General features: G+C 44.2%; 5 protein-coding genes across 13 annotated transcripts in view; 1 reads left to right on the plus strand and 4 right to left on the minus strand.

Moving 5' to 3' along the window:
- Window positions 1–6,201: 6,201 nt before the first annotated feature.
- On the minus strand, window positions 6,202–79,710 carry GABPB2 (GA binding protein transcription factor subunit beta 2). 4 transcript variants are annotated; one of them, XM_060201705.1, is made up of 10 exons: window positions 79,449–79,707; window positions 74,677–74,849; window positions 65,244–65,411; window positions 64,334–64,528; window positions 59,999–60,137; window positions 28,309–28,425; window positions 17,533–17,718; window positions 14,543–14,673; window positions 13,578–13,899; window positions 6,202–7,690 (listed from the first exon to the last, which is right to left on the minus strand). In XM_060201705.1, exons 2-9 carry the CDS (start codon window positions 74,782–74,784, stop codon window positions 13,600–13,602), a joined length of 1,344 nt encoding a protein of 447 aa, XP_060057688.1. In that variant the 5' UTR covers window positions 74,785–74,849; window positions 79,449–79,707; the 3' UTR covers window positions 6,202–7,690; window positions 13,578–13,599. The 4 variants fall into 4 exon arrangements, with proteins under 4 accessions (XP_060057688.1, XP_060057689.1, XP_060057691.1 ...); XM_060201706.1 differs by having other exon boundaries at window positions 6,202–12,519; XM_060201708.1 differs by lacking the exons at window positions 6,202–7,690; window positions 74,677–74,849 and having other exon boundaries at window positions 12,536–13,899; window positions 79,449–79,710.
- A 2,204-nt stretch (window positions 79,711–81,914) lies between these two features.
- MLLT11 (MLLT11 transcription factor 7 cofactor) lies at window positions 81,915–97,634 on the minus strand. 4 transcript variants are annotated; one of them, XM_060201710.1, is made up of 3 exons: window positions 93,070–93,364; window positions 89,233–89,359; window positions 81,915–83,163 (listed from the first exon to the last, which is right to left on the minus strand). In XM_060201710.1, the coding sequence occupies exon 3, from the start codon at window positions 83,155–83,157 to the stop codon at window positions 82,885–82,887; it is 273 nt and encodes a 90-aa protein (XP_060057693.1). In that variant the 5' UTR covers window positions 83,158–83,163; window positions 89,233–89,359; window positions 93,070–93,364; the 3' UTR covers window positions 81,915–82,884. The 4 variants fall into 4 exon arrangements, with proteins under 4 accessions (XP_060057693.1, XP_060057695.1, XP_060057694.1 ...); XM_060201712.1 differs by lacking the exons at window positions 89,233–89,359; window positions 93,070–93,364 and adding an exon at window positions 97,488–97,634; XM_060201711.1 differs by lacking the exons at window positions 89,233–89,359; window positions 93,070–93,364 and adding an exon at window positions 93,571–93,706.
- Window positions 93,680–108,110, plus strand: CDC42SE1 (CDC42 small effector 1). 2 transcript variants are annotated; one of them, XM_007531532.3, is made up of 5 exons: window positions 93,870–94,011; window positions 97,256–97,467; window positions 98,273–98,383; window positions 99,662–99,750; window positions 105,538–108,110. In XM_007531532.3, the coding sequence occupies exons 2-4, from the start codon at window positions 97,414–97,416 to the stop codon at window positions 99,734–99,736; spliced, it is 240 nt and encodes a 79-aa protein (XP_007531594.1). In that variant the 5' UTR covers window positions 93,870–94,011; window positions 97,256–97,413; the 3' UTR covers window positions 99,737–99,750; window positions 105,538–108,110. The 2 variants fall into 2 exon arrangements, with proteins under 2 accessions (XP_060057692.1, XP_007531594.1); XM_060201709.1 differs by lacking the exons at window positions 98,273–98,383; window positions 99,662–99,750; window positions 105,538–108,110 and having other exon boundaries at window positions 93,680–94,011; window positions 97,256–97,417.
- Window positions 108,111–109,133: 1,023 nt separating this feature from the next.
- C11H1orf56 (chromosome 11 C1orf56 homolog) lies at window positions 109,134–116,589 on the minus strand. Its single transcript, XM_007531581.3, has 2 exons — window positions 115,396–116,589; window positions 109,134–109,263 (listed from the first exon to the last, which is right to left on the minus strand). Exons 1-2 carry the CDS (start codon window positions 116,458–116,460, stop codon window positions 109,243–109,245), a joined length of 1,086 nt encoding a protein of 361 aa, XP_007531643.1. The 5' UTR covers window positions 116,461–116,589; the 3' UTR covers window positions 109,134–109,242.
- Window positions 116,590–120,596: 4,007 nt separating this feature from the next.
- Window positions 120,597–142,395, minus strand: part of BNIPL (BCL2 interacting protein like) — a 25,622-nt gene continuing 3,823 nt past the window's right edge. The window contains exons 2-10 of one of the 2 annotated variants that reach the window (XM_060201713.1): window positions 142,056–142,145; window positions 141,805–141,869; window positions 138,529–138,741; window positions 133,032–133,214; window positions 131,778–131,880; window positions 131,489–131,620; window positions 127,872–127,958; window positions 126,493–126,591; window positions 120,597–120,883 (exon numbers count right to left, since the gene is read on the minus strand). In XM_060201713.1, the coding sequence (XP_060057696.1) occupies window positions 120,847–120,883; window positions 126,493–126,591; window positions 127,872–127,958; window positions 131,489–131,620; window positions 131,778–131,880; window positions 133,032–133,214; window positions 138,529–138,741; window positions 141,805–141,869; window positions 142,056–142,145 (1,009 nt within the window). In that variant the 3' untranslated portion in view covers window positions 120,597–120,846. The remainder of the gene's footprint in view (window positions 120,884–126,492; window positions 126,592–127,871; window positions 127,959–131,488; window positions 131,621–131,777; window positions 131,881–133,031; window positions 133,215–138,528; window positions 138,742–141,804; window positions 141,870–142,055; window positions 142,146–142,395) is intronic. The other variant, XM_060201714.1, reaches the window with a different exon arrangement.

The following is a 142,395-nucleotide window of genomic DNA, read 5'->3' on the forward strand; positions in this document are numbered from 1 at the left end:
TATATATATTTTCCCTTTTGTTGCCTTTGTTGTTTTTCATTGTTGTTTTAATTATTGATGATGTCATCATTGTTGGATAGGACAGAGAGAAATGGAGAGAGGAGGGGAAGACAGAGGAGGAAAGAAAGATAGACACCTGCAGACCTGCTTCACCACTTGTGAATCGACTCCCCTGTAGGTGGGGAGCCAGGGGCTCCAACTGGGATCCTTACAGCGGTCCTTATGCTTTGCACCACTTGCTCTTAACTCACTGTGCTACCACCCAACTCCTGGCTGCAGCTTTTCAAATCCCTCTGAGACAAATCTCCCTAAAGGTGGTCAAAAACTGAAGGGTTGAATACTTATATTTAAGTAGAGACCCACAGAGATGTACAACAGAAACCAAACTGTGGCTTAAAAGGTAGCAACAATTCACAAGTTCAAGTCCTGCTTTCCAGTCAATGTTAAGGTTGTTTGTGCATTCATGTCTTTAGAGATAATGTCATCTCTAGCCATCAGTGGACTCTCAAAACCTCAGGAAGCTGGGGAGATAGTCTAATGATTATGGAAAAAGACCCAGGAATGCCCCCAAGTGAATTTTTTTTTATTGGGGAATTAATGTTTTACATTCAACAGTAAATACAATAGTTTGCACATGCATAACATTCCCCAGTTTCCCATATAACAATACAATCCCCACTAGGTCCTCTGTCATCCTTCATGGTCCCAAGTGAATTTTAATCCACAGTACCACCAGTACTTTTTTTTTTAAAAATATGTATAATTTATTTTCCCTTTTGTTGCCCTTGTTCTTTATTGTTGTTGTAGATAACTATTGCTGTTGTTATTGATGTCCTCGTTGTTGGATAGGACAGAGAGAAATGGAGAGAGGAGGGGAAGACAGAGGGGGAGAGAAAGACAGACACCAACAGACCTGCTTCACTGTCTGTGAAGTGACTCCCTTGCAGGTGGGGAGCCAGGGGCTAGAACTGGGATCCTTATGCTGGTCCTTGTGCTTTGTGCCACCTGCGCTTAACCTGTTGCGCTACCGCCCGACTCCCCAGTACTTTTTTTTTTTTTTTTCCCATGGAAGAACCCTCTCAAGGCCAGTGAAAGCAATAGTGTGTAACTTCTTCAAGACTCAATTTTTTTTTTTTTTACCAGACCACTGCTCAACTCTGGTTTATGTTTAAAGGTTTTATTTATTCTTTTAAAATTTTTTTAATATTTATTTTATTTATTCCCTTTTGTTGCCATTGTTTTATTGCTATAGTTATTGTTGTTGTTGTTGGATAGGACAGAGAGAAATGGAGAGAGGAGGGAAAGACAGAGAGGCAGAGAGAAAGACAGACACCAACAGACCTGATTCACTGCCTATGAAGCGACTCCCCTGCAGGTGGAGAGCCGGGGTTTTAAACCGGAATCCTTACACTGGTCCTTGCACGGCACTTAACTCGCTGTGCTACCGCCCGACTCCCATTTATTTATTCTTGAAGAATGACAGGCAGAGAGAGAAAGAACCAGATATACCATGTGCTCCCAGAGATTGAACTCCAGAACTCGTGCTTGAGAGTCCCATACTTTATCCACTGTGCCACCTCCTAGCCCACAAGAAACTTTTTTTTTTTTTTTAAGATTTATTTATAAGAGAGGGAGAGAGAACACTTGAATGTTACTCTGGCATATATGATGCTGGGGATCAAACCAGGACCCCATGCTTAAAACTCCAATGCTAGGGGCCGGGTGGTAGGGCAGCGGGCTAAGTGCACATGGCAAGATGTGCAATGATCAGCGTAAGGATCCCAGTTCGAACCCTGGCTCCCCACCTACACGGGTGTAGCTTCACAAGTGGTGAAGTAGGTCTGCAGGTGTCTTAGCTTTCTCTCCCTGTCTTCCCATCTCTCGATTTATATCCTATCCAATAACAACAACAGCAATGATAAACAACAAGGGCAACAAAATGGGAAAAAGTAGACTCCAGGAGCAGTGGATTTGTAGTGCAGGCACTGAGCCCCAGCAATAACCCTGGAGGCAAAAAAAAAGTCCAATGATTTATGTACTACACCACCTATCAGGCCATGAGCCTAAATTTATTTTGTGAAACATAAAGAGATCATATACTAACTGGGTTTTTATAAAATGCCTTATAAACAGATTTGGTTTGTCCAAAAGACAGAGTGCTACAAAGTATAATTCATTAATACTCATTTCCTGCCTCAACCTATCAGGGTGTTTGATGGATTTGAAGAAGTCATCAGGGGCAACTCTGGGATAAACATGACCTCAGGGAAAGAATCCGCCCACTGGTTTTTCTTTTTCCTTCCTTTTTAATTAGGATATCAGTTCAAACTTTGTCGTTAGACAAACCAGAATGTGCCAGCAGGTGTGCAAGGTTGCTTGGTATCCTGAGGGATTTTGTAGCTGATTTCTCAGAGGCAGCCGAGGCGGTTGTAGAGAAGCCATAGCCCCAGTGGGCAAAGACCATCAGCTTGTGTCAATCTCTGGGGACCCGAAACACAGAAGGTTCCACAATCACAAAGCTGGAAAAGCTGTTCAGCATCTTGGATTCTCTGGGAGCCAAGTCACAGGGGCCAGAACTATTACTGTAGCTCAGATGTGTGTCTCCTCGATGCCATTGGCTCACATGTGGGAACCACACAGGTCTGAGTCATCTGTTGCTGCTTAATATAGCAGGTGACTCTTTCAAACTATTGACTTGTAAGAAATTTCAAAAAATGTTTATATTTATTAACATTAAGAGAGGGAGGGAGTGGGCGGGTTAAGCACACATGGTGCAAAGCACAAGGACTGGCACAAGGATCCCGGTTCGAGCCCCCAGACTCCCTACCTGCAGGGAGGTAGCTTCACAAGCAGTGAAAATGTCTATCCTTCTCTCCTCCTCTGGTGACCAAAAATGGGGAAAATGGCCTCCAGGAGCAGTGGATTCATAGTGCAGGCACTGAGCACCAGTGATAACCCTGGAGGCAAAAACAAAAAACAAAAAACCAACCTCTTACTGGTATCACTCCTACTTCTGTCTCTCTCCCTTTGTATCTATATAAAAAAATAATAAAAAAGAGCAGGAGATTAGGGGTCGGGTGGTAGCACATCAGGTTAAGCACACATAGTACCAAGAGTAAGGACCCACTCCTGGATCCCGGTTCGACCCCCGCTTCCCACCTGCAGGGGGACCACTTCACAAGCAGAGAAGCACATCTACAGGTGTCTGTCTTTCTCTCCCAATCTCTATCCTCCCCCGCAATTTCTCTCTGTCCTATCCAATAAAAATCCTTAAAGAAAGAGAGAGAATCAGCAGCACTCCGGCACATTCAATGCCAGGGACTGAACTCAGGACCTTGTGCTTTCAAGTTCAAAGCTCTAGCTACTGCACCATTCTCAGTCTGAGACTCCTAAGAGTTTAAGGTTATACAGCCTAGGAAGTGGCATAGTGGTAGAGCACTGGACTTCCAAACATGAAATTGTGGGTTTGATCTTTGGCACTACATGTCTGGCTGTCATCTCCGTCTCCTCCTCTTATTCCTCCTGCTCTTTTTTAATATTTATTTTTCCCTTTTGTTGCCCTTTTTTTATTGTTGTAGTTATTACTGTTGTTATTGATGTCGTAGTTGTTATTGGATAGGACAGAGAGAAATGGAGAGAGGAGGGGAAGACAGAGAGGAGAAGAGAAATATAGACACCTGCAGACCTGCTTCACCACTTGTGAAGTGACTCCCCTGCAGGTGGGGAGCCAGGGGCTTGAACCAGGGTCTTTATGCCGGTCCTTGCGCTTTGCACCACCTGTGCTTAACCTGCTATATTACCGATTCCCTTTTTTTTTTTAAAAAAAAAAAACATTTTTTTATTATCTTTATTGGATAGAGACTGTCAGAAATCAAGAGGGAAGGGGGAGATAGGGAGGAAAACACCTGCAGCCCTGCTTCACCACTTGCAAAGCTTTCCCAAAGCATGTGGGGACCAGGGGCTTGAACCTGGGTCCTTGCACACTGTACCATGTGCACTCAACCAGGTGTGCCACTTCCCGGCTCCCTGCCTCTCCTCTTTATTGAAATAAAATATTCAAAAAATTATTCAAGGTTACATTAATAAAAGTCAGATTCCAGTGCATAGAGTGCAGGGGAGATAGCATAATGGTTATGCAAAAAGCCTCATGGCTGAATTTCACAAGTTCAATCCCTTGCATGATCATAAACCAGATCTGAGCAGTGCTCTAGTTAAAAAGGGGGGGGAGGAAAGAAAGACTACAAGGCTATTAAAATTATTTTTGAGAGAGTGGGGAGGAAAGAGAGAGCATCACGCTGGCATACACGATGCTGGGGATCAAAGTTCACTGGTTCACCTACTGTGTGCAACTTCTTGGGTTGCAAAAAGCTATTTGAAAAAAGTTACTCACGGGGGTTGGGTGGTGGCACACCGAGTTAAATGCACAGGGCGTGAAGAGCAAGGACTGGCAAGGATCCCAGTTTGAGTCCCCGGATCCCCACCTGCAGGGGGGTGGCTTTATAAGCCATGACTCAGTTCTGCAGTTATCTATCTTTCTCCCTCCCCCCAATTTCTCTCTGTCTTATCCAACAATAAGAACAACAAAATGGAAAAAATGGCCACCAAGAGCAGTGAATTTGTGGTATAGGCACCAAATCCCAGTGATAACCCCAGAGGCAAAAAATAAATAAATAAAGTTACTTTATGAGAGAGCTTTTTTTCATTTTTTAATTAAATTTAAAAAAACCTTAGGCTTTTTTTTTTTAAGTATGGATAAGATATGGGTCAAGGGAGTTGGGTGGTAGTGCAGCGGGTTAAGTGCACGTGGCACAAAGCGCAAGGACCGGCAAAAGGATCCTGGTTCCAGCCCTTGGCTCTCCACCTACAGGGGAGTCACTTCACAGGCGGTGAAGCAGGTTTGCAGGTGTCTATTTTTCTCTCCCTCTCTGTCTTCCCCTCTCTCCATTTCTCTCTGTCCTACACAACGACAACATCAATAACAATAACTACAACAACAATGAAAAAGAACAAGGGCAACAAAAGGGAAAATAAATAAATTTAAAAATAAATATATATAGGTCAAGGGTAGTCTGGTGGTAGAGCGCAAGGACCGGCGTAAGGATCCTAGTTTGAGCCCCTGGCTCCCCACCTGCAGGGGAGTCTCTTCACAGGTGGTGAAGCAGGTCTGCAGGTGTCTATCTTTCTCTCCCCCTCTCTGTCTTCCCCTCCTGTCTCCATTTCTCTCTGTCCTATCCAACAACGATGACATCAATAACAACAATAGTAACTACAACAATAAAACAAGGGCAACAAAAGGGAATAATTAAAAAAAAAAAGATATGGGTTAATAGCTGGAGGCTGGTATCAGCTTTGAGTTTGAAAGTGCAAAGGGAGGGAGGCGGTGGCTACTGACACCTAGAAGGTGAGACCACATTGACAGGAGCTGTGACCCTATATCTGTCCTATTTAAAAAAAAAAAAGGGTCTACTTTGCTATAACCCAGGTTTGAGTCAAACACAAATTGCACTGGGGAAAAGCTTCAGTATTCAGTGCTTTAGTGTCTTTTCTTCTCTTTATTTATTTATTTTCAATGTTATTTATTAAAGATAGAGGAATTGAGAGGGGAGACACAGCACTGCTTCATCGCTCATGTAGGTGGCGGAGGGGTGGAGGGGGCACCTGAGACACTGTACATGTGAAGCCCAAAATGGGGAAGCCCCAGCTCTGATTAAAAAACAAAAACAACCAACCCCCCTCCCTCATATCTTTAACAAAAAGAATGGCAACTGAGCAGCAGTTAGATAAGGAAATGGCAGAGGGTGTGATTAGAAGAGACTCTAACAGGGAGTCGGGTGGGTAAAGCGCACTTGGCGCAAAGCGCAAGCACAGGGCGTAAAGATCCCTGTTCAAGCCCCCCCCCCCCCCTGCAGGGGAGTCGCTTCACAAGTGGCGAAGCAGGTCTGTAGGTGTCTATCTTTCTCTCTCCCCATGTCTTCCCCTCCTCTCTCCATTTCTCTCTGTCCTATCTAACAGCGACTACATCAATAACAACAACAATAATTACAACAACAATAAAAAAACAAGGGCAACAAAAGGGAAAATAAAAAAATATTAAAAAATAAAAAAGAAAAAGCTTGCTAGTGAGGTTTTTTTGTGATCAGGGAGTAGATATACTTTTTTGCTCAGAAAATGGAAACAAGATTCACTGATACCTCATAATCATAATACTTTGACATTTTATTAAGAAATCTTTATTTTAAATGATAATACAAAAACTGCATATATAATGTAGATCTGTAACATAAATGAATAAACACACAAATGCTTACCCATTACACACACACACATACACACACACATACTTCCAACCCACACACACACTTGCTCATCAGAATCAAGTTCTATTTTATTAGAATCCTAAATTAAAAAAGAGGAATATATTTAAGTCTTCCTAATACATACTGTACATAAAGCTGTTGGACAACCTGAATAGCTGAGGATGTTTTGAGGACAATCTAGGCACCCCACCCACCTTCTCTCCTTCCCCAACACAAATGGCCTTAGCAGGAGGACAGGGCGAAGCCAGAGACAGGAGCTGCTGTCATTACTGCTGACAGAATGAGATGCCTGCAACCAGCAAGGAATTACAGGATATGGGGTGTGACCTAGATTAATTCTCTGAAACAAACCACTTCCGAATAAACAGAATATGTAATAGGGAATCAAGAGGAGGGGAAGGGCACGCCCACAGATTAAAAATGCCCTACTAATTAAATTCTAGCGCTTCAGTGAGATAAGAACAATGGGGTTACAGAGGCAGAAGCACTCAGAGGAGAAAGGGGGAGGGAGAGAGAGATAAGGAATCATAATTTCCTGCTATTAACAAGAGAAACTGTTACTGTACAGTGTAGGAATGCCACCACACCCTAATCCTGGGGGGGGGGAGGGGGGAGAGGGAAAGAGGGAGAGACATAGAGACCAGAGCTATAAAATACTTAATTTGAGTTGAAATCTCTTTTACTCCTGGTCTCTTCCTAAATCTCCTGGGCAGTGGCATAGGAAAGAGAATATTAATTCCAAAGAGAAATATTCACCATATAAAATGGAGGTAGAGATGAGCTGAGAGCAGCACACAGATGTCCTTGACTTACAGTTCCTTTTAAGGCTCATTTTCTGGTCATACAGCGATGAAATTTGTGGGGAGAGTTCACTAAATGTCTCAAATCTTCTAACTCTGGGGAGAATGACACTGATCTAGAGGATGCCATGCAGATGCTCAAACTTTCTCAACACTGCTACTTCTGAAAAGGCTAAGTTTTCCCAGCTTGGAAAGTAGATGTTCAGAATGTGGGCTCCTTCTGCCAGAGCTCTCTACCTAGGGTTCCTTTCCTGTTTCAAGGTGTAAGAGATTTTATAAGTGCCCGTCAACACAGCTGAATTGCCCTGTGAAATGACAGCTCCATCTCTACCCTAGAAACCAACTTCTGCTCTGGGAACCCTCTTTTGGAGCCAGGACTGGCACTCCCGAAGGCTGTCCCTCAGGTTTCTCATCACAGTCTGCTAGAGACTGTTAGAGAGCACACTTCTCACGGAAGACTGAAGTCATGCTTTCTGCTTTTCAGATCCTAAGAGTGAATTTACAGAAGCTTCTCTGATGTGTTTAATGAAATAAAAGTATTTCCAGGTTATACCAGGTACGTGAGAGTTGAACCTCAAATAAAAAGAGAATATGGGAAAATTCATATGTACTTATAAATATATGCATTAATATACACTCAGCAGAGAGGTATTAAAATACTCTAACTAGAGGACTAGAAAGCATCTGGTAAATTAAATTCTTTAACATAAATATAAAGTCACAGATGGGGGGAAAAAAGCATCTATTCAATAAGAGAAAGAATTAAAGCAGCACTCTACCCACCATATGCAGGGCCAGGGACTGAACTCGGGACTAAGCACTTGCAAATCCTGTGCTCTCTTGCTGCAGCACTTCCTGGGCTGTAGTGCTGCAGACCTCTGACATTACCAGACAAAAGCATGCTAAGAATGTCATGGTAAGGCTGAAGGAGGGGAGAAAAGCAAAGCTTAAAAATAAATCAATATAGATCTAACAATAAAAAGAATATCTTTTTTAAAAATACTATTTATTTATTTATTATTGGATAGAGACAGAGAAAAATTGAGAGGGGGGAGGGGAGATAGAGAGGGAAAGAGACAGACACCTGCAGCCCTGCTTCACAACTTGTAAAGCTTTTCCCCTGCAGGTAGGGACCAGCGGCTTGAACCAAGGTCCCTGCACATTGTAATGTATGTGTTTAATCAGGTGTGCCACTGCCTGGCCCCTAAAAAGAACATCTTTTAAGGCACTGGACACTAAGTTCAAAACTCAGTGAAAGCCTAAAGCCAAGTGAGGTAGTGATAGGAAAGGAATGTGTGTATATATATATATATGAATTTTCTTTCCTCAGAGCACTGCTCAACTCTGGTTTAGAGTGGTGGATGTGATTGAACCTGGGAGCCTTAGGCATGAAAGTCTTTTTGTATAACCATTATGCTACCTACTGGGCCTTTTAATATATACGTATTATTTTTTCATGTATTTTTAACACAATGCTGAAGATCAAACCCAGATTCTCAGGAGGCATGCGCTTTACCTTTGAGTCACCTCTCCAACCTACCCAGTGACAGCTAAGAGAGAATGAGGAAGCAAGCAAAGTGCTGCTCCCCTGTCTATGGAGTTGTCTTTGCTGCTCTCATGTGCAAGGCAGGTGCTTCACTGCTGAAGCCACTTTTGTGGCCCATTTAACATTTTAAATTTCCCTGAAGCCAAGAACTAGAACAGAAACATTGAGACTCCTTTCTATTTCCTTTTGGAGGGGTAGGAGAGATTTAAAACCAATATCTAAGTGTTGAGTTTAAAAACCCTGTACTGATATTGTTAAGGCAGCTTTATTTTAAAGTAAGCAGTCCTCCAGGCTCCAAGTTTCACCTGCTCAAGTACCAATTCTGATTTTTTTCCCCTTTAATTCTCTCATCCAGTCAGTAAACCTGTTGAAGTCCCTTAACTTAGATGATCTAGGAGCAGTTTCTCAACTTCTATGACTGATCCCAGAAAGATAAGCAAAGTTACACAATGGTCCTGCCATTACCACACTGAACATTTAACTACCAGCTACATCAAGGGACCGTGACCTAGCATTCTCTCCATAGCAACATAACTGGAAATCAAATCTGATTTCTGTTCTCTAGAGTAATAGAAGGTCTATCCCGAGTTAAAAAAAAAAAAAAATATATATATATATATATATATTTGCTACTAACTTCTTTTCAGACATTTCCTCTTTCTCTTCCTTCCTCAACTTCTCCTTTAACGTCCTATCTCAAAGACACCCCCAAAATAACCTGGGCTGTATTAAATTTTTTTCTGGATAGGAGCAATAGTTTTCAATATAAAGAGAATACTAAGAACCTCAAGACAACAGGGATTTTTTTTTTTATGCTCAGAAGGGAATGGTGGATGGAAACTCCCAGTTCACAATTGTCACATAGGAGAGATAAGACAGGGCCTGGATCACACAGTTAATATCCTCCCCCTTAACTGAAAGGCATTAAAGTCAGTATATGCAACCACAAAGAGAAACAAAATATCTGAAATGATACTCCATCCCTAGGTAAGTTAAGCTAAGACTCTAAAATGGCATATAACAGCAGCTTATTGTTAGAACCTGGCTCACAAAGGGATTTAGAAAAAGGAATAACATGGTAAGGGGAGCAGATACCACTGGTAACCTCACCTCACCCAGGCCCCTCCACTGCATTTCTCCATCACCTGCACAGGAGAATCACTTTCTGATCACTTCGAGCGTCAGTACTCCACAGACAAAACCTAGCTAAGTGCCAGTAGTCAAGATTATTTTCACAACTGATTCCACACCCCCACCCCATCCTCTAGCAGCCAGTTCTGTTTGTTGGATTTAGTTTGGGGAGTTATATTTTCAGTATATTTTGCACCCCTGAATGATTTTGCATTTCTGGAAAAGTGCAGCAAACTGCTTCACTGACCGAGGTAAACAGAACCATGTTAGCTGTCAAGTTGTACTCCAAATTAAACATGCATGCTTTCCCCATGATCACTAATTAAGAAAACTGTATTCTAAACAGTCATTCAAATGTGTACTTGGCACATTTCCCTCTGGTTTCTTCTAGCATACACAAAACAAGAAAGCATATCTAGAGTGGTGAGGGTCCAATTTCAAAGACAATAACCTCTCCACAACTTCTCATTTGATACATTCCCTTTATATAGGGGGGGAAAAAAGAGGGAGTCAGGTGGTAGCGCAGTGAGTTAAGCACGCAGTGAGTTAAGCGCACGCACCTGGTGCAAAGCGCAAGGAAGCTGAAAGATCCCTGGCTCCCCACCTGCAGGGGAGTCGCTTCACAGGTGGTGAAGCAGGTCTGCAGGTGTCTATCTCTCTTTCCCTCTCTGTCTTCCTCTCCTCTCTCCATTTCTCTCTGTCCTAACAATGACGACATCAATAACAACAACAATAACAACAATAAAAAAACAAGGGCAACAAAAGGGAAAATAAACAGTATAAAAAAATTTTTAAAAAAGGGGGGGAGAGGGTGAGAATAGATAGCATAATGGTTGTGCAAAGAGCCTGTCTTGCCTGAGGCTATTAAGTTGAAAGTTCAACATCCGGCCTCCGCCCCCCTCCCCCAACATAAGCAAGGGCTGGCTGGTTAAAAAAAAAAAAAATCAAGGTGTGAAACTAGAAAAACCAAGCCATGAAGCATTTTCCAAAAAATGTGTCTGAGCAAAGGAAGCAAGCATAGTAGAAAAAGAATAAGGTCGTCAGAGTTTCTGGCCAGAATCTTTGGGTCCTTATACTTTATGGCACTATTACTTTCTTTGCCAACACTCACTGAGCAACTATAAGGAACAAAGCTCTGCACATGGCCCAACCCGATGGAAACAGATCTACTCATCCCAGATCAAGCAGAAACAAAACGACACAACTTTCTCAGCACTCATTCCCCTGCCCCGCTTCTTCTTGCATATAAAGCTGCTCCATGTAAGCTCTGTCATAAAAAAAAAGCACACTTAGCAAAACTCAGCAAAATATTCTAAGATTAAATAACTGATATTAAAGTTTTATATTACATAAATAAGTGCGTAGAAGCAAGTTGTGCTCACAAGAGACCTTTCTGATTATGCCTTTGTAAGTTCCAGCCAAAGCAACGTTTGTATCTTGAGAACAGACTGTTTCGTAACCCTACAATCCTGTCTCTGGCCACTTTCCAATATGCAGAAGCCTAGAGGATTTTGGACTTATTTTCATGTCTCCCACATGAACACTTTTTTTTTTTCACTTCCAGTTTTTAAAAATTCAATTTCAGTTACTTAAACTGGCATCTGAGCTAAGGATATACAACAGATGTAAATTTAGACAGGCAATCACACACCTACTTTTCCTGAAAAAGTTGGTGGGTGGTGGGGCATGCCTCCTACTCTAGATGTGGAATATATTTCTTTCTTTGTTTTTTTAACCAGAGCACTGCTCAGCTCTGATCTTTGGTGATAAGGGGAACAGACCCCGGGACTTTGGTGCCTCAGGCTATCTACCCCTCACCCTAGAATATATTTCTTTCTCTACCCTAAAGTTTGCTTGCTTGCTTTTAAATTTATTTATAAAATAAAAAATATCAACAAGACCATAGGATAAGAGGGGTAAAATTCCACACATTTCCCACCACCAGACTTCCATATCCCATCCCCTCCACTGGAAGCTTTCCTATTCTTTATCTCTATGGGACTAAGGACCCAGGATCATTATGGGGTGCAGAAGGTAGAAGGTCTGGCTTCTGTAATTGCTTCTCTGCTGAATGTAGGCATTGACAGGCTGATTTATACTCTCAGGCTGTTTCTTTCTTTTTTTTTTTTTCCCCACCCCTCTCAGGCTGTTTCTATCTTTCCCTAGTGGGGCAGGGCTCTGGAGAGAGTTCGTTCCAGGGTACATTGGTGAGGGGTACTCTGCCTGGGCAAGTTAGGTTGGCGTTATGGTAGCACCTGCACTTGGTGTCTGAAATCTTTTTTTTTTAATTTATTTTTATTATTGCCACCAGGGTTATTACTGAGGCTCGGAGCATGCATGACAAATCCACCACTCCCAATGGTCATTTTTTTTTTCTTCAATTTAACAGGACAGAGAAAAAATTGAGTGGGGAGGGGAGGCAGAGGGAGAGAGAGATACCTGCGGCACTGATTCACCACTTGTGAAGCTTTCCTCCTGCAGGTGGGGACCAGGGGCTTGAACCCAGATCCTTGTACACTGTTCTTCTTCTTCTAGCGTTTGCCCTTCTTCCATAGCCAGTCAACAGCGTCAGGTTGAGCCTGATGTAAAGTTTCGAGACCTCCTTTGAATCTGGAGAGGTGGCAGTCGTTGACTATGTGGGTCATAGTCTGTCTGTAGCCGCAGGGGCAGTTCGGGTCGTCTCTGGCTCCCCAGCGATGGAACATAGCGGCGCACCGGCCATGGCCTGTTCGATAGCGATTGAGGAGGGCCCAATCATAACGTGCTAGGTCAAAGCCGGGTTGACGCTTGCAGGGGTCTGAGATGAGGTGTTTGTTCTTTACCTCAGCTGACTGCCAACTCTGTTTTGTACACTGTAATGTGTGCACTTAACCAGGTGTGTCACAGCCAGGCCCGCCAAAGCTTATTTTAAACCCCTTTCAATTTTCTTCTGTAACAAGTACACATCAAACAGCTACAGCAAATTTTCAGGTCACTTCATGGTATAATTGTTAAAGACTGTGTGTCTGTATTTGGAATGCTATCTTAAGATATTTTGATAGAAATTTAGTTACTTAAAAAACAACCCAGGGGCAGGGGTAGAAAACATAATGGTTATGCAAAGAGATTCTCATGCCTGAAGCTCTAAAGTCCTAGGTTCAATCCCCTGCACCACCATAAACCAGGACTGAGCAGTGCTCTGGTGGGAAAAAAACAAGAAACACCCAGGATTTTTGTTTTCCTTCCTACTTCTATTCTGAAAGCAGTGATGCCAGCTAGGAAATCCCAGCCTTATTCTTTTGGTCCTTTAGAATATTCCCTAAATTTGGCTTTGGACTGTCCAGTTACATGGAGAACCTTCCCAAGTCCAAGCATGTACCCTGTTTAGTCATTGTCATTCTTCTTCCTCCTCTTCCTTTTTTTTTTTTCTTTTATTGCCACCAGGCTTATCACTGGGGTTTAGTGCCAGCACTATGAAGTCATTTCTCCCAGTGGCCATTTTTTCTTTTTTCTTCCTTCCTTCCTTCCTTCCTTTCTATTTTATTGGATAGGACAGAAAGAAATTGAGAGGGGAGAGAGGAAGAAAGAAAGACACATGCAGACCTGCTTCATGACTCCTGAAGTGTCCTCCCAACAGGTGGGGAGCAGGGGCTTGAACCCAGGTCCTTGTGCATGGTAATATGTGCACTTAACCAGGTGAGCCACCAACCAGCTCCCTTAGTTTTCTTCTTAAGGACACTCTTAATTTTTACATAATGTTTGTCCTCTGTAACTTCTTCTATTGATAGAAAAATATGGACTTACTATATGTTATGGCCCTTGCACTTTAAGATGAAACTATTTCCATGGAAACTCCAGCATGAACCTCCATGGTCCCTCCTGCACCAGTCACTTCCTTCTCTCTCCTCTCCATCTCCCCCTCTGTGACTACCACAGCATCTACTTCAGCCACTTCTTCGACCACAGTGAAGTCGATTCCATTGGGCTGTTGCTGAGCCATGGCCTCCAGTTTGAGGCGGTACTGCTCCGCCTCCTGCTCTTTCTTCAGGAGCTGGTGCCGGTATTCCTGGGCCCTGCGATTGGCCTCCTGAAGTTGCTGCTGTAGTAGCTCTCTTTCAGTGCCTTCCTATAAAAGGAAACAATGTTCCTACCAGGTAAGGAATTTCTTTAAAAAAAAAATTTATTTATTTATTCCCTTTTGTTGCCCTTATTATTTTATTGTTGTAGTCATTGTTGGATATGACAGAGAGAAATGGAGAGAGGAGGGGAAGACAGAGAGTGGGAGAGAAAGATACCTGCAGACCTGCTTCACCACTTGTAAAGTGACTTGCCAGTAGGTGGGGAGCCAGGGGCTCGAACCCGGATACTTAAACTGGTCCTTGCGCTTTGTGCCACATGCGCTTAACCCGCTGCGCTACCGCCCGACTCCCCAAGTAAGGAATTTCTAATTGCACAGCAGGCAAAAAAAAAAAAGGGATGCAGGATAGAATTTCAATTTTTTGTGTAGATGATATTGGGCTTCACACATAAATAATTCCACTATTCCCAGGTTAACTTTTTAAGAAGCAGAGAGATGGAAGAGATACCACAGCACTGGAGCTTCCCCCACTGCTACAGTGCTCCCATGTGGTGCTGGGGTGGGAACCTAGGCCTCACGCATGGTGTGGCATTTGCCCTGCAGGGTAGTTATTCCCTGGCCCTTGTTTTTTTTTTTTTTTTTTTTTTTATCCTTTTCCTACTTTTCTCGTCATCACTGCTGAAAACATTACCTTGCTCTCCTCCACATCATTAGTCATCTCTTCTACCTTTGGCTTCTTAGACAATGGCAACTTCTGTAAGTCATCTTCTTCTTCTTCAATTATAGTATCCTCTGCAACTTGACCAGCAGGTACAGTTAGAACTACAAGTCAAAGGACACCAGTTGGAGGTAGTGAATACACAGTAAAACAAAGAGGCTCTGCTTGTTTTGAATTAGAAAATAAACTGAGTGATCTGGGAGGTGGTGCAGTGGTTAAGGAACTAGACTCTCCAGCATGAGGTCCTGAGTTCAATCCCCGGCAGCTCATGTACCACAAGAGGACCTAGTGGGGGTTGTAGTGTTACATGGAAAACTGGGAAATGTTATACATGTACAAACTATTATATTTACTGTTGAATGTAAAACATTAATTCCCCAATAAAGAAATTTCAAAAATTTTGTTTAAAAAATATAAAATAATGGAGGGGCTGGGTGGTGGTGCACCTGGTTGGGCACACATATTACAACACAAGGATTTGGGTTTGAGCCCCTGGTCCCAACCTGCAGGGGGGAAGATTTGCAGGTGGTGAAGCAATGTTGCAGTTGTCTCTGTCTCTCCATCCCACTCCCCTCTTGATTTCTGGATGTCTCTATCCAATAAATAAAGATTAAAAAAAAATGTTGGACTTGAAAGTATGAGGTTTGATCCACTCTCACCTCCCACTTTCCCATTAACAAATAAAGCTAAAAAAAAAAAAATTCAGGGAGTAGGGTGGTAGCACAGCAGGTTAAGCGCACGTGGTGCAAAGCACAAGGACCGGCGTAAGGATCCTGGTTCGAGGCCCTGGCTCCACACCTGTAGGGGAGTCACTTCACAGGTGAGGCAAGTCTGCAGGTGTCTATCTTTCTCTCCCCCCATGTCTTCCCCTCCTCTCTCCATTTCTCTTTGTCCTATCCAACTACAACGACACCAATAACAACGACAATAATAAAACAACAAGGGAAACAAAAGGGAATAGATAAATAAATAAATATTAAAAAAAATAAATACATTAAGGGAGTCGGGTGGTAGCTCAGCGTTAAGCGCAGGTGGCACAAAACGCAAGGACCGGCATCAGGATCCTGGTTCGAGCCACTGGCTACAAACCTGCAGGGGAGTCACTTCACAGGTGGTGAAGCAGGTCTGCAGGTGTCTCTCTTTCTCTCCCCCCTCTGTCTTCCCCTCCTCTCTGCATTTCTCTCTGTCCTATCCAACAATGATGACATCAACAACAACAACAACAACAAAAAACAAGGACAACAAAAGGTAAAATAAACTAAATTAATTTTAAAAAATTCAGTTTGGTATATGTGGCACTTGGGACTGAGCCAAGCAGGAGACTCATGCAGCCTAGTCCTACATTCTGTGCTATTTTTCCAGCTAATGGTCCACCATATGATTTGCTCTTTTTTATTAAAAAAATATATATTACATGCATATTCAGGCATGTTTATATATAAACTGCATGTTTATATATGTATGCATAAACTATGCATATGTATAGGTACCATATACACACTTTTTAGAAAGCATTTTTTAAATTATTATTATTATCTTTATTTGATAGAGACAGCCAGAAATTGAGAGGAAGATATAGAAAGGGAAAGAGAGAGACACTTGCAACACTGCTTCACCACTTGTGAAGCTTTCCCCCTGCAGTGGGGACCCAGGGCTTGAACCTGGGTCCTTGTGCACTTTAACATGTGTGCTCATCCAGGTGCAAAGATTTTATTTTTTTAATGAGAAAGATGGGAGAAGAGAGAGAAGGAACTCAATGTCATTCTGGTGCATGTGCTGCTGGGGGTTGAACTCATGCTTGAGATTCCAGTGCTTTATCCATTGCTTTTTAAAAAAAAATATATTTATTTATTTATTTATTTATTTATTCATGAGAAAGATAGGAGAGAAAGAACCAGACATCACTCTGGTACATGTGCTACCAGAGACTGAACTCAGGACCTCATACTTGAGAGTCCAGTGCCCTATCCACTGTGCCCCCTCCCAGACATTTTTTTCTTGTTTTACCAGAGCACTGCTCAGCTCTTGTTTATGGTGGTGTTGGGGATTGAACCTGGGACCTCAGAGCCTTCAGTTATGAAAATCATTTGCATAACCACCATGCTATTACCACAGTGGTACAGTATGTATCTTATTTATTTTTTTAAATTTATTTTCCCGTTTGTTGCCCTTGTTGTTTTATTGTTGTAATTATTATTGTTATTGATGTTGTTGTAGTTGGATAGGACAGAGAGAAATGGAAAGAGGAGGGGAAGACAGAGAGGGGGAGAGAAAGATAGACACCTGCAGACCTTCACCGCTTGTGAAGTAACTCCCCTGCAGGTGGGGAACCAGAGGCTCGAACCAGGATCCTTACGCTGGTCCTTGCGCTTTGCGCCACATGTGCTTAACCCACTGTGCTACCACCTGACTCCCAGTATGTATCTTTATATATGCATATTTGGGAAATTTTATATGTAAATTATGTATTTATACATGCATATATAGACTATGTGTATGTACATGCATGTATATATTTTATTATGTACATATTTGGGGAATTAGCCTTGACTAGTCTGGTATCTTTCTCAGGCTTCTTCACCCTCCCTCTTTCTTTCTCTTTCCAACCAGCAATTTAATAATGGCTTAAAAGATCATAAGATTACAAGGGTATAGTTTCACACTACACTCATCATAAAAGTTTTGTGGTGACCACCTCATCCCACTACTCCCATGATAACCAACATAGTTCTCACAAAGTCTGAAAAACAATCTGGTCATTTTTTGTTTTTTTCCCTTTTTGGCAAGTTCACAGGTTTCAATTATCTTTATTCCACATATGAAGAGAATCATACAGCCTTCTTTACCTCACTGGGCAATTGGCATTCTCTCAACCCCACTTCTTGTCTTAAGGCCTCATTCTCAGAGTACTGGGGGTTTGAATCACATTTCGACAACGTGTATGTGTGTGTGGTGTAGCTCACCTTGCTGTCCATCCTGCATAGTCACAATGAATGGCTGGTCGATGCCTCCAGTGGGGACTGCAGCTTGGATATTGCCCAGAGGGACTCCATTGGTGACGATGGTAATGACCCTCTGGCCTCCGCTCCCCACCATTTCCTGGATGGATGACTCAACAGCATTTCCCTCTATGATTTCCTCTGAATTCACTAATGATAAAAAACAGTACAGCATTTTCAGCCTTCTTGACAGTTATACTTTCAGGGATAAGAACACTTGAAGAGGGAGTCGGGTGGTAGCACAGTGGGTTAAGTGCACATGGCACAAAGTGCAAGGATCAGCGTAAGGATCCCGGTTCGAGCCCCCGGCTCCCCACCTGCAGGGGAGTCGCTTTACAAGCAGTGAAGCAGGTCTGCAGGTGTCTGTCTTTCTTGCCCCCTCTCTGTCTTCCCCTCCTCTCTCCATTTTTTCTGTTCTATCCAACAACAATGACAATAATAACTACAACAATAAACCAACAGGGACAACAAAAGGGAATAAATAATTAATAAATATATATATATTTAAAAAAAAGAGAAAACTTGAAGAAGCATTAGGCTTGACAGTTAACAGAAGCAAACACTCATAAACAAAGTTAAATCTAGAGGAGAAAACAAAATAGAGAATGAACTAGAATGGTGTTTTCTAAAATGTTTTCATGAGCTGTTTTATAAAAATTATTATTTATTTATTTTTATGACAGAGAGAGCAATAGTGGGAAAGAGAGGGAAAGAAAGAGGTACATTCAGGCTGCTCTACTGCTTGCTTGAATTTGGATCTTCAAGAGTAGTAACTTGTGTGATTTACCAGGTGCACCATCACCTGGTCACTTCACTGAATTACTAATAGTTTCTACTAAATATAGGTTCTATGCTCAAATACATTTTCCAAATGTCTGCTTATTTTTAATTTAATTAATTTCTGTATTGGGGGTTGACAGGGTTTTACTGTTCATTTTTGGAAATAAAGAAAGAAAGAAAGAAAGGAAGGAAGGAAGGAAGGAAGGAAGGAAGGAAGGAAGGAAGAAAGAAAGGGTTTAGGTGGTTGAATGCACGTATTATAATGTACAAGGACCCAGGTTCAAGCCCCCAGTCCCCACCTGCAGGGGGAAGCCTTCAAGAGTGGTGAAGCAGTGCTGCAAGTTTCTTTGTCTTTCTCCCTTTCTACCTACTTTCCTACCGATTTCTCTGTTTCTATGCAATAAAATTATTATTATTGTTTTTTTAACTGATGAAAATTCAACCACAGCATTTTAAAGGATAAACACAAACACTTAAAGGCTTTTTAAAAAAATGTTTTTAATGTTTATGTATTTATTCCTTTTTGTTGCACTTGTTTTATTATTGTAGTTATTGTTGTTGTTGGATAGGACAGAGAGAAATGGAGACAGGAGGGGAGACAGAGAGGAGGAGAGAAAGATAGACACCTGCAGACCTGCTTCACCTCTTGTGAAGCGACTCCCCTGCAGGTGGGGAGTCAGGGGCTTGAACCGGGATCCTTATGCTGGCCCTTGCGCTTTGTGCCACATGTGCTTAACCTGCTGCACTACTGCCCGACTCCCAATAAAATTATTTTTAAAAAGAGAAGGAAACAAATAAACAAACAATGAGAGAGAAAGAAAAACAAAGGTATAATACCACATCACTGAACTTTCTCCAGTCAAGCTTCCAGCTGGGTCAAATGTATGGCAAAGCAGGCCCTGGGCAAGCTATATTGCCAGCCCTCAAAATTCTCGTTTAGATGTGCTTAATTTTTTTTTGTTCGCCTTGTAATAAGTATATGAGCCCCAAAAGCTCATAAGCATAGTGATTTACCAATAGGAGATAAAATATGATGAGTTCCTGCAACACATTCCATCTTGAAATTCTTTGGAAAGCATCTTAAAAGTTTAAATATAATAAAAAAAAATTAAAAAAAAAAAAGAATTAAAAAAAAAAAGTTTAAATAAAGTAGGGCACCAAAGTAAAAACCCAGTGGTGAGGGGTAGACATGCAGCTTCCTGGGCCAGTGGGGGGTGGGAGTGGGCGGGAGGGATGGGTCACAGTCCTTTGGTGGTGGGAATGGTGTTTATGTACACTCCTAGCAAAATGTAGACATATAAATCAGTAGTTAATTAATATGAGAGGGGGGAAATCAATTGTATGTCTCAAAGTTTCTCAAAAGACAAACTGAATCTTTTTAATATATAGGCTGTGTATTTGATATGCAGACTCTCTCAAAAGCCTAGACCAAGTAGATTAGAAGCATCCAATAGCACAGCTATATACAAGATACTGGATACTGTACAGCAAACCATAACAAAGGGACTTTTCAAAGTTAACCCAATTAACAAATAATGTGATGATAATATTAACTATCGATTGTCTTTTTGAACCCTAAGACAGCAGGAACCTCACATCTCCACTATAGAGCCCCTACTTCCCCCAGTCCTGGAACCCTTGGATAGGACCCACTTTCCCGTATGCATCTCCCAATCCAAACCAAATAATATTGCATCCGCCGATCACAACCTAAGCAACGCAACGATTGCCACCTCAACATGCTTCACCTCAGACTGTATCCAGAGACTTCATGTGTGGAATGACAACCCTTCAGCTTCATTACTCGGGTGAGACCTTTCCTTTTATAGTACACTCTAATTTCATCTCAGGTGGTTCACTTTCTAACAAAGTCCCATAACCTAGATATACACCAGTTTCTGTGAGAGAGAGCTTATGTGCACACGTATCCATAAACTACTGCAAAATATATACCTGAAAGCAGAAGTACACTAGAGTTTGCAGTGAGTACCTCCCTAATACTTCCTCTCCGCTATTCCAAGCTTGGGATCCATGATTGCTCAACAAATTGTTTGGCTTCATATGTTAACTCTCTTTTCAATCACCAGGTTCCAGATGCCACCAGGATGCTGGCCAGGCTTCCCTGGATTGAAGACCCCACCAATGTGTCCTGGAGCTCAGCTTCCCCAGAGACACACCCTACTAGGGAAAGAGAGAGGCAGACTGGGAGTATGGACCGACCAGTCAACACCCATGTTCAGCGGGGAAGCAATAACAGAAGCCAGACCTTCTACCTTCTGCAACCCTCAACGACCCTGGGTCCATGCTCCCAGAGGGCTAGAGAATGGGAAAGCTATCATGGGAGGGGGTGGGTTATGGGGATTGGGTGGTGGGAATTGTGTGGAGTTGTACCCCTCCTACCTTATGTTTTTGTTCATTAATCCTTTCTTAAATAAAAAATTAAAAAAAAAAAGTTTAAATAAGGGGAGTTGAGTGGTAGCACAGCAGGTTAAGCGCAGTGGCACAAAGCGCAAGGACCTGCGTAAGGATCCCGGTTCGAGCCTTGGGCTCCCCACCTGTAGGGGAGTTGCTTCACAAGCGGAGAAACAGTTCTGCAGGTGTATACCTTTCTCTCCTCCTCTCTCCATTTCCCTCTGTCCCATCCAACAACAACAACAATAATAACACCAAGAGCAACACAAAAGGGAATAAATAAATAATAAAAAAAAGTTTACGGGCTGGGGATACAGTAAAATGGTTATGCAAAAGACTTTCATGCCTGAGGCTACAAGGTCCCAGGCTCAATCCCCAGCACTACCATAAGTCAGAGCTGAGTAGTGCTCTGGTCTTTCTGTATCTCTCCCATTAAAATAAATAAAATAGGGGGTCGGGTGGTGGCACACCTGGTTGAGCACATATGTTACAGCGTGCAAGGACCCAGTCTGAGCCCTCAGTCCCCACCTTCAGGGGAAAAGCTTTGTAATTGGTAAAGCAGTGTTGCAGGTGTCTTTCTGTCTCTCCCTTTCTTTCACTCCCTTGAATCTTGATTGTTGACTATCTTTATCCAATAAATAAAGATCATAAGATTTAAAAACAAATATATAGGGGGCCAGGTGGTGGTGCACCCGGTTGAGCGCATGTTACAGTGTGCAAAGACCCAGGTTCTAGTCCCTGGTCCCCACCTGCAGGGGGAAAGCTTCACAATTCTGTCTCTCTCCCTCTCTATCACTCCCTTCTCTCTCAATTTCTGACTGTGTCTAGCCAATAAATAAATAAAGATTAAAAAATTAAAATATTTAAAAGAGAGAAATATGGAAAGAAACTTTAAGGCTGTGGGAGTTAGAAAAAATAATTATTAATATTTTTATTTTTGCCTCCAGGGTTATCGCTGGGGCTCAGTGCCTGCACTACAAAGCCACTGCTCCTGGAGACTATTTTTTCCATTTGTTACCCTTGTTGTTTATTGTTGTTATTGTTGGGTAGGACAGAGAGAAATGGAGAGAGGAGGGGAAAACAGAGAGGGGGAGAGAAAGATAGACACCTGCAGACTGGCTTCACCACTTGTGAAGTGACACCCCTGCAGGTGGGGAGACAGGGGCTCGAACCAGGATCTTTATTCTGGTTCTTGCGCTTTGCACCACGTGTGCTTAACCCGCTGTGCTACCGCCCGACTCCTGTCCTCTGTTATTTCTGAGTCACCACCCCCAAGGCAACTCAGACTCGCTCTCTTCCTCTTTGCATCCATATTTTCTTTCTCAGCGAATGGCCCTGCCCACCTAGCTGCTTGCAAAAGAAAGCTGCACAATCTTCTAGATCAGGTGGGTGAACCCAGACTGCCTCCCATCTATCTGCTCTCTATTCATCATCATTCTCATTCTTTTTCTTAATTTTAAAATTTATTTATTTATTTTTGTTACCCTTGTTGTTCTACTGTTGTCATTATTATTGTTGTCATCATTTTTGACAGGACAGAGAGAAATGGAGAGAGGAGGGGAAGACAGAGGGGGGAGAGAAAGATAGACACCTGCAGACCTGCTTCACTGCTTGTGAAGTGACTCCCCTGCAGGTGGGGAGCCAGGTGCTCAAACTGGGATCCTTATATGTACACATATACAGAAATAATATATACATATATAATTAAGAAACAGAAGGGAAAAATAACAAATTAGCAGCTATCAAATATCTTCAGTGTTGTGACAATTTGTATACTTGAGGGTCTTGATTTGACCGCTGGCACCTCATTGAGCATACCGAGACACTCTGTATACATGTGTATATTGATAGTCTCATATTAATATATAGATCTTTGAAAGAAATAACTACAAATGGGAGTCGGGCAGTAGCACAGAGGGTTAAATGCAGGTGGCGCAAAGCGCAAGGACCAGCATAAAGATCCCGGTTTAAGCCCCTGGCTCCACACCTGCAGGGGGGTTGCTTCATAAGCGATGAAGCAGGTCTGTAGGTGTCTATCTTTCTCTCCCCCCTCTGTCTTCCCCTCCTCTCTCCATTTCTCTCTGTCCTATCCAATAACGACGACATCAATAACAACAATAATAACTACAACAATAAAACAACAAGGGCAAAAAAAGGGAATAAATAAATATATATATAAAAAAAAGCAAGACTGTTGTCCAGGAGGTGGTGCAGTGGATAAGGTATTGGACTCACAGGCATGAGGTCCTGAGTTCAATCCCCAGCAGCACATGTACCAGAGTGACGTCTGATTCTTTCTCTCTCTCCTATAATTTCTCATTAATCAATAAATAAAAATTTTAAAAAGGCAGATAAAGAAAAAGAAGGGGTCAGGCAGTAGCACAGCGGGTTAAGTGCACATGGTGCAAAGCGCAAGGACCAGCATAAGGATCCCGGTTCGAGCCTCCGGCTCACCACCTGCAGGGGAGTCGCTTCACAGGCGGTGAAGCGGGTCTGCAGGTGTCTATCTTTCTCTCCCCCTCTCTGTCTTCCCCTCCTCTCTCTATTTCTCTCTGTCCTATTCAACAATGAACGACATCAACAACAACAATAATAACCACAACAAGGCTACAACAACAAGGGCAAACAAAGGGGGGGGATGGCCTCCAGGAGCAGTGGATTCATGGTGCAGGCACTGAGCCCTAGTGATAACTCTGGAGGTAAAAAAAAAAAAAAAGAAAAGAAAAAGAAAGGACTACAAATTAGAACATGTGCTCCTCGTCCTCAGTGAACCTGATGAACTGCAAGTTACACTTTCATTTTCTCATCTTTCATCTTACACAGTGAAATCAAATCATATTACTATATCAAGTGGTCGGAAGAAAAAATGAGTATGTATCCACAGCATGACTTTATGATCATATATATGTATTTTTTCCTTTATTTGGGATTAATATTTTCCAGTCACCAGTAAATACAATAGCTTGTACATGAATCATGTATAATACTTTTCAGTTTTCCACATAACATTACATCCCCCTTTAGGTCCTCTGTCATCCTTTTCTTGGACCTGTACTCTCCCCCCCACGCACCCTGGAGTCTTTCACTTTGGTGCAATACACCAACTCCAGTCATTATATTTTTACTGATGGCAGTGTAAATATTTAATTAAAATTAGGCATAGGTTTGCTGAGTCACTGGAAAGTTTTAAATATTTCCTTTCAAGTTCACTAGAATCTCATCTAAAATCAAGAGTGCAGAAACTCTTGATTACATTATCAATAATAAAGAAGTATTTTATTTTTATGCTGTCAAAAAATTAAAAGTATGTTTATATTAAAAATGGAGGTAGTTAGAACAAGGGTAGATAGCACAGTGGTTATGCAAAAAGACTCTCATGCCTGAAGCTTCCACATCCCAGGTTCAGTCCCCCACACCACCATAAATCAGAGCTGAGCAGTGCCCTGTTTTTTTTTTCTTTTTTAAAAAAGGGATTTAATCATAATTTAAGAAAATAACATGCTAAGTCATGAAAACACTGAAGACCCACAATGACCCTGGGTCCATGCTCCCAGAGGGCTAGAGAATAGGAAAGCTATCAGGGGAGGGGGTGGGATATGGAGATTGGGTGGTGGGAATTGTGTGGAGTTGTACCCCTCCTACCCTATGGTTTTGTTAATTTATCCCTTCTTAAGTAAAAAATAAATAAATAAAAAAGAAAACACTGAAGGAGTTTCATACACAAAGACTAAGGGTGCTTTCTTCCATCTGACATATCGTTAGTAATGTTTTTCAGCTAGGGAGAGAGCATAATGGTATGCAAAAGACTTTCATGCCTGAGACTCTTGAGTTCCCAGGTTCAATTCCAGCATCATTATAAGCTAGAGTTGAGTAGTGCTCTGGTGTCTCTATCATTAAAATAGATAAAATACCTTATTATTTTTTTTTCCAGAGAGAGAGAGGAAGAGAGAGAGTAAAGCACCACTCTACCATTCATGGAATCTGTCGGACTGTCCTCAGTGCTTTCATTTGATACTGGGGATTCAAGCTAGAACCTCATGTATGGAAAGTACTCATTCTACCTGTTGAATCATCTGCAGGCCCACAGGTGAAATGTTAACAGCAACTAACTTACTATGTGCCTGCCCGTCTGCCAGTTTTCTCCCTCCCTTCTTCTTTCCCTCCCACTTTATGAGAAAGAGAGGAGAGAGACAAGAGAAAACACGGTATGGGAGGTGGTGCTGTGGATAAAGCACTGGGCTGTCAGGCAGGAGGTCCCAAGTTAAATTGCTGGCAGAACCAGAGTGATGTCTCATTCCTTCTCTTTCTCTTCCCACCCATCTTTCTCATTAATACATAATTTTTAAATGTTTATTTATTCCCCCCTTTTTTATTGTTGCAGTTATTATTGTTGTTGTCGTTGCTAGATACTAACACATAAATTAACGGCATCAGGTTCCCGGTTTGAGGCCCTGGCTCCCCACCTGCAGGCTTGCAGGTGTCTATCTTTCTTTTCCCCTCTGCCTTCCCCTCCTCTCTCGATTTCTCTCTGTCCCATCCAACAACGACTACATTAATAACAACAACAACGATAAACAACAAAGGCAACAAAAGAGAAAAAAATAATTAAATCTTAAAAGAGAGAGAAAGAAACAAGAGAAAACCACGAATTAAACTCAGGACCTTATGCTTGAGGGTCCAAAGCTTCACACACTATGCAACCTCTCAGGAAGTATGTCAGGTATTTTTTCTTTAAAAAAATAATAACGTTCAAGAAGGATGACAGAGGACCTAGTGGGGGTTGTATTGTTATATGGAAAACTGGGAAATGTTATGCATGTAAAAACTATTGTATTTACTGTTGAATGTAAAACATTAATTCCCCAATAAAGAAATTAAAAAAAAAAAAAAACGTATAGGGAGTCAGGTTTCCTATAGCACAGCAGGTTAAGCACACTTGGCGCAAAGCTCAAGGACCAGTGTAAGGATCCCAGTTCGAGCCCCCGGCTCCACACCTGCAGGGGAGTCGCTTCACAAGCAGTGAAGCAGGTCTGCAGGTGTCTCTCTTTCTCTCCCCCTCTGTCTTCCCCTTCTCTCTCCATTTCTCTCTGTCCTATTCAACAGTGAAGACCTCAATAACAACAACAACAACAATAAAACAACAAGGGCAACAAAAAGGAATAAACAAATAAATATTAAAAATGTTTATGTGTTTGGTATTTCACTTTTATATTATTTATTGTATAGAAACAGAAAAGTTGAGAGGGAAGGGGCAGAGCAGCAGAGAGAGAGAGACACCTGCAGCACTACTCCACCACTCATGAGGCTTCTCCTCCTGCAAGTGGGGTCCAGGGGCTCAAACCTGGTCCTTGTGCATTCTAACATATGCATTCAACCAGGTGTGTCACTGCCTGGCCACAGGTATTTTCCAAGAGTTTTACATATATAAATTTGAATCAAAATTTTTCTTTTTGTTAGTCAATGTCTCTAATAACTATTAGGAGAAAAAGTTTCTAATGGAATTTTTTAATAAACATTTATTTCCTTTTTTATTGCCCTTGTTGTTTTTATTGTTGTTGTAGTTATTATTATTGTTGATGTCATTGTCATTGTTGGATAGGACAGAGAAAAATGGAGAGAGGAGGGGAAGACAGAGAAGGGGAGAGATAGAGAGACATCTCTCTATCAGACCTGCTTCACCGCCTGTGAAGCGACTCTCCTGCAGGTGGGGAGCCAGAGGCTCGAACCAGGATCCTTACACCAGTCCTTGTGCTTTGCGCCATGTGTACTTAACCTGCTGTGCTACCACCCGATTACCAATGGAATTTTTTTAAAGAATCTTTTTTTTATTATTTTAAATATTAATTTATTTTCCTTTTTGTTGCCCTTGTTTTTCATTGTTGTAGTTATTGATGTCGTCATTGTTAGATAGGACAGAGAGAAATGGAGACAGGAGGGAAAGACAGAGAGGAGGAGAGAAAGATAGACATCCGCAGACCTGCTTCACTGCCTGTGAAGCGACTCCCCTGCAGGTGGGGAGTCGGGGGCTTGAACCGGGATCCTTAAGCCAGCCCTCATGCTTTGCACCACGTGCGCTTAACCCGCTGCGCTACCGCCCGACTCCCTAATGGAATTATTTTTATCTAAAGAGTCACAGCAGGGCTGGGGAGACAGCACAGTGGTTATGCAAAGCTGTGAGGTCCCAGGCATCACCAGAACTACAGCAGAAATTTGTAATAAGTGTGGTATGAACTACCTATATAAAACATTCAGGTAGTTCAATGGGAATAGAATATTCATACTTATTTATTATTGGATAGAGAGATAGAGAGAGAAATTGAGTGGGAGGAGAGATAGAGAGGGAAAGAGATAGACACCTGAAGCACTGCTTTGTCACTTGTGAAGCTTCTCCCTTGCCGGTGAGGACCAGGGGCTTGAATCTGGGTCCTTACACACAAACATTCAGATTTCTCAATGAAATGAATAACAGCTAAATACTGTAACTGACCAGTCCTTTATAGATAATCTAATCAAATCATCAAGCTACGTGATCACTCACCTGATAAAGTGCATATTTTATCATGTATGAGAACCCACATTTGAGCCCTGGCACCATATGAGAATTACTGTGGTACTAGAGAAAGCTCCAGTACTGTGATATCTCTCCCTCTGTCTCTGTCTAAATGAAAAAGTGGTATGGAATAGTGAAATTATGACTGCATGAGCCTTTAGCTCCACCAAATAAAAATGACAAGTACAAATTTATTTCACTGGTTGTCCTTCTGCCATGCTGCTCACTCATACACACCCGAACAGAGATCTTTATGATTGTTGCCAGTTAGAAAATAGGGTAGCAGGAATGTTCTTACCACCAAATGTCAATGGTAGAAAGAGATCTGAACAATCTGCTTTGATTTGTGATGGAATAGACTACCACAACGTTCCAGAAATATTCCTAAATAATACTGAGCCTTCCCTATGATTATTTGCCCCAACCTTTATGAAACCCTTAGTCTCTTACCCATGGACCACTAGCTCTTGCTAGATGACTTGCAACATTTCTGTTTTAAATACAGAGAGCACTGGACAACATACTTTCTGCCTATCTTCACTGGGGATGCCAAAATAACATCTCCAGTGAAAAGAAAAGCAAGCCTACCTGCAGTGTACAGGATATAACAATGAGAAAGATAGTTGTCTCCTGTTGTTTTGAAGCTTTAACATATCTAGGCTGCTATTTTGAATCACTCTATGATAGCATCAGTTGAAAACATAAGTTATTTCCAAAAAAATCTGCTCTCATAAGACTAAACATTTCAATCTGGAGTCAGAGCAAACAAACTTGAAACTGCAAAAATTCAAAGGAGTAATAACTTAGTCATTCTCTGATGTTCAGCTATCTGATTATATCACTAAGTGATTCTTTTTTCACTCTACTGCTTAAGGAATCTACATTTCTTTTGCCTGGCATTTGCTAATTAACCAAAATTCTTTCATATTTCATGCAAACAAATCTGTTGAGACTTAAAAAACAGAAGTGGCCAGCAGGTCCCAGCAGGTATCCCTTACCTGTGACGCTGGGAGAATTGCAGATGGGGGCTGAAGCCTCAGCAAGAGCTGCAAGGGTGGACAGCACAGAGGTGGTGGGATTTGAGAAGTGTGCTGCTAGGGAGGCCTGGGGGTTACCTATTTCAGTAAGAGAGGCGAGTGAGGTCCAGTGGAGCAAATAAATTGAGGTGAACTGGAAACAGCTTGTTAAATCAAAACCTGGCTTTCACTCTGCTGTAACTAATGTTGTGCTCTTATTCAAACTGATTTAAACCAATTACTATGGTGTTAAAACTCTTTTAAGGTTTAAAAGTTTTTCCTTTCAAATGAATTCAAGTGATATGCCTGGTATAGCACCATGGCACTCACCTCACCGTGGCACTGTCAGTACCAAGCAGCAGTACTTGACAGATCAGGGGTGCCACCCACTCCTGAACTAACTGCAGAATGCTCCCTGGCAGCAGGCAGGAAGCATATGAAGCATGCTCTCCCAAGCTAAGCAGTGTCATGGGAATACACCTCTCCTGGGCTTTATTCAGCCGCACTACTTCTATCAGCTAGACCGTTGAGAAGAATAGAATTGGCCTTTAGTGTAAGGGCAGTAAAAAAACCTGAACTTCATGACAACAGCAATAACAACAATGATAAACAACAAGGGCAACAAAAGGAGAAAAATGGACTCCAGGAGCAGTGGATTTGTAGTGCAGGCACCGAGTCCCAGTGATAACCCTGGAGGCAAAAAACAAATACACACACACACACCCCCCCCTGATCTTCACCTATTGTACGTCAAAAAGTAGTAAATACTATAAATACTAAAGAATTCCCACTGAGCTGATAGCCCAATGGTAGAACTTGCATGCATGAGGTTCAGTCCCTGCCAATGCAATATGCTAGGGCTGAGTGGTGTTCTGATCTCTCTCTCTCATTTAAAAAAAGAAAAGAAGAAGAAGAAGAAGAAATGGGCCAGGTGGTGGTGCACTTGGTTAAGCGTACACATGACAATGTGCAAGGACCTGTGTTCAAATCTTTGGTCCCCACCTGCAGGGGGAAAGCTTCACAATGATGAAAAAGAGCTGTAGGTGTCTCTCTGTCTCTTTCCCTCTCAGTTTCTCCCCGTCTCTAATTAATTAACTAATAAAAAAAAAGAAACAAGGACTGGGGAGACATCATAATGATTATGCAGAAGACTTTTATGCCGGAGGCACCAAATGTCCTAGATTCAACCCCCAGCACCAGCGTATGCTATGCGACAACTGAGCAGTGCTCTAATAGCAACAACAAAAACCAAGAGGGTCAACAAAATAGCTCATTTGTATAGTGGGCTGCTTTGCCACATGCATGACCCAGGTTTGAGCCCAGCTCCCACTACACTGAAAGAAGCTTTAGTGCTGTGTTATTTCTTTTTCTTTTTAAAATATATTTTATTTATTTATTATTGGATAGAGACAGAAATTGAGAGAGGAGGAGAAGATAGAGAGGGTGAGAGACACAGAGACACCTGCAGCCCTGCTTCACCACTGATGAAGCTTTCCCCCTACAGTTGGGGACCAGGGGCTTGAACCCAGGTCCTTGTGCACTATAATGTGTGCACTTAACCAGGTGCACCACCACTTGGCCCCCAGTGCTGTGCTATTTCTCTCTCTCTCTGTCTCTCTCTCTTTAAACCAAAGCATTGCGAAGGTTAAGCGCACATGGTGCAAAGCACAAAGGCCCAGCTTGAGGATCCCAGTTTGAGCCCCTGGCTCCCCAGGGGTCACTTCACAGGTGGTGAAGCAGGTCTGCAGGTATCTATCTTTCTCTCCCCCTCTGTCTTCCCCTCCTCTCTCCATTTCTCTCTGTCCTATCCAACAATGACAACATCAACAACAACAATAATAACCACAACAATAAAACAACAAGGGCAACAAAAGGGAATAAATAAATATTAAAAAAAAAAAAATAGCCTCCATGGTCCGGGAGGTGGCGCAGTGGTAAAGCTTTGGACTCGCAAACATGAGGTCCCGAGTTCCATCCCCGGCAGCACACGTGCCAGAGTGATGTCTGTTCCTTTCTCTCTCCTCCTATCTTTCTCATAAATAAATAAAATCTTTAAAATAAATAAATAAATAAAATAGCCTCCAGTAGCAGTGGATTTGTGGTGCAGGCACCGAGCCCCAGCAATAACCCTGGAGGCAAAAAAAAAAAAAAAATGAAAGGGAGAGAGAAAGAGAGACACCTACAGAATCTGCTTCACCACTTGTGATATTTCCCCACTTTCAATGAGGACCAGAGGCTTGAACCTTGATCCTTGCATGTGGTAAAGTGTGCACTCTGTGAACCACTGCCCGGCCCCCCAGTCACTCTCTTTAATTAAACAAAGAAAAATATTTTTTAAAACAATGAAACAGTTGATCCTCAGCATTGCATGTGCCAGGACAGTATTACATGCATCGGCCATACGAGGACTGCAATCTAATGGTGCTCTTTCTTTGATTCAAATATGATGACTCACCCAAGTTCCCCTCAATACCAAAAAGAAGACTGAATATTCATGAAAAGTCAAGGTAAGTATACAGTTAAAACTGAAAAGAGACAAGGCAAATTACTCTTTAGACTTATCCAAAGTACTTTATTATCCAAAGGAAAGTACTTTATCATTCATTAACTGTTTCCTTCTCAATGTAACACCCAACACAGAGCAAAATGTGCATGAGTGCTGGCATTATCAGCTATGACTTTCATTATCTACTCAGAATGTGGCTTATATGGGAGTCGGGCGGTAGCACAGCGGGTTAAGCGCACATGGCACAAAGCGCAAGGAACGGCCTAAGGATCCCGGTTCGAGCCCCCGGCTCCCCACCTGCAGGGGAGTCGCTTCACAGGCGGTGAAGCAGGTCTGCAGGTGTCTGTCTTTCTCTCCCCCTCTCTGTCTTCCCCTCCTCTCTCCATTTCTCTCTGTCCTACCCAACAACGATGACAAGAATATCTACAACAATAAAACAACAACAAGGGCAACAAAAGGGAATAAATAAATAAATTAAAAATATATATATTTTTTTAAAATGTGGCTTATATAAATAAATGCAGAGCTTGGCAAAACAGCTCACTTGGTTAGTGTACTGCTTTGCCATGTTTATGAACCAGATTTGATATAGGCCCCCATAGCATTAACAGAAACCTTTGATGACAAAAACAAACAAACAAAATAAAACAGTTAAGGGTGGTGGTGGGGAGTAGATAGCATAATGGTGATGCAAATAGATTCTTGTGCCTAAGGCGCTGGGGGTCCCAAGCTCAATCCCCACCTCCACCCCACCCCACCCCCACAAGCCAAGGTTGGGTAGTGCTGTGGTAAAAATAAACAAATAAAGGGCACCAAAGCAAAAATCTCTGGGTGGAGGGTGAGGGTGGATGTTAGGCTTCACTGTGGGGGCGGGGAGGGATGGGACACAGTCTTTTGGTGATGGGAATGGTGTTTATGTACACTCCTATTAATTTGTAGTCATATAAATCACTAATTAGTATGAGGGGAAAATTGACTGAATGTCTCAAACTTTTTAATGCACAGACCATAGGCTGAGTCTTTGAAATGTTGACTCTCTTAAAAGCTTTGAACAGGGAGTCGGGCTGTAGCGCAGCGGGTTAAGCGCAGGTGGCACAAAGCACAAGGACCGGCATAAGGATCCCGGTTCAAACCCCGGCTCCCCACCTGCAGGGGAGTCGCTTCACAGGCGGTGAAGCAGGTCTGCAGGTGTCTATCTTTCTCTCCTCCTCTCTGTCTTCCCCTCCTCTCTCCATTTCTCTCTGTCCTATCCAACAATGACGACAACAACAATAATAACTACAACAATAAAACAACAAGGGCAACAAAAGGGAATAAATAAATAAAATAAAATATAAAAAAAATTAAAAAAAAGCTTTGAACAGGGAGAACGGAAGCAATCAATGGCATTACTCTGTAAGACACAGCTATATACAAGTAATGTCAAAGGACATAAATCATGGTGATGTTGTGTATGATACAGAAAATCTTAAAGAGATTTTCAAAGCTAACCCAACTGCCAAATAATTTGATTATAGCAATAACTATCTGTTGCTTTCTTAAACCCTAAAACAGCAGGAACCTCCTGCTTCCTCTATAGAGCCTATATTTCCCCAGTCCTGGAACCTCTAGGGTGGGGCTTACTTTCCTGCATGCTTCTCTCAGTTCATACCAACTGACACTGCACCTGCTGATCCCAACCTAAGCAAGGCAATGAGTACCACCTCAGCATGTTTCACTACAGACTATGTCCAGAGATGTCAGGTGTGGAATGTCAACCCTTCAGCCTCATTATTCAGGTGAGACCTTTCCTTTCATAGGATTCTCTAATTCCATTCCAGGTGGTTCACTTCCTAACAATGTCTCAAAACCTAGATGTAAACTAGATCCCATGAGATAGGGCATATGTTCACATGTATCCATAAATTAGGACAAAATATATACCTAAAAGCAAAAGTGAACAATAGTCTACAGTGAGTCAATATATACAGCAAGCAAGTAGAAAGATCTAAAAAGACACCAAAAAGTTCCTAATGAAATAGTGTCTACTTAGACGTAGATACCCTCCTCACCTACTTCCTATTACACTTCCCTCAGTCACTCCAAGGCTAACCTTAGCAAAGTAAAGACTGCAAAAGCTGAATAAGGGCAAGAGACTGGCATTCTTTAATGATGACTCTTTAGTCACTATCAGCTGAGGCCCTAGTCAGGGAGTCCTGAGATTCCCAAATGGACATGATAGGCCTAGACCTCAAATAAACCCCTCTCTCCACTGTTACCGGTCATCTCTATCAGGAACAACACAAGAGATTTCTTTGTGGGCTCCCATCGGACCTTGCCCTCGGTGTGGATCAACAACAGTAGAGAATGTTCCATCCTCTGAAGGGAGGCTGGACAACATACTCTATGCTACACCTGAGGAAGATGGGTCCTGAAACTGGGGCAGCTTGGAATGTTCCTACTCATGACCAATGTGAGCTCAGATCTATAGGGATGCAGAGGTCACATAGGCTCCTAAGCTGGATATGGGCCTGAGATCAGATCAAATCAATGGGGTTTACAGTCAACAATATTTATACATCTTTCCCATATTTGGGAGCTACTCTCTTCCCTGATCCAGCTTTCTGGTCCTTTTTCCAGCCATGACATCATCTTCCCAGACAATAACTTGGATCCACCTGCATATCAGATGTCAGGATCAGGAAAAAACAAATAAACAAATAAACTTGTATAGTCATGGGCCCTCTGGAATATAACTAAAATAGGTCTACTAACTATCTACAAAACGGATACCGCCCCCCCCCCAACTCTTCAAATGCACTATCCCAGCCTTTAGGTTCATGATTAGTCAACAATTTCTTTGGCTTTGTATTTTTTTTTTAAGAATTTATTTATTCATGAGAAAGATAGGAGAGAAAGAACCAGACATCACTCTGGTACATGTGCTGCTGGGGATCGAACTCAGGACCTCATGGTTGAGAATGCAATGCTTTATCCACTGCGCCACCTCCTGGACCACTTGGCTTTGTATGTTAACTCTCTTTTCAGCCATCAGGTTCCAGATGCTAACATGATGCCAACCAGACTTCTCTGGGTAGACAACCCCACCAATGTGTCCTGTAGCCCTGCTTCCCCAGAGCCCTGCCCCACTAGGCAAAGAGAGAGACGGGCTGGGAGTATGGATCAACCTGTCAATGTCCATGAGGAAGCAATTACAGAGGACCTTTCACCTTGTGCACCCAATAATGACCCTGGGTCCATACTCCAGAGGAATAAAGAATAGGAAAGCTATCAGGGGAGGAGATGGGACACGGAGTTCTGGTTGTGGGAATTCTGTGGAGTTGTACCCCTCTTATCCTATGGTTTTTGTCAGTGTTTCCTTTTTATAAATAAAACTAAAAATAGGGAGTCGAGTGGTAGCACAGCGGGTTAATCGCAGGTGGCACAAAGCGCAAAGACCAGCGTAAGGATACTGGTTCGATCCCCCGGCTCCCTACCTGCAGGGGAGTCCCTTCACAGGCGGTGAAGCAGTCTGCAGGTGTCTCTTTCTCTCCCCCTCTCTGTCTTCCCCTCCTCCCTCCATTTCTCTCTGTCCTATCCAACAACAACAACATCAATAACAACAACAACAATAACTACAACAATAAGGGCACTAAAAGTCAGTAAATATTCTTTAAAACTAAAAATAAATAAATAATAAAAACTAAAACAATCAGACCAGGATCTAGATCTAGGGAAGAATGTGCTATGGTAAACTAGATAGTCTCTAATCCCAGAAAAACCAAGTAAATTGCCCAAGTTCACTAGCTAGTAAACATCAGAGCCAAGATTAGAATCTTCTTTTTTAATTGCCATCTTCATTTTAATTGCCAGGGCTATCTCTGGGGCTTGGTACCCACCACTCCTTGCAGCCACTTCTTCCTTTTTTTGACAGAGGAAAAATGGAGAGAGAAGACACAAGCAGCACTGCTCCTCCACTCGTGAAGCTTCCCCCCAACAGGTGGGAACTGAATCCCACATGTATGGTAACGTGTCTACCAGATGTGCCACTACCCAGCCTTCCAGATTAGAATCTGATTCAATAGATTCCAGCTTCTATTTATGGTCTTCATGAACCAACTTTATAACTCTGCTTTGCTCTAACTGATGTGTAGACTGCCTTACCAATCTGCTGCAGTCTGATGATGGCATTGATGATGACTGATATCTTTAGCCACAAAAGGAAAATGGAAAGCAAAAAACAAAACAAAAAATGGAAGGGGCAGGGAGAGGTTATGCCTGCAGGACTCCACTGCCTTTGGGGACCAGTTGTTTTTCTTTCATTCATTTTTATTTTTATTAAAGATTTTATTTATTTACTAATGAGAAAGATAGGAGGATAGCACCAGATATCATTCTGGTACATGAGCTGCCAAGTATTGAACTCAGGACCTCACACTTGAGTCTAATGCTTTATCCACTAAGCCAAGTCCTGAACCACTTTTTCTGTCTTTTAGATAGAGGGTATGAGAGATATAGAAAGGGAAAGAGAGACAGAGAAATGCCTAAGAACTGCTCCACTACTTGTGCTTCCTCACTACAGGTGCTCCCATGTGAGTGGACATTCCATGCACAAGGACCTGGGCTTGAACCCCTGACTCTCACATGAGAGCACCTGTCATGGGGAAAGCCTAGGTCCTTGTGCATGGAATGTCAACTCGCTACTAGATGAACTATGGGCCTGCCCCTGACTCTTGCACACTGGTAAGTCTTGGAGGTACTTTTGCAGATTATGGGATTTTTGAATGCAAAATTTCTTAGTAATCTTTATTTATTTATTGAATAGAGATAGCCAGAAATTGAGAGGAAGGGAGAGAGAGAGAGGGTGAGAGACACCTGCAGCCCTGCTTCACCACTTGTGAAACATTCCCCCTGCAGGTGGGGACCAGGGGCTTGAACCTGGGTCCTTGCGCACTATAACATGTACTCTCAACCAAGTGTGCCACCACCTGGTCCCAACTTGAATGCAAAATTTTTAATCTAGACTGATACAAAAAAATCTAATAAAAGAGGGTCAGGCAGTGGTGCACCTGGCTGAGCACAATTATAATGTGCAAGAATTTAGATTCAAGTCCCACCTGTGGAGCGCAGCTTCTCAAGCAGTGGAGCAGGGCTGCTGGCGTCTCTCTTGTTGTCTTCCTCCCCACTTGATTTCTGCTTCTATCTAATAAATATTTTAAATGATCATCCTAGTATATATTTTGTTAACTTCTAAAAAAAGGCTTTAAAAGATTTTAACATAGTTGAATAACACAACTTAAATTTGACTTATAATCTGTCTCCTTTGTTTTTTATTTATTTAATTAGGGCAGAGAAATTGAGAAGATGGGTAAAGGAGAGACAGAGATAACCCTGTTTCACCTCTTGTGATGCTTTTCCCCTGCAGGTGGGGACCAGGGGCTTGAACCCAGGTCCTTGAGCACTGTAGTGTGTGTGCTTAGCCAGGCGGGCCTCCGTCTGGCCCTGTCTCCTTTTTTCTGTACCTCTAAGTAAGTACCATGTAGGTAACTCCACTGCTTCATGAATAAGATGACAATTGGGAGACTAGCTCTTTTATGTGATGGTTTTGGAAATTTTTTTTTTTTTTAATCCGGTTGGCTAGAATTTTGTTCAATATTTTCGCATCTATGTTCATCAGAGATATTGGTCTGTAGTTTTCTTTTTTGGTTGTGTCCCTGTCTGCTTTTGGTATCAGGGTGATGTTGGCTTCATAGAAGCTGGCAGGGAGTATTCCAGTGTCTTCAATCTTCTGGAAGACTTTTAAAAGTAGAGGTATTAGTTCTTCTTTGAAAGTTTTGTAGAATTCATTTGTAAAACCATCTGGTCCAGGACTTTTATTTTTGGGGAGATTTTTGATAACTGTTTCAATTTCATTAGCTGTGATGGGCCTGTTCATATTATCCACTTCCTCTTTACTTAGTTTTGGAGGTTGGTAGGTATCTAGGAAATCATTCATTTCTTCCAGGTTCTCTAACTTGGTGGCATATAGTTGTTCATAGAAGCCTCGCATGATATGTTGAATTTCTGCAGTGTCTGTTGTGATATCTCCTCTTTCATTTACTATCCGATTTATTTGGGTTTTCTCCCTTTTTTGTTTTGTGGGTCTGGCTAAAGGTTTGTCGATTTTGTTTACTCTTTCGAAGAACCAACATTTACTTTCATTGATCTTTTGTATGGTTTTCCTATTCTCAATGTTATTTATTTCTGCCCTAACTTTAGTAATTTCTGTCCTTCTGGTTGCTTTAGGGTTCCTTTGTTGTTCTTCTTCTAGGTCTTTAAGATGTGCAATCAGGCTGTTTATTTGTGCCTTTTCTTGTTTCCTAATGTGTGCTTGTATAGCTATGAACTTCCCTCTTAGGACTGCTTTAGCTGTGTCCCAAATATTTTGATAGCTTGTGTCTTCATTTTCATTGAACTCTCGAAACATTTTGATTTCTTCTTTGATTTCCTCTTTGACCCAGAAGTTGTTAAGAAGTGTACTGTTGAGCTTCCACATTTTGGCACTGTTACTAATCTTTTGTTGATTGTTAAGTGTTAGTTTAATTCCACTGTGGTCTGAGAAGATGCTTGGGATGATTTCAGTGCTCTTGAATAGGCTGATGCTGTCTTTGTGGCCTAACATATGGTCTATCCTTGAGAATGATCCATGTGGATTTGAGTAAAATGTGTATTCCAGTTTCTTGGGATGAATGACTCTGAAAATGTCCAATAGTTCTAGTTTATCTATCTCTTCATTTAGCTCCCTTATGTCTTTACTGATTTTCTTCCTGGATGATCTGTCAAGTTGAGATAGTGGGGTGTTGAAGTCCCCTACTATGATTGTGTTACTGTTAATATATTGCTGTAGCTCTTTCAGTAGAAGTTTGATGTATTTAGATGGCTTCTCATTGGGTGCATAGATATTAATAATTGTTAAGTCCTCTTGATTGACTGATCCTCTGAGCATTAACTAGTGTCCATTCCTATCTTTTTTAATCTTATGTATTTTAAAGTCTATCATGTCAGATATGAGAATAGCTGTTCCTGCCCTTTTTTGTGGACCATTGGCTTGAATGATAGTTTTCCATCCTTTCACTTTAAGTCTGTGTTTGTCTTGTTGCGTTAGGTGAGTTTCCTGTAGACAACATATTGTTGGGTTGTGTTTTCTGATCCATCTTCCTACTCTGTGTCTTTTAATAGGTGAATTCAGGCCATTGACATTTATTGATATCAAAGATTGAAGATATTTTAACGCCATTCTTGTAGAGTTTTAGAGTGTTTTGATATATGTTCTATTTGTGGTGGTCTGGTTGTTTATAGGAAACCTTTCAGAACTTCTTTCAAGGCAGGCTTGGTGATGGTTGCTTCCTTCAACTGTTGCTTGTCTGAGAAGGTTTTGATGCTTCCATCTAGTCTGAATGACAATCTAGCAGGATATAGTATTCTTGGCTGAAAGCCTTTCTCATGGAGCACTCGATAGATATCTTGCCATTCTCTTCTGGCCTGTAGTGTTTGTATGGAGAAGTCTGCTGCTAATCTTATGGGTTTTCCTTTGTAGGTGACTCTTTGTTTTTCTCTTGCAGCCTTGAGGATCCTTTCTTTATCCTTATTCCTTTCCATTCTAAGTATGACATGTCTTGGTGTCTTTAGGTCTGGGTTAATTCTGTTTGGGACCCTCTGGGCTTCTTGAATCTTTATGTCTTTGGTGTTGTCTAGACTAGAGAAATTTTCAGCTATTATGGCCTGGAGAACGCTTTCTTCCTCCCCTTCTCTTTCTTCCTCTGGTAGGCCAATAATGCGTATATTGTTTCTTTTGAAGTCATCCCATAGGACTCTGTTGTTGTTTTCAGCATCTCTTAATCTCTTTTTGAGATCTCTGACTTCTTCTTTAGTTGTCTCTAATTCATCCTCAATCTTGCTAATTCTGTCTTCAGCCTCATAGATTCTATTCTCTCTGCCCTCTACTGCTTTCTGGAGTTCATCTATTTTGTTGCCCTGCTCTGATACTGTTTTAGCTTGTTCAGCTAGTTGCCTTCTTAGCTCAGCAATTTCAGCTTTCAGCTCTCTAATAACCATGAGATTATTAGAATTTTCTTCCATATTCTCATTTGTTGTTCCTGCAGTTCTGATTACAATTTTTTCAAATTCTTTACTCACTCCTGTTATTATTTCCTTAGCTAATGTTTGGATGTTGAACTCGTTGTTTTGTGCTTCGCCCTCTGGAGGACTTTTAGCTGGACTCTTGTCCTGGTTCGAGTCTCCATTATTTTTTCTTGTTGTTTTAACCATTTTATATAAGTTAACAGTTTTTTCAATCCCTGAGTTGGAGTTCAGTGGTGTAAAAGCCTTTTTTTTTTTTTCCCACTGTAGGCTATGGTAGCCTGAGGGCTTTTAAACTATCAATAGGCTTCTTGGCTTAATCAATGACTCCTGACCAAGAGATAAAGCAGGGTGTGGCAGAGATAATCCAGTGCTTATGCAAAGAGACTTTCACAGCCCTTCAGCTATGCCACCGAGGTATAGGTCTTCTCCTGAGTTTCCCGGTTAGATCTCTGTGCCCTGGTGTCCCTCCCTGTTGCTGCTCCAGATTCTGAGGGTAGTAGCAATGGAGACTCAGAGTTGTACTTGGTGAGTCTCTGGGGAGTCGTTTCCTCCCTTCAGCTGTCCCCTTGTTGGTGGAGCAGACTGGAGGTGGTGTCTCCACTGACAAACTGTCGAACTGTTAGCAGTCACTTAATCTCTCCTTAGGCCCCTCTCTCCTCTCTGTCACCAGCCACGCGTGTTTGTACTCACGGGTGATTTACTGGGTTCCTGTGGTCATTATAGTCCTGTCTTGTTTTCGGTCCGGGTGGTCTCCTTTGGTATTCCTAGTTGATCCGGGAGAGGAGAGGAGAGGAGAGAAAGCGATCTGCTGCTCGTAGCTCCGCCTCCGGAAAGGTTTTGGAAATTTTAACCTCAACCAACAGAAGATGGAAAGAGTGGGTTTGCCAACAGCATTATGGCCAATATTATACAGGCTAATGAAAACTGAAGCTAAGATTCTCTATCCTAGGCCAGAAAATTAGCTCTTTAGAGTTCAGTATTAAGACCAACTCTAGTTCTTTTCACATGCTTGTTAATATGTGACTTATCCAGCTTCTAAAGACTTTTAGAGTGGTCCCAGGAGATGGTGCAAGGATAAAGCATTGGACTCTCATGCATGAGGTCCTGAGTTCAATTCCTCCTGGCAGCACATATGCCAGAGTGATGTCTGGTTCTTTCTCTCCTCCTATCTTTCTCATTAATAAATAAATAAAATGTTAAAAAAAATAAGATGTTAAAAAATAAATAAATAAAATGTTAAAAAAAGGGGGGGAGTCGGGCAGTGGCGCAGTGGGTTAAGTGCACGTGGCGCAAAGCTCAAGGACCGGCATAAGGATCATGGTCGAGCCCCTGGCTCCCCACCTGCAGGGGAGTCACTTCACAAGTGCTGAAGCAGGTCTGCAGGTATCTGTCTTTTCCTCCCCCTCTTTGTCTTCCCCTCCTCTCTCCATTTCTCTCTGTCCTATCCAACAACGATGACAACAATAATAACTAGAACAATAAAACACAACAAGGGCAACAAAAGGAAATAAATAAATATTAAAAAAAAAAAAGACTTTTAGATTGAGCCAGTACATAACCTCACCTGGGATGCATGCACAGAACCTAGGTTTGAAACTGGCCCTTCCCACACTTAGGGAAGCTTTGGTGCTATAGTGTCTTTCTCTTCCTAGGTCTCTCTTCAAAAAAAAAAAAAAAATTTTTTTTTTTGTATTAGGTTAATTGTTGGGGCTTTGTGCCTGCACACATCATCCATCATCATCATACTCTTTCTCCTCCTTCTTTTTAGGTATAAGGTGAAGGTGAGAGAGACAGTGACAGAGACAGAGAGAGGAGAAAGACAACAGTTCTGCTCCACTGCTAATGAAGTTCCTCTGTGCAGCTGTTCCCAGGGGCTAAAACTGGGTCTTTGTTCACAGTAAAGTGTGTTCTAGTGCCTAAGCTACCTCTTGGCCCCTTGTCTGACTTTCTATCTGAAAAAGTCAGCCTGGAGAGGTGAAAACCCAGTGACCAAAAAAAAAGACTTAGATTATAAAATCACTTGCTCAAATCAGTGTGTACTGAACTACAAATTCAGAGGCTGTAAATGTTATGATATATATATATATATATATATATATATATATATGTCTACTTAAGCTGTATTTTTTTTTTTTTTTTTTAGATAGAACAGAGAGAAATGGAGAGAGGAGGGGAAGACAGAGAGGGGAGAGAAAGACAGACACCTGCAGACCTGCTTCACCGCCTGTGAAGCGACTCCCCTGCAGGTGGGGAGCTGGGGGCTCGAACCATGATCCTTACGCTGGTCCTTGTGCTTGGCACCACGTGAGTTTAACCCGCTGCACTACCACCTGACTCCCAAGCTGTATTTTTTGAGTCATGTACCTGGGAGCACAAAACATTTTGTCAAAAAAATTTGGTGGATCAGAACCTTGTACATGTCTGATTTCACACTCATACATTCTGTCTATCTCTGGGGCTTCACTGCTTCAGGCTACCTTATTTTCAGATAGTAATACAAGGGTGGGAGTAAATAACATATGGTGATGTAAAGAGACTCTCATGGCTGAGGCTCCAAAGTCCCAGATTCAATCTCCCACATCATTATAAGCCGTGCTGTGGTAAACAAACAAACAAACAAAAAACGGGGGGGGGGAGATTTTATAGTACTGAAGTTTCCTCCAATGGAGCAGGGGCCAGGTTCAAACCTTGAGTTACACACAGTAAAGGAAGCATGGGCATGTTTGATTCCTTAAGGTCTATCCCCAGGATGGGAATTGCAGGGTCATAGGGAAGGTCTACTTCTAGCCTTCTGAGACTTCTCTAGACTGCTCTCCACAGGGGTTGGACTAATTTATATTCCCACCAGCGGTACAGGAGAGTTCTTTTGTCCCCACAACCTCTCCAGTATGTGTGTGTGTTGCTGCTACCTTTAAAAAAAAATTATTTATTTATCTGAGAAAGATAGAAAGAGAGAGAGAAAGAACCAGACATCACTCTGGTACATGTGCTGCCAGGGATTGAACTAAGGACCTCATACTTGAGAGTCTAGTTCCCTAGCCACTGTACCACCTCCCGGACCACAGCTGCTACCTTTTTTGATGTATGACATTTTTACAGGAGTAAAGTGGTATCTCATTGTTGTCTTTATTTTCATTTCTCTGACAATCAAATGACGTGGAGCATTTTTCATGTTTGTTGGCCTTTTGGGTCTCTTTTGTGGTGAATATTCTGTTTATATTCTCTCCTCTTTTTTGGATGGGGTCATTTGTTTCTTTGTTACTGAGTCTGGTGAGCTTTTTATATATTTTGGTTATTAGTCTCTTCTCTGATGTGTGGCATGTAAAGATCTTCTCCCATTCTGTAAGGGGTCTCTTTGTTTGGGTACTGGTTTCTTTTGCTGTGCAGCTTTTTAATCTGGTGTAGTCCCATTGGTTTATTTTTGCTTTAGTCTTCTTTGTAATTTGATTTGTATCACTGAAGATGCCTTCAAAATTTAGATGGAAAAGTGTTCTGCCAATATTTTCCTCTAAGTATTTGATAGTTTTTGGTCTAACATTAAAGTCCTTGATCCATTTAGAATTTACTTTTGTGTTTGGTGAGATAAAGTGCTTCAGTTTCATTCTTCTGCATGTTTCAATCCAATTTTCCAACACCATCTGTTGAAGAGACTCCCATTTCCCCCTTTAATAGCCTGAGCACCTTTGTCAAAGATTAGATGCTCAGTGATTAGGTGTGGGGATTTAATTTTGGGCTCTCAATTCTATTTCACTGGGAAATGTGTCTATTTATGTTCCAGTACAAACCAATTTTGATTGCAATGGCCCTATAATACAATTTTAGATTTAGGAGTGTGATACCTCCAGTTCTGTTCTTTCTTCTCAAGATTTTTTTTTTTTTTTTTTTGGAAATTCTAGGTAATTTCTGGATTCAGACAAATATCTGTATTTTTGTTCTATCCTCCTAAAAAAATTGGGTGGGATCTTGATAGGGATTGCATTAAATTGGTATATGCCTCTGGCTAGTATATTCATTTTGATGAATATACTAGCCAACATCATTTTGATGATGTTAATTCTTCCAACCTATGAACATGGAATATCTTTCCATTTCTTTGTGTCTTTTTCTATTGCCATGAATTCATAATTTTCAGTATATAAGTCTTTCACTTCTTTTGTTAGGTTTATTCCTAGACATCTTACTGTTTTTGTTGCTATAGTAAAAAGGATTGAATTGACTTGTGGATTTCTTTTTCTTTATTTATTAATGAGAAAGATAGGAGGAGAGAGAGAGAGAGAGAGAGAGAAAGAACCAGACATCACTCTGGTACATGTGCTGCCGAGGACTGAACTCAGGACCTCATGGCTGACAGTCCGATGCTTTATCCACTGCGCCACCTCCCGGACCACGAGGATTTCTTTTTCTAACTTAGTGTTTGCATAAAGGAACGCCACTGACTTTCGTATGTTAATTTTTTAAATATGTATTTTGTTTATTTCATAAGATGGTGGAGGGCAGAGCAACACTCTGGCATATACTCTGCAGGGGACTGAATTCAGGAAATAGTGCTTGTAAATCCTAAGTTTTAGGACTGCTGTATCTGGTGCTACATGGGTTCCTTTTTCATTCAGAGCCAAAGAGAGAGGGAGGGAGATATATGACAACACCAGAGCTTCCAATGGTGTCATGGCAACTCCCACATGGTACTGGGACTCAAACCTGGATGGAGAATATGACAAGGACTATGCAACCCACTGAGTGCTTTGCCATGTTCTCTGGCCCAGCAGAGATTTTAAATGGTAGCTGATAGCAGATAAAAGGTTATTATTGCCCCCTGGTGGGCACAGCAGGCAATCTTTTTTTTTTTTTCCTGCCTCCATGGTTATCACTGGGGCTGGTGCCTGCACTATGAATCCACTGCTCCTGGAGGCTATTTTTCCCCTTTTGTTGCCCTTGTTGTTTATCATTGTTATTGTTATTGTTGCTGCTTCTGTCACGTATTTCTCATCTTACAGAGAAATTCCTATCACCCGCCCAGGCTGGTTTCCGCCCAAGAAGATCTACCTGCGAACAAGCCCTGGCCCTCTCAACTTAACATTGAAAATGGATTCCAGAAGAATTTAAAGACGGGTGCTGTCTTTGTTGATCTCACAGCAGCCTATGACTCGGTCTGGCACCGTGGTCTCCTAGTCAAGATCTCAAGATGCCTGCCTCCATGGGTGGCCAACACTATATCGTTTCTTCTCCAAAACAGAAGATTCCGGGTGCATCTGGGTGACAAGTCTAGCAGATGGAGACCTGTCTCAAGTGGCCTCCCCCAGGGCTCTGTTCTGGCTCCTACGCTATTTAATATTTACATCAATGACCTCCCAGAAACTTCTTCAAGGAAGTTCATCTACGCCAATGACATTTGCTGTGCAACTCAGGCATCCAAGTTCGACATCCTCGAGGAAACACTCATGAAAGACATGTCTCTGATATCTGATTACTGTAAAAAATGGCGACTAATCCCTAGCACTGCAAAAACGGTATCATCTGTTTTCCATCTACACCATGCCTCGGCCTCACGTGAGCTTAATGTGCAGCTTGGCGATACGAGAATCCGGCATGAAGCCCAGCCAGTCTATCTTGGCGTTACTTTCGATCACACTCTGTCATTTCACGAACATCTCGTAAAAACTGCAGCAAAGGTGGGCGCGAGGAATAACATCATTGCAAGACTGGCCAGTTCCTCATGGGGCGCGAGCGCTTCCACACTACGATCATCATCTCTGGCATTATGCTATTCCACAGAATACTGTGCCCCAGTATGGTTCCGTAGCCCCCATGTCCACTTGGTCGATTCCAAATTATATTCCTCCATGAGGATAATTTCTGGAACCATCCGTTCCACCCCGGTTCCATGGCTGCCAGTTCTTAGCAACATTGCCCCGCCAGATATTCGTCGGGATGCGGCATCATCTAAGTTCATTTCCCACATCTACACTCGACCGGACCTGCCAATATACGCGGAGATCTTCGCCCACCCTGTCCAACGCTTGATGTCTCGTTACCCAATCTGGTCGCCTATGCCTACACTGAACTTCTCTGTTCCAGTCTCTTGGAAACAGAGTTGGCAGTCAGCTGAGGTAAAGAACAAACACCTCATCACAGACCCCTGCAAGCGTCAACCCGGCTTTGACCTAGCACGTTATGATTGGGCCCTCCTCAATCGCTATCGAACAGGCCATGGCTGGTGCGCCGCTATGTTCCATCGCTGGGGAGCCAGAGACGACCCGAACTGCACCTGCGGCTACAGACAGACTATGACCCACATAGTCAATGACTGCCACCTCTCCAGATTCAAAGGAGGTCTCGAAACTTTACATCAGGCTCAACCTGACGCTGTTGACTGGCTACGAAAGAAGGGCAAATGCTAGAAGAAGAAATTGTTATTGTTGCTGGATAGGACAGAGAGAAATCGAGAGAGGACAGGAAGACAGAGAGGGAGAGAGAAAGATAAGACACCTGCAGACCTGCTTCACCGCTTATGAAGTGACCCCCTGAAGGGGGGAACCAGGGGCTCAAACCAGGATCCTTATGCCAGTCCTTTCACTTCGTGCCATGTGTGCTTAACCCACAGCGCTACTGCCCAGCCCCCTTTTAAATTATCTTTATTTACTTATTGGATAGAGACAGAAATAGAGGGAAGGGAGTGATAGAGAGGAAGAGAAACAGAACGAAACTTGCAACACTACTTCACCACTGGCAAAGCTTTCCCCCTGTAGGTGGGGGCTGGGGGCCCGAGCCCAGGTCCGTGTGCACTGTAACATGTACGCTCAGCCAGGTGTGCCACCACCCGGCCCCTCTGAGCATGTTCTTACTGCAAAAATATGTGTATGTTACGTTCACATTCTTTCAGCTTTACCGTAACATCTCATTCAAGATTTCTTTTGATATTATACAAGTTTAACTAGGAAAAAAGTTGATTTTTATGTTTGTCTTAAGATTTAAGGTTGGGGTGGTCTGGTAGGTGGCGCAGTGATAAAGCTTTGGACTCTCAAGCATGAGGTCCCGAGTTCGATCCCCGGCAGCACAGGTGCCAAAGTGATATCTGGTTCTTTCTCTCTCCTCCTATCTTTCTCATAAATAAATAAAATCTTAAAAAAAAAAAAGATTTAAGGGTGGGGGTGGATAGCATAATGGTTATGCAAAAAAGACTTTCATACCTGAGGCTCTGAAGTCCCAGGTTTAATTCCCCACACTACCATAAGGCAGAGTTGATCAATTCTCTGGTAAAAAAAAAAAAAAATTGGAAAAAAATTTTATTTATGAGAGGAGGAAGAAAAGGGGAAGGGGTAGGAGAAAGAAGAGCCAGAGCAGGGAGCCGGGTAGTAGCACAGTGGGTTAACACATGTGGTGCAAAGCACAAGGACCGGCGTAAAGATCCCAGTTCAAGCCCCCGGCTCCCCACCTGCAGGGGAGTCGTTTCACAGGCAGTGAAGCAGGTCTGCAGGTGTCTATCTTTCTCTCCCCCTCTCTGTCTTCCCCTCCTCTCTCCATTTCTCCCTATCCTATCTAACAATGACATCAATAACAACAATAATAATAACTACAATAACAATTAAAAAAACAAGGGCAACAAAAGGGAAAATAAATGAATATTATAAAGAAGAAGAAGAAGAAGAAAGAGGAGCCAGAGCATTACACTGGTATAAGAGATGCTGGGGATGAACTTGGGACCTCATGCTTGAGAGTCCAATGTTTTATCCAGTATACATCTCCTGGGCCTTGCACACATGTGATTTCAATATTCCTAGTGAACTTTTGTTTTTTTTCTTTTCAGACAAAGAGGAGAGAAACAGAAGGAAAAAAAAAAAAACACCACAGCACTGTTCCACTATTCATGGAGCTTCCCTTGGAGTTATGCCTGGTCTCCCATATGGTAAAGTGTTAGCTTTCCTTAATTAGCCTCTTTCTTGGGCGTCATATGCTTGCTTTAAATTAAAAGCCAGAAGCAGAAAAAGAAACTGAGAATCAATTTGAAAATATGTTTAAATGATGTTGCAAATGAGGTCAATTTACTTCATTTTTTTTTTTCTTTGCACAGGGTTTTTGCTTGGGGCCTTTATACTATAAATGATTTCACTACTCCCAGTGAGGTCTTTTTTTTAAAATGTTTTTTTAAAATATTTATTTATTCCCTTTTGTGGCCCTTGTTGTTTTATTGTTATAGTTACTGTTGTTGTTACTGATGTCATCATTGTTGGATAGGTCAGAAAGAAATGGGGAGAGGAGGAGGAGACAGAGAAGGGGAGATAAAGATAGACACCTGCAGACCTACTTCATCACTTGTAAAGCGACTTCCCTGCAAGTGGGGAGCCCGGGGCTCGAACCTTGTCCCTTACTCTGGTCCTTGCGCTTTGTGACATGTGCGCTTAACACCTGCATTACCGCCCAACTCCCTTTTTTTTTTTTTTTTTTGATAAAGGGAGGCTGGGAAGACAGCATAATGGTTACGCAAAAGACCACACCTGGACTTCCGGAGGTGGGGCTATGAGCAGCAGCAGATCTGTTTCTCTCCTCTCCCGGATCAACTAGGAATACCAAAGAAGACCACCTGGGACTGAAACAAGACAGGACTAGAACGACTACAGGCACCCACCGAATCACTGGTGAGTGCAAACACATGTGGCTGGTGACAGAGCGGAACCTAGGGAGAGACTAAGTGGCTGGTAACAGTCCAGCAGTCTATCAGCTGAGACACCACCTCCAGTCTGTTCCACCAACAGGAGACAGCTGAAGGGAGGAGAGGACTCCCGGAGACTCACCAAGTGCAACTCTGAGTCTCCATTGCTACTGCCCTCAGAATCTGGAGCAGCGGCAGGGAGGGACACCGGGGGACAGAGATCTAACCGGGAAACTCAGGAGAAGACCTATACCTCTGCGGCATAGCTGTGGGGCTGTGAAAGTCTCTTTGCATAACCACCGGACTATCTCTGCCACACCCTGCCTTATCTCTTGGTCAGGAGTCAGTGATTAAGAAGCCAACTTATAGTTACAAGCCCTCAGGCTCCCACAGCCTACAGAGAAGAAACAAAAAAAAGAGGCTTTTTAAATCACTGAGCTCCAACTCAGGGATTAAAATACTATTGAAACAACTGTTAACTTACACCACTGTGAACCCTTTAATTACCTTACTTAGACACAAGTCAATCCAGGAAATAGTGATCAGTAATTTGAAAAGTACTAAGAGAGGGAACTCATAACATAATATATAAAATGGGTAAACCAACAAGAAGAAATATTGGAGAAAATAACCAGGACAACAGTCCAGCTAAAAGACCCCAAAGGGTGAAACACAAAATAACGAGTTCAACATCCAAACATTAGCTAAGGAAATAATCACAGGAGTGAGTAAAGAGTTTGAAAGAATTGTAATCAGAAATACAGGAACAACAAATGAGACTCTGGAAGAAAACACTAACTATCTCAAGGTTATTAGAGAGCTGAAAGCTGAAATAGCTGAGCTAAGAACACAACTAGCTGAACAAGCTAAAACAGTATCAGAACAGGGAAACAAAATAGATGAACTCCAGAAAACAGTAGAGGGCAGAGAATAGAATCAATGAGGCTGAAGACAGAATTAGCAAGATCTCAAAAAGAGATTAAGAGATGCTGAAAACAAACACAGAGACCTATGGGATGACTTCAAAGGAAACAATATACACATTATTGGCTTACCAGAGGAAGAATGGCAAGATATCTATCGAGTGCTCAATGAGAAAGACTTTCAGCCAAGAATACTATATCCTGCTAGACTGTCATTCAGACTAGAGGGAGGCATCAAAACCTTCTCAGACAAGCAACAGTTGAAGGAATCAACCATCACCAAACCTGCCCTGAAAGAAGTTCTGAAAGGTCTTATACAAACAGTCAGACCATCATAAATAGGACATATATAAGAACACTCTAAAACTCTACAAGAATGGCGTTAAAATATCTTCCATCTTTGATATCAATAAATGTCAATGGCCTGATTTCACCTATTAAAAGACACAGAGTAGGAAGATGGATCAGAAAACACAACTCAACAATATGCTGTCTACAGGAAACCCACCTAACTCAACAAGACAAACACAGACTTAAAGTGAAAGGATGGAAAACTATCATACAAGCCAAGGGCCCACAAAAAAGGGCAGGAACAGCTATTCTCATATCTGACATGATAGACTTTAAAATAGATAAGATTAAAAAAGATAGGAATGGACACTACTTAATGCTCAGAGGATCAGTCAATCAAGAGGACTTAACAATTATTAACATCTATGCACCCAATGAGAAGCCATCTAAATATATCAAACGTCTACTGAAAGAGCTACAGCAATATATTATCAGCAACACAGTCATAGTAGGGGATTTCAACACCCCACTCTCTCAACTTGACAGATCATCCAGGCAGAAAATCAATAAAGACATAAGGGAGCTAAATGAAGAGATAGATAAACTAGAACTATTAGACATTTTCAGAGTCATTCATCCCAAGAAACTGGAATACACATTTTACTCAAATCCACATGGGTCATTCTCAAGGATAGACCATATGTTAGGCTACAAAAACAGCATCAGCAAATTCAAGAGCATTGAAATCATCCCAAGCATCTTCTCAGACCACAGTGGAATTAAACTAACACTTAACAATCAACAAAAGATTAGTAATAGTCCCAAAATGTGGAAGCTCAACAGTACACTTCTTAACAACCTCTGGGTCAAAGAGGAAATCAAGGAAGAAATGAAAATGTTTCGAGACTTCAATGAAAATGAAGACACAAGCTATCAAAATATTTGGGACACAACTAAGGCAGTACTGAGAGGGAAGTTCATAGCTATACAAGCACACATTAAGAAACAAGAAAAAGCACAAATAAACAGCCTGATTGCACATCTTAAAGACCTAGAACAAGAAGAACAAAGGAACCCTAAAGCAACCAGAAGGACAGAAATCACTAAAGTTAGGGCAGAAATAAATAACATTGAGAATAAGAAAACCATACAAAAGATCAATGAAAGTAAATGTTGGTTCTTCGAAAGAGTGAACAAAATCGACAAACCTTTAGCCAGACTCACAAAACAAAAAAGGGAGAAGACCCAAATAAATTCGATACTAAATGAAAGAGGAGATATCACAACAGACACCACAGAAATTCAACATATCATGCGAGGCTTCTATGAACAACTATATGCCACCAAGCTAGAGAACCTGGAAGAAATGGATGATTTCCTAGATACCGACCAACTTCCAAAACTAAGTAAAGAGGAAGTGGATAACATGAACAGGCCCATCACAGCTAATGAAATTGAAACAGTTATCAAAAATCTCCCCCAAAATAAAAGTCCTGGACCAGATGGTTTTACAAATGAATTTTACAAAACCTTCCAAGAAGAACTAATACCTCTACTTTTAAAGTATTCCAGAAGATTGAAGACACTGGAATACTCCCTGCCAGTTTTTATGAGGCTAACATCACTCTGATACCAAAAGCAAGACAGGGACACAACCAAAAAAGAAAACTACAGACCAATATCTCTGATGAACATAGATGCTAAAATACTGAACAAAATTCTAGCCAACTGGATACAGCAGTATATTAAAAAGATTGTTCATCATGACCAAGTGGGGTTTATCCCAGGCAAGCAAGGTTGGTTTAATATATGTAAATCAATCAATGTGATCCACCACATCAACAAAAGCAAGACCAAAAACCACATGGTCATATCAATAGATGCAGAAAAAGCCTTTGACAAAATACAACACCCACTCATGCTCAAAACTCTACAAAAAATGGGGATAGGAAATTCCTCAAGATAGTGGAATCCATATATAGCAAACCTACAGCCAACATCATACTCAATGGTGAAAAACTGGAAGCATTTCCACTCAGATCAGGTACTAGACAGGGCTGCCGACTATCACCATTACTATTCAACATAGTGTTGGAAGTTCTTGCCATAGCAATCAGGCAGGACCAAGGAATTAAAGAGATACAGATTGGAAGAGAAGAAGTCAAACTCTCCTTATTTGCAGATGACATGACAGTATACACAGAAAAACCTAAGGAATCCAGCAAGAAGCTTTTGGAAATCATCAGGCAATACAGTAAGGTGTCAGGCTACAAAATTAACATTCAAAAGTCAGTGGCATTCCTCCATGCAAACACTAAGCTAGAAGAAGTTGAAATCCAGAAATCAATTCCTTTTACTATAGCAACAAAAACAATAAAATATCTAGGAGTAAACCTAACCAAAGAAGTGAAAGACTTGTATACTGAAAATTATGAGTCACTACTCAAGGAAACTGAAAAAGACACAAAGAAGTGGAAAGATATTCCATGTTCATGGGTTGGTAGAATTAACATCATCAAAATGAATATACTACCCAGAGCCATATACAAATTTAATGCTATTCCCATCAAGATTCCAAGCACATTTTTTAAAAATAATTTATTTCTTTATTGGGGAATTAATGCTTTACATTCAACAGTAAATACAATAGTTTGTACATGCATAACATTCCCCAGATTCCCATTTAACAATACAACCCCCACTATGTCATTCATCATCTTTCATGGACCTGTATTCTCCCCACCCACCCACCCACCCCAGAGTCTTTTACTTTGGTGTAATACTCCAATTCCATTTCAGGTTCAACTTGTGTTTTCTTTTCTAATCTTGTTTTTCAACTTCGGCCTGAGAGTGAGACCAAGCACATTTTTTAGGAGAATAGAACAAATGCTACAAGTTTATCTGGAACCAGAAAAGACCTAGAACTGCCAAAACAATCTTGAGAAAAAAGAACAGAACTGGAGGCATCACACTCCCAGATCTCAAACTGTATTATAGGGCCATTGTCATCAAAACTGCACTTGGTACTGGAACATGAATAGACACACTGACCATGGAATAGAACTTAGAGCCCAGAAGTGAGCCCCCACACCTATGGACATCTAATCTTTGACAAAGGGGCTCAGACTATTAAATGGGGAAAGAAGAGTCTCTTCAACAAATGGTGTTGGAAACAATGGGTTGAAACATGTAGAAGAATGAAACTAAACCACTGTATTTCACCAAATACAAAAGTAAACTCCAAGTGGATCAAGGACTTGGATGTTAGACCACAAACTATCAGATACTTAGAGGAAAATATTAGCAGAACTCTTTTCTGCATAAATTTCAAAGACATCTTCAATGAAACGAATCCAATTACAAAGAAGACTAAGGCAAGCATAAACCTATGGGACTACATCAAATTAAAAAGCTTCTCCACAGCAAAAGAAACCACTACCCAAACCAAGAGACCCTTCATAGAATGGGAGAAGATCTTTACATGCCATACATCAGATAAGAGTTTAATAACCAACATATATAAAGAGCTTGCCAGACTCAACAACAAGACAACAAATAACCCCATCCAAAAATGGGGGGAGGACATGGACAGAATATTCACCACAGAAGAGATCCAAAAGGCCGAGAAACACATGAAAAAATGCTCCAAGTCTCTGATTGTCAGAGAAATGCAAATCAAGACAACAACAAGATACCACTTCACTCCTGTGAGAATGTCATACATCAGAAAAGGTAACAGCAGCAAATGCTGGAGAGGGTGTGGGGTCAAAGGAACCCTCCTGCACTGCTGGTGGGAATGTCAATTGGTCCAACCTCCATGGAGAACAGTCTGGAGAACTCTCAGAAGGCTAGAAATGGACCTACCCTATGATCCTGCAATTCCTCTCCTGGGGATAGATCCTAAGGAACCCAACACATCCATCCAAAAAGATCTGTGTACACATATGTTCTTGGCAGCACAATCTGTAATAGCCAAAACCTGGAAGCAACCCAGGTGTCCAACAACAGATGAGTGGCTGAGCAAGTTGTGGTATATATACACAATGGGATACTACTCAGCTATTAAAAGTGGTGACTTCATTGTTTTCAGCCGATCTTGGATGGACCTTGAAAAAATCATGCTAATAAGAATAAAAAAAAAAATCATGTTGAGTGAAATAAGTCAGAAACAGAAGGATGAATATGGGATGATCTCACTCTCAGGCAGACGTTGAAAAACAAGATCAGAAAAGAAAACAGAAGTAGAACCTGAAATGGAATTGGCGTATCGCACCAAAGTAAAAGACTCTGGGGTGGGTGGGTGCGGAGTATACAGGTCCAAGAAGGATTCAGAGGACCTAGTGGGGGTTGTATTGTTACATGGGAAACTGGGGAATGTTATGCATGTACAAACTATTGTACTTACTGTTGAATGTAAAACATTAATTCCCTAATAATAATATAAAAAAGTCCACATCTACGCTCTAAGGTCTCAGGTTCAATTCCCAACACCACAAGCTACAGCTGAGCAGTGCACAGAGAAGGGAAAGACCACAGTTCTACTCCAACACTTAATAAGCTTCCCTTCTGTATGCTGCTCCCATGTGGTACCCAGGAGTTCGAACCCAGGTCCTTGAACATGATGAAGTGTGTACTTTACTGGGAGAAATGTCTTCTGGTCTACTAATGGAATCCCTTTTTTTTTTTTTAATATTTATTTATTACTTTTTGTTGCCCTTGTAGTTATTGTTGTTGTTACTGATGTCATCGTTGTGGCTGGATAGGACAGAGAGAAATGGAGAGAGGAGGGGAAGACAGAGAGGGGGAGAAAAATAGACACCTGCAGACCTGCTTCACCACCTGTGAAGCGACTCCCTTGCAGGTGGGGAGCTGGGGACTAGAACCGGGATCCTTACTCTGGTCCTTGTGCTCTGCGCCACCTGCATTTAACCTGCTGCGCTACCACTAGACTCCCCATGGGATCCTTTTTTCATAGATGTTTTTGTTAAAAACATGCAGGTCTTGGGTAGGGGAAAACACTATAATGATTCTGCAAAAGATTTGCATGCCTGAGGTTCCCAGGTTCAATTCCCAACATCACCAAAAGCCTGAGCTGAGCAATGTTCTAGGAAAACAAAGACAAAAAATGATAATATTTGGCTGGTGAAATAGCTCACTTGGATAGTGCACTGCTTTGTGATGTGCACCACATAGGTTTGAGCCTGGTTCCCACTGCACTGAAGGAAGCTTTAGTGCTGTAATCTTTTACTCTCTGCCTCTATCTAAAAAATAAAAATAAGGAAGAAGGAAGGAAGAAGAAAAGGAAAGGGGAAGGAAAAGGAAAGGAGGGAAGGAGTGGTCCAGGAGGTGGTGCAGTGGATAAAGTGTTGGACTCTCAAGCATGAGGTTCGAGTTAGATCCCTGGCAGCACATGTACCAGAGTGATGTCTGGTTCTTTCTCTCCTATCTCTCTAATAAATAACTAAAATATTAAAAAAAAAAAAAAAAAAAAGGAAAGCATATAAGTCTCAGGCTGGCATGACAGCTCACCTGGGAAGGGCCTATTTTGCTTGTGTAAGACACATCTACTGCAGTGAAGGCAAGGCTCTAACCTGGATCAGTGCATTTGGTGCTGTAGTGCCTTTCTCTCTTTCCCTATGTCTTTTGTCCCAGTCTGAAAGAGTTGGCATAGAGCAGGAAAGTGCTTCTCCCCCCGCCCCACATACACATTATACAAGTGTCAAAAGATGTTTCACTCTAGTTTGAAATGATTACTTTATTTATTACCTACGAGAGCACTGCTCAGCTCTGGTTTATAGTGGTGTGGGGAATTGAACCTGGGACTTTAGAGCCTAAGGTATAAAAATTTCTTTGCATAACTATTATGCTATCTTCCCTCATTAAAGTGAATGATTTTTAAATGCTACTTTATTATTCACTCTGTTATATATATGTTATTCACTGTTATATATATATATTCTATTTTTAAATCTTTTTCTTTTTTTTTTTTTTAAAAAACAATCTATTTATTCATGAGAGAGATAGGAGAAAAAACCGTACATGTGCTGCCGGGGATCGAACTCAGGACCTCATGGTTGAGAATCCAATGTTTTATCCACTGTGCCACCTCCAGGACCACCTTTTAAAATCTTTTATTAATTTAAAATTTAAAATTTTTAAATTTGTAGAGACAATCAATTTAAATTTAATAGAGACAATCAGAGGGAATGGGGTGACACAGAGACAGAGAGACACCTGCAACTCTGCTTCACCATTCACAAAGCTTTCCCCATACAAGTGGGGACCAGGGGCTTGAACCTAGGTCCTTATGCATTGAAATATGTGAGCTCAAACAGGTGTACCACCAACCAGCTCCTACCTGAGTTTAATCCCCAGTGGCACATGTATCAGAGTATTGTCTGGTTCTTTGTTTCTCTCTCCACCTATCTTCTTCATAAATAAATAAATAAAATCTTAAAAGAAAAGAATAAGTTGAGGATGAGGGAGATAGTATAAAGTTTTATTTTAAAAAACTATCTGCTATAGACTTAGATTCCTGATTATTAAACAATTTATACTGCTTTACATATTTTAAAAAAAATTTATTTATTCATTTTCCCTTTTTGTTGTCCTTGTTTTATTGTTACAGTTATTATTGCTGTTGTTATTGATGTCATCATTGTTGGATAGGACAGAGAGAAATGGAGAGAGGAGGGGAAGACAGAGAGGGGGAGAGAAAGATATCTGCAGATCTGATTCACCGCCTGTGAAACGATTCCCCTGCAGGTGGGGAGCCAGGGGCTCGAACCGAGATCCTTACGCTGGCCGGTCCTTGTGCTTTGTGCCACCTGCACTTAACTGCTGCATTACTGCCCTCTGCTTTATATCTTTTTAATAGGTTTCTTTCTTTTTTAAATATTTATTTATTTACTTATTTCTTTTTGTTGTCCTTGTTGTATTTTTATTGTTGTAGTTATTTTCGTTGTTATTGATGTCGTCATTGTTGGATAGGAGAGAGAGAAATCAAGAGGGGAGGGAGACAGAGAGGGGGAGATAAAGACAGACACCTGCAGACCTGCTTCACCACTTGTGAAGCAACTCCCCTTCAGGTGGGGAGCCGGGGGCTCGAACCTGGATCCTTATGCGGGTCCTTATGCTTTGTGCCATGTGCGCTTAACCTGCTGCACATACTGCCTGACTCCCTCTGCTTTATATCTTAATGCTTTTTCAGCCACCAAACTGCAGATGCTACCATGGCGTCAACCTGACTTCACTAGACGGATGACCTCACCAATGTGCCCTGGAACTCCACCTCCCTAGACCTGCCCCACACTAGGGAAAGATAGAAATAGGCTGGTAGCATGGATCAACCTGTCAATACCCATGTCCAGCAGAGAAGCAATTACAGAAGCCAGACCTTCCACACCCCTTAATGATCCTGTGTCTATGCTCCCAGAGAGATAAAGAAAAGGAAAGCTTCCAGTGGAGAGGATGGGATATGGAACTCTGGTGGTGATAATTGTGTGGAATTGTACCCCTCTTGTTGATCATATTAAATCAATAAATTAAAAAAAAAAAAGAAGAACTTTATGCTTGAGGTTCTGAGGTCCCTGGTTCAATTTTCTCTTTTTAAAAAATTCTTTTTATTTATTTAAAAAAGGAGACATTAACAAAACCATAGGATAAGAGGGGTACAACTCCACATAATTCCCACCACCAGATCTCCGTATCCCATCCCCGATAGCTTTCCCATTCTCTATCCCTCTGGGAGTATGGACCCAGGGTCATTGTGGGATGCAGAAAGTGGAAGGTCTGGCTTCTGTAATTGCTTCCCTGCTGAACAAGGGCGTTGACTGGTCGATCCATACTCCGAGCCCCCAGTTCAATTTTCTGTACCACCACAAACCAGAGCTGAGCAGTGCTCTGGTAAAAAGAGTAATAAAATTAATTGAGACACAAACTATACGCAAATGATTACACTTTTTATGTCAACAGTACCCCAACAACTACTTACATTTGTTCTGCTTTGTTGTTGCTTAAAACTATGAACTATTTTCCTTAGTGGTGATATGCTGGGGCTTGTTGCCTGCACAATTTCATTGTTCCCGGACCTTTTTTTTTTTCTTTTTCTTCCCTCTAGCTGGAGAGTGTTTGGCTTGTCTGGCTTGTTGTGAATCATCTGGTCTGGCTCCGCCAAGGCAACTACAGGTGGGACTCAAAATTCAATAAACTGGGTCCAGGTGGTGATATACCTGGTTGAGCCCCCATGTTACAATGCATGAGGACCCGGGTTCGAGCCCCCGGTGCCCACCTGCAGGGGAAAGCTTCACAGGTGGTGAAGCAGGGCTGCAGGTGCTTCTTTCCCTCTCCCTACTTCCCTTCCCGCTCTCAGTTGGTTTGTCTCTATCCAATAAAATAAAAATAAATAAAATTAAAAATAAACAAATATCCAAGTGATCACATTGGCAGAAAAATGGTTCCCCAAGCCTACTCTAGAGAGAGACATAGGTGAGACCTCTACAGCACAGCTCCACTGCTCATGAAGTTTCTCTTCTGCAGGCACTACCACGTGGTGGCCAAAGGCTTAAATCCAGATTCTTGCACAATGCAGAACATGTGCTCCACCAGGTGGGCCACCTGCCTGCTCCCATATATGTTTTTTTCCTCCTTCCTCCACTCCCTCCTCCTTTCCCTTCCTTCCTTTTCTGTCTTCCTGCAACAGAAAGGCAAGGAGAGAGAATAAGACTGTAGCACCACAGCTTCACTCAGTGTGGGGTCATGTCACTCACATGACAAAGCAGCACACTATCTGAGTGAGCTATTTCACTGAACCCTCATATTTTCATTTTTGAACAGGTATACCTCTTTAACATGGTAATCTGTTTAATTATTTTAATTTCTTTTTTTAATATTTTACTTATTATTTATTTTCCTTTTTGTTGCCCTTGTTGGGTTTTTTTTTTTTTTTTTCCTTCAGGGTTATTGCTGGACTCGGTGCCTGCACCATGAATCCACAGCTCCTGGAGGCCATTTTGTCCCCCTTTTGTTGCCCTTGTTGTTATAGCCTCGTTGTGGCTATTATTATTACCATTGTTGATGTTGTTCGTTGTTGGATAGGACAGAGAGAAATGGAGAGAGGAGGGGAGACAGAAAGGGGGAGAGAAAGATAGACACCTGCAGACCTGCTTCACCACCTGTGAAGTGACTCCCCTGCAGGTAGGGAGCCGGGGGCTCGAACCGGGATCCTTGTAGTTTTTTTGTTTATTTATTTATTCCCTTTTGCTGCCCTTGTTTTTTATTGTTGTAGTTATTATTGTTGTTGTTATTGCTGTCATTGTTGTTGGATAGGACAGAGAGAAATGGAGAGAGGAGGGGAAGACAGAGAGGGGGAGAGAAAGATAAGACACCTGCAGACCTGCTTCACTGCTTGTGAAGTGACTCCCCTGCAGGTGGGGAGCTGGGGGCTCAAACCGGGATCCTTACTTCGGTCTTTGCGCCGCCTATGCTTAATCCGCTGCGCTACCGCCTGACTCCCGTTTAAGTACTTTAATTAGTTAAAAGACATGTTTATTAATTTATTATAAGAATGAGAGAGAATAAGCCAAGTGATGGCACACCTGACTGAGCACACACATTACCATGTACAAGGACTTGGTTCAAGGAATTGGGTTCAAGCCCCAGTCTTCACCTACAGGTGGAAAGCTCCATGAGCAGTGAAGTAATAATGCAAGGCAGGCATCTCCATCTCTTTTCTTTTTTAATATTTATTTATTTATTTATTTATTTATTTATTTTCTTTTGTTGCCCTTGTTTTTTTATTGTTGCTGTAGTTACTATTTATTTTATTTTGTTTATTTATTCATGAGAAATGATAGGAGAGAGAGAAAGAACCAGACATCACTCTGGTACATGTGCTGCCAGGGATTGAACTCGGGACCTCACGCTTGAGAGTCCAATGCCCTATCCAGTGCGCCACCTCCCGGACCACTATAGTTATTATTGTTGTTGTTACTGATGTCGTTGTTAGATAGGACAGAGAGAAATGGAGAGAGGAAGGGAAGATGGGGAGAGAAAGATAGACACCTGCAGACTTGCTTCACTGCTTGTGAAGCGACTTCCCTACAGGTGGCAAGCGGGGGTTCAAACCGGGATCCTTACGCGGGTCCTTGGGCTTTGCACCATGTGTGCTTAACCTGCTGTGCTACTGCCTGACTCCCCTCTTTTTTTAAATATTTATTTATTTTCCCTTTTGTTGCCCTTGTTGTTTTATTGTTGTAGTTACTGATGTCGTAGTTGTTGGATAGGACAGAGAAAAATTGAGAGAGGAGAGGAAGACAGAGAGGGGGAGAGAAAGACACCTGAAGACTTGCTTCACAACCTGTGAAATGACTCCCCTGCAGGTGGGGAGCCTGGGGCTTGAACCGGGATCCTTACACTGGTGCTTCCACTTCTTGCCACCTGTGCTTAGCCCGCTGCGCTACTGCCCGACTCCTTCTCCTCTCTTTTTTTAACCAGAGCGCCGATCAGCTCTCACATATGGTGGTGGTGGTGGTGGTGATTGAACCTGGGACGTCAGAGCCTCAGGCATAAGAGTCTCTTTGTATAACCTTTATGCTTACTACCCCTACTCAGTAGTTGTCTCTATCTCTTTCCCTCTCTATCTCCCTGAGAGACCTCCCCCAAATAAGAAACTGACTGCCACAAAAATAAGATGTAACCAGGGTGGTCTGGGAGGTGGCACAGTGGATAAAGCATTGGACTCTCAAGTAAGAGATCCTGAGTTCAGTCCCTGGGAGAACATGTACCAGAGTGATATCTGATTCTTTCGCTCTCTCCTATTTTTCTCATTAATAAATAAATAAAATCTTAAAAAAAGAAAAGAAAAGAAAGATGTAACCAGGGCAAGATAGACATTGTGATTCTGGGTTCTCAAAACAGGATGTAGCTATGGGCACAGTGACCTATCTAGATGAAATGAAGCCACCTCAGACAAACCTCTCCTCCTACCCAAAATCACAGCACCTCACCACCCTTCCTGCAGACAAACTTCCTCCCCTTACCTTCTTCCTACCTTCTTACCCAGGTATAAAGCTGGGTAAGATTTCAATTTGGGGAATATTTTAATAAAGGAGTGGGTATCAGTCAGTCAGAGAATACTTTCATTTCATAGGAAAATATGGGATTCTGCTTAAGTCTAAAAAAGTATCATATTTTCAAAAATATTACCTGAGGTTGTTTTGGTGGTGGCTGAAGAAACAAGGCTGGCCAGGTTGACAACTTCTCCTGACGTGAAGATGAATGGGGCAGCCACAGTTACAGGATTGGCTCTCTCCAGATTAGTATTCACTTGATTCTGCATTGCTTCCTACACAACAAAGCGAGGTATTTAAAGTCAAAACACTTACTAGATTTAGTTATGTAGTTACTGAACAGCTACCCTGCCCCTATGCTCTGTCAAGCACAACTAGTTCTGCACACAATATCCCAGGGAGCTCAGAGTTCTCATTATAACTGCTGTTTTTTTTTTTTCTCCTTAAGACCACGGCAACAGAGAAACTAGGTTGTTTGCAAAAATGTCAGATATTTCACTTAACCTGTCTTCACTTTTTTTAATCTGTAAAAATGAGGTGGGTGGTCTGAATAGTCGATAAAGTAATTTTTCTTTTTTTAAAAAAATATTTATTCCATTTTTTGTTTTATTGTTGTAGTTATTTTATTTATTTTATTTTATTTATTTATTTTTGTTTTATTGTTGTTATTGATGTCGTTGTCATTGGATAGGACACAGAGAAATGGAGAGAGGAGGGGAAGAGAAAGACAGACACCTGCAGACCTGCTTCACTGCTTGCGAAGCAACCCCCCTGCCGATGGGGAGCTGGGGGCTCAAACCGGGATCCTTACCAGTCCTTGCACTTTGCGCCACGTGCGCTTAACCCGCTGCGCTACCGCCGGACTCCCTTAATTTTCAACACTAACTTTCTATGATCGATTATCCACAAGTCCAATGTCCCTAGAGATATTCTACAGAGACCAATATTCTCCAGAGTTTCGGCCAGCTACTTGTTCCATTCTACCACTGAAGATATTCCTGAGAGAATATATATAACAAGAAAATAAATGAGTGCCAGATTGTAAAGCCTAGCTCCATATGCTTGCACTTTCGCTTCCAGGAGTATTTGTACAGTTTCAGTATAAAGATGCTTATCTTTATTTCTCTTTCTTTTTTTTTCAGTTTCAGAAGTGTTCAGTCCCGGGGTCAGGCGGTAGCGCATCTGTTTAAGTACTCACATTACAGTGCACAAGGACATGGGTTCAAGCCCCTGGTCCCCATCTGCAGGTGGAAAGCTTCATGAGTGGTGAAGCAGGGCTGCAGGTGTCTCTCTGTCTCTCTATCACCCCCTTCCCTCTCCATTTCTGGCTGTCTCTTTTCAATAAGTAAATAAATTTAAAAAGAAGTGTTCAGTCCCTGGCAGCACATGTACCAGAGTGATGTCTGGTTCTTTCTCTTTCTCCTCCTATCCTTCTCATTAATAAGTAAACAAAGAATTATTTTATTTTATTTTTGCCTCCAGGGTTATTGCTGGGGCTCGGTGCCCGCACTAAGAATCCACTGCTCCTAGAGGCCATTATTTCCATTTTGTTGCCCTTGTTGTCGTTATTATTGTCATTGTTGTCATTGGATAGGACAGAGAGAAGTCGACAGAGGAGGGGAGACAGAAGGAGAGAAAAACAGACACCTGCAGATGTGCTTCACCGCTTGTGAAGCGACCCTCCTGCAGGTGGAAATCCGGGGGGCTCAAACCGGGATCCTTACGCTGGTCCTTGTGCTTCGCACCATGTGCACTTAACCTGCTGCGCTACCGCCCGACTCCCAAATCCATACATTTTTTAAAATAGTTTTTACTTATTATTGGAGTGATCTAGGAAGTGGCACTTGGATAGAAACAGAGAGAAACTGTGAGGGGAGAGGGAGATAGAGAGCAGAGACAGACACCTGAAGGCCTTTTTCACCAGCCATGAAGCATTTTCCCTGCAGGTGGGACCAGGCATTTGAACCTAGGACCTGGTGCACTGTGATGTGTGCGCTTAAGCAGGTGCGTCACCACCTGAGCCCAGCATCCATTCTTTTTCATAGCTCTATACCTCCAATTAACTCTTTTTATTTAAATATTTATTTATTTATTTATGAGAAGAGTTGGGGGAACCAGAGTGGATCAAATTCAAAACCTCATGTCTGAATGTCCAAAACTGTATCTACAGCATCACCTCCCAGGCTGCTTCTATTTGCTCTGTTCTAACGTAGATTATCATGTTTTCACTTCTCTGCCTACTCTACACTAGTTCAGCTTTCACTGACCCCCTTAATCCTTGCTGAGTCCTTGTCTTAGCATCATTAGTATTGCCTCTTCTGTGCTCCTGAAAAACTTGCTATGTGATTTTCACTGTAGACTTATAATACTTCATTTCTTGTCTTTCCCTTTTTCAAGCTATAAACACTACAAGGGAAGGGTCATGTCCTATTCAGGTTAAACCACCTCAGCTCATTTTTATGAGACAGATGCACTACCTACTAACGAGGCACCTTCAGCTCATTTTTAAATTATGAGATGGTTTTCTTATGACAATATGCTTTAGAGCTGCATGCTTTCTCACATTACTTGGTGTACATACAGAAAAAAATACAGGATTTATTTATTTATTTATTTTGCCTCCAGGGTTATTGCTGGGGCTCAGTGCCTGCACCATGAACCCACTGCTCCCAGAGGCCATTTATTCCTCCTTTTGTTGCCCTTGTTGTGGTTATTATTCTTGTTGTTGATGGAGAGAGGAGGGGAAGACAGAGAGGGGGAGAGAAAAGGAGGCACTTGCAGACCTGTTTCACTGCCTGTGAAGCGACTCCCCTGCAGGTGGAGAGCCGGGGGCTCGAACCAGGATCCTTATGCCGGTCCTTGCACTTTGTGCCACGTGAGCTTAACCTGCTGTGCTACCACCCGCCCGATCCCCCAAAATATAGGATTTTAATGTTGATTCAGATCAAGTCTATTTATTTTTTATGTTTTTTAATTTTCTTTAATTATTTTATTTATTGGATAGACAGCCAGAACTCAAGAGGGAAGGGGGAGGACAGAGAGTGGGAAAGACAGAGACACCTGCAACACTGCTTCATCACTTGAGAAGTTTCCACCTTGCAAGTGGGGGCTGGGCTCGAACCTGGGACCTTGAGCAGTGAAACACGTGCATTCAACCAGGTGCACCACCACCCAGCCCCAAATCAAGTCTATTTAAAAAGTGAGGGATCTGGGCAGTAGTGCAGTGGGTTAAGTACACATGGCACAAAGCACAAGGACCAGAATAAGGATCCTGGTTCAAGCCCCCAGCTCCCTACCTGCAGGGGGTCAATTTGCAATTGGTGAAGCAGGTCTGCAGTTGTCTATCTTTCTCTCTTCCTCTCTGCCTTCCTTTCCTCTCTTGATTTCTCTTTTTCCTAGCCAACAACAACAGCAATGGCAACAATAACTAACAACAAAAAGGGCAATAAAATGGGGGCAATGGCCTCCAGCAGCAGTGGATTTATAGTGCAGGCACTGAACCCCAGTGATAACCCCGGAGGCAAAAAAGAAAGTGAACATTCATGGAGGGAACATATGATCAACTTTGTGTATCTAAGGTGCACTAGTGGGAAGCTGATGCTACATCTGCCCTGGCGCCCAAAATTGGGTCTCTTGGTCTGTCTCCAAAAAAGTTTGGTGAGGATGCTGCCAAGGTGATTGGAAGGGTCTGAGGATTACAGGAAACTGACATTCAGGATAGACTGGTCCAGGCTGAGGTGGTGCCTCATTCCTTTGCACTCATCACTAAAGTCCTCAAGGAATCACCAAGAGGTAGAAGCAGAATGGCACTAAGCACAGTGAAAATGTCACTTTTTATTGCCACCAGGATTACTGCTGGGGCTTGATGTGAGAACTACGAATCTAGTGCTCCCAGCAACCATTACCCGCCCCCCTTTTGTTGATGTTCTTTTTTAAAAAAATTGTTATTAGATAGGATAGAGAGAAATTGAGAGAAGATGGGGAGAGAAAGAGGGTGAGAAAAATAGACATTTGCAGACCTGCTTCACTGTTCATCAAGTGGATCCTCTATAGATGGGGAGCGAGGGCTTGAACCCAGGTCCTGCACTTGGTTATATGTGCATTTAACCAGGTGTGCCACCGCCCTGCCTCTGAAAATGACACTTTTTTTTTTAAATTTTATTTTTTTTATCTGCCCCTCCCCGCCCCCCGCGCTCCTTCCCTTCACCCCCGCCCCACTCGGCTTCCTCCCACCCACTCCCGGCCCCAGCTCTGGTTTCCCCCGGCGAGCGCCGACTCGAAAATGACACTTTTGATGAGATTAGCAACACTGCCTGCCAGACATGGCATGAAACCTTCACTAGCAAGCCAGAGCTCAGCAGTGCTCTAGCGTGTGTGTGCCTCCCCCACATCCCCTCAATAAAACAAATAAAGTATTTTAAAAACTTCTCCTTTTCACTTAAAGTATACTCTCAGGGATATAAAGGCAGACCTGAAGGATGACCAGGATGTCAGCATTGTTTTTCTCCAGGGCTATATCAAAGGCAGATTTATCAAACTTGCTGAAAGCATGGACATCAGCTCCGTATCTGATAAGCAGCTCTACAACATCTCGATGGTGATGCTCTGTAGCCCAGTGCAAAGCTGTCATCTTCAGCATGTCTTTGGCATTCACATCTGCTCCATTCTGTCACAGAAAAGTAATTTTTTCAAACTGACACTGGTTATAGTTGCACAGGTGCAGGATCCCATTACCAAACACAACGAATTTCCATAGAGACTGAATATATTCAAATTTAGATCATGTCTAAGAAATATCAAAGTGAAAACATTTCTCAAATTCTCTGAATGCTGACAGAACAATGCTTTCAATGAGTGGGTCTTCTAAGGACATCAGTGGGAAATTATAACAGATGGGAGAGGGAAAGGAAAAGAACAGATTTTTGTTGCATTTATTAACAGAGAGCTGAGTGCCTAAAAATTAGGCTAAAGTGCAGAGAACACCTGCAGAAATGGAATGGAGAAAAATAAATAAAGTCTGTTTAACCTTTAAAAGATTAGAAAACAAAATCCTCATTGCATTGATGACTCCTGAAAGGAGTCTAACTCAATGCCATAAATGTGTGAAATTCAAGTTTCCCAAAGCAAGTTTCCTACACCCACTCAAATAGGTGGTTGGAAAACAGGAAAGGGAATGTTCTTCCTTCCTTCCTTCTCTTCCTCCTTCTCTCACTCTCCTTTAACCAGAGCACTGTTCAGCTCTGGCTTATGGTGGTGTGGGGGACTGAAGCTGGGACTTTTGGGGCCCCGCAGGCATGAGAGTTTCTTTGCATCACCATTATGCTATCTACCCCCACCCTCTCTCTCTTTCACATTAAAAACCATCCAGTAGCCTTGCTTACCCTGACAAGCAATTCCACAATATGTACGTGACCGTCAGCTGCAGCCATGTGCAAAGGGGTCCTGTCTACTTTGGTCCGGGCATCTCTGCTAACACCTGCTCGAAGGAGCACTTCAGCTGTGGAATAATGACCATATTGGGCAGCAAGGTGGAGGGGAGATGTTCCAAGCTGTGGGAAAAGAACACTTGTTGAATATCAACTATGCACATATCTTTTTTTTCCAAATATATTTTCTTTTATGTTAATGAAAGATATATAGAGAAGAAGGGGGGGGTGGTCCGGGAGGTGGCGCAGTGGATAAAGCATCGGACTCTAAAGCATGAGGTCCTGAGTTCAATCCCCACCAGCACATGTACCAGGGTGATGCCTGGTTCTTTCTCCTATTTTTCTCATTAATAAAGATCTTTTGCATAATCATTGTTATTCCCCTTACCCCACCCATCCTATGAGATTAAAACTCTTTTTTTTTAAATACTCCCTTTTGTTGCCCTTGTTTTTTTATTGTTGCAGTTACTGTTGTTGTTATTGATGTCATTGTTGTTGGAATGGACAAAGAGAAATGTAGAGAGGAGGGGAAGACAGAGAGGAGGAGAGAAAGACAGACACCTGCAGACCTGCTTCACTGCCTGTGAAGCGACTCCCCCTGCAGGTGGGAAGCTGGGGACTCGAACCAGGATCCTTATGCTGGTCCTTGCACTTTGTACCACGTGTGCTTAACCTGCTGTGCTACCACCCAACTCCCGAGAATTAAATTTTTAAAAAAAAATTTATTATTATTTATTTTCCCTTTTGTTGCCCTTGCTGTTTTGTTGTAGTTATTGTTGATGTTGATGTCGTTGTTGTTGCATAGGACAGAGAGAAATGGAGAGAGGAGGGGAAGACAGAGGGGGAAGAGAAAGACAGACACCTGCAGACCTGCTTCACTGTCTGTGAAGTGACTTCCCCAGCAAGTGGGAAGCTGGGGGCTCGAACCGGGGTCGTTAAGCTGGTCCTTGTGCTTTGTGCCATGTGCAATTAACCCACTGTGTAACCGCCCGACTCCTGAGATTTAAATTCTATGGTATTTTTTAAAAATATTTATTTATTTATTCCCTTTTGTTGCCCTTGTTGTTTTTTAATTGTTGTAGTTATTACTGTTGTTATGTCATCATTGTTGGATAGGACAGAGAGAAATGGAGAGAGAAGGGGAAGACAGAGAGAAGGGGAAGGGGAGAGAAAGATAGACACCTTCAGACGTGCTTCACCGCCTGTGAAGTGACTCTCCTGCAGGTGGGGAGCCGGGGGCTCGAACCGGGATCGTTAAGCTGGTCCTTGTGCTTTGCACCACGTGCACTTAACCTGCTGTGCTACCACCCGACTCCCTGAACCCGGATTCTTATGCTGGCCCTTGAGCTTGGTGCCATGTGCGCTTAACCCACTGCACTACCAAGCAACCCTCACTCCTTAAATATTAAAAAAAAAAAAAAAAAAAAAAGACTACAGAGGAGTGTGGTCTGGGAGGTGGCAAAGTGGCTAAAACACTGGACTCTCAAGTATGAGGTCCGGTGTTCAATTCCAGGCAGCACATAAAGTGATGTCTGGTTCTTTCTCTCTCTCTCTCTCTTCCTATCTTTCTCATGAAGATAAAAATAAAGGGTGGGGGAGGGAGTTGCGAGGTAGCGCAGCAGGTTAAGAGCACGTGGTGCAAAGCACAAGGACTAGAGTAAGGATCCTGGTGCTAGCCCCTGGTTCCCCACCTGTAAGGGGGTCGCTTCACAGGTGGTGAAGCAGGTCTGCAGGTGTCTTTCTCTCCTCCTCTCATTTCTCTGTCCTATCCAACAATGACAATATCAATAACAACAATAATAACAACAATAAAACAACAAGGGCAACAAAAGGGAATAAATATTTTTTAAAAGATTGCAGAGGATACAATTATTTTTCCCGCCTCCCTCCCCCCCAGACCACACGATTTTAAGCAAGATTTAAAATAAAATTGTATTTATTTTAGACAGGAAGAAATTTATCAGTGTGGAGAAATAGAGACCTATAGGAAGGGGCCTTGCGCTGGCTCACCTGGTTCAAGCTCCTGGTTCCCACCTGCAGGGGAACTTCAGCAGTGGTGAAAAGAGCTGCATGAGCTTCTGTCTCTTTCCATCTCTATCTTCTCCCTTTTAATTTCTTTGTGTGTCTATCCAGTAATAAAAATATATTTAAAAGAAACCTATAATTGGTCAACAATTTGTTTGGCTTTGTAGGTTAACTCTTTTCAGCCACCAGGTTCCAGATACCAGCATGATGGCAACCAGACTTCCCTGGACAGACAACCCCACCAATGTGTCCTGGAGCTCCGCTTCCCCAGAGCCCTTCCCCGCTAGGGAAAGAGAGAGGCAGGCTGGGAGTATGGATCAACCTACCAAAGCCCATGTTCAGCGGGGAAGCAATTACAGAAGCCAGACCTTCCACCTTCTGCATCCCCACAATGACCTTGGGTCCATGCTCCCAGAGGGATAAAGAATAGGAAAGCTATTGTTAAATGGGAAACTGGGGAATGTTATGCATGTACAAACTATTATATTTACTATTGAATGTAAAACATTAATTCCCCAATAAAGAAATAAATTAAAAAAAAAAAAGAATAGGAAAGCTAGCAGGGGAGGGGATGGGATATGTAGTTCTAGTGGTGGGAATTGTGTGGAGTTATACCCCTCTTATCCTATGGTATTGTCAATGTTTCCTTTTTACTAAAAAAAAATTACAACAACATAAAGAAACCTATAGCACTGCTTTACTGCTTGTAAAGCTTCCTCCCTACAGGTAGGGGCTGGAGTCTTGAGCCTAGGTCCTGAGACTGCAATCTGCAGTCTGATGTATGCACTTAACAGGTGTGCTACTGCCTGGTCCTAAAATAACCTTTTTTTTAAAAAAAATTTTTTTTTATTTTGAAAAAGATAGGAGGAGAGAGAAAGAACCAGATATCACTCTGGCACATGTGCTGCCGGGGATCGAACTCAGGACCTCATGCTTGAGAGTCCAAAGCTTTACCACTGCGCCACCTCCCAGACCACCTAAAATAACCTTTTAATAGTCAGGAGGTAAAGGAAAGGATATGTATGTTCAAAACTATTTTTAGGAAAAAAGAAGAGGCTAGAATAGTTACATGTGGAATTTAGTATACAAAATTAATTGGTTAGAATTGAAATTTAGGGTTGGGAAGATAGCATAGTTGTGCAAAATTACTTTCATGCCTGGGACACCAAAATTCACACGTTTAATCTACAGAACTCTGGTAAAAAAAAAAGGGGGGGGCAGGTGGTAGTGCAGTGAGTTAAGCACACATGGTGCAAAGTGCAAGGATCCCAGTTCGAGCCCCCGGCTCCCCACCTGCAGGGTGGTCACTTCATAGACGATGAAGCAGGTCTGCAGATGTCTATCTTTCTCTCCCTCTCTATCTTCCCCCATCTCTCTCCATTTCTCTCTGTCCTATCCAGCAATGACATCAATAACAACAACAACAATAACCACAGCAATGATAAAAGCAACAGGGGCAACAAAAAGGAAAATAAACAAATAAAAATAAAATAAAAATAATTAAAAAAAAAATTAAGACCCCACTTGAAGGGCCAAGCCCCATGAAAGGTGAAACAGTGCTGCTGATCTCTCTTTTTTTTCCATCTCATTATCTCCCACACTCACCCCCCATCTTTATTAAAAAATATCTTTTTGGGGGTCTGGAGGTAGCGCAGTGAGTTAAGCACAAGTGGTACAAAGTGCAAGTACTGGTGTAAGGATCCCAGTTCGAGGCCCTGTCTCCCCACCTACAGAGGAGTCCCTTCACAGGCGGTGAAGCTGGTCTGCAGATGTCTATCTTTCTCTCTCCCTCTCTGTTTCCCCTCTTCTCTCCATTTCTCTCTGTCCTATCTAACAACGACATAAATAACAACAACAATAATAACTATGACAAAAAGGGCAACAAAAGGGAAAATAATTAAATAAAATTTATTTTAAAAAAAGAAGCAAAAAAATCTTTTTAAAAATTAATAATCAGCCAAAAGGGTTGTATGAAGGGTTGTCCCAAAAGGGACAAAGTATGAAGGCCCATTATTGATGTCATTGTTGTTGGATAGGACAGACAGAAATGAAGAGGAGGGGAAGACAGAGAGGAGGAGAGAAAGATAGACACCTGCAGACCTGCTTCACCGCCTGTGAAGCGACTCTCTGTAGGTGGGGAGCTGGGGGCTCGAACTGGGATCCTTATACCAATCCTTGTTCTTTGCGCCACCTGCATTTAACCCGCTGCGCTACTGCCCGATTCCCCATGCTCCACTCTTCTAACTACCAAAACAAAACAAAAAACCCAGCTTTTTCCAGGTCATCATATATCATTTCCGAGATGCTGCCATGACCCCACCCTGACCTCCCTGCACAGATGACCACATGGTGAAGTGTCCAAGAACCTCATGTCTCCGTGGCCCTACCCTACTAGGGAAATATTAGGGACAGAACAGGTCTGTCTAGGAGTATTGCTCGACCAGGCAAGTGCCCTCGTCAGCAGGAAGCAGCTACAGAAGCACAAAACCCTTTCTTTCGACATCCAAAAAAGAATTTTGAGTCCATACTCCTAGAGGGGGAAATGTTGAGGGACAGGAGGTACCTAGAGGGTACCATCCAGAAAATGGGAGGGTACCATCCAGAAAATGGGAGTGTGGCTTAGAAAGGTGGAGTCGGGGCGTGGTGTTAAAAGGGAGACCTGTGGGAGTCCAGCGGTAGTGCAGCAGGCTAAGTGCATGTGGCACAAAGCTCAAGGACCAGCATAAAGATCCAGTTCGAGCCCCCGGCTCCCCACCTGCAGGGGAGTCGCTTCACAGGCAGTGAAGCAGGTCTACAGGTGTCTATCTTTCTCTCATCTCTGTCTTCCCCTCCTCTCTCCATTTCTTTCTGTCCTATCCAACAATGATGACATCAATAACAACAATAACTACAATAAGAAGTCAACAGGGAGTCGGGTGGTAGTGCAGAGGGTTAAGCGCATGTGGCGCAAAGCACAAGGGCCTGTGTAAAGATCCCGGTTCGAGCCCCTGGCTCCCCACCTGCAGGTGAGTCACTTCACAAGTGGTGAAGCAGGTCTGCAGGTGTCTATCTTTCTCTCCCTCTTTCTGTCTTCCCCTCCTCTCTTCATTTCTCTCTGTCCTATCTAATAACGACATCAATAACAACAACAATAATAACAATAAAGAACAAGGGCAACAAAAGGGAAAATAAATATTTTTTAAAAAAAGAAAACAACAAGGGCAACAAAAGGGAATAAATAAATATTTTAAAAAAATATTTGTTTTAAAAAAAAGGGAGACCTGTGGGCATGGCTTGGGCTCTGTCAGGTCGTTATGTGAGTACTAGCTCTGCTATTCTCTATCTCCCTTCTTCTTTCTCTCTCATGTCCTATGTGTGAATGTTCTCTATTTTCCCAAATAAAATTAAAATTCCTGGAGCCCGGTGGTGGCGCACCTGGTTGAGTACACACATGCACAAGGACCCAGGTTCCAGCCCCAGTCCCCACCTGTAGGGGGAAAGCTTTGCAAGTGGTGAAGCAGGGCTGCAGGTGTCTCTCTGTCTCTCTCCTTTTTATCATCCTGTTCCCTCTGGCTGTTTCTATCCAATAAATAAATAAATTAATTAATTAATTTAAAAAAAATTTTCTGAAAAAAAAATCTGGGGCATGGTATAGTGCAGCTGGTTGAGTGCACACGTCAGTGTGTAAGGACCCAGGTTCAAGCCCGTCTCTACCTGTAGGACCAAAGCCTCATAAGTAGTGAAGCAGTTGCAGGTATCTATCTTCTCCTTCCCTCTCAACTTTTCTTTCCAAAATAAATAAAATATATTAAAAAACAAAACTATGGGATCCAGGCGGTAGCGCAGTGGGTTAAGCGCACATGGTGCAAAGCACAAGGACTGGTATAAGGATCCCGTTTCGAGCCCCAGGCTCCCCACCTGCAGGGAGGTTGCCTCACAAGCGGTGAAGCAGGTCTGCAGGTGTCTATCTTTCTCTCCCTCTCTCTGTCTTCCCCTCCTCTCTCCATTTCTCTCTGTCCTATTCAATGAAAGCAATAAAAATAATAACAACAATGATAAACAACAAGGGCAACAAAGGGGAAAAAATGGCCTCCAGGAGCAGTGGATTCGTAGTACAGGCACAGAGCCCCAGCGATAACCCTGGAGCAAATATATATATTTAAATCTGTTGCCACATTAAAGTAAAGCAAAACTGAAGTGAAAGTACTAAGCCATCTCAAGAAGTAAATCTTTTTTTTTTTTTTGCCTCCAGGGTTTTCACTGGGGCTCAGTGCCAGCACTACAAATCCACTGCTCCTGGAGGCTACTTTTCCAATTTTGTTGCCCTTTGTTGTGGTTCTTATTGTTGTTATAGCTGCTGTTGTTGGACAGGAGAGAGAGAAGTCGAGAGGGGAAGACAGAGAGGAAGAGAGAAAGACAGACACCTCCAGACCTGTTTCACTGCTTATGAAGTGACACCCCTTCAGGTGGGGAGCTAAGGGTTCCTACCCAGACTCTTATGCCAGTCCTTGCACTTCGCGCCATGTGTGCTTAACCCACTGTGCTACCACCTAGCCGCCCCCCCCTTTTTAAATATTTTATTTATTTATTCATTCCCTTTTGTTGCCCTTGTTGTTTTATTGTTGTAGTTATTATTGTTGTTGTCGTCGTTGTTGGATAGGACAGAGAGAAATGGAGAGAGGAGGGGAAGACAGAGAGGAGGAGAGAAAGACAGACACCTGCAGACCTGCTTCACCGCCTGTGAAGCGACTCCCCTGCAGGTGGGGAGCCGGGGTTCGAACCGGGATCCTTATGCCGGTCCTTGTGCTTTGCGCCACCTGCGCTTAACCAGCTGTGCTACAGGCCGACTCCCCCCTTTTTTTTATATTTATTTTTATTTATTTATTCCCTTTTGTTGCCCTTGTTGCCCCCCCTTTTTTTTTAACTAGAGCACTGTTCAGTTCTAGTTTGTGATGATGTTGAGGAGTGAACCTGGGCCCTCTGGTGGTGATTCAGGGATTAAAGTTTATTGTGATATGGCTTTTTTTTTTTTTTTGCCTCCAGGGTTATCGCTGGGGCTTGGTGCCTGCACTACGAATCCACTGCTCCTGGTGGCCATTTTTCTTTCCATTTTGTTGTTGTTGTTACTGCTGTTGCTGGATAGGACAGAGAGAAATCGCTTGGCCTTAGCGCCACCTTTCTAGAACCCTTTGAACGATGAGAGCCAAGTGGAGGAAGAAGCGAATGCGCAGGCTGAAGCGCAAAAGAAGAAACATGAGGCAGAGGTCCAAGTAGACTTGTGCACCCATGGAAGCCGCAGGAGTAGGGATGCCGGAGGCCAGAGGCGCTGGTACAAACTGGACTTCCGCGCGGCAGCCTAGAACTTGTTTCAGCGGATCCAGAACCTCAGGACCATTTGATCCTATGCGACCATCTTCAGTGACCTTCACTGCTCACACCAAAACACTGTCCCTTTTGCTCTTCTGCCTTGGACTTGACATTCTGGACTAGTTCTGTTCTCCTTGTGGCTGAATGTAACCTGTGTACAATAAATAACCTCTTCTGCTATCTTAGCTGAAGGGAGAGGAGAACAAAAATGGATAGAGTGAAATCAAGAGATGGGGAAGACAGAGAGGGGGAAAGAAAGACACCTGTAGAGACCTGCTTCATCGCTTGTGAAGCGCCCCCGCCCCCGCAGGTTGGGAGCCAGGGATCGAACTGAGATCCTTACACTAGTCCTAGTGCTTTGTGCCATGTGCACTTAACCTACTACGCTACTGCCCGACCCCTGTGCTATGTTATCTTCCCACCCAAAGTAAATAAATCTTGTAAGTTGTTGGTTTTTTATGTTTATTTATTTATTCCCTTTTGTTGCCCTTGTTTTTTATTGTTGTAGTTATTGTTGTTGTTATTGATATCATCGTTGTTCGATAGGACAGACAGAAATGGAGAGAAGAGGTCTTTCTCTCCCCCCCCTCTTCCCTTCTTCTCTCCATTTCTCTCTGTCCTATCCAACAACAACAACATCAATAACAACAACAATAATAACTACAACAATAAAACAAAACAAAAAAAAGAAATGGAAAGAAGAGGGGAAGACAGAGAGGGGAGAGAAAGATAAACACCCACAGATCTGCTTCACCACCTGTGAAGCGACTCCCCTGCAGGTGGGGAGCCGGGGCTCGAACCAGCATCCTTACACGTGTGCTTAACCTGCTGCACTACCGCTCGACTCCCTGGCCAAAGATCTTTTCCCGTGTGTTTTGCTCTTTATTTTAAGCCTACTTGATTCTTTTTTTAAAAAACTTCCTTTTGTTTGTTTTTGTTTACTTTTTATTGGACAGAGAGAGAAATTGAGAGGTAAGGGGGAGATAGGGAGAAAGACACCTGCAGCCCTGCTTCAGCACTTGTGAAGCTTCCCCCCTGCAGGTGGGGACCAGGGGCTTACACTTGGGTCCTTGTGCACTGCAGTGTGTGCACTTAACCAGTTGTGCCACTGCCTGGCTCCCTTCATTTATTCTTTGTTCTCCCTATATTTAGCTTCTCTGCCTAACTGGATTTAATTCACACTGCTCTTTTTAAGGTATATTTATAAATGTGCTAATTGTGTGTGTGTGTGTGTGTGTATGCGTGTATTTCCCCTTTTCATGAAATGCTAAGAACCCGCTAGCCTCAAAAGTTAAAATTAACCACCTAGGATAGAGGAGTCACAATCACTACATTATTAAAATTAGGCAATGCTGGAGTTGGGTGGTGTTGCTTCTGATAAGAGTGCACATGTTACAATGTGCAAGGATCCATGTTCGAGTCCCAGGCTCCCAACCAGCAGGGGGTCACTTTATAAGTGGTGAAACAGGTCTGCAGGTGTCTCTCTCTTTCTCTCCCGCTCTTCTCCTCTCTCAATTTCTCTCTGTCCGAACCAATAAATAAGGGGGAAAATGGCCTCAGGAGCAGTGAATTCGTAGTGCCACCACTGAACCCCAGCAATAACCTTGGAGGCCAAAAAAAGAGAGAGAGAAAAAATTACAAGCAGTGGTCCAGGATAAAGCATTGGACTCTCAAGCATAAGGTCCGAGTTCAATCCCTGGCAGCACATGTGCCAGAGTGATATCTGACTTTCTCTCTCCTCCTATCTTTCTCATTAATAAATAAATACGTAAATAAGATCTTAAAAAAAAAAGAAAATTACAAGTATATAATACCTTACAATTACCACCTATATATCTACAGTAGACTCCACTTGAAAAACTAAAAGCAAAAGGAAGCCACATATTCAGATGACACAAAGAAAATAAAACTATTGCAGGGAGGATGACGTAGAAAGGGACTGAGGAAAATAAAATTGTATTTAGCATTGAAGAGGCAGGCTGATAATTGTAGAAGCTGGGAATAATTCTGTGCTTACCCAGTCTGTGGTGAAAGGGGCACCATTTGCCATCAAAGTTCTCACTTCATCATCTTGGCCTTTTCTTGCTGCTTCTAGCAACTTCTTCCCCAAGTCTACCAAAGACATCTTTATGCATAGGAACACACACTTGCAGGAAGCTGAAGTCGTAACTCAAACACAAGGGACTTGGTCTGTAAAATAAATATGTTTTTGACCTCTTGCACTTAGATGTAAGCTACTTCTCAATATGACTACCTGACAGGGTTCTTTCTTCCTTTTTCCCTTCCTTTTGCCTCCAGGGTTTTTGCTGGGGCTCAGTGCCCATGCTAGGAATCCACTTCTCCTGTGGCCATTTCTTATTTATTTATTTATTTATTGGATAAGACGGAGAGAAATTGAGAGGGGAGAGGAAGATAGACACCTGAAGACTTGCTTCACCACTTGTGAAGCAACGCCCCCCTCCCCCAGGTGGGGAGCCGGGGACTCAAACTGGAATCCTTGCACTTTATACTATGTGCACTTAACCTAGGCACCACTACCTGGCCTCGGTACGTTCTTTCTATTTAATTTAACATAGTCAGCCATTTGATGAAGTTTCAGGCCCTAAAGGATACTTTCCTTACTTTCAGTAACCTAAAAAATAACTTTCAAAAAGCGTGCAATGCATCATCATGTTTCTAGGCTATCAAATAGAGCCTGTGAGAGAAAACAGTAGTTATGCAAAAAACTTCCATGCCTGAGGTTCCAACATCTCAACACCACCATAAGCCAGAGCTGAGCAGTACTCTGGTGTGAAAAAAAAAAAAGAAGAAGAAGAAATGAGGAAGGGGGGGCAGGGGTAGATAGCATAAGTTATGCAAATAGACTCTTATACCTGAGGCTACAAGGTATGAGAGGGAAGCAGAGGTTACACAGCTCCTGCGCTAAATATGAAAAGACACGGGCCCTAGGTTAGATCAAGGGGGTTTACAATTAATGGTATTTATATACTTTCCCTGTATTTGGGAGCTACTCTCTGCCCTGATCCAGCTTTTTTGTCCTATTCTCAACTCTGACACCATCTCCTGAGACAATACTTTTAGCCCACCTGAAATGTTATCTGTTGGGCTGAGGCAAAAATTACCAAAGCTATGTGCTCCTTGGAATATGCCTAAATAGACTTCCTAGCTTCTTCCAACATCAAGACCCCAAATCTCATCTGCTATATTCTTACCTTTAGGTTCCTGATTTTTAAATAATTTGTTCTGATTTATATCTTAATGCTTTTCAGCCATTAAGATGCAGATGCTACCATGATGCCAACCTGACTACCCTGGCTGCCCACCATTGTGTCCTGGAACCCCATTTTCCCAGAGCCCTGCCCCACTAGGGAAAGACAACATGCTGGGGGTATGGATCCACCTGCTAACACCCATGTCAAGTAGGGAAGCAATTATAGAAGCCAGACCTTCCACCTTCTGCCATAATGATCCTGGGTCCATACCCCCAGAGGGATAAAGAATAGGAAAACTTCCAATGGAGGGGATGGGATACAGAACTCTGCTGGTGGGAATTGTGTGGAATTATATCCTTCTTATCTCACAGTCTTGTTGATCATTATTAAATCAATAATGAAAAAATCCAAGGGGATAAATAGCATAATGGTTATGTTAAGGGGCTCTCATGCCTGCAGCTCCAAAGTCCCGGGTTCAATCCCCTGTACTGCCATAAGCCAGAGATAAGCAATGCTCGGTAGTGGGTGGTATCAGCCTTTCAGTGGTAAACATGTCATAAATGCAGATAGTAATTTAGGACGCTATGGACCCGAAACCTACATGCTATAGACCAATGTTGCATCAATAAATGCACATGTGTATATCAATTAGTTTTGTTTTGTTTTGCCTCCAGGGTTATTGCTGGGGCTCAGTGCCTATACCATGAATCCACTGCTCCTGGAGGCCATTTCTTCCCCCTTTTTTGCCCTTGTTGTTGTAGCCTTGTTGTGGTTATTATTGTTATTGTTGATGTCGTTCGTTGTTGGATAGGACAGAGAGAAATAGAGGAGGGGAAGACAGAGATGGGGAGAGAAAGACAACCGCAGAACTGCTTCACCGCTTGTGAAGCGACTTACCTGCAGGTGGGGAGCGGGGGGGTTCGAACTAGGAGCTCGAACCGGGATCCTTCCGAGGGTCCTTGCGCTTTGCGCCACGGGCGCCTAACCTGCTGCGCTACCGCCCGATCCCCAATTAATTTTTTTTTCTACCAGAACGCTGCTGAGCTCTGGCTAATGGTGGTGATGGGCACTGAACCTGGGACCTCAAAGCCTCAGACACAAAAGTCTTTTGATGGAGTTGGGCTGTAGGGCAGCAGGCTAAGAGCACTGGCGTAAGGATCCCAGTTGGAGCCCCCAGCTCCCCACCAGAAGGGGGTCGCTTCACAAGCGGCAATCTGCAGATGTCTTTCTATCACCATCTCTTTCTTCCTCTCTTTTCTCCATTTTTCTCTGTCCTATCTGGCAACAACAACATCAATAACAACAATAACAACCACAACAATGATAAAAACAAGAGCAACAAAAAAGGAAAATAAATATTAAAAAAAAAAAGTCTTTTGAGCTCTCCCTGACTCAATACATACATTTTTATTTCTTTTTATTTGGTAGGACAGAGAGAAATTGAGAGGGGAGTGGGGATGCGGGGGGTGAAGAGAAAGAGAGAGAGCGAGACACTTGCAACACTGCTTTATCACTCATGAAGCTTATTCCCTGCCCTAAAAAGGCAGCCTATTTATACAGCCCTGGAAAAACACTCTCAAACATGTAGTTCTGAATTAGATTACCAGCATCACATGTGGCAGAGTGGTGTTCTAGTTCTCTCTCTCACTCTCACACACACACACACACACACACACACACACACACACACACAAATCTTTCTTCTTCTCCTCCTCCTCCTCCTTTTCTTCTTCTTTTTTTTTTTGCCTCCAGGGTTATCACAGGGGCTTGGAGCCTACACTATGAATCCATTGCTCCTGGAGGCTATCTTTATTCATTGTTGTTGTTGGATAGGACAGAGAGACATGGAGAGAGGAGGGGAAGACAGAGAGGGGGAGAGAAAGACAGACACCTGCAGACCTGCTTCACCGCCTGTGAAGCGACCCCCCTGCAGGTGGGGAGCCGGGGGTCCTTGCGCTTTGCACCATGTGTGCTTAACCTGGTGCTCTACCTACCACCCGACCCCCACCTATGTTTTTTGGGAGGCAGACTGGAGAGAGTGAACACATGATGCCAGATCAAAGAGAAACCACGGGCATGCCTAGTCCAATGCTTTATCAGTGGAGTTTTTCCTCAGCTACTATAGAAAGCCCCTTCAACAGGTGTCTAGGAGCAAATCATCTGGGGAATGGAAAGAGAAAAGGAATGATCTCTGCCAACTTGAGCAATCTGTGCGACTAAACAAATTCTCTGAGGAACTGGGATAGAAGAACTTGGAGGCCAGCTAGTGGTTCACCAGATAGGAGGAGTGTTCCCGTTACCAATGTGCAAGGACCCCTGGCTCAAAACCCTGCCCCACACCTGCAGGAGGTAAAGCAGTGCTGCAGGTGTCTCTCTCCCTCTCAGTTTGTCTACTCAAGATTTTAAAATAAGTAAGAGTCCTCTAAACTTTTTCCACACGCCTCCCCCACCTTTTTTTTTTTTTTTTTTAAGGATTAAGTGTGCTTTAGACAGAGTCAGAGGCCATGGGTGAGGGTGTAAGCAACCACAGCAAGGAGGTGGCGCACCTGGTTAAGCGCTCACATTACAGTGTGCAAGGACCTGGGTTCAAGCCTCTGGTCCCCACCTGCAGGAGGAAAGCGTCACGAGTGGTGACACAGGGCTGCAGGTGTCTCTCTCTTTCCCTCTCTACCTGCTCCTCCCCTCTCAATTTCTGCCTCTATCCACTAGAAAACACAAAGAGAGGGACCAGGTGGTGGTGCACCTGGTTAAGTGCACACATTACAGTGCACAAGGACCCAGGTTCAAGCCCCTGGTCCCCACATGCAGGGGGAAAACTTCACGAGTGGTGTAACAGGGCTGCAGGTGTCTCTCTTGTCTCTCTCCCCCCTCTTGATCTCTGGCTGTCCTATCCAATCAATAAATAAAGGTAATAAAAATATTTTTTAAAAAAGAAAGAGTGATCTACAGCAGAGGGGGGGCCGGGCTTGAACCTTTGTACGCATAAGCGAGTTATCCAAGTGGTGCATTTCGCCAGCCCCACACGGTTTTGATAAATGTCTTTCATTTATGACAGAGAGAGGAGAGAACAAACAAGCAAGGGCTTCACTCTGGCATATGCGATGCCAGGAACCTCACGCTTGGGAGCCCAACTCTTATTCCCCTGTACCGCCAAACTCCACTTGTTAACATGTCGGTAAGAGAAAGAGAGAACCAGAGCGTGGCTCTGGCACAGGCGATGCCGGGGAAGTAAACTCAGAAGCTGGCGCTGCCAAGCCCCTCGCGCGCCGCGCAGCAGCTGGAGGCCCCGCGCGCCCGCCCCGCACTGCCCCCTGGCGGCCACCGCGGCGGCATCGGCTCCCCTCGGCCGGCTCCCCAGCCCCAGGTCTTCCACCCACCCCCGACTTCACCTCCTCCCAGTCCCCTCCCCTTCCTCCCGGCAGCATCCCCTTCCTCCTCGTCCCCCTCCCCGAGCTGCCCCGCTCGGGAGCCCAGGTGCCGCGCTGTCCGCTCCGAGGAGGCCGGGGCCGAGCTGCGCTTCACCGCCGCGCTCACCCCGACGCCCCCGAGTCCGCGCGGCTCGTGCTTCCCCCCTCACCTCCTCGTCCGGGGCGCCGCCGGCTGCGCGTCCACCGAGCCCGCCAGTTTGGTCCCGTTCCCTTCCCTAGTTAAGATGCCCCGTCAGTGCCGGTGACTTTTTGGCCTTCGCATCTAAATACATATTTGGGGGGCCTTAACCCCCCCTCGTGGAGAAATGGAGGCGACAAAATGGCGGACCCGGAAGCGAAGACGCGGCGGGTTTGGTTTCTGGCGGAGGAATCTGCGGAGAAAAAAGAACGGGAAAGCCCACATTTTCAGTCGAGTAGAAAGGGGATGCGTCCCCGACCGTTTTTTTCTAGCAACCAGCAGTTTTTTGATGGGGAAAAGCTAGTTTCCACGACGGCCCCGGGAGGACTACTTGACGAGGCGGAGGGTGCCGCTACGCCTATGTAGTTCCGGCAGGGGCGGGGCCTGCCCGCGGTTTTTGGCGCCAAGAGCCGAGTGATCCTAAGCGGCGGCCGCCGGGTCGCTTTGCCCTCACTCACTGCCGGGACGGCCTGGGGTCCCCGTCCCCTCCTGGGTGGGCTGGTAGAGACGCTCCTGGTTTTGGATGTGGTTCGAGTTCTGGTGCCTGACGACAGTGCCCCAGCCTGGAAGCGGATCCCAGAACCGAACTGTCTGCACTTCCCAGGACCGGGGTCACTCCTGTTCAGGAAGCCCGAGAGAGGATGGGGCGCAGGTTGGAAATCCAGACCGGAGATTTCCATTTTCACCGTGACCAGAGAGCTCAGAAGTCCGGAAAGAAGCTCCAAAGTAACAAGGAAAAGAGAGCCTTGCTGCCTCCATTATTTATTTATTTATTTATTTATTTATTTACTTTAGGCCTCAACTTCGGTTCCCTCACTTGCAGGGGTGAAGCTTCACAAGCAGTGCAGCAGGTGTCTTACTCCTGTCTCGCTCCCTTCCCTATGGTTTATGGTCTCTATTCATTAAAATAAAAAGTAAATTGCTTTGCTTTCCATATTATTTATGGCATCCCTTATTGAGTCAAAATCTTTCGTGTTCCTTGTTACATACTCCTGAGTGTCTTTCGTCAAAGTGGACACCCCCAAATTGCCTTTCATCATAGTAGACACCCCCAATTTATTTGTAAATTTGTTCTCACTGTGCGTGTTTCACTGAAAAGTGAGTTATGGGGGGGGGGGCTGGCGGTGGTGCATGTGGTTGAGCACACACGTCACCGTAGAGAAGGACCCGGTTTGAACCCCTGCCCCCCTGGGAAGCATAGATGGATAGGGCCGGCACTAAGTGAGTTATAAACAAATCGGTAAAATAATTGCGTGCAAGGGAGTTGGGCGATAGAGCAGCGGGTTAAGTGCACATGGTGCAAAGCACAAGGACAGGCGTAAGGAGCCAACTGGAGGAGTCACTTCACAGGCGGTGAAGCAGGTTTGCAGGTGTCTTACCTTTCTCTCCCCCCTCTGTCTTCCCCTCCTCTCTTTATTTCTCTCTGACCTAACAACAACGACATCAATAAGAATAATAAATAACTACAACAATGAAAAACAAGGGCAACAAAAGGGAAAATATAGAAAAAATAATTGGGTACATTCATTTTTTTTTAAGGCACCTAGGTTGAGAGTGAGATTTGTTGTCATCACCAGTGCCTTCTGAGGAAGAATTCTGACCTCAAATATAGTAGTGGCAGGCAGTGAACAAGCAGTAGTGGTTGTAGCTTTCACCCTAAATAATTTTTTAAAGGTTTTTAAAAAAAAATACTTATATTCATTTTCCCTTTTTGTTGCCCTTGTTTATTGTTGTAGTTATTATTTTGTGTGAGTGTGTTGTAGCTATTGTCGTTGTTATAGATGTCGTCGTTGTTAGATAAGACAGAGAGAAATGGAGAGAGGAGGGGAAGATAGAGAGGGGGAGAGAAAGATAGACATCTACAGACCTGCGTCACTGCTTGTGAAGCGATGCCCCTGCAGGTGGGGAGCCCGAGGCTTGAACCGGGATCTTTACGCCAGTCTTTGCGCTTTGCACCACCTGCGCTTAACCGCTGCGCTACCGCCAGACTCCCCACCCTAAATAATTAAAAAAAAATTTTTTTTTAATATTTTATTTTATTTATTCCCTTTTGTTGCCCTTGTTGTTTTATTGTTGTAGTTATTATTGTTGTTGTCGTCGTTGTTGGATAGGACAGAGAGAAACGGAGAGAGGAGGGGAAGACGGGGAGAGAAAGATAAGACACCTGCAGACCTGCTTCACCGCCTGTGAAGCGACGCCCCTGCAGGTGGGGAGCCGGGGTTCGAACCGGGATCCTTATCCCGGTCCTTGTGCTTTGCGCCACCTGCGCTTAACCCGCTGCGCTACAGCCCGACTCCCCCTAAATAATTTTAAATGGCTTAAGCCTCCCCCATACTTCCCCCCTTCTTATCTGTATGTTTAACACAAAGGTCTTTGTTTATAAAGGCTACATTTTGAGATCTGTACTGCTCCCTGCAAAGAGAAACAAATCTAGTCCTGGGGTTGAATATCTTTATTCAAGAAATGAGCAAAGGGCAACACAAATTAACAATAATTTTGGAAAAACTTGGGGACAAGTTATATGGTAAAACACACGTGATCCATTCAAGATCTTAAATTAGCTGAAGAATTTTGCCCAATTCCCATTCACTGGTATTGCAGACACCAGAAATAGGACAAGACTAAACTACTATTAACTAAACCCTCTGCCCTATAGAAGAATGGATCAGAACTTTACAGATGATCACATGGCAAGACTGCATCTTTTAGGTTTGAAATCAGTGAATTCCCTCAGCGAAAGTTTTCATCCTAGAGTTAGCAAAGTTGTACCATTTTTTCTTGAAAAGAAACACCACCCTCTTGACATTTTTACTTTCCATGATGTATTGTTTCCTCTTGTTTTATATCTTTACCCCCCACCCACCCTAATTTCCCAGAGAAAAAGAGGGAACAGGCTCAGACAAGCAAGAGTCTCGTTGCTCTAGCCATTTAAGAAACCAGTCTTACAGCAGATGATCTCCAGTTAAAAGTTACCAAGTTTTCTTCAACCCATGAAGAAATACCTGGGTCCTGCCTGTAGCAGGAAACTAAGGCAGTTTGAGCAGTCTGAGCAGTCTGAAGTTGATTCAAATCAAGTGAAAAGCCCTCCACTTTGCACTACTGTACCACTCTCTAGGGATGTCTTCAGGCCAGTTTTCTGGAATTAATGTCCTCGTGACATGACACTACCATGACCTGAACCTGTTCCTTTGTGGTTTGAAAGCTTTTGAGAGAAGCTAACAGGAAAGAATGAATAAATAAATAAATAAATAAATAAACAAACAAATAAATACAAGACAACTCTGGCAGATTCATCAGCACCACCTGAACACAGTATGGGGGAGAGCAAGATGAAAATGGGTAAAAGTGGGAGGGGCGGGCAAGGGAAGGCAATGAGGGCCAGGTGGTAGGATGGCAAAGTCTGGGCCTTAGAGCAAGTCCAATTCGAAAGAGTGGATGCTGGCGATGGGAGCTCTCCAGAAGTTGAAGGTGCTGTACTCAAGGAGGGCATCGCCTTCAGGGTTCTTCTTTTGCTCAGCTGCAGTGGCTTGCCCGGTCATTTTGCCAACGTTGCTGTCCTTGTGCTTGTAGGTGGATGTATCTGACAGACCTAGGCCTTCTAGCTCAGACAGATCCAGCTCTGGAATGGGCATCCTCCAGAAAAGAAAGGAGTTGTACTGGCTACTCACAGGGTCCCTCATCACTTCCTAGAAAGAAACCACTTGTCAGTCTCTGTGTTCCAGCAGCCATTCTGCTTTACAAATGTCATCTCCCAATTTGCCCCTGTACATAATCCCAGTTCCCCAGGACAAACTGCAGCTCCTTCTACTTCTAGTGCTATTTCCTAATTTCACTTCATCTTGAGGGGACTTATTTATTGGCTACTGGGGGGGTCTGGTTTGCAAGACTTTCTAGAATCTTACTCCACTACTAGTAGTAGCAATTCTCTCTCTCTCTCTTACTCCACTACTAGTAGGAGCAATTCTCTCTCTCTCTTTCTCTCTCGCCTCCAGGGTTATTACTGGGGCTCGGTGCCTGCATTACAAATGCACTAGAGGCTATTTTTCCCTTTTGTTGCTTATTGTCGTTGTTGGATAGGACAGAGAGAAATGGAGAGAGGAGGGGAAGACAGAGAGGGGTAGAGAAACATAGACACCTGCAGACCTGCTTCACTGCCTGTGAAGTGACCCCCCTGCAGGTGGGGAGCTGAGGGCTCGAACTGGGATCCTTAAGCCGGTCCTTGCACTTTGTGCCATGTGCACTTAACCTGCTGCGCTACTGCACAGCCTGCACAGTAGCAATTCTCACATGCTCTTACCTACCTTACTTAATACTCTCATTCTCCACCTTACAATACTGCTTAAGTTTTGAGACTCTATTCAAAGTCCTTAGAGGAATCTTTTCCTTGAACTCACTGCTCTAGCAATACTTGATTTTTTCCCCTCTCCCTGAACTTCCCTTCTCTGAGCCAGTTTTTCAGATAGAGCAGAGAGAGACAGAGGAAAAGACACCACAACACTAACATGCATGAGAGGTCTCGGAACCTGGGTGGTTCTGAGTCTTACAAAGCAGGTGCCTGGCTGCCTTCTGTATAACAGGCATAGTATCACTGAGAAGACCTTCTCTGGCATATCAGCTGTGTTCCTCCTAAACTGTATTAGAAAGTTTTGTGGTTTTTATTGAGACAAGCAGAGCGTGAGAGAGACCAGAGAACCTGGAAAGCTTTAATGGAATGAGGGCCAGGCTCAAAGTTGGGTCTTGAACATGAGAAAGCAGCACACTGCCCAAGTGAGGTATTTCACTAACCCCTAACCCCTTATTAAAAACTCACTTCTAAGGGGGCCAGGTGGTGGCACACCTGGTTAAGCACACATGTTATATAATGCGCAAAGATCCTGGTTCGAGCCCCCAGTTCCCACATGCAGGGGGAAAGCTTCACAAGTGGTGAAGCAGTGCTGTAGTGTCTCTCTGTCTCTCACTCTCTCTATCCCTCCCTTCCCTCTTGATTTCTGGCTGTCTCTGTCCAATAAATAAATAAAGATAATAAAAATTTTTTAAAAAACCTCATTTCTAGGGACCTGGTTGAACGCACGTTACAATGCGCGAGGACCTGGGTTCAAGCCCCCAGCCCCCACCTGCAGGGGGAAAGTTTCACAAGTGTGAAGTAGGGCTGCAGGTGTCTCTGTCTCTCTCCTCTATCTCCCCTTACCTCTCAGTTTCTGGCTATCTCTATCCAATAAATAAATAAATACATAAATAAAAATAATTGAAAAAAACCTCACATCTGGGTCTGGGTGGTGGCACACCTGGTTGAGCATGCATGTTTCAGGGATAAGGACCCAGGTTTAAGAGCCCAGTCCCCACCTGTAGGGGGAAAGCTTTGCAAGTGGTAAAAGCAGTGCTGCAGGTGTGTCTCTGTCTCTCTCTCACTCAATCTCCCCCTATTCTCTCAATTTCTAGCTGTCTCTATCCAATAAATAAAGATAAACAAAACAAAACAAAACCTTCTTCCAGGAGTAAGTTTACTCAGCTATTCCCTCCAGCATTTTCCCAGTGCCCAGAGGGAATTTTACCACCTATATCAGGCTGGGGTTACAGACCACTGTTACAGGTCTTGTATAGAGAGTCTTGTCTCACTTAGGGAACTAAGACCTTATCCAAAGGCGAAAACCTATCTACTTGTGCACTCTTCAAAAGTGCTGGGCTTTGCACATAAGACATTCCAGGCTACTGGTTACTTTCACCTCAATGACTAATACCAGGAAAAGCCTTGCCACTACCCACAGATAAGCTTTACCAGTCTGCTTCTCTAGACAACCTCCCTCTTTCTCTTCCTTTCATAAGGTTATTTTATTTTTATTTATTACTGGGTAGCAATAGAAATTGAGAGGGGAGGGGAAGATAGAGAGGGGGAGAGCTAGAGAGACACCTGCAGCACTGCTTCACAGCAAAACTTCACCACTTGTGAAGTTTTCCCCCTGCAGGTAGGAAGGGACCAGGGACTTAAACCTGGGTCCTTGTGCATTGTAATGTGAACACTTAAATAGTTGTGCCACCGGGGGTCGGGCGGTGGCGCAGTGGGTTAAGCGCATGTGGCGCAAAGCGCAGGGACCGGCGTAAGGATCCCGGTTCGAGCCGGGATCACAGGCGGTGAAGCAGGTCTGCAGCTGTCTATCTTTCTCTCCCCCTCTGTCTTCCCCTCCTCTCTCCATTTCTCTCTGTCCTATCCAACAACGAATTGCGTCAACAAGGGCAATGATAATGACCACAACGAAGCTGCAACAAGGGCAACAAAAGGGGGAAAAAAAATGGCCTCCAGGAGCGGTGGATTCATGGTGCAGGCACCGAGCCCAGCAATAACCCTGGAGGAGGAAAAAAAAAATAGTTGTGCCACCACCTGGCCCCCAAACAATCTCTCTTTCCACACAAAACCCAGGTGCTGAGAGAATTTTCCTATGCTGGGGCCAGGCAATGACATACCTGGTTGAGGGCACATGTTACCATGAACAAGGACCAGGGTTCAAGTCCCGGTCCCCAGTTACAGAGGGAAGGGAACCTTCACAAGTGATGAAGCAGGGCTGCAGGTATCTCTTTCCCTAAGTTCCCTTTCCCTCTCAATTTCTGTCATACCAACTAAAAAGAAAAAAAAAAAATCCCTTATGTTTTAACTGGGTCTTTTCCTGATTCCAATGCTAGAATCTAGATTGTTGAGAGCCAATGGACTGGAAATTTCAGAAAAGGAAAATTCAGGTTGGAAGGAGAAGGTTCTTTAATGGAATCAGGTAACTTTCCATGTTTTCATAATGACTCCTTTCACCTTTTCTGCTCACTCCACCCACTCTGATCACTATGAAATTGCCCCACAGCCTCCACCCCAATGCTTACTGGCTAAGGGGCAAGAAGCATTAGCTGAAATGTTTCCAAAGAAGCAGAAAGAACATTCCACAGTCTCCAAAAATAGAAGCCCCCTCCAAGAGTGGCCTTTTCCCAACACATTGGTTCTCTCCAGGCTTTCAGCTCTCCCAGGGGCCTAAATAAGTTTCAGAATGGGAGGGCCGAGTGCTGGTGCACCGGGCTAAGTGCACACAGTACGAAGTGCAAGGACCCACACTAGGATCCTGGTTTGAGTCTCCAGTGCCCCACCTGCAGGGGGGTCGCTTCACAAGTGGTGAAGCAGGTCTGCAGGTGTCTATCTTTCTCTCCCCCTCTCTATCTTCCTCTCCCTTCTCAATTTCTCTCTGTGCTAGCCAAATAAATAAATAATAATAACTTAATAAAAATGTTTCATAATGCCCCTATATAATGTGTCAGGCAGACCATAAGCATTATAAGGATGCTTCAATGCCATATAATGTGAATGTCACTAAAAGGCAGAGAATGAAAGCGTTAACCTAGAGCATGTGTGTGTGTGTGTGTGTGGTGTGTGTGTGGTGTGTGTGTGTGTGTGTGTGTGTGTGTGTGTTGGGGGGAAGAGTGAGTGGCTAGGATGTTTTTAATGTTAGGAACAAATTCTGGGGCAGGGGTAGATAGCATAATAGTTATGCAAAGAGACTCTCAGGCTTGAGGCTCTGAAGTCCCAGGTTCAATCCCCTGTACAACCCTAAATCAGAAACAAATTCTGAAGGGGCCAGGCAGTGGCTCACCTGACTGAGCGTTCATGTTACAGTGCACAAGGACCCAGGTTCAAGTCCCTGATCTCCACATGTAGGGGGAAAGCTTCAAGAGTGGGGAAGCAGGGTTGTAGGCGTCTCTGTCTCTCTCCCTATCCACCCTCCCAATTTCTCACTCTCTCTATCCAATTATAAATAAATACTAAAAAAAGAAACAAATTCTTAGTTGCCCTTTTTTCTCCTTCAACTCAAATTCCAAAATAAGCCATGGGAACTGAGCATTACTCAGCAGAGGCTGTTTAGGGAGGAGGGTAATGCAGGGACAGGAACAGGGTGGGGAGAGTGTTGGAAAGGTGAGGTCATCGTCCTATGATACTAGGCTCATCCCCACAGCAATTAGCAGAATGGAGAATAAACTAGAGAGGGTGCTTGAACCTACCACCTAGCCCACTCCCCCTGAGGTCTGCACTTCTGGGAATCTTAAGAAGTGAACTTCAAGAGTTGTTTTTTTTGTTTGTTTGCCTTTATTTATTTATTGTATAGAGGCAGAGAGAAATCAAGAGGGAAGGGTGAAGATAGACACCTACCGCACAACTACCACTTATGAAGCCGCCCCCAGGTCCTTGTACACTGTAATATGTGTGCTTAACCAGGTATGCCACCACCTGGGCCCTCTTTATTTAACTACAGTATTACCAATTACTTGTTTACCTAGTTGACTGCTTTTATAGCTTATCCCTTACCTACCCTCTCTACAGCAAATTGGGTACTTTCTAGGCTCTTTTAAAAAATAAAATGGGGGGGGGGGGATCGTACAGTAGCGCAGCGGGTTAAGCACACAGGGCGCAAAGCGCTAGAACCGGCTTTAGGATCCTGGTTTGAGCCACGGGCTCCCCTCTTGCAGGGGGGGGTCGCTTCACAAGTGGTGAAACAGGTCTTCAGGTGTCTATCTTTCTCTCCCCCTCTTTGACTTCCCCTCCTCTCTGGATTTCTCTCTGTCCTATCCAACAACAATGACAGCAATAACAACAACAATAATGATAAACAACAAGGGCAACAAAAAGGAAAAAACAGCCTCCAGGAGCAGTGGATTTGTAGTGCAGGCACGGAGCCCCAGTGATAACACTGGAGGCAAATAAAATAAAATCAAATCAGGGGGCCAGGCAGTGGTGCACCTGGTTAAGTGCACACACTACAGTGCACAAGGACCTGAGTTCCCACCTGCAAGGGAAAAGCTTCACGAGTGGTGAAGTAGAGCTGCAGGCCCCTATCTATCTATCTCTATCTCCTCCTCCCCTCTCAATTTCTCTCACTCTTTATCCAATAATAATAATAATAATAATAATAAAATAAAAGAATCAGGCCAGGCTGTGGCACACCTGGTTCAGCACTCTTGTTACAATGCATAAAGATGCGGGTTTAAGCCACCAGTCCCCACCTGCAAGGGAGAAGTCTCACTAGTGGTGAAGCAGTGATGCAGGTGTCTTCTTTCTCTTTCCCTCCCTATCTCCACTTCTCTCTCGATATCCAATATATAAATATAAAGAAATATATTTAAATAAATAAAAATAAATAGAATAATTTATCTCACTTTATAGCTCTCCATCTCTTCCTTTCCCTCTCAAATTTTCTGTCCCTATCCACAACAAATAAAATGCTTTGTAAATAGATTCATATTGGGGAAATTAAAGAATATTTAAATAAAATATTATATTTGTTTTATTTTAGTGAGAAAGATACAGAGAAAGACACCAGAACACTGCTCAGCTCTGGCTTATGGTGATATGGGGAACTGAACCAGGGACCTTAGAGCCTCAGGCATGAAAGTCTTTTGGGGAGAGGGAAGATAGCATAATGGTTATGCAAAAATCATTGCATGCCTGAGATTGTGAAGTCCCAGGTACTAGTGTGCTGGGTGCACTGCTACCAGACCACAATAACCACCCCCCCAGGGTTACTGCCAGGGCTTGGTGCCAGCACTAGGAATCCAAACAGGTGGGCATTTTTTTCTCTTAAAATTTTTTTTTCCAAATATTTATTTATTCCCTTTTGTTGCCCATGTTGCTTTATTGTTGTAGTTATTATTGTTGTTGTTACTGCTGTTGTTGGATAGGACAGAGAGAAACAGAGAGAGACACAGAGGGGGAGAGAAAGACACCTGCAGACCTGTTTAACCGCCTGTGAAGTGACTCCCCTTGCAGGTGGGGAGCCGGGGGCTCCAACCGGGATCCTCAGGCCGGTCCTTTCGCCTCGCGCCACGTGCGCTTAATCCGCTGTGATATTGCCCGACTCCCTAAAAATTTTTTTAAAAGATTTTATTTATTAATGAGAAAGACAGAAGAGAGAGAACTAGACATTATTCCGGTACATGTGCTGCTGGGGACTGAACTCAGGACCTCATGCTTGAGAGTCCAGTGCTTTATCCACTGTGCCACCTCCTGAACGATCTTTTCTTCCGGACGATCTTTTAAAAATTCTCTCAATTTCTCTCTGTCCTATAGCAACAACAACAGCAATAGCAACAATGATAAACAACAAGGACAACAAAAGGAAAAAAAATGGCCTCCAGGAGCAGTGGATTCATAGTGAGCCCCAGCAATAACCCCAGAGGCAAAAAATATATATGTAGATAAATAAAAATATAAAAATATTTTATTTACTTATTAATGAGAAAGATAGAAGGGGAGGGAGAACCAGACATCACTCTGGTACATGTGCTGCTGGAGATTTAACTCAGGACCTCATGCTTGAGAGTCCAATGCTTTAAGATCCACTGAGTCACCTTCTGTACCACTGTTTGTTTGTTTGTTTGTTTTTCCTTCATTTTATTTGACAGGACAGAGAGAAACTGAGAGAGGAGGGAGAGACAGAGTATAGAGAGGGAGAAAGAAACCTTCAGACCTGCTAGTGAAGCGTCCCTGCTGTAGGTGGTGGGTGGGGGCTCCAATCTGGATCCTTTCGCCAGTCCTTGTGCTTAGTACTATGTGTGCTTAACGGGGTGTGCCACACCACTGCCCCAGAAATAATTAGCGCAGCAGGTTAAGCGCACGTGGCATGAAGCAAGGACCGGCATAAGAATCTGGGTTAGAGCCCCCAGCTCCCCAAATGTAGGGGAGTCGCTTCATAGGTGGTGAAGCAAGTCTGCAGGTGTCTCTCTTTCTCTCCTCGTCTATCTTCCCCTCCTCTCTCCATTTCTCTCTGTCCTAACACCGATGACAACAATAATAACTACAACAACAATAGAAACAAGGGCAACAAAAGGGAAAATAAATAAATTAAAAATAATAATAAATAATAAAAAAATAAAATAGCAAAAAAAATTTAAAAAAGAAACACTGTGATGTTTCAATGTATGAGGTCCTAAGTTCAAGCCCCCCGTCCCTACTGCAGGAAGTAAGCCTCAGGAGTGGTGAAGTAGCACCGCTGGTGTCTCTCTTCATCTCTGTGTCACCCTTCTGTCTTGATTTCCCTGTCTTTATTCTATATAAAAAAAAAAAGATATAAGAAAACATTAATAAAAAAAGAATAAATACTAACTTTGGCCTGGGGAGATAGCAGGATTATGCAAAAAGACTTTCGTGGGGCCTGGATGGTGGTGCACCGAATTAAGCACACATAGTACTAAGTACAAGGACCCACACAAGGGTTCAGGTTTGAGCCCTCAGCTTCCCACCTGCAGGGGAGACATTTCACAAGTAGTGAAGCAGGTCTGCAGGTGCCTTTCTCTCTCCCTCTCTACTTCCCCCCTCCCCTTTCAACTTCTCTCTGTCTTATTAAAAAACAAACAAAAAAAAACCTAGGAGCAGTGGATTCATAGTGCTGGTACCAAGCCCCAGCAATAACCCTGAAGGCAAAAAACAAACAAAAAAAAACCTTTCATGTCTGAGATACCAAAGGTCCCAGTTCCAATCTCCAGCACTGCCATAGCCAAAACTGAGCAGTGCTCTGGCAGAAAAACAAACATTAACTTAAAAGGTCTAAACTCTTTAGCAATACCATTGACTTAAGAGACATACTGAGAGTCCGAGAGTCAGGGAGATAGCACCACCAATAATACAACAGACTTTCATGCCTGAGGTCCCAGAGGCCTCAGGTTCAATCTTGGCACCACCATAAAACAGAGCTGAGCAAAGCTCTGGTTGAAAAAAGAAAGGGAAGGGGAGGGGAGAGGAGGGGAGGGGAGGGGAGGGAAGGAGTGGAAAGAGCTGGGGAAATAACATAATGATTATCCAAAAAACTTGAATGTTGAGGCTTTGAGGTCTCAGGTTCAATTCCCAGCCCCACCATAAGCTAGAGCTGACCAGTGATCTGCTCTGATCTCTCTCTCCTTCTGAGTCTCTCTCATTAAAATGTAAAATTAAAAAGAAAAAAAATTTTGAAGAAAGGCATGTACTGGTCAGGGGAGATGGTAAAATGGTTATACAAATGACTTTCATGCCTAAGACTTCAAGGTCCCAGGTTCGATCCTTTGTACCACCATTAGTCAGAGTTGAGAAGTGTTCTTTTCTCTCTGTGTATCTTCCTTTCTTTCACTAAAATAAAATATAAAAAAAGAGAGGCTTGGGAGTCAGGTGGTAGCACAGTGGGTTAAACGCACATGGCACAAAGCACAAGGACCGGCATAAGGATCCTGGTTCGAGCCCCTGGCTCCCCACCTGCGAGGGAGTCGCTTCACAAGCAGTGAAGCAGGTCTGCAGGTGTCTATCTTTCTCTCCCCCTCTCTGTCTTCCCATCCTCTCAATATCTCTCTGTCCTATCCAACAAAGACATCAATAACTACAACAATAAAAAAAAGAGAGGCTTGTACTGAGCAAATCAAATAGATTATAGAAAGATGCTCATATATGCCAAGAATATAGACTACATAGAAAAGTGAAGCTAGTACAGCCTACCTTAGTCATCAAAATTTTATATTCAATATAAAATTGTTTTCTCAAATCCCCACATTTTTCAAGAAGTCCCTCTTCAGTTAGCTTCTTCTTTCCTTGCCAAAGGTTCTTCATGCAAACCTCATCTCTCTCTCTCTCATTTATTTATCTTACAGGGCTTACTTTGCCTTAGAACCATAACAGATGCTCAATAATACTGTCCACTCCCCTTCATCTCAAACTGTCCAGCTATTTTAGACAAAAATTTTGAGATGACACTCTTCCATGATTAGCAAATTTGTAGTATAAAATGATCCACTGCCTTGAAGCCAGCCAGACACACCCAGACATCCTTTGTCCAGCCCCTCTGTGGGAATCCGGGGCCTACTCCACCAAGCTTTGCTGTGTCATGCTGCTGGTGGGGAAAAAGAAGCTTTGCTGGCTTCTGGGCACACGTACTTTGCTCTGGGCTTGGATTTCCCCCATTAGTCCTATTCCACTGAACCTAATTAAGAATTCCTCTTCCAAAATCTGCCCCCATGGCTGGCTCTTGTGAGATGTACAGATTTCAATCTGGGATCAGACAGTTCTCCAAAACAGAACTGTGTGTCTTCCCTCTCCCCCAGCACCATCACCACCACACACATCTTTCCTCCACAAGCTGCCTCTTTTTTTGAAAGAAGATTTGAGTTTGGGAGAGCAGGAGGCTGTTAAAAAATGTAAATAGACAGAAGGAAGTAGAGGCTAGAACAATACAGTAAGAGCACAAATTTATTTTAAAAAAATAGTAGGACCAATTATGGGTTGAAGAGGGAGATATAGACAACTAGTTTGAAGATAACATACAAAATACAAAGGGCAACACCTAACAGGCAAATAGATGAATGGGAGGAGATAAAGGCTTAGAGTGCTAACCACACCTGAATTGTAGGGAATGAATGCCTTTGTCAAGAATAACAAGGCAGGGATGGAGATCCCAGCTAGACGCAAAAAACATGAGCAAATAACTACCCGTTGTTCACAACCTCCCCTCTAGAAGCGTCCTCTAGCTTCTCCCTGACTTGGGGATTTCAGCCTAGCCAGAAGGCAGCAGTGCTGTCTTTGCAGCCCCTCCACCCTACCCCGTTCGCTTTACCTGCTATCAATGAATTACTAGCGTGCTTCAAAGATGGTGGGAGTAGCTCAGGGCTCCGGCGTCTGCTCAGGGTTGGAGAGAAAGAAAGCTGCTGGGGCTTTGTCTCTGCACTCCCTCTCAGTGACAGAGCCTGTCGGCGCGGTCTCCCCCTGCAATGCAGCCCCTCCTAAGGAGGGCGGAAGAGCTGTCCGCCTCCTCCTTGCCTGACTCGGCTAATTCCGACGATCGGTTCCGAACATTTGAAGGAGGGGGCCGAGGCACCTGCCTCTCGGAAGGCTTATTGGTCTGCACTGTTCTTCCCGACTCTTACACCCGCCCGCCCCTCCACACCCCTGCTGACAGCGTGATAAATGAGCAGTTCTTCCTCCTCTCCTGTGGGGTTTATGATCAGTAATCTTAGCTCGATGATAGGGAGGAGTGCCCTCCCCTTTCTTACCCAAAATTTGGACTTCAGTTTAGGAAGTGGTTTTGAACATCAGGGAAAAAAAAAAAGATCCTTACCCTCTGCCCCCACCCATGGGCAGATTATAGATTGGAGGGTGTACTTCTCCTAATCTGTGAACATGGTTGTGTCCCGTGGTGGGGAGTGGGGGGAGCTGCTGGCTTTAGCTCCACAAAACCTGACATGATGCCTGGGGCTGGTCTTCACCTTGAGATTCCTAGATTCGCCCCAGCCTCATCCCCAGCCCCGGCGCCCAGCAGGTGCGGCGGCCTCGGCGCACAGCGCCCCTGGCGGCCGGGTCGAGCAGTGCGAGGCTCCCGGGCTCGCCGTTGCGTAATCGCGTCGCTGCCGCCGCTTCCGCCCTGGACAGCCCCACCTCTGCCGGCCCGCCCTCGGCTCCCCGGTCCCCGCCGCCGCGCCTGCCCGGGAAGCCCTGACCACCCGGCTCGGAGCGGTGCTCCCGCCGCCGCAGCCTGCAGCGCCGAGGCCGAGCACAGCAGGTGAGCCCGCCCGCCCGCCGGGGACACGCCGGGTGCGGGGGTGACGGTGCGCCCCCGGAGCAGCACCCCATCCTGGACCCGGCGGGGCGAGGCTGCGGGGAGAGAAGGGGCCGGGGAGTCGGAGGGCTGGAGGGGGGCAGGGTCTCTCCGAGACCCCCAACTGCGGCGCTGGCAGGGTTGGTGGGAGGACGTTAGACAAAGTGAAGCCGAGCTGGGAGGACTCCCTCGGACCCGGGCCGAGGGCACAGTTCACTGAGAGGCCGCGGCCCCGGCCCAGCTCGGGAGCGGCTGGGGACTTCGTGTCGACTACGAGGGGGCAGAAGTGGAGTCTGCGAGTGGACAGATTGGGGAGGGGGACACTTGGGGCCTGGCTCTGTCCTCTGGGGCAGGCATGCTGGGTGTCGCGTTAAGTGCCTGTCGCCTAGCTGAAAAGCGGGGTGCACTCTTAGATTCCCCACCACCCACCGCTGCCTCTTAGTCGCCCCTATGCGCGAGGTCCCCACCCTCGGGCAGCTGCAGCCCCGGGCCCCGAGCCAGCTTTGCCCCCTCCATTCGGTCTTTCTCTTTCTCCAGCTGCTTCTTGTGAAGGCTTGTCAGGCAGCGGGCTAGAGGCCTTGGGGCCGGAGGCAGCGGGACTGGGAAAACCGGTTTGGGCCTAGACTAGAACTGGGGAACCACCTCTGTACATCCTTCCTCCCTAGAACCTTGCTCCCTTCCGCGCCCCGGCTGCCTCCCCCTGTGACCTTGGGGATAGTCCGGGTGCCTGGTTCACCCTGTTAACTCCAAACGCAGGCAGAGTACTCTACCGCTGCAGACTGGGCCCTCAAGGGGACCTAATCCTGGGGAGCCCCCAACCCCATTTGCCCAGCCTGCCTTTTCCTTGTTTCAAGTAAGAGTGTCTGGTGGTGAAGTTCAGGTACCTCTTGGGGGGTAGTGAGGGAGAGGGGGCAGACCCAATATTTCTTAGCCACTGCCCCCTGAGCATTTTAAAAGACAGTGTCAGCCTAGGCCCTAAGTTCCTTTTCTGGCTTTCTCATCTAACACCCCCCCACCCCCAACACACACACACACACACACACACACACACACTCTCTCTCTCTCTCTCTCTCTCTCTCTCCATTCACCCTGCCCAGCCTGGTCTTCAATCTCTGACCCCACCCCTGAGCTTCTGAGACCCTGTTTTCTGTCCCAGGGAATGGAATTTCCTGGTCACTCCTCATCATCATCCGTCATTTCATGCCAAGTCCCACTCACAAGCTCTCCCTCCGCCCAGCTCTGGCCAGATCCCTGGAAAAGGAACAGAACCATCCTTGTTCACTCCACTGCGCGTGTCTCTCTCTCTCTCTCTCTCTCTCTCTCTCCCTCTCCCCCTCCCCTCCCCCTTTCTTTCCCCTCCCACCATCCATCACTGTTCACTCAGTTTATTATTATTTTTTTAGGGAGGGTGTTTGGGGAGAGGCGGGTGTCAGTCCAGGCTGTCAGCTAGTGTTGGGGGTTTCCTCCGATTCTTCATTGTTTTATCCATTTGCCACCCCCTGCCCCCCTTCAGCCCATACCACCAGCATGAGCGGCTCTGTAACTTCCCAGTTGGGACCACAGCTCCCCTCTCTGGACTGTTGTGTGCACACTTCCGCCTTGCCTGCTGGCTCCTCCCCTCCAGTAGTGGGAAAGGAAGTGAGAGAGAGCCTGGACTCCCAGTCCTTCTCTCCTCTAGAAGTTGACTTTCAGTGTTTGTGTGTACTTATCTGAAGGTCATTAAAAAAATTAAAATCCCCATTCTTGGAACAGACTAGGCTGCTAGGGCATCAGAACTTCCGCAGGAGGTTTGGGGAAAGAGATTTCTGCTGGTGCAAAGTGGCTATTTGGAGTCTTTGGGGTAATCTATATGCTAGGAATAAGGAAATGCAGTGAGAATAGTTGGTGTTAGAGTTGCTTAAGGGAGGAAGGGCTGCTGCCCTTGGAAAGTTCCCTTTGAGTGAAGCTTGAGTGTGAAAGTAAGGAAGGAGAGAACAGGTCACAGCATGAAGGAGAATAGGAGGGAGGGAGGCCCTGGGCTCTGGGGTGTGAGGCAGAGCAGAGTGGCACGATGGGACATGTGAAGAGGGTGGAGAAGCTAGGAAAAGATTCCTCATGAGAGAGAGGACACCTGGCACAAGAACCTAAACCTTGTACACAATCTGTGTCATACACACACACACACGCACACACACGCGCACACACGCGTGCGCGCATGCCGAGTATGTAAAAATAGCTGCACACACAGGTGTGCGGTGACACAGGCAGTGTCAGCAGGCATCTGGAAGGACCTTAAGGGGGCTGGTGGTGGTGCACCTGGTTGAGCGCACGTTATAATACACAAGGACCCAGGTTCAAGTCCCCGGCCCCCACCTGCAGGGGGAAAGCTTTACAAGTGGTGAAACAAGGCTGCAGGTGTCTCTCTATCTTTATCCCTCTCTATCTTCCCCCTTCCCTCTCAATTTTTGGCTGTCTCTGTTCAATAAGTAAATAAAGATAATAAAAAATAAATTTTAAAATATTTTTTTAGAAAGGAGGAGGACCTCAAGGTCAATTTCGAAAGGCACTGTTGAATGGGAGGTGTTGAATCTTAGTTGAGGGAGTTGAGAAGTCAGGAGGGCAGGTGGCAAGAGGAGACCCCTCTCATTGGAGACCTTTCCTGAGGCCAGTATCTGGGACTCAGTTGGTCAGGCCTTTCTTGGTCTTAAGCAAAACCTGTGTTCAGGGTGAGTAAAGGAAGGGGCAGGGGGTGGGGGTGTGTGTGTGGAGGCTTTGTTTGTGAGAACAAAAAAACCACCATTTCCTCTTCAAAGTCAGTTAAATGCCCCTCCCCTCCTGCCCCAAACCCAGAGAGGAGGAGGAGGAAGTTGTGCCCCAAATTTTGCTCATTTATGCCTTTCCTTTCATCCCCTCCTATCCTTTTACCTCAAACGTTTCAACCCCCACCCCTGTGACTACAGCTACTGTTCCTTAACCCCTAGGTTCTGCTTAGGTTTCGGGAAGGTTAGAATTGGAGTGTAGAACTAAGTCCTCAAGAGCGAATTAGAAAAGTTGGGCTCGCTGAGAGGTTTCTGGGGGTTTGGGGAGTTCTTTTCTCCTGTCTATGCTCACGCGGGCTTTGGGGCTGAGAAGGAGACCCACCTGCCTGTCAGCCCCATTCTCTGCCACCACCACCACCCCCCCCCCCAAGACTGAGATCTGAGTCACAGGCTTTCATTGCTCGCTTCAGGGGCTGCAAAGACTTCTCTTGACCCAGTGTCATCTGGTTGGGTGACACCAGCGCGCAGTTACACCCCAGGCTACTGAGGAGTAGGAAGATCCTGGCACCAACACAAGAGCCCTTTGGGGCCTCCGGCAGCAGGGTGAAAACTGGAACCTTCCAGGAACATGAGTGAATTTTGGCACAAATTAGGTTGCTGCGTGGTGGAGAAGCCCCAGCCGGTGAGTTTGCCCAGCCCTACCTCACACAGAAGCTGGTGGCTGGGTGCCGTGACTTAGACCTAGCATCTGCTGTCTGTAAGCACACTTCTTGTCGGGAGGGCTTCTAGATCCAGTCAGATGTGTCCATGGAATGGGAGGAATGGGAGCTAGAAGAAGGAATCAGCCTGAGCACTCCCTCCCTGTGCCTGTCCTTTCTGAGTTGGGGTTGGGGGGGTTGTAGGCGTATCATAACACCTGTCAGTGTTCTCCATTGTTTCCTCATCAGCCAGCAGTGACCTTGACATGCCCTTTCTTTGTCTGATAGGCCTTTGCAGGCCGCTGCCCTCACCATCCTGACTGCCTTTCTGTACATTTATGCTGTTTTAGCCTTACAGGGTGATTTCCCTCCTGTAATGCTGTGCCCTCTCCCCACAGGGGCCCTTAGCTTGTCCCTTAGTGGATTTTTGTTTACCACAGCACTGGTAAGCTCTGGCTTATGGTGGTGATGAGGACTGAACCTGGGACCCCAGAGCCTCAGGCATGAAAAGCCTTTGTCATCACCATTATGCTATCTCCCCACCTGTCCCCCCCCTCCTTTAGGATTTTATTTATTTATTTTTGAGAAACATGAGAGAGAGAGGGAAGACACCAGACCATGACTCTGGGGTCAAATTCAGGGCCTCATGCTATCAAATCCAAAGCTTTAGCCACTGTGCCACCTGCCCAGGCTGCCCCTTAATGGTTTTCAAGACTCTTTTTTTCCTTCCTCCCCTAGGCCTGGGGTGGTAGGGCTTTCAGACATAACTCCCCTGTCTCCTCCAAGCAGAAGAAGAAGAGGAGACGGATTGACCGGACCATGATTGGGGAACCCATGAATTTTGTCCACCTGACTCACATCGGCTCTGGGGAGATGGGGGCCGGAGATGGACTTGCCATGGTAATGAGGGGATGGAGAGGAGCTGATGTGTGCTTGTGGTTTAGAACTCTTCCCCTTTTTGAAAGTTCAAGCAGAGGTCATAACAAAATAACACCATGGGGAAGCAAGAATCTAGGATTTTTGTCCCAGGTAGCAGCTGTGTGTATACATATTTGAGACCTTGTGCTTCAGGCCTCTGGTCATATGCCTCCTCGTGTGTGTGTGTGTGTGTGTGTGTGTTTATTATTTCAGATTTATTGATTTATGAGAGAGATAGGGCGAGTGAGCCAGTACATCACTGTTGCACATGTGATGCCAGGACTAGAATTCAGGACCTCATGCTTGAGGGTCCATATATATGTCTTCAGAGTCTCTTGTGGCTGGGGAATGACTCAACTGGTAGAGCACTAGCCTTACATTCCTGGTTTGATCCTCAGCATGACAAATGCTGGATTGATATTCTGACTTCCCTCTTTCTCTCTCTCTCTCATCTCATGTGAAACTTTCATATATGGTAAATAAAGCAAATCTTAACAAGGGGAGGAGGAAGAAGCTGGGTGGTGACATACTCAATGAAACACACGTTACAGTGTGCAGGGAGCTGGGTTCAAGCTACCAGTTCTCACTTCGGGAGAAGCTCCATGAGCAGTACACCAGTGCTACAGCGATACAGCTTTCTCTCTCTCTCTCTCTCCCCCTCCCCCACTGCTCCCCCAGCCATATCTCTCACTTATCTCTATGTCTATCAAAAAAAAAAAAAGAAAGAAAGAAAGAAGAAAAAAAGGGAGAAAAATGCCACCAGGAGCAGTAGGTTTGTCATGCAGATGTCGAGCCTTAGCTATAAACAGTGGTTGCAGAGGGGGAGAGTTGTTGTTTTTTTTTAAGGACTTTAAAAATGAAGCTAATGCCACCTCAGTGGCTCAGTAAGCCATATTGCAGTTGGGAGAGTGGGACAAGAAAAAGACTGAGCTGAGCCAACCTTGTCCTAAATAATGTCTGATATGCTGTTCTTACAAAATAAGGGAAGTGGGCCTGGAAATAGGAGTTTTGCTGATTGCAAAACTCAGATAAATATGAAAGTTTTTTGTGAGCGGATTTTATCAGTCAGAGATTATCTCGTCCTCATGAAGGTCAGTAAAGGAAGTTATTGAGACTTCCCCCTGGAGGAATGGTACTCAGTTTTAACCTTTTCTGAATGGCTAACATATCAAGAAGGAGGAGTCTGCTGTGGGGTGGGGTACTGGGGGGAGAGCTCTGATGAGTTGCTGTAGGAAAGGTCTCACCTCTGCTGTGTCACAGACAGGTGCTGTTCAGGAGCAGATGCGATCCAAGGGGAACCGAGACAGGCCATGGAGCAATTCTCGAGGGTTATAGCCTCAGCAGGAAAGGTGAGTGATCAGGGAAATGCCAATAACACCTCCAGCCTCCCCACCAGTCCTTCCAATATGTCCTGATGCCCTGCTTTCAAATCCTGACCCACTACCCAAATGAAACCTTAGAGTATGAATAGTTAAAATGGAAGCCTTAAGAAAGTAGGATCTGGAGGGCAGGTGGTAGCACAGTGGGTTAAGTGCGCATGGTGCAAAGTGCAAGGACAGGTGTAAGGATCCCGGTTCGAGCCCCCAGCTCTTTACAAGCGATGAAGCAGGTCTGCATGTGTCTATCTTTCTCTCCTCTCTCTGTCTTCCCCTCCTCTCTCCATTTCTCTCTGTCCTATCCAAAAAAAGAATAGAAAAGCACCAGATCTAGTTGTGATATGAATTTAAAAAAAAAGAAAGAAAGAAAGTAGGATCCTTGGGGGCTGGTCTGTGGCACACCTATTTGAGTGCTCACGTTACCATTTGTGTGGACCTGGGTCTGAGCCCTGCTGCCCACCTGCAGAGGGGAAACTTCATGAGCTATAAAGCAGGTCTGTAGGTGTCTTTCTTTTTCTCTCCTCTACCTCTCCCTCACCTCTCAATTTCTCTGTGTCCTATCAAATAAAATAGGAAAAAATTACTGCCAGGAGTGGTGGACTCATAGTGCCAGCACTATGAGCCCTGTGACGAAATTAAAAAGAAAAAGAAATTATAGGATCTTGCAACCTAGGAGGGTGGCTTAGCCTAGAGCTTTGGACTTGGAGGTATCAGGTCCCAGGATTTTTGTTTGTTTGTTTCCAGTGTTATCGCTGAGGTTTGGTATTTACACTATGAATCCTCTATTCCTGGTGGGTTTGGTGTTTACACTACGAATCCACTATTCCTGGTGGCCATTTTTTCCCTTTTTTTTTTTTGGATAGGACAGAGAAATTGAGAGAGAAGGGGAAGAGAAAGATAGACACCACTTGTGAAACAGCCCCCCACCCCCTGCAGGTGAGGCACCAGGCACTTGAACCGGGATCCTTGCCCAGGTCCTTGTGCTTCGTGCTATGTGCACTTAACCTGGTGCGCCACCGCCCAACCCCCAGTTCCAGGTTATTTATTAAGAAGAGAGGAGAGAACCAGTGCATCTCTGTGGCACTTGTGATGCAGAGGATCAAACTCAGGACCTCATGCTTGAGAGTCCAGTGCTTTATCTACCACATTACTCCGTAGGGCCACATAAACAACTCTTTTTTTGTTAACAAATTACCGATTTATTTTAAGAAGTCAATCAAAGCATCTGCAACTTTTAACTCCAGGCTCAATACTAATGGTCGTAATCTGCTTAATGATCTCAGAAGAACTGTGTAGGTCAGTGAGCTGCTTGTGGATCCTCATCTGGAATGCTTAGACCCTTCAGCACGGGGGGTTCCTTGTAATGATTCTCAAAGTCTTGGTAGGCATCCGAACTGGTCTTCACTTTCAAATTCTTCTCCTTTGCACTCCTGACCAAGTCGGCACACACTTTCTCCAGGGCTTCACCTTGTATAGCTGGGCAGTGTGATGCTAATTCAGTGGATGGCCACTTTTGGCTTTACAGGGATCTTTCTGGTATCTTTAAATGCCAAGGCTGCAGGTACAGCTTCCTTACGTTCTTACTCCTCTACGAGAACAATGGTGAGCACAAGTGGCCGAGAGCGCCACTGCATTGGCCACCACATCTTCCGAAAAGAGTTTAACATTTTTTTTTAATTGCTGGGGCTCGATACCAGTACTATGAATCCACTACTCCTGATGACCATTTTTTTCTTTTTCTTTTTTTAAATATCGGGAGTCAGGTGGTAGGTAGCAGCAGGTTAAGTGCATGTGGCGTGAAGCACAAGGAACGGTGTAAAGATCCCGGTTCCGGTCCCTGGCTCCCCACCTGCAGGGGAGTCACTTCACAAGCGATGGAGCAGGTCTGCAGGTGTCTTTCTCTCTCCCTCTCTGTTTTCCCCATCTCTCTCCATTTCTCTTTAATAACAGTAATAACTACAACAACAACAACAAGGCAACCAGAGGGAATAAATAAATATCTTTATTTATTATTTTTAAAAGATTTTATTCATTTAGTAATGAGAAACATAGGAGGAGAGAGAAAGATCCAGACATCACTCTGGTACATGTGCTACTGGGGATTGAACTCAGGACCTCATGCTTTAGAGTCCGATGCTTTATCTACTGCGCCACCTCCCGGACCACATATTTTTATTTTTTTAAGAATTTATTTATTATTCATGAGAAAGATAGGAGGAGAGAAAGGATCAGACATCACTCTGTTACATGTGCTGCTGGGGATCGAACTCAGGACCTCTTAGTTGAGAATCTAATGCTTTATCTACTGCACCACCTCCCAAACCACAATAAATAATTTTTTAAATGAATGTATTTATTTATTCCTGAGAGAGATAGGAGAGAAAGAACCAGACATCACTCTGGTGCATGTGCTGCCAGGGATCGAACTTGGGACCTCGTGGTTAAGAATCTAATGCTTTATCCACAGCGCCACCTCCTGGACCACAATAAATAAATATTTTTAAGAAAAAGTTTTTTAAAGGGTGGGAGTATAGCATAATGGTTATGCAAAGAGACTTTTATGCCTGAGGCTCTCATGTCCCAGGTTCAACCCCCCACACTGCCATAAGCCAGAGCTGAGTGCCCTGCTAAAAAAAAAAAAAAAAGTTTTTAAATTATCTTTTTATTTTTATTTACTGGATAGAAACAGCCAGAAATAGAGAGGAAGGGAGAGATAGGGAGAGAGACATTTGTAGCACTACTTTACCACTCACAAAGCTTTCCCCCTGCAGTGGGAATTGGGGACTTGAACCCAGATCCTTGTGCATTGTAACATGTATGTTCAACCAGTTGCATCACAACCTACCCCACCCCCCCTTTTTTATTTGATAGAACAGAGAGAAATTGATGAGGTGGGGACAGAGAGGGAGAAAGAAAGACACTTGCTTCAGCGATTGTAAAGTGCCCCTGCTATGAATGTATCGGAGGTTTGAACTCAGTTCCTTGCATGGGTCTTTACACCTAATACTATTGTCACTTAACTGGGTGTGCTACTGCCCAGCCCCACAAATCTTTAAAAGAACCTGGGTCCTTGCACATGGCAACATGTGGGCAACTGGGTATGTCACAGCCTAGCACCTGCTTTCATTTCAAAAAAATTTTTTAATAATTTTTATTTATAAAAAGGTAACACGGAGCCAGGTGGTGGTGCACCTGGTTGAGTGACATGTTACAGTGCGAAAAGACCCGGGTTCGAGTCCCTGGCCCCTACCTGCAGGGGGGAAAGCCTTGCGAGTGGTGAAGCAGGGCTGCAGGTATCTCTGTCTATCTCCTTCCCTCTCGATTTCTGGCTATTCCTATCCAATAAATAAAGATAAGTTTTTTCTAAAAAAGGAAACACAGACAAAAACCATAGAATAAGAGGGCACAACTCCGCACAATTCCCACCACCAGAACTCCATATCCCATCCCCTCCCAATGGCTTTCCTATTCTTTATCCTCTGGGAGCATGGACCAAGGGACATTATGGGGTGCAGAAGGTGGAAGGTCTGGCTTCTGTAATTGCTCCCCCGCTGAACATGGGCATTGACAGGTTGATCCATACTCCTAGCATGTCTCCCTCTTTCCCTAGTGGGGCGGGGCTCTGGGATACGGGGCTTAGTCCCCTGCCTGCAGGTAAGCACTGCTATAGGTATTTCTTTCTCTTCCTTTCTGTCTCCCCTGTCCATCTCATTTCTCTATCCAATAAATAAAATGTATTTAAAAACTAAATAAAGAGAGAGAGAGAGAAGAGCGAGCCTGGGTGGTGACACACCTGGTTGAGCGTACATGTCGCAATGCACAAGGATCCAGGTTCAAGCCCCCAGCCCTCACCTGCAGGGGGAAAGCTTTGCAAGTGGTGAAGCAGTGTTGCAGGTGTCTCTCTGTCTCTCTCCCATCTCTACCACCCCCTTCCTTCTCGATTTCTGGCTGTCTATCCAATAAATAAATAAAGATTTAAAAAGCAAAGAGAGAGAGAGAGAGAGAGAGAGAGAGAAGAAAGGGGCCGGACAGTGATACTCTGGTTTGAGTGCACATATTACCATGTGCAGGGCCCAGGTTCAGTCCCCCACCTGCAGGGACAAGCTTCAGGATCAATGAGCAGGTCTGCAGGTTTCTCTCTTTCTTTCTCTTCTCTCTCTTTTTTAAAATTATCTTTTATTTTATTTATTAGATAGAGACAGTCAGAAATTGAGAGGGAAGGGGAGATAGAGAAGAAGAGAGACAGCCAACTGCAGCCCTGCTTCACCACTCGTGAGTCTTTCCCCTGTAGGTGGGGGACGAGGGCTCAAACCTGGGTCTCTGTGCTATCAAGAAAGTAAGCAAACAAGGAAGGAAGGTGTGGGGGAAAAATGAAGGGGGTGGGGGTAGGTAGTATAATGCTTGTGCAAACAGACTCTCATGCCTGAGGTTCTGGAGTCCCAGGTCCAATCCCCCACACCAGCATAAGAGTTGAGCAGTTCTCTGGTAAAAAAAAAAAAAAAAAAAAAAAAATGAGGTTGAGTCAGCCCCCAACAGCACATGTACCAGAGTGATGTTTGGTTCTTTCTCTTTCCTCCTTTCTTTCTCATTAATAAATAAAATAAAATAAAATAAAATAAAATAAAATAAAATAAAGAAGGCAAATGAAATAATAAAAAAAAAAAAAGAGGGAAGGAAAGATGGCCACTGGGAGCAGTAGATGCATAATGCAGGCACCAAGTACCAGTGATAACCCTGGTGGCAAAAAGGAGAAAAGAATAGAAACCCAATGGCTTTTTAAAAAATATTTTTATTTTTTTTAATATATTGCATAGAAACAGAGAGAAATGGGGCCGGGTGGTGACGCACCTGGTTGAGCGCACGTTACAGTGCATAAGCACCCAGGTTCGAGCCCCCAGTCCCCACCTGAAGGGGGAATGCTTTGCAAGTGGTGAAGCAGTGTTACAGGTGTCTCTCTGTCTCTCCCTATCACCCCCTTCCCTCTCGATTTCTGGCTGTCTCTATCCACTAAATAAAATTAAGATAATAAAAATTTTTTTTTTAATTTTTTTTTTTAAAAAGAAACAGCAGTTGAGAGGGAGAGAGACAGAGAGACACCTGCTGCCCTGCTCCCCCACTCATGAAGCTTTCCCCCTGTAGGTGGGGCCAGGGGCTTGAACCTGGGTCCTTGTGCACTGTAATGTGTGCACTTAGCTAGGTGCGCCACCACCCGGCCCCCCCAATGTCTTTTTTTTTTTTTTTCCCTCCAGGGTTATTGCTGGGCTCGGTGCCTGCACCATGAATCCACCGCTCCTGGAGGCCATTTTTCCCCCTTTTGTTGCCCTTGTTGTAGCCTCGTTGTGGTTATTATTATTGCCACTGTTGATGTTGTTCGTTGTTGGATAGGACAGAGAGAAATGGAGAGAGGACGGGAAGACAGAGAGGGGGAGAGAAAGACAGACACCTGCAGACCTGCTTCACTGCCTGTGAAGCGACTCCCCTGCAGGTGGGGAGCCTGGGGCTCAAACCGGGATCCTTACGCTGGTCCTTGTGCTTTGCGCCACATGCGTTTAACCTACTGTGCCACCGCCCGACCCCCCCCCCCATGACTTTTTAAAGAGAAAAAGAATGTAGCATCAAGAAATGCAAACAGAAAGGCAGAAAGGGATATGCAGTATGAGAGGAAAGAACAGACATACAAGAAGTAGTTCAGCATTTGCTCTAGCTGACGCCATCATCCAAAGCACTAGAGATTCTTCAATCATCTTTTTTTCAAATCAGGTTCTGCTGTCTTGAAGCTTCTACTCTATGTCCGGTCCAGAAGAGATGCTGCCTTCACCAGATCCTACCTAGAACCTGTGACCCCAGGGTCCTTCTCTTCCCCACCTGCCTAACAGTGCCTCAGAAGGCTTGGGGGCTGGACTCCCTTCACTCCCTCTGGCTGCAGCCCCTCCTGGAGATGGGGGTCAAGGCAGCAGGACTGACCATATGATTACTGGATGGCCAGAGGAGCTCAGCTGAAGCCCTGGATACTCTCAGATCTGAACTAGGAGTTTGAGGGGGGACCTGGAATGAATCCCCTTCTCCTGCATGATGATCGAGACGATCGTGACCTGGAACTCTTAAGCAGGGTAGCTGGGTGAGATTCTCAGAGCTAAAGCTGGCTTTGCTGAGAAACTCCCTACCTCCCCACCCTTCTCTCTCCTCCAGAATGAACTGAAGCAGACATCGTCCTGGGAGGGAGACCAGTGTCTACTCCACTCTTTCTCTGAGGTCTCAGACCTTAAGCTCACAGCACAGTCTTTCAGTATCTCTTTGCCAATACCAGGGTCTTTCTCTACCTAGATCTCTAACCCAAAGTTTCTGTAGCATTATTAGCTCCCACACCATCTCCCTCCCCACTCCTTTTTTCATTAAACATTGAATTTAAGGTGAGTTCGCTTGATTTCCCCTATCCTGCTGCTACCTCTGCCCTCCACCCTACCCACCAGGAACCTAGTTGTTTCTTATTGAATAAGACTTAAGGTTTAGATTTTGACCCGATAACATTCCAGTTAAGTCTTGGGACCCTGGCCTGGCCTCTGCCAATCTCCCTACTGGCCCCGGTGAGAGGAGGAAGGGGACTCAAGAGAATCTCAAAAGGCAACCAGGCGGGAATTCTGTCACAGGAGGATGGGAGGGATGATGAGAGAAGCTGGCTGAAAGCAGTTATTTCTGTGTTGCGGAGTTGTTCCCAGCGTGAGAACAGGGAGACCTCAAGAGCAAGCTTTTCAGTTGAGGTACTTCTGACATTCTGAACTGGGTAGGACTGACCTGGATGCAGCATCCTTGGCCTACCCCAGTTTGGACAACCTAGAATGTCACCAAGTAGTGCCAAATGTTTCCTGGGGGACAAAAATTATCTCTCCAGTTGAGCTGTTTTTTTTTTTTTTTTGCCTCCAGGGTTATTGCTGGGGCTTGGTGCCTGCACTACAAATCCACTGCTTCTGGAGGCCTCTTTTTTTCCCCCCAATTTTTGTTGCCCTTGTTATTGTTATCATTGCTGCCATTGTTATTGGATAGGACAGAGAGAAATCAGTAGAGGACAGAAAGACATAGAAGGGGAGAAAAAGACAGACACCTACAGACCTGCCTCACTGCTTGTGAAGTGGCCTCCCTTACAGGTGGGGAGCCAGGGGCTCAAACTGGGATCCTTAAGCCGGTCATTGCGCTTTGCGCCATGTGCCTTTAACCTGCTGCCCTACCGTCCAGCTCCCCAAGCTATCATTCTAGAATCAAGATATTGTTCTCTTACGTGGTTTCCACCCCCTACCCCCATACCCCTTAAGTCATCCTGAGCTTGAGCCATGGATGAACCAGGTCCCAATAAGTCTTTATTCAGTGTGGCTTGCACTAGCATGGGTTTCAGTCCCTGCTGCTTGTAGTCTCAACTTCTCCGGGCTGGCTCTCTAAAGGGGTGATTTCTTCTACTTGAAGCTGGAATACAGTGTGGGATTATGGAAGGAAGGGAGAGGAGGCTGGTAGAACTGGTGCTCCAGCACCCCCCACCTCCCTGAATCTGAAGCTCCATTTCTGGTTCCCAGCCCTAGAACCAGACAAAACAAGACTCAGGGAGTTTTGTCTGAAGATCAGGCCTGCTCCCCACCTGGCCAGGGAGTCTGCTTCTGGTGGGGACAGGAAGACACAGTGGTCTTTAGGCATTTTCAGTTTTCTCAGGTGTCTTTTGTTCTGGTCCTTTCCTTGAACAAAGTAGAGTGATTTAGGGAAACAGAGCCGGTCTGATGAGCTCCTACCAATTCTTTGGGTAGGGGTGGGGGTGTGGAAGACGGAAGCATTTTGTTTGATGGGAGTGGGGTTCAGAAATGCAGTTAGTAGGATCCACCCTGATTGAACATACGTCCAACATTCCCCCACTTACAGTGATCAAAGTTCCTATTTTTTCCCCCTCAAGTTTCAGTGTATTTCCTGCAGTATTTCAGGGTTTAAGATTGATCATAAAGACACATTCCCAATTTACTCTTGGTTCCAGTCTAGCTAGTCACTCTGAAAGTAGTTCATCTTGGTGCCCTAATGTAGCTCAGGAGTCTGAGGTGACAGAATAGAGTGTCGGGGGGTGGGGTGGGGGACTCCTAGACTCTGGTCACTCTGACCTTCAGCTTTGCTCTGATACCATTCCTCTGGACACACACTGCTCTCTTCTTCGGTGCTTCTTACATTTTTCTACCTTCTCTCATGTCTGTACCTCCCACTGCTAACCACAGAGTCATGGAAATGGGTTTGAAAGGTGTAATTTATGTTAAAAATTTGTCAGACTTTTAAATACATTTTTCAAATAAAAGTTGAAGCAAAACTTGTCACAGAGTCATCCGTTTAGCTGGGTGTCAAGCTAAAGACTAGATATGGTTGGTGAGTCAGCTCCTTGGCGGACAAGAAGTCTGGGGCTTGTGGGTGGGAGGTGGGAAAGGTTTAAGTGGTGGTGTTTTTGTTTTTATTTTATTTTTGACACCTGCAGACCTGCTTCACCGCCTGTGAAGCAGCTCCCCTGCAGGTGGGGAGACAGGCTTGAACCGGGATCCTTACTCAGGTCCTTGCACTTTGCTCCACGTGCGCTTAACCGCTGTGCTACCGCCCAACTCCCTTTTTTTATTTTATTTTTGACTAGAGCACAGCTCAGCTAAGGCTTGTGGTACTAGTGATTGAACCTGGGTCGTATGGTTCCTCATGCATGAAAGCCTTTTTATTTTTTTTTAATCTCAACCCTCCTCAGCTTTGGCTGATGATGGTGTGGGGCATTAAACCTAGGCATTTGGAGCCTCAGGCATGATAGTCTTTTTGCACATGCATTATGCATATCCATTATGCCCTTGTTTTTGGTTTTTTTTTTTTTTTTTTTTACCAAGATTATTGCTGGGGCTCAGTGCCTCTATAGTGGCCATTTTTCCTTTTTTTTTTTTTTTTAATTAGGACAAAAATTGAAAGATGAGGAAGAGCTAGAAAGGGAGAAGTGCTTCAGCTTCACCACTTCTGAAGCTTCTTCCCTCCTGCAAGTGGGAATTGGGGGCTAGAACCCAGGTTCTTAGGCCTGATAATGTGTGAGCTCAATCAGGTGCACCACCACCCGGCTCTCTCTTAGGTATCTTCTAAGGGTTCGACTCCTTGTTCTTGTCCCCTTTTCTTGGCATTCAGCTGAGATGCTGAAGTCTCAAAGAAGTGCTTGTTTGTAAGCCAGGAAGCTGAGCAACATTTCTATCCTGGGTGGAAGGGGAGAGGGGACCAGGCCAGCTGCTGCAAGCTGAGCAGTTTGTGTCTTAAGGTTCATGAGATCTGTGGTCTCTCCATTCTCAGATACCTTTGTAAAAAGACACCAGACCAAAGAATTGTGTTTGCTAGTTTTGTTTGTCTGTACTAAAAATATCCAGTGGGTGCAGGAATTGAGAGAAGAGGTTGAGGAGTTGACACCTGCTCTTCTTGCAGATGGAGTGGCCATTACCTCTGGTTTTTGTCTATCTGGGGAAGGAGACAAAATAGAGAAAAGGAGACATTTATCACCATATCTGTATTCTTTGCCCATTCTTGCTTCCTCTCCCTCTGCCCAGAAGTCCCTCATGCCCTCCAGACTTCTGTCACATGTTTATATGGCTTATTTGTGCTGGCTGGCACTGAACACCTAAGGATAGAGATAAAGCCAGAAATCAGAATGACCAATTATACATTTTATTGTCCTTTGCTTCTCCCTGAAAGTCCTATCATCATTGAGAGTAATTGATCACCTAATCAATCAGAACTTTTGGAAGCTCTTTTGGACTAGCTTTGAGGACTTATAGATTGTGGAGGGTGAGTCCAGTGGGGGCAGTTCTGTAGAATAATGGTGGTTAAAAGTATGAGCACTAGGGCACAAAAAAAGGGAATAAATAAATATTAAAAAATATATATTTAGGGGGCCAGGCGGTGGCGCATCTGGTTAAGTGCACATATTACAGTGTGTGAGGACACAGGTTCAAGCCCCTGGCCCCCACTTGCAGGGGGAAAGCTTCACAAGTGGTGAAGCAGGGCTACAAGTGTCTCTCTGTCTCTCTCCCTCACTATCTCCCCCTCCTCTCTCAATTTCTCTCTGCCTCTATTCAATATATATATATATATTTTTTTTTTTTTTTTTTAAAGTATGAGCACTGGTGGGGCCTTAGGTCTTGAATTCAGTCTTCAGCATTGCATGTGCCAGAGTGATATTCTAGTTCTCTCTCAATAAATAAAGCCTTAAAAAATTAAAGGATGGGGGAGGTAGCATAATCGTTATGCAAAAAAAACTTCCATTCCTGAGGCTCTGAAATCCCAGGTTCAATCCTGGACACTACTAGAGGCCAGAGCTAAGTGCTCTGTTCTCTCTCTCTCTCTCTGTTTCTCTGTATTTTGCTCACCAAAAAACAAAACAACAGATAAACCACAAGCACTAGTGTCAGGTAAGTCAGGGTTAAATCCTTTTTGATTCTGTTACTTGCTAGCTTTATAAACTCTGGTTTCTTACTTTTTAAAAAATATTCCCTTTTGTTGCCCTTGTTTTATTGTTGTAGTTATTATTGTTATTGATGTTGTTGTTGTTGGATAGGACAGAGAAATGGAGAAAGAGGGGGAAGACAGAGGGGGAGAGAAAGAGAGACACCTGCAGACCTGTTTCACTGCCTGAGAAGCGCCTCCCCTGCAGGTGGGGAGCCGTGGGCTTGAACCAGGATCCTTACGCTGGCCCTTGCGCTTCGCTCCACGTGCGCTTAACCCACTGTGCTACCACCCAACTCCCTCAAACCTTTTTTTTTTTTTTAAAGTTAAAAAAAAAATTAGGGCAGAGGGTAGATAGCATAATGGTTATGCAAAAAGACTCTCTTGCCTGAGGCTCCAAAGTCCCAGGTCAATCCCCTGTACCACCATAAGACAGAGCTGAACAGCGCTCTGGTAAAAAAATTTAATTTTACCAGAGCACTGCTCAGCTCTGGTTTATGGTGCTGTGGGGGATTGAACTGGGACCCCGGAGCTTCAGGCAAGAGAATCTGTTTGCATAATCATTATGCTATCTATGCCCACTCCTTTTTTTATTCTTTTTTTTTTTTTCAAATAATCTTTTATTGAAGCATCTTCCTTTGTAATTCTTAACTAGCTGGGCATTCCACAGCACCACTGTTGATGTCATCTATGATGTCATGAGGATGGCGGCCATCAACATTTTTTTTTTCAATCATCAGTGTTACCGGTAACTCTGCACCAGCAGGATTCCACTACTGCCAGTGGAATTTTTTTTTTTTTCTTTAGATAGCCGATGTCAGACAGAGGGGAGATAACCACATTTCTCCACTGTGGTGAAGATTCTACTTAGTACCTCGTCCCTGTGGAAATGACTTACATCAAAAGGGTGAAAAAGAGGCCAGAGAGTGGCGTGCCTGTTTGAGCATATATGTTACCGTGGACAAGGATCCAAGAGGGGTAGATAGCATAATGGTTATACAAACAGACTTGTCATGCCTGAGGCTCCGAAGTCCCATGTTCAATCCCCTGCACCACCATATGCCAGAGCTGACCAGTGCTCTGGTTAAAAAAAAAGACAAGGACCCAGGTTCAACCTGCTGGTCCCCCATATGCAAGGGGAAGCTTCACAAGTGGTGAAACAGTGCAACAGATCAGTTTCTTTCTTTTTCTCTCCCCCTTCTCTTTCGAGTTCTCTATCCAATAAACAAATAAAATAGGGGGGGGGGGGAAATGAACCTACCACATGACCTAGGTATCTATTCAAAGAACACAGAAACACCTATCTGGAAAAATTCATGTTATGTGAAATAAGTCAGAAACAGAAGGATGAATATGGGATGATCTCACTCTCAGGCAGAAGTTGAAAAACAAGATCAGAAATGAAAACACAAGTAGAACCTGAAATGGAATTGGCATATCGCACCAAAGTAAAAGACTCTGGGGTGGTGGATGGGTGGGTGGGGAGAATACAGGTCCATGAAGGATGATAGATGACATAGTGGGGGTTGTATCGTTAAATGGGAAACTGGGGAATGTTATGCATGTACAAACTATTGTATTTACTGTTGAATGTAAAACATTAATTCCCCAATAAAGAAATAAATTTAAAAAAAAAGACCTATCTGAAGAGATCTACGCACACCCATGTTCGTGGTAGTGCTATTTGTAATAGCCAACATTTGGAAACAACCTGAGTGTCCAACAATAATAGAACAATGGTTGGAGTCAGGCGGTAGCGCAGAGGTTAAGCTCAGATGGCAAAGCACAAGGACCGGCATAAGGATCCCTGTTCAAGCCCCCAGTTCCCCACCTGCAGGTGAGTTGATTCACCTGGTGAATCAGGTGAAGCAGGTCTGCAGGTGTCTATCTTTCTCTCCCCCCCTCTGTCTCCTCCTCTTCTCTCCATTTCTCTCTGTCCTATCCAACAATGACAACATCAATAACAACAATAATAACTACAACAATAAAACAACAAGGGCAACAAAAAGGGAAAATGAATAAATATTTTTTAAAAAGAACAATGGTTAAAGAAGTTATAAGATATATATCACAGCTGTAAGAAACAGTGACATTCTCTCCTTTGCTACAACATGAAAGGAACTAGAGTGAATCATTGAATTAGACAAGCCAGAAAGAGGACAAATGCTGGAGGATCTCATTCACAGATGGGCTCTAAGAAACAAAGCAAGGGACAATACAGGGTGAAGCCTCCAATGGACCATAGTCTATTGTAGCAGATTCAGGGACTCAGAAGGGGGAAGGGAAGAGCACTAAGGGAAAATTGGGGGCACTAAACCCTGGTGGTAGAACAGGATGATGATTAGGTAGAAGGTGAAGTGTATTTTCACTTATCTTGGGGAAATGTGGCAATGTACCCTTGTAACAACAACAACCCTGTAAGTCAACATTCCCTCAATAATATTGAAGTTGGGTGGGAGAAGAGAGAAAGAAACAAAAAAAAGTAATTTTCCCATGCATTGGCCTCCCATGTGGTGGCCAGGAGCTTGAGCGCAAGTCCTCTTACATGACAGCCTATTCATCTTTAACCTTCACAGGATTGTTGTGAGGACTGGTCAGGTAAATGTACATACTAAGACCTCAAGTATTGGCTATCATTACTAAGCTAAATATTTATTTATTTATCATAAATATTTATCATAAGCTAAATATTTATTTATTTATTTATTGCCTCCACGGTTATCACTGGGGCTCAGTGCCCATGCACTATATATCCACTGCTCCTAGAGGCCATGTTTCCCATTTTGTTGCCCTTGTTATTGTTGCCATTGCTGTTGTTTTTGTTGGACAGGACAGAGAGAAATTGAGAGGGGAGGGGAAGACAGAGAAGGAGTGTTGTCCGACCTGGGCCGGTTCACCCCTCCTTAGGCAACCTGGTGGTCCCCCGCTCCCGGGAGGTCACCATATTGATGCCGAACTTAGTGTGGACACCCCATCGGCATAGCGCACTGCATCCCAGAACTCCTGAGCTTAAGCGATCCTCCAGCCTCAGCCTCCCAAGTAGCTGGGACTACAGGCGCACGCCACCAGGCTTGTCCCTTCCTGTTTTGTTATATCATTTAGGTTTATGCCCAAAAGGTTTCTGCTCCATGATAGTCTTTTACAGACTTTGAACCATCTTATGCTATGACTAGATAGAAAGATAGAAAAGATGTAGAGATATTGTGAAGAGATGGTTGAGCAGGCTGCGCTTAAACCTATGAGATGAGTCTCTCCAGGTAAGTCTCTCTCTCTAAAGAGGGGTTGAGCACAGGAGGACGCATAAATCTCACAAGGTTGGCAGCCATTTAAGCCTTCCCTCCTCCACAGAAAGTCCTACATCTTACCACCTGAGCACGGCATTCCTCTAAAACATTTAAGCCTGCTCCATTCCATTTTTCTTTACTGTGTCCATTTAGATATAAAGGGATAGGAGGAGATGTTGCTGAGGAATTATTCTGATGCAGTCTCCGCCCCCAACTTTTACTACGCCCCACGAAATCCTAGCAGTGCCCCCTTCAACCAATCCTGGCCCCACATGTCACCCCTGGTTGTCGCCCAATAAAAAGCCTCCTCACCCCCCCCCTCTCTCTGGGCTCTCAGCTCCCCCTCTCTCAGATCTCTCCCCCTTCTCTCGCACCATGGTCAGGTAGTGGGGACAGCCATTGTCAGCTGACTCCACGTGGCCTGAGCCACCCCCCCATCCTATAATAAAGATTTGTGTCCAACAACAACGACAACAATAATAATTACAACAATTAAAAACAAGGGCAACAAAAGGGAAAAAATAAATAAAATAAAAATATAAAAAAAAATTTTTTTAAATAGGGAGTCGGGCTGTAGTGCAGCGGGTTAAGCACAGGTGGCGCAAAGCACGAAGACCGGCATAAGGATCCCGGTTCGAACCCCGGCTCCCCACCTGCAGGGGAGTCGCTTCACAGGCGGTGAAGCAGGTCTGCAGGTGTCTATCTTTCTCTCCTCCTCTCTGTCTTCCCCTCCCTCTCTCCATTTCTCTCTGTCCTATCCAACAACAACGACAACAATAATAACTATAACAATTAAAAACAACAAGGGCAACAAAAGGGAAAAAATAAATAAAATAAAAATATTTAAAAAAATAAAATAAATAAAGATTTGTGTACCCCTTTGCTCTGGATGTCCACTCTCTTCTCCACGGTGCAGCCCGACACCAGACCGCTACAACAACAAAGGAGAGAGAAAGACACCTGCAGACCTGCTTCACTGCTTGTGAAGTGACCTCCCTGCAGGTGGGGAGCCAGGAGCTCAAACCAGAATCTCTAAGCAAGAGAGAGATAAAGAAAGAAACACACACAGAGAGAGAGAGAGGTACCAGAGCACTACTCAACTCTTGCTTATGGTGGTGCAGGGGCTAAGCCTGGGACTTATGAGCCTCAGATATAAAAATCTTTTTGCATAACCATTATGTTGTCTCCCTCAGTCCACTGTTAAACTACATTTATAAGCTAAATATTTGTTAATAGCTTCCACATCCCTTAATTACATGTGCACTAAAAATTCTTTTTTCCTTTTATTTAATAAAAGGAAATAGAACTGAGAGAAATTGAGAGGAGGGAGGGATAGAGACATCTGCAGCACTGCTTCACTTCTCATGAAGCTCTCTGCTGCAGTTGGAGACTTGGGGACTAGAACCTTGGCTCTTGTGCATGGTAACAGGTGTGCTCAACCAGGTGTGCCACCACCTGGCCTGGCCCCATCAAGAAGTTTTTATTTTAATTTTTATCAGAGATAAAAATCAGCTCTGGTTTGGGGGTTTATGGTGGCACTGGGGACTGGGACCTTTGGTGCCTCAGATGTGAAAGTACTTTTTTGCATAACCATTTTGCTATCTCCCCAGCCCAAGAATTCTTGAGCTTAACAGTTTGGTCAGTCATCATCTGATGACCAATAGTTCATACTGCCTAATAACTAGCAGTTACTCAGGAAATATGTGTGATCACTGGCTAAGAGGAATTGGATAATCAGTGCTCATAATGAACCAACAACCAAGGCAGGTCACAACTCAGACCAGCTCGCAGGCTGGCTTAATGCCAGGGTTTGGTATACCCGAACTTTTACAGTTTATCCACAGGCTGGCAGGCCCACACTTACTGGTTGCATCTCTGTGAACACTGAAGAGAGGCTGTTCCAAATGTCCTCCAGCCCAATCCTGACCCGTTTCCAAAACTCCAAGGCTGAGTTGCGGATGGGGGGGGCCGGTGCGGGTCTGAGTCTGCTACTGAGGGAGGGGAAGGTAGTGGAAGTGGTGGTGGTTTTGATTCTGAGGGTGGTGGTCTGAGTGGTGCAGCTGGGACCGGAGCAAGTGCTGGTGTCCAGGGGACACTCCTCGCGCTGCCGGTTGCAGGAACACTGGTCGTAGGTGCAGGGCCGATGCTCTGTGCGCAGCTGGCTCAGAGCCCCCACCCGCAGGCGCCCGGAGAGGCCATGCAGCTTCCCCGCGCGGGAACGGCTCATGGTGCCCGACTTGCAGTGACAGTGCCACGGCCCCCAGGGAAGCAGCTGCAGCTGCAGGTCCTCGGTGGAGGTCAGGGAGGCGGACGAGAGGGAGGGCCAGCCCGATGGTGTGGAGCCGGCTGTGGTCCACTGGCTCAGGGTGGTCTCGATGGTGGTGGCCTCCGAGTCCTGCTCGCCGCCCTTGGACCTGGTGGTGCTGGCCGGCTGCAGGTTCGAGGTCACCCGGATCTCGGGCTCCTGGACATTGGCCGGGAACCTGGACTGGGGGCTGCTGCCGGGCACCGCCGAGGTGGACTTGGTCCGGTCCGCCGAGGTGGATTTGGCCCCTTCGGACTTGTTTCTGGGCTTGCTGGCGTCGATCACCACCCCCTCCTCCAGAGTCTCGTCCTCCTCGTCTGGCCCCCGTGAGCGGCTCATGCCGGTCACCGTGGAGGCCAGCAGGTCGGCGGTGGCCGGGCTGGCCAGCCTGTCCGCCTCGGCCGCCAGGTCGTCCTCATCCTCCGCAGTCACCTTGAACCTCTGGGACACCCGGGACTTGGGGGAGAAGGCGGTCTGGCTCAGGGGCAAGCGGCTGCGGGAGGGGGCCTCGAAGCTGACGCTGGCCGGCTGCACCGCGCCGGGGGTCTGGTCGTGGGCCCCCGCCGCCCGGGGCCCCTCACTCAGCAGCAGGGCCCAGAGCAGCGCGCAGGCGGCGGGGACCATGGGACTGGGCGGCGTGGGCTCGCAGACCGAGGCCGCTCTCTCCTCCCTGGGACTCTCGACCCAGCCGGCTCGTTAGAACCGAGGCCCGCGGGGGGCGGGGGGCTCGGGCCCGCGCGCGCGACCCTCCCCCTAGGGGAGGGGGCCGAGCTCACAGCGCCCTCAAACTCGGAAGGAAGAACTCCCAGCGGGGTGATGGAAGGGGTGACAGGAGGAAGGAGGTGGAGGTAGGGGTGGGAAAAAATCCTTTTTTAAATATTTATTTTATTCCCTTTCTGTTGCCCTTGTTGTTTTATTGTTGTAGTTATTATTGTTGTTATTGTTGGATAGGACAGAGAGAAATGTAGAGATGAGGGAAAGACAGAGACCGGGAGAGAAAGATAGACACCTGCAGACCTGCTTCATCGCCTGTGAAGCGACTCCCCTGCAGGTGGGGAGCTGGGGGCTCGAACCCAGGATCCTTAAGCCGGTCTTTGCGCTTTGTGCCACGTGCGCTTAACCCAACTCCCGGGCGCGGGGGGTGGGGGGATCTTTTAAATATTTATTTAGTTATAGCATAATGGTTTATGTAGAAACTTTCCTACCTGGGCCTCTAAAATCCCCAGTTCAATTCCCTGAACCACCTTTAAGCCTGAGCTGAGGCGAGCAGGTCTCTGGTAAAAAATAAATAAATATTTATTCATTTATTTTTTAAATATTTACTTATTCCCTTTTGTTGCCCTTGTTTTATTGTTGTAGTTATTATTATTGTTGTCGTCGTTGTTGGATAGGACAGAGAGAAATGGGGGAAGACAGAGAAGGGGAGAGAAAGACACCTACAGACCTGCTTTGCCACTTGTGAATCGACTCCCCTGCAGGTGGGGAGCCAGGGCTTGAACCGGGGTCCTACCGCTGGTCCTTGCGCTTTGAGTCACATGCGCTTAACCTGCTGCGCTACAGCCCGACTCCCTATTTATTCATTTATTAATGATAGAGAGGGAGGAGAGAGAGAGTCAGAACATCATCCTGGCCCATGCTATGCCGAAGATTGAAATCAGGACCTCAAGCTTGTAAATCGGGCTCTCTAGCCACTTCCAGGGCCACTGTTTACTTTGATTTAATTAATTGATTTTACCAGAGCTTATTCAGCTCTGGCTTAAAGTGGTGGTAGGGATTGAACCTGGGACCTTGCAGCCTCAAGCATGAGAGTCTCTTTGCATAAACATTATGCTATCTCCTCAGCCCTATTTATTTTTAATTATAAAAAAAGATTTTGGGGGGAGTCAAGCGGTAGCGCAGCGGGTTAAGCGCACATGGCACAAAGGCAAGGACAAGCATAAGGATCTCAGTTCTAGCCCCCAGGTCCCCACCTGCAGGGGAGTCGCTTCACAGGCTGTGAAGCAGGTCTGCAGGTGTCTATCTTTCTCTCCCCCTCTGTCTTCCACTCCTCTCTCCATTTCTTTCTGTCCTAACAATGATATCAATAACAACAACAATAATAACTACAACAAGGGCAACAAAAGGGAAAATAAATAAATAAGTAAATAAAAGATTTTTTGGGTTGATGAGATAGCATTATGGTTATGCAAAAATGACTGTCATTCATGGGGCACCAAAGGTCCCAGATTCCAATCCCAGGCACCATAAACCAGAGCTAAGCAGTACTGTGGTAAAAAGAAAACAGAGAGTCAGGCATTAGCGCAGCGGGTTAAGTGCATATGGCGTAAAGTGCAAGGATGGGCTGAAGAATCTCTGTTCAAGCCCCCGGCTCCCCACCTGCAGGGGAGTCCCTTCACAGGCGGTGAAGCAGGTCTACAGGTGTCTGTCTTTCTCTCCTTCTCTCTGTCTTCCCTTCCTCTCTCTATTTCTCTCTGTCCTATCCAACAATGATAACATCAATAACAACAATAATAATAACTACAACAATAAAACAACAAGGGCAACAAAAGGGAATAAATATTTTTTAAAAAGGAGAGACAAAACAAACAAACAAACAATATCCAACCCCCACCTGCAGGAGAAGCTTCATGAGCAGTGATGCTGCAGGTGTCTCTCTGTCCCACTCTATCTCCTCTCCCTTCCCTCTCAATTTCTGTCTCTATCAAATAGGTAAATACATTAAATATTAAAAAAATACCAATGACAAAAATAAAGATTTTATTGGGAGCTGGGCAGTAGCGCAGCTGGTTAAACGCAGGTGGCACAAAGCACAAGGGCCTGGAGTAAGGATCCCAGTTTGAGCCCCCAGCTCCCACGGGGGGTGTGTGTCACTTTGCAAGCGGTGAAGCAGATCTGCAGGTCTGTCTATTTTCCTCTGTCTTCCCCTCCTTTCGATTCTCTCTGTCCTATCCAACAACAACAGCTATGACAACAATAACAACTACAACAATCGCAACAACAAGGGCAGCAAGATGAGAAAAAAAATGGCCTCCAGGAGCAGTGGATTGGTAGTGCAGGCACCGAGCCCCAGCAATAACCCTGGAGGCAATATATATATATACACACACACACATATATATATATATATATATATATATAATTTCATTTTAATTTTTTTACTAGAGCACTGCTCAGCTCTGGTTTATAGGGGATTGAACCTGGGATTTTGGAGCCTCAGGCATGAGAGTCTCTTTCCCTAACCATTATGCTATCTGCCCCCACCATTATTTATTTATTATGCCTGCAGTGTTATTGTTGGGGCTGGGTGCCTGCACTATGAATCCATTGCTCCTGGTGGCCAACTTTATTTAATTATTGTTGCTGCTGTTTTTGGATAGGACAGAGAGAAATTGAGAGAGGAGGGGAAGGTAGAGAGGGAAGAGAAAGATAAGACACCTGCAGAAATGCTTCACTTGTGAAGCGACCCCCCCCTGCAGGTGGGGGCTGGGGACTCAAACGGGGATCCTTGTGTAGCCTTGCACTTCACATTATGTGCGCTTAACCCCGTGTGCTACTGCCCCAATTGCAAGATTTTACTTTTATGAGCACAAGATGGAGAGACCAGAGCACCGCTCAGCTCTGGCATATGATGGTGCCCGGGACTTAACTTGGAATCACAGGCATAAAAGTCTGCCTAGTGGGGCCAGGTGGTAGTGCACCTGGTTAAGCACTCACATTACAGTACACAAGGATCCAGGTTCAAGTCCCTGGTCCCCACCTGAAGGGGAAAAGCTTCACAAGTGGTGAAGCAGGCTGCAGGTGTCTATCTGTCTCCCTTTCTATCTCCCCTTCTCTTCTCAATTTCTCTCTGTCTCTATTCAATAATTAATCAATTAAAAAAATGTCTGCCTAGCTGTCTCTGTACTCTTTTCCCCAAAGCTTTCATTATAAATTCAGATCAGAGTTTAGGATAAAAGACAAAATCAAAGTTTGTGGACTCTCTCCTTAGGTGCACAGGCAGCAGGCTTAGAAGGAAAGAGGGGTATGAGGCTTCCCCAAGTGTTAGGGAGCACCGTCCTGACTCCAACTGCCCTTCACAAACCTGGGCAAGGCAATGCAAGGCAAGGTGGGAAAGGATGACTGCGCCTACATGGTTAGAGCAGGGAAAGGAGATGCAGACATTATTATCTACCCAAGGTTGCACAGTGAAGGCCAAAATAGGCCAGACACCAGAGCCCTGTCCTTTCCTATACAAAAGTGCCCTTGCTTACACCTCTGCCAAGGAAGTAAAAGTCACCCAGCTGATCAAGCTTCTGGGGCTCAAACACAGTGAAGACTGAGGGTCACAGAAGGCATGACACCCTGCTGAAATGTGAAGGCTATGCAGCTTTCCTTTAAAAAGTTTAAATATTTTAAAATTTTTATTTATATTAATTTATTTATTTATTTTGGATAGAGACAAAAAATTGAGAAGGAAGGGGGAGATGCAGAGGGAAAGAGAGAAGGCAGGGGTAGATAGCATCATGGTTATGCAAAGAGACTCTCTTATGCCTGAGGCTCCAAAGTCCCGGGTTCAATCCCCCATACCACCATAAGCCAGTGCTGAGCAGTGCTCTGGTAAATAAATAAATAAATATAAAATAAAATAAAACTATTTATTCCTCAAAATGGGGGAAAAAGAGAAACACCTAAGACCTGTTTTACCGTGAAGCTTCCCTGCTGTAGAGACTTGAGCCTGGGTCCTTGAGCACTGTGATGTGTGTCATCAACTAGGTGTGGCACCTAATTAAAGAGTCATTTATTAAGGGGGTGGGGAGGGAGGAGAACCAGAGCATAACTCTGGCACATGCAATGTCAAGGATCAGACTTAGGACCTCATGCTTGAAAGTTCAAGGAATTGTCCACTGGGCCAACTCCAGGGCCACAATTTTGATGAGCTGATGTACAAGGCAGTGCTGATATTTCAAGGGCTAGGGTGTAGGCAGATCAATAGCTTTGCTTGGTGCTGAGGCCACTCATTCCAGTCTCATGCTAGGTTCCTCTTGAGCCATGGAGATCCTGGTCCATCCTGGGGGGTGGGGGTAAGGGGTGGAGAGAATGAGCAAGAGAGAGTAAGTTTTACTGGGGCAGCACCTGGGTTGTACTTGCTGATGCAGAGATACAAACCAACTGACTAAAGACACAATGCTTGAGCCAGGTCACTTAGGATGCATAGCTCTCTAGTTAGTCTGAATCACCCCATATATATTTAAAGATTTTATTTATTTATTTATTTATGAGAAAGATAGGAGGAGTGAGAAAGAACCAGACATCACTCTGGTACATGTGCTGCCGGGGATCAAACTCAGGACCTCATGCTTGAGAGTCTAAAGCTTTATCACTGCACCACCTCCCGGACAACTGTCTTTTTTTTTTTTTTTTTCTGCAGCATTTTTTTTTAATTGGGGGATTAATGTTTTGCATTTGACAGTAACAGTAGTTTGTACATGCATAACATTTCTCAGTTTTCTACATAACAGTATAACCCCCACTAGGTTCTCTGTCATCCTTTCTGGACCTGTACTCCCCCCCCCAGACCACCCCAGAGTCTTTTACTTTGGTGCAATACACCAACTCCAGTTCAGGTTCTACTTGTTTTTTTTCTCTCCTGATCTTGTTTTTCAACTTCTGCCTGAGAGTGAGATCATCCCATATTCATCCTTCTGTTTCTGACTTATTTCACTTAACATGATTTCTTTAAGCTTCATCCAAGATGGGCTGAAAACAGTGAAGTCACCAATTTTAATAGCTGAGTAGTATTCCACTGTGTATATAGACCACAACTTACTCAGCCACTCATCTGTTGTTGGACACCTGGGTTGCTTCCAGATTTTGGCTAATACAAGTTGTGCTGCTAAGAACATATGTGTACACAGATCTTTTTGGATGGGTATATTGGGTTCCTTAGGATATATCCCCAGGAGAGGAATTGCAGGATCATAGGATAGGTCCATTTCTAGCCTTCTGAGAGTTCTCCAGACTGTTCTCCACAGAGGTTGGACCAATTGACATTCCCACCAGCAGTGCAGGAGGGTTCCTTTGACCCCACAACCTCTCCAGCATTTGTTGCTGTTACCTTTTTTGATGTATGACATTCTCACAGGAGTGAAGTGGTATCTCATAGTTATCTTTATTTGCATTTCTCTGACAATCAAAGACTTGGAGCATTTTTTCATGTGTTCTCAGCCTTTTTGATCTCTTCTATGGTGAATATTCTGTCCATGCCCCCCCCCCCATTTTTGGATGGGGTTATTTGTTTTCTTGTTGAGTTTGGTAAGCTCTTTATATATTTTGGTTATTAGCCTGTTGTCTGATGTATAGCATGTAAAGATTTTCTCCCATTCTGTGAGAGGTCTCTTGGTTTGGGTAGTGGTTTCTTAATTAGATGTAGTCCTCTAGGTTTATACTTGCTTTGGTCTTCTTTGTAAATTGGATTTGTTTCATTGAAGATGTCTTTAAAATTTATGTGGAAAAGAGTTCTGCCAATATTTTCCTGTAAGTATCTCATAGTTTGTGGTCTAACATCCAAGTCCTTGATCCACTTGGAATTTACTTTTGTGTTTGGTGAAATGTAGTGGTTCAGTTTCATTCTTCTGCATGTTTCAACCCATTTTTCCAATACCATTTGTTGAAGAGACTCATCTTTCCCCATTTAATAGTCTGGGCACCTTTGTCAAAGATTAGATGTCCATAGGTGTGGGGGCTCACTTCTGGGCTCTCAGTTCTATTCCACTGGTCAGTGTGTCTATTCATGATCCAGTACCAAGCAGTTTATTTATTTTTTTAAATTGTTTTATTTTTTTAATTGGGGAATTAATGTTTTACATTCAACAGTACAATAGTTTGTACATGCATAACATTCCCTAGTTTCCCATATAACACTACAACCTCCACGAGGTCCTCTGAATCCTTCTTGGACCTGTATTCTCCCCACCCACCCACCCCAGCGTCTTTTACTTTGGTGCGATATGCCAATTCCATTTCAGGTTCTACTTCTGTTTTCTTTTCTGATCTTGTTTTTCAACTTCTGCCTGAGAGTGAGATCATCCCATCTTCATCCTTCTGTTTCTGACTTATTTCACTCAACATGATTTTTTCAAGGTCCATCCAAGATCGGCTGAAAACGATGAAGTCACCATTTTTTACAGCTGAGTAGTATTCCATTGTGTATATATACACCACAACTTGCTCAGTCACTCATCTGTTGTTGGACACCTGGGTTGCTTCCAGGTTTTGGCTATTACAAATTGTGCTACCAAGAACATATGTGTACACAGATCTTTTTGGATGGATGTGTTGGGTTCCTTAGGATATGTCCCCAGGAGAGGAATTGCAAGATCATAGGGTAGGTCCATTTCTAACCTTCTGAGAGTTCTCCAGACTGTTCTCCACAGAGGTTGGACTAATTTACATTCCCACCAGCAGTGCAGGAGGGTTCCTTTGACCCCACACCCTCTCCAGCATTTGCTGCTGTTACCTTTTCTGATGTATGACATTCTCACAGGAGTGAAGTGGTATCTTGTTGTCTTTATTTGCATTTCTCTGACAATCAGAGACTTGGAGCATTTTTTCATGTGTTTCTCAGCCTTTTGGATCTCTTCTGTGGTGAATATTCTGTACAAGTCCTCCCCCCATTTTTGGATGGGGCTATTTGTTGTCTTGTTGTTGAGTTTGGCAAGCTCTTTATATATGTTGGTTATTAAACTCTTGTCTGATGTATGGCATGTAAAGATCTCCCATACTGTGAGGGGTCTCTTGGTTTGGGTAGTGGCTTCTTTTGCTGTTCAGAAGCTTTTTAATTTGATGTAGTCCCATAGGTTTATGCTTGCCTTAGTCTTCTTTGTAATTGGATTCATTTCATTGAAGATGTCTTTGAAATTTATGCGGAAAAGAGTTCTGCCAGTATTTTCCTCTAAGTATCTGATAGTTTGTGTTCTAACATCCAAGTTCTTGATCCACTTGGAATTTACTTTTGTATTTGGTGAAATACAGTGGTTCAGTTTCATTCTTCTGCATGTTTCAACCCATTGCTTCCAACACCATTTGTTGAAGAGACTCTGCTTTCCCCATTTAATAGTCTGAGCCCCTTTGTCAAAGATTAGATGTCCATAGGTGTGGGGCCTCACTTCTGGGCTCTAAGTTCTATTCCATGGTCAGTGTGTCTATTCATGTTCCAGTACCAAGTGCAGTTTTGATGACAATGGCCCTATAATACAGTTTGAGATCTGGGAGTGTGATGCCTCCAGTTCTGTTCTTTTTTCTCAAGATTGTTTTGACAATTCTAGGTCTTTTCTGGTTCCAGATAAACATTTGTAGCATTTGTTCTATTCTCCTAAAAAATGTGCTTGGGATCTTGATGGGGATAGCATTAAATTTGTATATGCCTCTGGGTAGTATATTCATTTTGATGATGTTAATTGACAACTGTCTTTTTATATTTATTTATTTATTGTAGAGACAGAGAGAAATTGAGAGGGGAGGAGGAGAGAAAAGCAGAAAAATAGACACCTGCAGCATTGTTTCACTACTTGTGAAGCTTTCCTCCTGCAGGTGGGGACTAGGGCTTGAACCAGGTCTGTGTGCACTGTAATGTGTGCACTCAACCAGGTGCACTACTAAATTCTGTGTTGGCGCAGGTGACGCAAAACACCAGGACCGATGTAAGGATCCTGGTTTGAGCCCTCGACTCCCCACCTGCCGGAGGTTCGCTTCACAGGCAGTGAAGCTGGTCTGCAGGTGTCTATCTTTCTGTCCCCTGTCTTCCCCTCCTCTCTCCATTTCTCTCTGTCCTATCCAACAACGATGACATCAATAACTGTAACAACACTGAAAAACAAGGGCAGCATAAGAGAAAATAAATAAATAAATATTTAAACAAAATTTGTGTTGATTTCTTCGTGTCTTGGCACTTATAAGTATAGGTTTTTCATTCATTCTTATTAGAGACATTAGTGTCCTTAGTTTTTCCCTTTGTGTCTGCAGTTGTCTCAGACATACTAAAGCACCTAAAACTCTCTCTTTGTTCCATTATGTGCCCCTCTTAAAAAAGTGGGGGACCAGGCAGTAGTGCACATAATACAAAGTGCAAAGACCCACACAAGGATCTAGGTTCACACCCACTCTCCACCTGCAAAGGGGATGCTTCATGAGCAGTGATACTGGCCTGCAGGTGTCTTTCTCTCCATCTCTCCCTCTCTCTCTTTTGTAAACAATAGTTTATTTTATTTATATTTTTTTCTTTATCTATTTATTGGATAAAGATAGCCAGAGATTGAGAGGGAAGACAGAGAGGGAGAGAGACAGAGAGACACCTATAGACCTGCTTCACCACTCACAAAACTTTCCCCCTGCAGGTGGGGACCGGGGGCTTGAACCCAGGTCCTTGCACATTGTAACATGTCTGCTCAACCAGGTGTGCCACCACCCAGCCCCAACAGTTTATTTAAAATTTTAATTTATTTATTATTATAGACAGAAATCAAGGGGGGGGGAGTCAGGTGGTAGCATAGCGGGTTAAGGGTACATGGCGCAAAGCTCAAGGACTGGCATAAAGATCCCGGTTCAAACCCCCAGCAGCTCACCTGCCCGGGAATCGCTTCACAAGTGGTGAAGCAGATCTGCAGGTGTCTATCTTTCTCTCCCCCGTCTCTGTCTTCCCCTCCTCTCTCGATTTCTCTCTATCCTATCTAACAACGACTACATCAATAACAACAGTAAGTACAACAACAATGAAAAAACAAAGGCAACAAAAGGGAAAATAAATAAATAAATATAAAATAATTTTTAAAAAAGGAATCAAGAGGGGGTAGATAGAGAGGGAAAGAAAAAGGTAAACATATGTAACCCTGCTTTACCACTTGTGAAGATTCTCCCCTGCAGGTTGGGACCAGGGGCTTGACCCTGGGGTCCTTGTGCACTGTAGTGTGTTCACTTAGCTAGGTGTGCCACCACTTGGGCCCCCCCCCCCCCTGTTTTCTCTCAATTTCTTTCTTTTTTTTTTTTTTTCCTGGAAGAGAGAGAAAGAACCAGACATCATTCTGGTACATGTGCTGCTGGGGATTGAACTTGGGACCTTATGCTTAAATGTCCAATACTTTATCCACAGTGCTATCTCCCAGCCTACTAGTTTATTTATATTTTTAAAAGATTTTCCACTTTATTTATTTAGTTTTTTTAAAATTTATTTCTTTATTGGGGAATTAATGTTTAACATTTAACAGTAAATACAATAGTTTGTACAAGCATAACATTTTCTCTCAATCTCTGTCCTTTCTAATTAAAAAAAAGAAAAAAGTGGCCACCAAGAGCCACTGGGGGAAAAAAAAAAGCATGGGGCAAGTCAGTGGCATACCTGGTTAAGCGCACACATTATAATATGCAGGGACCCGGGTTTAAGCCCCTGGTTCCCATCTGCAGGGGGAGAGCTTCATGAGTGGTGAAGCCAGGTTGCAAGTGTCTTTCTGTCTCTCTATATTCCCCGCTCCTCTTAATTTCTCTCTATCCTTGTCCAAGAATAAATAAATAAATAAGTAAATGAATAAATAAAATATTTTTAAAATATTGTTTAAAAATTAAAAGAAGTGAGAATTTGCTTTATACCACCAACTGCAGACATTTACACTTAAGCTTAGGACTCACTGGATGACAGCTTCAGGGATATGAACTTGATCCAAAGAAATAAGTTGGGCCAACTCTCCCAGATTGTTCAGGAAACGGACCTTTCGTGTGAACTTGGAACTGAAAAGAGAATAAACCAAGAGTTTTATAATGAGAAGAGGACTCATGAAGCTCCTCCTACAAAGGGAACTACTGAATTCAGGCTAGGAAGAGTCAGGGTGGGACATGGCATTGTATTTTTCTTTAGTTTTATTTATTTATTTATTTTTAAGATTTTATTTATTTAGTCATGAGAAATGATAGGAGAGAGAGAGAGAAAGAACCAGACATCACTCTGGTACATGTGCTGCTGGGGATTGAACTTGGAACCTCATGCTTGAGAGTCCAAAGACTTATCCACTGTGCCACCTCCGGCACCACCTTTAGTTTTATTTATTTATTAATGAGAAAGATGAGGAGAGAGAGGAGGAGAGCATCACTCTGGCACATTTTATTTTATTTTATTTTATTTTATTATCAGAACACTACTCAGTTCTGATTAGGATGGTACAGGGGACTGAACCTGGGACTTTGGAGCCTCAGGCAGTAGAATCTCTTTGTATAATCATTATGCTATCTACTCCTGCCCTCTGGCACATTTGATGTTGAGTATTAAACTCAGGACCTCATGCCTGGCAGTCCTAGATAACTGTACCTCCTAGATAACTGGGGCAAGAATTAATTAATTTACAAAAGAGAGGGAAGGAGGGAGGGAGGGAGAGAGAAAGGGAGGGAAGGAGCGAAAGAACCAGAGCATCACTCTGACACATGCAATTTCAAGGACTGAACATAGGACCCATACTTGAGAGTTCAATATTTTATCCCCTGCGCCAACTCGTAGGCCATGGGCCAAGGTATTGTTTATATATTTTTAAAATTTTTTATTTGTTGAATAGAGATAGAAAGGGAAAGAAGAGATAGAGAGGGAGAGAGAGACACCTGCAGCACTCTTCACCGCTTGTGAAGTTTTCCCTTTGCAGGTGGGGACCAAGGCCTTGAACCTGGGTCCTTGTGTATTATAACTTGTGCATTTAACCAGGTGCACCACAATGGGGCAAGATATTCATTTTTTTAATTAAAAATTTTTATTACCTTTATTTATTTATTTATTGGATAAAGACAGCCAGAAAATGAGAGGGAAGGGGTAATAGAGAGAGAAATAGAGACACCTGCACCCTGCTTCACCACTTGTGAAGTTTTCCCCCTGCAGGTGGAGACCAGGGATTTGAACCTGGGTCCTTGCACACTGTAACATGTGCGCTCAACCAGGTGTGCCACCTCCAGGCCCAGGGCAAAGTGTTCTTAATACTGGTTTTGAAATCTGATGATGAGGGTGAAGGTCATTAACACAGGACTGCTACCTGATAAAGGGCCGGAGAAGTGCCAGGAATGCCTTCACATACCACGTAGCATGGACCACCACCAGTGCACGAAGGTTCTTCCTGAGCCTGGAGGACATGAGATAATCTTATTGCTCCTTCCATGATCAATGCCTATACATCAGGCAGGCAGAGCTAGTTCTTCTGCTTCCTCCTCCTTTTTTTTTTTAAGATTTTATTTATTTATTTATTTATTTTTGACCAGAGCACTGCTCAGCTCTGGCTTATGATGTTGCTGGGGATTGAATCTGGGACCTCGAAGTCTCAGACATGAACATCTTTTTGCATGACCATTAAGAAAAGATAATGAGGGGAATCAGGTGGTAACACAGTGGATTAAGCGCAACTGGCGCAAAACACAAGGACTGGCATAAGGATCCCGGTTCGAGCCCCCAGCTCCCCACCTGCAAGGGAGTCACTTCATAGGCGGTGAAGCAGGTCTGCAGGTGTCTCTCTTTCTCTTCCCCTCTCTGTCTTCCCCCTCCTCTCTCCATTTTTCTCTGTCCTATCCAACGACGACGACATCAATAACAACAACAACAACAATAACTACAACAATAAAACAAGGGCAATAAAAGAGAATAAATAAATATTAAAAAAAGAGAAAAGATAATAAATATGTGAAGCAAATGCAGTAGGAAGGCGATGACCAGCAAGGCCTAGCTTCCTCCCATTGGTCTCACATCCCTGAAGCTCTGGGCTCTGTGTGGCAGCCTCAGGGATGTGCACCTGTTGGAGGAGAGAAGTCAGCTTTCACAAGTGTACATTGGCAAAGGTATTACCACCACCCTTTGATGGGCAATGAAACAGATCCAGAAAAGTTCGGTGAGCCATCCCAGTTTATACAGCTAGTAAATGTTAAGGGAAAAACAAAGCCCAGGTATTTATTTCACTACCCTAGTTATCTCTGGGGCTTGGTGCTTTATGATTTCACTATACTTCCAAATAATTTTCTTCTTTTCCTTTTTCTTTCTTTCTCTCTTTCACTTTTTTTTTTTGATAGAGGGTGATAAATGGAGAGAGATAAAGAGGAGAGACAAGGAGAGACAACAGCAGCACTATTCCACTGCTCCACTGCTCATGAAACTTGTCCTATGCAAGAAGGGGGGGTGACCAGGGACTTGAATCTAGGACTCATGGTAATGTGTGGCTCTATTGTGTGTGCCACTGCCTAGCTCCTTGAAGATTTATGAGAGAGAGAGAGAGAGAGAGAGAGAGAGAGAGAGAGAAGAAGGAGGAGGAGGAGGAGGAGGAGGAGGAGGAGGAGGAGGAGGAGGAGGAGGAGACAAGAGGATTACTCTGGCACATGTGATGGTTGGGATTGAACTCAGGACCTCATACTTAATTCCTCATACTTAATTAAGAGTTCAACTATTTTTCTTTCTCTCTCTCTGCCACTAGGGTTACTGAGGGGTCTTGGTGCCTACACAGAATCTCCTACTCCTGGCTGTTGTTTTTTTTCCTTTTATTTTTCCCCCTTTATTTGTATGTGGCAGGATACAGAGAAATTGAGGGGATGGATGATGGTGCATTTGGTTAAGCACACATGTTACAGTGTGTTCAAGCCCCTGGTCCCCACCTGTAGGACGGAAGCTTCATAAGCAGTGAAGCAGGGTTGCAGATATCTCTCTTTTTCTCTCCCTTTATATGTCCCCATCCTCTATTAATTTCCCTGTCTCTATCCAAAATAAAATAAAATAAAATAAAGAGAGAAATTAAGTGGGAGGGGAGGAAGTAGAAGGGAAGAGAGAGTCACCTATAGCCCTGCTTTACTTCTTATGAAGCTTTCCCTCTGCAGGTGGGGACCCAGGGCTTGAACCCGAGTTCTTGTTCACTGTAATGTGTGCCGTAAACCAGGTGTGCCATGGCCCAGCTTTAAAAGGCTAGTGTTTTATTCACTGTGCCACCTCCCAGGTTGAGAAACCATTTTTTTAAGGTTGATTATTTACTAGAGAGATATATAAAGATAGATAGAGGGGGCTGGGAGTGGCACACTGGGTTAAATGCACATAGCATGAAGTGCAAGGACATGCTCAAGGATCCTGGTTTGAACCCCTAGCTCCCCACCTACAGGACGGTCATTTCACAAGTGGTAAAGCAGGTCTGTTTCTCTCCCCTTTTCTTTTTTTTTTTTTTAAATATTTATTTTATTTATTCCCTTTTGTTGCCCTTGTTGTTTTATTGTAGTTCTTGTTGTTGTCGTTGTTGAATAGGACAGAGAGAAATGGAGAGAGGAGGGGAAGACAGAGAGGGGGAGAGAAAGATAGACACCTGCAGACCTGCTTCACCGCCTGTGAAGTGACTCCCCTGCAGATGGGGAGCCGGAGGCTCGAACCAGGATCCTTATGCTGGTCCTTGTGCTTTGCTTAACCCATTGTGCTTCTGCCCGACTCCCTTCTCTCCCCTTTTCTATCTCCCCCTCCTCTTTCAAATTCTCTCTGTTCTATCCAATTAAAAAAAAAGTGGTCCAGGAGGTGGCTCAATTGAAAAAAACATTGACTCTCAAACACGAGGTCTTGAGTTCAGTCCCTGGCAGCACATGTACCAGAGTGATGTCTGGTTCTCTTTCTCTCCTCCTATCTTTCTCATAAATAAATAAATAAATAAATAAATAAATAAAATATTTTTTAAGAATGGAAAAAAATGGCTACCAGGAGCAGTGGACACATAGTACAGGCAATGAGCCCAGCAACAGTCCTAGAAGGAGAGAGAGAGAGAGTGTGCATCACTCTAGCACATGCAATGCTTGAGATTGAACTCAGGACCCTCAAGCTTGAGATCCCAAAGTTTTATCCACTGTGCCACTTCCCAGGCCATTGCAAAATTTTAAAACTAGATTTCCTTGACTCTAAAAGAGGAAATATGAAAAACTTGTGCTGGGAAAATAGCTCATCTGGATATATGTCTGCTTTACCATGCAAACAATTCAGATTTGAGTCTGGCCCCCACTTTGTTGGGGAAAACCAGAGTGCTGTGGTATCTCTCTCTCTGAAAAAGTTAGCCCAAAGCAGTGAAGCCCAGGTGTGACAAAAAAGAAAAAAGAAGAGGAGGAGGAGGAGGAAGAGGGAGGAGAGGAGGAGGAGGAAGAGGAGTAAAAAGAATGGAAGACGGGGCAGGTGGCATCACACCTGATTCAACCCCCCAGTCCCCACCTCTAAGGGGAAAGCTTTGCAAGTGGGGAAGTGGTGCCACAGGTGTCTCTGTGTCTCTCTCCCTCACTGTCTTCCCTTTCCCTCTCAATTTCACTCTGTCTCTTTTTCTTTAAATCTTTTATTTTTATTATTGGATAGAGACAGAGAGAAACTGAGAGGGGAAGGGAGATAAAGAGGGAAAGAGATATAAAGACACCTGCAGCTGTGCTTCACCACTCGTGAAGCTCTCCCCCTTGCAGGTGGGTATCAGAGGCTTGAACCTGGGTCCTTGTGCACTGTAATGTGAGTGCTTAGCCAGGTGTGCCACTACCTTGCCCCATTTCTCTCTCAGTCTCTATCAAATAAATAAATAAATAAATAAATAAATAAACAAACAAATAAAACATTTTAAAAAGCTAAAGAAGGGAGTCGGGTGGTAGCGCAGTGGGTTAAGCACAGGTGGCCTACCTCCGATCCAGGGTGCGGTAGCATTGGCGTATCCAGCTGAGAGGTGGGACTTGTGCCCTACTCGTGGCTCCACTTAGGTGAACGAGCAGATAGTTCTCAGCTACCAACATCTCCAGGGTTCCTACCATGTACCTGGGGGCATGCGGTTGTCAGAGAAGTTGTGTCAGGTGTTGGGAGAGTGAGAGGCGCATCACTGGAGACTGGAAAATCACCTACTAATCCAGCAAGGATTTTCTGCTTTTGTTCATCTGAGGTTTCCTCCCTATCACCCTTAGGCCTTCCTTCTTACCTAAACAAGTGCTCCATGACATAGGTATAGTTGGGAATGCTGCTTCTGGGCAAATAGCAGGAAACAAAGAGGATGACAGCATTGAGGCCATCACCATGGTAACCTGGGTAGAGGAAACTCATCCAGCATATTGACAGATATTACATTTATTTCTTTATTTCTAGATAGCACCAAGGAATGAATCCACGGTCTTGCATATGTGCAATACCACTACTGAGTAGCCTGTTTAGGAATTATTTCATTCCATTCTTTATTTATTTGAGAGAAGAGAGAGAGAGAAGAGGATAGCACTGTTCTAGTGACCTCTCCCATGCTGTCCATGGTGCTGAGAGAGGAGAGACACTACAGCACTACTTTATCATCCAAGGATATAGCCCCCCATACTGGTGCTGTCCATGGTGTTACTGTACTGTCCATGGTGTGTTCTTGTGTGGTGCTAAAACAAGGTATGAGTTCTGTCAGGTGAGCTATTTCCCAGCCTTGGTACATCTATTTGGACTTAAGGACTCTGAGGGTCTCTGAATTTACAGGAGGAATTTGAATCCCAATAATTGAGTTTACATAGTTTGTACATTTTATTCACTTGTTGACTTTTGTCATCACTGTGTTTCCTGGATCTGGCTGGACTTTTTTCAGATAGACATAGATGGGTAGAGACAAGGAGACAGACAGAGAGAGAGAGAAAAGGAAAAGGTACGAGTGCACTGAAGCTACTTTCAGTGGGCTCAAGCCTGGGTTGTGTGTATGACAAGGGGGCACACAGTCCAGAGAGCTAGCCTGCCTGTCTGAAGTCTCAGTACTGCTTTGCTTTGTTTTTGTTTTTATTTTATCCAGAGAACTGAGCAGCTCTGATCTGTGTCGTGCCAGGGATTAAACCTAGGACCCCAGAGCCTCAGGCATAGAAGTGTTCTGTATAACCACTACACTATCTCCCAGGCCCTTTTTAAAAATAATTTATTTCTTTATTGGGGAATTAATGTTTTACATTCAACAGTAAATACAATAGTTTGTACATGCATAACATTCCCCAGATTCCCATTTAACAATACAACCCCCACTATGTCATTCATCATCTTTCATGGACCTGTATTCTCCCCACCCACCCACCCACCCCAGAGTCTTTTATTTTGGTGCAATATGCCAATTCCATTTCAGGTTCTACTTGTGTTTTCTTTTCTAATCTTGTTTTTCAACTTAGACCCTCCCAGGCCCTTAAAGTCACAGTTCTTGCCCCCCACCTCTGCTAATTATTACCTCCATGAGACAGGACTCTCTTATAGGGCTCAATGACAGTCATGTCCACTCGCTGCTCCCGCTGTCCTGTCCGGAACACCCTCCATCGACGACCATCCTCTCCAGCCACATCCCACATACAACCCCGGCCTAACCTTTCTGCTGCTTCACTGGCCCCCAGGCCCTCTGCACGGGGCAGGTCATCTGCAAGAGGGATGGAGAAGCAAGGCAGAATACATGCATCAGTACTTGTAACTTCCCAGACGCTGAGTACTCTGAGTTCTGAGAGGAAGTCTTTTTTTTTAAATTTTATTTATTTTTATTATTGGTTAGAAACAGAGAGAAATAGAGACAGGACCAGGCAGTGGCACACTTGATTAGGTGCACACTTACGAGTGGTGAAGGAGTGCTGCAGGTGTTTCTCTTTCTATCTCTCTTAATTTCCCCCTCCACTCTCAATTTCTCTCTGTCTCTACCCAATAATAAATAAATGATGTGTGCTTGGAGGCCGGGTGGTAGTGCTTCGGGTTAAGTGCACTTGGCGCAAAATGCAAGGACCTGGGAGCCGGGCTGTAGTGCAGCGGGTTAAGCACACATGGCACAAAGTGTAAGGACTGGCATGAGGATCCTGGCTGGAGCCCCCGGCTCCCCACCTGCAGGGGATTCACTTCACAGGCGGTGAAGCAGGTCTGCAGGTGTCTATCTTTCTCTCCCCCCTCTCTCTTCCCCTCCTCTCTCCATTTCTCTCTGTCCTATTCAACAACAACGATATCAGTAACAACAACAATAATAACTACAACAGTAAAAACAACAAGGGCAACAAAAAGGAAATAAATAAGTATTTTAAAAATGCAAGGACCTCCATAATAATCCCAGTTTGAGCCCCTAGCTCCCCACCTGTAGGGGTCATGCTTTACAATTGGTGAAGCAGGTCTGCAGGTGTCTTTCTTTCTCTCCCCCTTTCTGTCTTCCCCTCCTCTCTCAGTTTCTTTCTGTCCTATCCAACAACAAGGGCAACAACAAGGACAACAAAATGGAAAAAATTGGCCACCAGAAGCAGTGGATTCATAGTGCAGGCACTGAGCCCCAGTGATAACCTTGGAGGCAAAAAAAAAAGTGTATGTTTAACCAAGTGTGCAACCACCTGTCCCCCAATAATAAATAAATAAATAAATATATATATATTAGAAAAATAAAGGGAGAGAGACAGAGAGGTGCCTGAAGCCCTGCTTCATGACTCATGAAACTTTCCCCCTGCAGGTCCAGGGACCAGGGATTTGAACCTGGTCCTTGTGCGCTATAACTAGATGTATCACCAACTGGTCTCCTCTGAGAGGAATTCCACGTTACTCTAACCCCTAATTCCTCAGTTTTTTCCTGTGGTTCTTGTCCTGCTTTATCCTATTAACCCAACCTTTTGCTAATCTAATGTCTCTTTCTTAGGACTTACTATCCTTACTTAAAGATTTTTAAATTTTTTAGTATTTATTTATTTATTTATTCATTTTTGTTGTCCTTGTCGTTGTTGGATAGGACAGAGAGAAATGGAGAGAGGAGGGGAAGACAGAGCGGGGGAGAGAAAGATAGACACCTGCAGACCTGCTTCACCTCTTGTGAACTGACTCCCCTGCACGTAGGGAGTCAGGGGCTTGAACTGGGATCCTTAAGTTTGTCCCTGTGCTTGGCGCCACATGCGCTTAACCCGCTGTGCTACCGCCCAACTCCCACTTATTTATTTTAGATAATAAACAGAGAGAAGGGAGTTAGGCAGTAGCGCAGCGGTTAAGCACAGGTGGCGCTAAAGCTCAAGGACCTAAAGCTCAAGGACCGGCTTAAAGATCCCGGTTCGAGCCTCCGGCTCCCCACCTGCAGGGGAGTCACTTTACAGGCGGTGAAGCAGGTCTGCAGGTGTCTATCTCTCCCCCTCTCTGTCTTCCCCCTCTTTCCATCTCTGTCCTATCCAACAACAACGACATCAATAACAACAACAATAATAACTACAACAATAAAACAACAAGGGCAACAAAAGGGAATAAATGAAAAAAATAAACAGAGAAATTGAAAGGGAAGGGGGAGATAGACACCTACAGTACTGCTTCACCACTTGAGAAGCTTCCCCCTCTGCAGGTGGGGGGGCTTGAACATGGGTCCTTGAGCATAGTAACAAGTGTACCACCATCCAGCACCCCAGCCCCTTAGAGACTTTTAAAAAATTTATTAATGAGTGTGTGTGTGCGTGTGTGTATGTAAACCAGAGCATCACTTTTTTTTAGTATATGCAGTGCTGGGGATTGAACTCAGGACCTCATGCACGAGAGTCCAATGCATTTCCACCTCCAGGGTTGCTCACTACTCTTACTTGTTTCACTATGGAGTGATATGTAGATTTCCTTGTGCTATGATGCTTGCCAGTAGCAATTATTCCATTATTCCATATTCTTTTTTGTTGGTTTGTTTGTTTTTTCAGTGCCGAGGCCTCACACATGCTTAGTTTTACTGCTCTTGGGCATCTTTTTCATACAGAGAGACAGAGATGAAGACAGACAGACAGGTAGGCAAACACACAAACACACACACACACACACACACACACAGACACACACACACAGACAGACACACATACACAGACACACACACACAGACACACATAGACACACACACACACACACACACACACACACACACACACACACTTTAACAGCACCAGAACTTCCCCTAGTGCTATAGCGTCTCCCAGGGCTTAAACACGCTATCTCTTTTCATGCTTTCTCTTGGGTGGTCATCTTCAGCGACCAACAGCAGGTGGTGGTTCCCAGAGCTGCCCAACTTCATGTTCACAGCCTCAGATGCCTGGCCTGGGCAGCTCTACCTTATGTCCTCTGTTATTTCTTTTTAATTTCTTTATATTTATTTATTTATTTATTTATTTTCCCTTTTGTTGCTCTTGCTGGTTTTTTATTGTTGTTGTAGTTATTATTCTTGTTGGTATTGATGTCGTAGTTGTTAGATAGGACAGAGAGAAAAGGAGAGAGGAGGGGAGACAGAGAGGGGGAGAGAAAGACAGACACCTGCAGACCTGCTTCACCGCCTGTGAAGCGACTCCCCTGCAGGTGGGGAGCCGGGGGCTCAAACCGGGATCTTTGCTGGTCCTTGAGCTTTGCACCACGTGCACTTAACCCGCTGTGTCAGCCCGACTCCTGTCCTCTGTTATTTCTGAGTCACCACCCCCAAGGCAACTCAGACTCGCCCTCTTCCTCTTTGCATCCATATTTTCTTTCTCAGCGAATGGTCCCGCCCACCTAGCTGCTTGCAAAAGAAAGCTGCACAATCTTCTAGATCAGGTGGGTGAACCCAGACTGCCTCCCATCTATCTGCTCTCTATTCATTATCATTCTCATTCTTTTTTTTTTATTTTTATAATTATTTATTTATTTATTTATTTTTGTTGCCCTTGTTGTTTTACTGTTGTAGTTATTATTGTTGTCATCATTGTTGGATAGGACAGAGAGAAATGGAGAGAGGAGGGGAAGACAGAGACGGGGAGAGAAAGACACCTGCAGAGCTGCTTCACTGCTTGTGAAGCGACTCCACTGCAGGTGGGGAACCAGGGGCTCAAACTGGGATCCTTATTCTGGTCCTTGCGCTTTGTGCCACCTGCGCTTAACCCCTGACTACCACCCGACTCCCAATCGTTCTCATTCTTTCCATTGCTACTGTCTGGAGTCAGGCTCTTGGATGTCTCTCCTGCGCTAGGTTGCTCTCCTCCACGCCATGCTTGCTCTAGACCACTGTGAGAGCAGCTTTCTCTTATCCCCTACCTTTAAAAACAATTATTTATTGGGGCCAGGTGGTAGCACACCTGGTTGAGCACACATGTTAAAATTAGCAAAGACCAAGGTTCAATCTTCCAGTCCCCACCTGCAGGATGAAAGCTTTGTGAGTGGTGAAGCAGGGCTGCCGGTGTCTCTCATCTCTCTGTATTTCTCCCTCCCTTTCTTCTCCCTCTCAGTTTCTCTGTCCTATCAAGTAAATAAATAAGCCTTATAAAAAATGAACAGGGGGACGGACAGTAGATAGCATAATGGTTATGCAAAGAGACTCTCGTGCTTGAGGCTCCAAAGTCCCAGGTTCAGTCCTCCGCACCACCATAAGCCAGAGCAGAGTAGTGCTTTGGCAAAAAAAAAAAAAAAAAAAGGGGGGGGGGGGAGTTGGGTGGTAGTGCTGCGGGTTAAACACATGTGGTGCGAAGCGCAAGGACTGGCGTAAGAATCCCAGTTACGGGAGTAGGATGGTGGCGCAGCGGATTAAGTGCAAGTGGTGCAAAGCGCAAGGACCGACCTAAGGAGCCGGGTTCAAGCCCCCGGCTCCCCACCTGCCGGGGAGTCGCTTCACAGGCAGTGAAGCAGGTCTGCAGGTGTCTTATTTTTCTCTCCCCCTCTGTCTTCTCCTCTCTCCATGTCTCTCTGTCCTATCCAACAACGATGCCATCAATAACCACAACAATGTTAAACAACAAGGGCAGCAAAAGGGAAAGTAAATAAATATAAAAAAATTAAGAAAAAAAAATCCCGGTTGGAGCCCCCGGCTCCCCACCTGCAGGGGAGTCGCTTCACAGGTGGTGAAGCAGGTCTGCAGGTGTCTGTCTTTCTCTCCCCCTCTCTATCTTCCCCTCCTCTCTCCATTTCTCTCTGTCTTATCCAACAACAATGACATCAATAACAACAATAAAACAACAAGGGCAAAAAAATAAATAAATATAAAAAAATGAACACGAGCCAGGCGGTGACACACCTGGTTAAGCATTCACATTACAGAGTGCAAGGACCTGTGTTCAAGCCCCCAGTCCCTACCCTCAGTCCCTACCTGCGCGGGGGTGGGGGGGGGGAAGCATTGCCAAAGCAGTGTTGTAGGAATCTCTTTCTCACTTCCCCTCTCTTTTTATTTTTTTAAAAATATTAATTTATTTATTCCCTTTTGTTGCCCTTGGTTTGTTTGTTTATTCCCTTGTTGTTGGATAGGAGAGAGAGAAATGGAGAGAGGAGGGGAAGACAGAGACAGGGAGAGAAAGACACCTGCAGACCTGCTTCACTGCAACTCCCCTGCAGGTGGGGAGCCAGGCCTCCAACAGGGATCCTTATGGCGGTCCTTGGGCTTTTGCTAGCTGCGCTTAATCGCTGCACTACCACCTCACTCTATCTCCCTCTTTCTTTCTCTCTCTCTCTTTATTAGATAGAGACAGCCAGAAATGGAGAGGGAGGGAGGAGATAGAGAGGAAGAGAGACAGACAGACACATGCAGCACTGCTTCACGACTTGCAAAGCTTTCCCTTTCAGGTGGGGACTGCACACATGTCCTTGTGCATTGTAACATGTGTGCTCAACCAGTGGTGAGCAGGGGCTTGAACCCTGGTCCATACACTTGATAATATGTGTGCTTAATTGGGTGTGCCACTGCTCGGTCCCCCAACCGTTTCATTCTCTTCACCCTGCACTTCTTAAACTGCCTAGGCTGAACCCACCTTCCCACTCAAACTCATGTCCACTGTCCAGCTGCTCCGAGTCTGAGGGTGTCTCCATCTCGTCCACCTCCAGATCAGAGCTGCAGTCGGAGGACTGGGCCGAGTGAGAGGCCTCTGCCGCCTTCTCTGCTGGCTCCTGCAGCTCTGGCGCAGACAGCCGTTTCCGCATGGGCCGGTTGCCACACAGGGCCAGGGTGCTGGGCGTGCAGGTGGCTGCAGGAGACAGACACACACAGAGACGCGTGAGTGGAGGCAGGGAGAGGAGAGTTCCTACAGAGGGAGGTAATAACAAGGGGTGGACTTTAGAAGGGATCATGCAAGGAATGTTTGGGAAAAGGGAAGTGGACCCCAGAAGGTTAGAGGTGGCAGAACTCTGCCTTGGACTAGAATCCAGAACTTGAGATGAACATTCTCTCTATCCATTTCTTTTTTCTTTTTCTTTTTCTGCCTCCAGGGTTATTGCAGGGGCTCAGTGCCTGTACAATGAATCCATTTCCTCAGAGTCTATTTTCTCCATTTTTGTTGCCCTTGTTTTACTGTTATTGTTGCCATTACTGTTGTTGTTGGGAAGGACAGAGAGAAATCAATAGAGGAGGGGAAGGCAGAGGTGGAGGAGAGAAAGATAGACACCTGAAGACCTGCTTCACCATTGGTGAAGCGGCCCTCCCGTAGGTGAGGAACCGGGGGCTCAACTGGGATTCTTAGGCCGGTCCTTGCACTTCACACCATGTGCATTTAACCCGCTGCGCTAGCTTCAGTCCCCTCAGTCCATTTCTTCCCTCCTTTCTTTCATTCTTCCTTTCTAAAGATTTGTTTGTTTGTTTTTTGCCAGAGCACTGCTTAGTGGTACTGGTGATTGAAACTGGGACCTTTGATGCCTCAGGCATGAAAGTATTTTTGTCTAACTATTATGCTGTTTTCCCAACCTTTCTTTCCTTCTTCTTTTTACTAGAGTACCGATCAGCTCTGGTTTATGGTGGTGTGGAGAACTGAACCTGGGACTCTGGAGCCTCAGGCATAAGAATCTCTTGGCATAACCCTTATGCGATCCACTCCTGCGCTCAGCCCTTTTCTTCCATCCCTCCTTTCTTCCGCCCATCCTTTCCCCTCTTTCTTACTTCCTTAATTTCTTCCTTCCATTCTCTCTCCTTTCTTTCCTTCTTGCTTTCTCCCTCTCTTGTTCTTCTTTCCTCTTTTCATTTTATTTCTTTCTTCCTTCCTCCCTTCCTCCTTTCCCTCTCTTCTTTCACTTTTTAAAAAAATTTCTTTATTGGGGAATTCATGTTTTACATTCAACAGTAAATACAATAGTTTGTACATGCATAACATTCCCCAGATTCCCGTTTAACAATACAACCCCCACTATGTCATTTATCATCTTTCATGGACCTGTATTCTCCCCACCCACCCACCCACCCCAGAGTCTTTTACTTTGGTGCGATACGCCAATTCCATTTCGGGTTCTACTTGTGTTTTCTTTTCTGCTCTTGTTTTTCAACTTCTGCCTGAGAGTGAGATCATCCCATATTCATCCTTCTGTTTCTGACTTATTTCACTCAACATAAATTTTTCAAGGACTTTCACTTATTTTAAAAAATATTTTATTTATTCCCTTTTGTTGCCCTTGTTTTATTGTTGTAGTTATTATTGTCGTTGTTATTGATGGCATCATTGTTGGATAGGACAGAGAGAAATCGAGAGAGGAGGGGAAGACAGAGAGAGGGAGCGAAAGATAGACATCTGCAGACCTACTTCACCACTTGTGAAGCGACTCCTCTACAGGTGGGGAGCCAGGGGCTCGAACCAGGATCCTTGCGCTGATCCTTGGGCTTTGTGCCACCTGTGCTTAATCCGCTGTGCTACCACCCGACTCCCCTTCCTTTACTTCTTTCTTTCCTCCTTTCTCTTTCTTTTTTAAAAATTTTATTTATCTGTTATTGGAGAGAGAGAGAAATTGAGAGAGAAGGGGGAGATAGAGGAAGAGAGACAGAGAGACACCTGCAGACCTGCTTCACCGCCTGTGACTCGACTCCCCTGCAGGTGGGGAGCCGGGGGCTTGAACCAGGATCCTAACCGGTCCCTGCGCTTTATGCCACATGTGCTTAACCCAGTGTGCTAACGCCTGACTCCCCTCCTTTCTCTTTCTTAAATTAAAAATAAATTTAGGGAGTCAGGCAGTAATGCAGCGGGTTAAGTGCAGGTGGTACAAAGTGCAAGGACTGGTATAAGGACCCTGGTTCGAGCCCCCAGCTCCCCACCTGCAGGGAGTCACTTCACAAGCGGTGAAGCAGGTTTGCAGGTGTCTCTCTTTCTCTCCCCCTCTCTGTCTTCCCCTCCTCTCCATTTCTCTCTGTCCTGTTCAACAACAAGGACATCAATAACAACAACATTAATAACTACAACAATAAAACAACAAGGGCAACAAAAGGGAATAAATAAATATATATTTAAAAAATTGAAAATAGTGGTCCGGGAGTTGGCGCAGTGGTTAAGGAACTAGACTCTCAAGCATGAGAGCCTGGGTTCAGTCCCCAGCAGCACATGTACCAGAGTGATGTCTGGCCCTTTCTCTCTCTCTCCTCCTATCTTTTAGTTATTGTTCTCATTAATAAAATAAATAAAATGTTTTTAAAAATTAAAAATAAATTTAATATGTATTTATTTATTGGGTGGAGACAGCCTGAAATTGAGAGGGAAGAGGGAGATAGAAAGGGAGAGAGAGACACCTACAGCACTGCTTCATCGCTTGCAAAGCTTTCTCTCTGCAGGTGGGGACAGGGAGCTCGAACCCAGATCCTTGTACATTGTAACAGATGTACTCAACCAGGTCCGCAACCCCTGCCCCCCTACAAATTTATTTATTTCAGATACAGACAGAGACAGTGAGAGGAAAGGGAGAGATAGAAGGGAAGCAGAGGGACATACAGCACTGCTTCACAGTGCGTGAAGCTTTCTTCCTGCAAGTGGAGTCTTTCTCTTTTACTCTCACCATCAGGGTTTATGGCTAGGGCTTGGTGCCTGTAGGAGGAGTGTACTGCTCCTAATAGCCCTTTTTCTATTCCCCCCTTTTCTTTTATGATAGGTCAGAGAAAAATTGTGAGGGATGGAGAGGCAGAGAGGGAGAGAGGAGAGATACCTGCAGTACCGTTCTACTACTTGTGAAGTTTCCCCTGTAGGTGGGGGCTGGGAGCTTGAACCTGGGTTCTCGTGCATGATAAGGTGTGCACTCAACCAGGTGTTCCATCACCTGACCCCACCTATTTTCTAATTACCTACCTGCTGGTGAGTCTCTGTTAGGCTCCTCAGGACCTCCAGAAGGGCCAGTCTCTTCAGGAAGCAATCTACACAGGAAAGTGGAGGAGGGGGGGTGGCTATAGGCTAAGGGCCTCATGCCTTTATCAGTTTTTTTTTCTCTCTCCACAGCTTCCACTTCTATTGTACTTGTCCCACTTCTTCCAGTCTGAGTTGACCACCCCACCCACTGTCTATAGCCCCCCACCCTTCCCTGCCTCCTCAGGCTTCCTCACCCAGGGAAGTCTTCATCCTGCCATTCTTCCTTCAGCTCCAGCTGCCCCAGTCTCAGGGCTGCTCCAAGGCCTGCAACTTCTGCCTTCTCCCTGACCCCATAGTCCCCAGGAAGAAGACATTACCAGGAGACAAACGAGATGGGGACTTAGGGGAATTGAGCATTAGGTAGGGGCCACTGGACCAACGAGTTATGGTACACAAGGCAGACGTTTTTCTTTTCTTCCTTGAATTTCTTAAAAAATTTTTTTATTATTTATTTTCCCTTTTGTTGCCCTTGTTATTTTTTTCATTGTTGTTGTAGTTATTGTTGTTGTTGTTGATGTCATTGTTGATGGATAG

Source organism: Erinaceus europaeus, chromosome 11 (assembly GCF_950295315.1).
Source record: "Erinaceus europaeus chromosome 11, mEriEur2.1, whole genome shotgun sequence".
Taxonomy (NCBI): Eukaryota; Metazoa; Chordata; class Mammalia; order Eulipotyphla; family Erinaceidae; genus Erinaceus; species Erinaceus europaeus.

Coding starts and splice junctions, on each gene's coding strand:
- GABPB2 (XM_060201705.1), bottom strand. CDS start 74,784: ATGTCTTTGGTAGACTTGGGGAAGAAGTTGCTAGAAGCAGCAAGAAAA. Junction 65,412..74,676: donor CCCCTTTCACCACAGACTGG/GTAAGCACAGAA, acceptor CTTTTCCCACAG/CTTGGAACATCTCCCCTCCA. Junction 64,529..65,243: donor TTGTGGAATTGCTTGTCAGG/GTAAGCAAGGCT, acceptor TTTCTGTGACAG/AATGGAGCAGATGTGAATGC.
- MLLT11 (XM_060201712.1), bottom strand. CDS start 83,157: ATGAGGGACCCTGTGAGTAGCCAGTACAACTCCTTTCTTTTCTGGAGG.
- CDC42SE1 (XM_060201709.1), top strand. CDS start 93,695: ATGATGCCTGGGGCTGGTCTTCACCTTGAGATTCCTAGATTCGCCCCA. Junction 94,012..97,255: donor GCCGAGGCCGAGCACAGCAG/GTGAGCCCGCCC, acceptor TGCTCGCTTCAG/GGGCTGCAAAGACTTCTCTT.
- C11H1orf56 (XM_007531581.3), bottom strand. CDS start 116,460: ATGGTCCCCGCCGCCTGCGCGCTGCTCTGGGCCCTGCTGCTGAGTGAG. Junction 109,264..115,395: donor TGTTCACAGAGATGCAACCA/GTAAGTGTGGGC, acceptor CTCCTTCCCCAG/ATAGACAAAAACCAGAGGTA.